The sequence below is a fragment of the Camelus dromedarius genome, chromosome 21, assembly GCF_036321535.1.
Source record: "Camelus dromedarius isolate mCamDro1 chromosome 21, mCamDro1.pat, whole genome shotgun sequence".
Lineage (NCBI taxonomy): Eukaryota > Metazoa > Chordata > Mammalia > Artiodactyla > Camelidae > Camelus > Camelus dromedarius.
Genome location: NC_087456.1, coordinates 22,712,222 through 22,856,400, shown reverse-complemented (window position 1 = coordinate 22,856,400; position 144,179 = coordinate 22,712,222). Strand labels below are relative to the sequence as shown.

The following is a 144,179-nucleotide window of genomic DNA, read 5'->3' as shown; positions in this document are numbered from 1 at the left end:
AGGTGACATTTGAGCAAACTATAAAGTTGTTGGTGGGGTGAGCCATGTGAAGACCAAAGGAAGAGTAATCCAGGCAGACCAACTAGTAAGTGCAAAGGCCCAGATTGTGGAGCTAAGTCTATAGAACTGCAGAACAGCAAAGAGGCCAAAACGGCCAGGGTGCAATGAGCAAAGAGAGAATAATAGGAGATCAAGTTAAAGAAGCCGTGGGGAGATGGGTTGTATAGGACCTTATAGACCTTTGAAAGGACTTCCTTTGCCTTTTTATTGTCCTCTGAGTGACATGAGGAGTGATTTAGCAGCTCTCTCTGACCACTGGCTGGGCATGAGGGAGGAAGCAGGGAAGCCGGTTAGGAGCGCCAAGGCTAGGGGTCGCGATGATGGGCAGGGACCAGCGTGGAGCTGTGGAGGGGAGACACAGCAGAGGCTGAGTGTTTTTAAGGTCTGAACAGGTTGGCTGTAGCCAACTATACAGCCTGGGGTACAAGAGAAAGAAAGGACTCAAGGAAGAATTTAAGGTTTTCAACCTGAGTAACTGGAAAGAAGGACATTCAATTAATGGTCATACTGACATGGGTGGGGAGGAGAAGATCTGGGGAGAGGGGTGGGGTCTCAACTACTCTTAACTCTGCCCTGCAGGCAGCAAGAAGGATTTTAGTGTTCATGATGAAATCAATGTTCTAGAAAGGCAAACCTGGCAGTAAATGAAAGAGGGGCTAGGGCAGAGAAAGACAAGCTTAGAGGCTCTGCCTTAATCTAGACAGGAAGTGGCAGTCATGGGACTCAAAAGAAATGAGAAAATCTAAGTATCATGCAAATGGGCAACAGGGTCGTATTTGAGACCCTCTAAAAGCAGACTCAACCCGCCACCTCCCACCTTTACGTTCTGTGCCCTTCCTGATGTTTCCATGACCTCAAAGGCTAAGGGTGGTGACTAAGACTCTGTCACAATAAAGTGCCACACATACACTCTCTTTGACATTCAAATCTCAACATAAATACCATGAAACATGCATGCCCTCTTTTAAGGATGGCTTCTCTGAAAACATTTAATTCACCAATATCTCTCCATGACCAGGTATAATTTGCGGGACCAGAAGATTCATTTTCCCATTGAAAACAATGAATGGGGATGAGATGCCGATTTATTCGGGAGCTGCTTTAGGCTGCCAACTCTAGATGTTTTCATCTTTGATCTAGGCTGGTGTCTGTTTCTGAGCAAAAACAGCCAGGAGCAGTCAGCAAGATAAACACACAGCAAGTGGGAACTTTTGCCAAGAGGGAAATTCTTACCTAATCCATGCAGGACAAAGATGTGCTGGTGGACCAGCCCAAGTCTGAGAGGAGGTTTGAGGTCCAAAGGGAAGGTTGAAATGGCCCAGAGGTTTCACGGCTTTGCCTCTGACCAGACAACCAGCTGCAGCAGTCAGAAAGTTGTAAACAATCGTGTTAGTTCAGATCTTCTGGGAAACCAATACCAAGATGGCAAGAGATTTTCACTGGGCAAAATATCTAAAGAACAAAGGAGAGGGAGCAGGAGAAGGGAGGAGAGATTATAGATGATGGTGCAGGTCTGACACCGGATGCTGGATGCCAAGGAAGGATAAGGTTGGAAAGTCTCAGACTTTTATTCTAAGAAAGCTTCTGCCAAGCTGATGGGAAGTCTCCAAAGCAAAATGGCTCATGTAAGGAGCCCCACCCTGCAGGAAAGGGTCCACCACAGTACCCCCACCTTTCTCAGTCGTGACCGGGACCAGCCCTGGGGAAGCACAGTCACCACGCCAGAGCCATGTTGGATCCTGCTGGCGCCATCAGTCAACCTTGCTCCCGCCAGTGGAAGATCTGAGCGGCACAGGTTTATGGCTGCCAGACAGACAATTTGACAAAAGCCATGTCTCAAAAGCCTGATAATGATCCTTGTGAAAATGTTTGTGGCTCAGATACTGATAGCAATGAATTCTCCTCCCACAGACCAGTGCTTGTTTGGATGAAAGTCAGGGGACAAATGTGGATTCTATTTGTAGGGACTGAGTAGGGACTGGATCTGTTCTAGGCCTTGAGCTGTGTCCCATATACTGCAAATGTTCCATAGAGTTTATTACGGTAAAAACAGTGATAACAACAACAACAACAATAATAATAACTGCTGCAACCTCTGAAAAGAACAGAATTGGGTTCTCGAAAGAGTAAGAAACTAACTAACAAAATGGCTTCCCTGATGCTAAAACTATTTGCTGATTCACTCTGACTTGGCAAATCCCCATTTCTGTTTAATCTGCCCACCTGCTTTTATGCTAAACAGCCCCTGACACTCTTCACTCCCTGCACATTATAACCCAGAAGCTGTGTTCCAGGAAGGAGGTCACAGACTGATAACCTTGAACATATGGACAGACTCTCTGGGGTTTTCTCCATGATGCCAACTGGGTCTTGTCAAGATGGAAGAGTACAGCCCCCTGCAAAACACCCTGATTGTTATCACCTTTCTGCTCCATCCAGTTTTTCTGTAAAACCTCATAACCCTAACCCCAAGATGGATTCAAAGTCTGTAAGGCATGAGCCCGCTGCGACTCCCCTTTGCCTAGCAAAGCAGTAAAGCAGTTCTTTTCTATCCTCCCAAATCTGTCTCCGAGTCTCAGTGTGGCTATTGGGGTACAGAGGCCAGCCTTTTCAGCAACATTCTTACATGTGCTGAGTGTGATGCTTTCCATAAAAAGCCAGGACTGAGATCATAGCAGAAGTGTTTTTTTTCCCTCTCATCTATAACTTCCAAATTACGATGGCTGCTGCACTCAGGCTCTCTTCAGTTAGAGGACAGGGCGGCTCATGGAAGAAAAGAGAGGCTGGCAGGACGTGGGAGACCACTGACACGGTGTATACTGAACAGTAGGTAACCATCGTGAGCGCTGCTGATTTAGCACCTACTACCTGGCAGCCTCTTAACTGGACTTTTTACATATATTCATTATCTGGATTCCTCACCACAGGCTCACAAGATAAATAATTTTTATTTATTTATCAGACTCACCCGAGGTCACTATAAGTGGCAGAGCCAAAATCTGGTCCCAGGTCTGCCTAACTCCAAGCTCCGTACTTTTTCCCCCTCATCTTCTGAGAAGATTGGAAGCAGCTTTTGAGTGACTCACACAGCATTTCCTGTGGCATTAGGACCAAATTCTCAAACCTGGGCTTTGAGGGCCTCCATGACCCACCCCATCTGCACTCCCCCACACTCTGCGGGCTCCTTTCTCCAGGACTCCAGCCAGGCCCCCTGCCTTCACTCTCTCCGTGCCCCTCCTCACTGCCTGACTTTCTTTCTGAAGAAGCCACTTGTAGGAAGAGGACAATTTAAGGATAAGTTCACGGTATACTCATTCAACCAATTAATTGCTAGTTAGCCTTTTATATCTGCCGAGATCCTTTTAAACACAACTGGTTAATCCTTCCCTTCCCTTTATTCTTTCTCTGGGGCCAGCTCTGTGCTCTCAACAGAAAAGATTCTCAGTACATATTTATTGGCCAGTTCGTTAATTCTGTTAATTAACACCTACCACAAGGGCGTTAAGTGCATTTGCAACACACTGATCACACCACAAAAATCTAGCACTGGTCACAGATGACCTTAATCTAGGATGATTTGATTATTAAAATATTGTCTTCCAACTGCACAAAAGGACCTTCAGGGGAGGAAGAAATGTTGAATGAGCCACAATCCTTTATCTGCAACTCTGAAATCCAAAAAGCTCTGACAGCCATAGCGTTTTTTCCCTCAAAGTTTGAGGCAAACTCCCAAGGTGGCAAAACTTGACCTGAACCAATATATGACTATTTATAGTCTTAATTTATCCTCCTACTGTGAATATCCATAGGTTTCATTGCAAAAATTCTGATGTGTTGCCTGCAGAGTGCTGCCCCAGACCCCACTTGGGGTATTATGTAATGCATAGTTTAGGAACTGGATTACTTTTCTAAATCTGAAAAACTCTGAATTAGAAACATGTCTGGCTCCAGGGGTTTGGGATAAAGGATTATAACCCTGAATTCTGCATCAATCAGAGTATTTTCAGTTGCAAGTAACAGACAATCCAACTCAAATTGGCTTAAGTAATAAAAAGAGTGTATTGGCTCGTCACTAAATAGTCCAGAAATTTTATGGCTTTCAGACATGGGTTAATCCAGATGGCCACAGTTCTAAAGGCCTACGTTCTCTCTCTCCATTTTTCTTGCCTCTGCCCTCCTCTGTCTGTTGGCTTTATCCCTAGTTATATTTACTCATTGCAGCAAAAATAGTTGCAGTCTTTCCAAGCCTCACAGGGACAGCTCACGTGGCTCAGAGGAAGAGAGAGCAACTTTGTCCTGGATTCCAAGAGAAAGGTCCTATGGCCACACCTGATGGTCACCAGGTATGGAGTGGGGGAGTGTCAATTGTGCCAATTAGCTTTGCCTGGGGCAAGTGTACTCCCTCCAGGGGTAGGATCAAGTTGGTTGACCTTGACCCCCAAACTAAAACCAAGAGAAAGAGAAAGGGAAAAGGGGAAATGGATGTCGTGGAGGTAATGACCACCTCATCTCATCTTATTGAATATCTGACACGCTATCAAGCACATTAAGGACACACAACATACACTAGTTGTAGTGGTTAAGTTTATGGGTCAAGTTTATGGCTGGGCTAAAGGATGCCTAGAGAGCTGGTAAACGTTATTTCTCGGTGTGTCAGAGAGGAGAAGAAGAGATTAGCATTTGAATCATTAGACTAAGTAAAAATCACTCTCACCAGTGTGGGTGGGCTTATCCAATCCCTTGAAAATCTGAATAGAACAAAAAAGGCAGAAGAAGGGCAAATTTGCTCTCTCTGCCTGAGCTGAGACATGCACCTTCCCCAGCCCATCGTGCTCCTGGCTTTCAGATTCACACCAGTCTTCATGCCATCAGCCCCTCCACCCTCAGGTCTTTGAACTCGCATTGAATCACACCACTATATTCCTGGCTCTTCAGCTTATAGATGGCAGATCAGGGGGCTTCTCAGCCTCCGTAATCATGTGAGCCAATTCCTATAATACATTTTTTATATCTGTCTATCTATCCATCCATCTATCCTATTGGTTCTGTTTCTCTGGAGAACCCTAATACACTAGTCTTTACTCAGTTGAAATCTTATCCCCAACAGTAAATAAGGATTCTGCTTTCTTTATACGCTTAGTTGTCAACCCTGCCTAGTGATCTCATGCAGTTTTTCCATATACTTATCTTACAGCATTTATTTACTTTATCATATTATACCCCATATCAGTCATTTGTGTAAGTGTCATCCACCTTAACAAACTCTAAGCTCCTTTAGGTGGGTTCTTGTTTGGCTCTGTGTCCCCCTCAATACTGAGTATGTGTCTTGCAACAGCAAACAACCTGTGCCGGTTGAACCAAGTCTACCCCCCATCTCGGGCCAAAGTGGTGGCAGCAGAGAGAAGGTGGCAGCAAGGCAGGAAGGATGGGGTAGAGATGGATGGAGAGAGCGTGATGTTCTCTTCACATGCTTTTCACTGGGGAAACTCTGCCTAATAGCACCACACTTGCCACCCTGTAGTAAGGTGGTACAGGCAGCAAGAATCAGAAAGCCCAAATGGAACTGCCTTGAACAATAAAGGTGATCTATTTGCTCATAAGTTAAATTCTTAATCCAGGATAGGTTTTAGAATTGCTTGAAGCTTTAGGTTGTCGAAATGAACCCAGTTTCTTTCATTGCTCAGCTTTCTCTTCCCAAGATTGGCTTCCTCATGGAGGGGAAGGGCACAAACATTAAAAGAATGACACAGTCATTGAGAAAAACAGGACACAACAAAAACTGGTTAAAACCACTAGGCTCAAGATGGTGGAGGATTTGACTTCCGGTAGACCTTGAGCCCCATTATATGTTCACTGTAATACGTTAGCTGCTAAAAGACACACCCACAGGTACCATGACAGTTCCTAGGCTGACCATAAAGGTCAGAAAGTGGGTGGTGTCATAATTCCTGTAAATCCCTGCCCACTCCCCCAAATATCTGCAATAATCCTCCCACTTGTCAGCCTATGAAATTACCCAGTCCATAAAAACTTACAACCCCACACACCTTCTGAGAAGGTCCACATTCTGCCTATGGAATGTGTATCTCTCTAAATAAACTCTCGTTCACTTTAGTGTGGTTTGCTCATAAATTCTTTACTGCATGAGGCCAAGGACCCTCACTTGGCAGCCCATCCCTGGAACTCACTCAAGACCCAGGACATGACCATTCTCTTGCTTTCCCCTTCTCTTGCAACACAAGCATCTCATCTACACAGCACGCTGCCTGGAATGCTTGCACTGCTTGAACTGAAAGGTAGCCAGGGAGACGGAGGGTGCTGCTGGATGGAAGCCAGCATGGCCCATCCTTGGGTACAGGGGTAGGTCACATTTTCCCCGAGAATTTCATAGTATACTAGTTTCCTAGGGCTGTCATAACAAAGTATCCAAACTGGTGGCTTAAACAACAGAAATGTATCATCTCACAGTTCTGGAACCTGGAAGTCTGAAATCAAGATGTGGGCAGGGTTTGTTCCTTCCGAGGGCTGGGAGGGAGAGTCTGTTCATGCCTCTCTCCTTGGCTTAGAGATGGCCATCTTCTCCCTGTCTCTCTTCACCTTGTCTTTCCTGTATGCATGTCTGTCTCAGTGTTCAAATTTCCCCTTTTAATAAGGACACCAATCATGTTGGGTTTGGGCCACCCCTTCTCTCATATGACCTCATCTTAACTAATTCTATATGCAATGACCCTATCTCCAAAGTAGGTCACATTCTGAGATACTGAGGGTTAAAACTTTGACATGAATTTTGGAGGGACACCTTCAACCCATAACACATGTGATGGAGGAGTGATAACTAAATAAAAATCAGGATTCTATTAGGGAAAAATAACAAGAAAATAAATGCTGGGCCAGCAAACCTAGAAGCCTCTGTAATGACCTTTTTTCTACAAAGAAAGAGTGTATTTTCTCTTTTAAGTGCAGCTGTTGGGGAAAATCTTTTTTCTTCCCTCTAGGCAATGGTAGATGACAGACAGCATGACAATAAATTCTAAGACACAGATCTCTCCCACTGCACTGTCTTCTGTCTCTCTGGTTTCACCGTATAGTCTCTCTCTGGCAACTGTGATATTTAGCCTTCTAGGGCCTCTGAGATACTTTTGAACATTATCTAGCTCATTCTTGCGGTGCCTGCTAGGAGACAGGACTCCACTTAGAGAAGAAAGTCTCCGGGAGATGTATGATAGAAATGCTCGGAAATAAGAATCCCAAGGCTGCCAGGCTGCCCTGCCACCCCAGGCATAACACTCAGCATGAGGGATTAAAACCCACGTTTTCAGCCTTGGTGGTGTCTAGACACTCTAGTGGGGAGAGATGATCTCACTGTGCAGTGTCCACAGAATGTGGAAGTGAGAAAGGCAGAGACTGTCTCATCTCAGATAAGGGCTCTGATGAAGGAACGAGCTGGGGGAGAGTGAAGGTCATAGGAGGACCTGGGCTATTTAGAGTCATCCTAAACACTGAGGGTGGCTCCTCCAACCCAGGGAAAAGAAAATGGTACTGTTTGGGGTCCAAGCTATCTAGAACATCTCAATCAGAAGAACACAATTGAGACCAGGAATGACACTGTCTTACTTCTCCCTGTGAAAGAGGTCACAATCAACCCTAAGGAAAAATTGTGTGGGGTACATGGTTTGTTTTATTTCATCCTGTTTTCTAAAAACTTCACTGAGGTATGATTGACATACAATAAATTGAACTTATTTAAAGTTCACAATTTGATAATCTTTGACTTACATATACAACTGTGAAACCATCACTATAATCAAGATAATGAATGTATCCATCACCCCAGAAAGTTTCCTCCACCTCTTTCCCTCCCACCACTCCCACCTCCACCCTCAGGCAAACACTAATCTGCTTTCTGTCACTATAGATTAGTTTGCTTTTTCTACACTTTTATAGAAATGGAGTTTTACAGCATGCACTCATTTTTTGTCTGGATTCTTTTCACTCAGCATAATTAAGATGTATCTCTGATGGGTGTCTCAGTAGTTTCTTCATTTTTATTTTTGAGTAGTCGTCCATTGTCTGCATGCCCACTGACTATGGTTTCTTTATCCATTCACCTGCTGAGGGACATCTGGGTTGTTTTCAGTTTCTGGCTGTTGTAAACAGAGCTGCTAGGAACAATCACATGAAGATCCTCGTTTGGATGTGAGGTCCATGGTTTGGTCGTGGTGTATTGGGTTGGTGGGGATGGCTTTATTTCCCATGTGTGGGAATGTGGGCCACACAGGGATGTTTTAGGGGATGAGTGGTTCTTCTGAGATCCCAGAGGCTTGGCAGAGGCTGGCTTGCCTGCTGCTGCTGCCGTCTCAGGCCGTCTCTGGGGTCCTCTGACTCAGGGGGCCCTTCCTGGCTTCTGCTTTGCTCTCCTTCCTTCCCCAACCCCACACTGCTGCCATAATTAGTGACTAGACTGGAACTTAGGAAGAATAGTCATCAGGGGAAGACAAAGTGACTTTACAAGGAGCAGAGTTTTTTGTTTTTTTTTTTAATAAACTCTAAATCCTCCACTATCATCAAGCAAACCAGCCGGTCCACAAAGGATCACCCTAAGATCCAGGCAGGAGGGGTCCTTGCCCTGTACCCTGTGATCAGAGGCTCCCCCTCTGGCTCTCCTGCAGCCACGCACTACTTCACAGACAGGGATCCCACCCAAACCCTGTGCTACCATTGCCCCCACGCTGACCACGTGCTCAGTGCCTGGGACCCCAGAATCGCTTGTCCAGATGACCTCAGCCCACTTGCAGGACATCTATGGGCTGTTTCCCAGACATGAGCTGCTGAAAGGTAGACAGCTCTGTGCAAAGGGTGTGGACGGAGCTTGCATGTGTTCACAACCGTACCCTCATGTGTGTGCACACCTGTGTGAATGCACTAGCTCTCAAGGCCCCTTGCAGTATGGGTCAGTTAGAAGCAAAAAAAAGAGAGGGCAGACAAAGGGCCTGGGTCTGGGAGCCAGAGACCAGCTCTTCCATGCTCCCAGCACAGACCTCTGAGAGTTCAAGAGTTTCAAATCCAAGTCTTGCCTCCAGGCTATTATAAAGGAATATTTGCCAGCATAGGAGGTTAGAATATATTTCACTTAATGTTTTGGCTGGATTCAGAACCTTAACATATTTAGACATTCAGTGCATGAACCTCCAATGGTACTTTTGCCTTGAGCCCTGAAAATATGAGGGATGGGCCTGGGACCATCCCTCCCTCCTCCTGCATCACGTGTCTCTCATATTACTTGCCAGCTTTTGAGCCTTTCTTTTGCCTTTAGGGGTTATCCTTGATGTTCATTTTAATCTTTTGTCAACAGCAAAAATATTGAGAGAAAAAGTGTGATTAGGGTCGGGGAAGAGGGGGGCTCGCACACGGTGTAATCTGCTCCAAGCCCACAGGCCTGTAGACCAGGCTTTGCTGACGCTCTAGAGCAATGAGTTGATGTTTCTTGTCTAGATTATGGAAATTGGGGTAGACTCACTGCTTTGAAGTCGGGCAGCTCGATTTCTCAAAAGAAGGCCGTCCTGAGCACCACTGTAGAAGATGGGTTTCCAAAACGCACCCATCCTGTTCTCCACTCCTCCCTGCATCCACCCCCTTGTGGCCCCACCCATCAAGGGATGAAGTCTGTTTCTCCACCTCTTTGGTCTGGGCTGGTCTTGTGACTTACTGAGACTAACGGAATGTGGCACAAGTGACAGTGTGCCAGGTCCAAGCCCAGGCCTAAAGAGGCTTTGTGTATTTTCACTCTCTCTCAGACCCCTGCTTCTGCTCTGAAGATACGTCTGGACCACACTGCGGAGTATGCAAGTCGCCTAGAGCAGTGCCCAGACCACCTCAGCGGGGACCACCGCTGCCTACCTGCTGTCCGAACACAGATGCATGAAAGAGCTCCAATGAGATGTGTTAAGCATGACCCAGAGCAGTAGAACCCCTCATCTGACATTTCGTTTTGTAAAAAACAAGAAATCGTGTTTTGGGGGTATTTTTTAGCCACTGAGTTTTGGGGTGGTATGGGATTGCGGAGAAACTATTTTTATGTTTCTGCACAGTTAGTGCTTTCTAAACAAATTTCACTGAGGTTTGCTTCCTGGGCTAAAAGCAAGCCCTGAAAGGCAATTTACAACAGATTAGAATGTGAGCGAGAACTCCAGAAAGATTTACCTAATTCTGGAGGTATATGCATATTTCAAGGGAGGCTGAGACTTTGGAGAGACCTCTGAGATATAAAACTGGAGACACTGGGCTTATCTCTCCCTGGAGAGATTTATTTACATGCCAAAGGATTAGGGTAAGGATGCTTCCCTTAAGACTCCAAAGAGACTGTCTCAGAAGGGGGAGAGGAAAAGCTGCCTCTTCTTTCTGCAAATAGCACTGAAAATTCGTTTCTCACGTCCTAGCCTCCAGACTGAGATTATTGTAGGAAAACAGGGCATGAGAGGATTGTCATGTCCCAGGTCTCGTGAGTCCCTGGGACATGCCTCGCCATGTGAGGGTCCTTGGCTTCACGCAGGAGAAGATTAGAGTGAGCTGAAGTAGAGTGAAAGTAGATTTATTCAGGAAGATACACACTCCACAGACAGAGTGCAGGACGTCTCAGAAGGCAAGAGGGAGAGGGTGGTGAGGGTCCCTGAGGTGTGGGGGTAGTTAGTTTTTATGGGCTGGCTAATTTCATATGCCAACAAGTAGAAGGACTATTCCAACTATTTTGGGGAATTGGGGGGGAATATCCTGGAAATGGGCCACTACCCACTTTTCGACATTTTATGATCAACCTCGAAACTGTCATAGTACCTGTGAGTGTGCCATTTAGCATGCTAATACATTACAATGAGCATATAATGAAGCTCAAGGTCTACTGAAGTCAAATCTTCCGCCACCTTGGACCTGGTTGGTCCTAACCGGTTTATGTCCTATCCTCAATTGCTGTGCAATTCTTTTAATGGCTGTGCCCTGCCCCTTTCCCTCCTGTCTCAAGATTACCACTCACATAGAGATTTTCTGCAATTTTACTCTAGCTGGTGATCATCTTGCTGTGAGCAGAATAAGAAATTTGTCTCTAATCCAAAAACTTCATGTATGTACTCAGGGCAAAACTAATAACTAATAAAGGTAAATATTTTGTTTGTCATGTAGCTTTAATTGTGACAATACTTGACTGATACAAACACTGATGGTCACTGCTGGTGCATGTGGCCCAACACACTGCACTTGAGTCTGATCTAGAGGCAGGGCCTAGGTGGAAATCAGAATTTTATCTTAATGTTGTGGAGCAAAGGGCTATTCCTATACTCAGGAACGTTGAAAAATCAACTGATCCAGATTTTATCAAACTACCTTTCAAGTTATTATAGTAACTTGTACAATGATCTGTAAAATGATAAATATCCTGTAAAATAATGAGTAGGTTTGGAAAATTCTGGGTTTAACCTGGTTAAACAAAGATAAATCTGTTTCTTTCCTTCAGGATTCCTCAGAGCTATCTCATCAGTATGCCTATGCAATGCAGGCACAACAAAGACCGTCAGCTCTATAAGCAAAATTGTAGCTAAAGAAAAAATGTTTAAGTCATCAATTTGGCATGAAATGTGAATTACTGCAAATGTGGATCAAAGTACAGGATAATTCTTTTCTTCCTCAACCTTGTCCCATTGGCATGGGCAAGTTTTCAAAATGAAGCAATGATGCCAAAAGCATAGGCAATAAAAGTGAAAATAGATAAATTGACCTACACTAAAATTAAAAACTTCTGTGCATCAAAGGGTACAATCAACAGAGTGAAAAGGCAACCTGCAAAACGGGAGGATATATTTATGAAATATATATCTGATACAAAGTTAATATCCAGAATATATAAAGAACTCCTACAACACAACAACAAAATAACCCAGTTAAGAGATGGGAAAATGAGGGGATGATGTCATTAAGACGCTGGAGTGGCTAGACTTTATTCCCCAACAAAAACCAATTGGACAGCTATACACAAATGAAAATAGCTCTGGGAGGTCTCAAGAGTCCACTGAAGAATCTACAGTACTTACTTTATAGTACAAGGAACCATATTCAATTTCTTAAATCACTTTGCTGTACACCTGAAACTACTAACATTGTAAATCAACTACACTCCAGTAAAAAATTGAAAAAAAAAAAGAACCTACAATAACACAATAGAGTGAAAAATGGGAAATAACCACACAGAAAGGACCTCTAGGGAGCTGGCCTCAGTGGAGACATCTGGAGAGAGCTAGGGACAAAGAAGACGGGGGCACTGTAACTATCAGCTGTATGGCAGGTGCCACCATGGCCCCAACGGCCTTTGTCACTGAGGACCTCAACGGCCCCACGGCAGCCACAGATTCCCCACAGCTCTCACAGTGAAGGACCCTGTGGCACTCATTGATGCAGAATTCAGGAGCCTGCTCCACAGAGGACACCGCTGAGCCCACACCACTGAGGGGACCAACAGCCACTACCACCCCGAGGGAGATGCTGCTGTGCACCTGCCCTCCAGAAAGAGCTACTGCTGCACTGGCAAGAGCCAGGACGACCAGCTCCGACTCCTGTCCACAGCCCTGTGCACACCCTGGACCCCAGATCTGTGGCTGCTCTGGTGCAACTACAAGGCAGCTTCTGGCGCTGAGACTGCTCCACGCGTGTCCGTGCTGCAGACCTCGGCCCCAGCGCTTCTCTGTGTGCGCCTGCGTCTCAGGCACCAGAGCCAGTGTAACTCCCCATATGCCTGCACTCCAGACCCCAGCTTCACGGCCACTTGGTGTGAGCCTGTGCCTCACACATTATCACCACTGTGGACTGGCCAGTGCCTTGAACCTGGGGGCTGGGGTTGCTCTGCAAGCATCCATGCTCCAGTCCCCAGCTCTGTGGCTGCTCTAGGAGCACCCACACATTAGACATTATTGTCACCCCCCCCCGCAAGGGCATCTGCAAGTGGGGCTCGGCACCAAGAGGCACCCCCTCAGCCATGACAGCCCCCAGGAGTAAAAGAGATCAGCAGCCTTTGCCACTGAAGACCCTAACAGCCCTCGCTGCCACTGCAGACACCCACAGTCTTGGCCATTAAGGACCCCTGCAGTCTTTGCCCACACTGACCTCAGCTAACAGAGCTGCATGGAGACCTTACTGCTGGGTCTTCTCCAGAGCTACAACCACATAACCCATCCAGCTGGTGCCCCCACACCTGCAGGTGACGGACTTTCCCCACCAAATCCAGTCTGGAAAGTCTGGAAGAGGTGATTGCTCCATCAAATGCACAAGCATCAACACAAGGCTACAAGAAATACACACACAAAAAAAAAAAATCAAGAAAAATGGATAGTGCTGAAGAACACAATAATTTTCCAGTAATTAACCCTAAAGAAATTGAGATCCACAAATTGCCAGACAAAGAATTCAAAATAATTATTTTAAGGAAGCCCAGTGAGTTAAAAAGAACATGGACAGACAACTTCATACATCAGGAAGGCAATGCAGGAACATAAGAAGTTCCAAAAACAGGTAGAAATTATTTTAAAAAGAACCAAACAGAAATTCTGAAGCTGAAGGATAAAATGAATAAAAAGTTTTTTAAAAACAATAGAAAGCACCAATAGCAGATTTGATCAAGCAAAAGAAAGAACCTGTGAATTCAAATACAAGTCTTTTGAAATTATCCAGTGAGAGGAGAAAAAAGAATAAAAAGGAGCGAAGAAAGCCTATGTGAATTATGAGGCATCATGAAGCAAAATAATATTCCCATTACAAGAGTCCCAGAAGGAGAAGAGAAAGAGAAAGGGGCAGAAAGCTTATTGGTTGAAATAAGCTTATTGGTTGAAATAATGGTTGAAAACTCCCAAATCTGAGGAGAGATAGAGACTTCCAAGTACATGAAATTCATAGGTCCCCATACAGATTCAACCCGAGGAAGACTTCACTGAGACCTATTATAATAAAACTCAAAAATCAAAGACAAAGAGAATTTTGAAAGCAGCAAGAGAAAAAAATCCTCATCTCATACAAAGGAATCCCCATAAGGCTGTCAGCAGATTTCTCAGAAGAAACCTTGCAGGCGAGGAGTGTGATGATATATTCAAAGTGTTGAAAGAAAAAAAACTGCCAACCAAGAGTACTTTTACCCAGAAAGCTGCCTTTTAGAAATGAAGGAGACATAAAGACTTCCCCAGACAAACAAAATTAAGGGAGTTAATCACCTTTAGACCTGGTTTACAAGAAATGCTAAAGGAGTTCTTGACACTGAAGTGAAAGAATGCTAATTAGTAACATTAAAACATGAGAGTATAAAACTCACTGATAAAGGTAAGTGTATATTAAAATTCAGAATATTCTCATTCTGTAATGGTGGTGTGTACTCTAATATAAAGGTAAAAACACAAAAGTATTAAAATAACTAGCTACAATAATTTGCTGTATGAACACAATAATGAATACACAAAATAAAAAGAATTTATGACACCAAAAAATAAAATGGAAGGGGAAAAATGTGTACAGTTTCTGTATTCAATTGAAGTAAAATTGTTATGAGCTAAAAATAGATTGTTATCTATAAGATGTTTTATGTAAACCTCATGGTAACCACAAAGCAAAAGCCTATAGTAGATAAACAGAAGAGAAAAAAAATCAAAGCACATCACTATGGAAAATTATCAAACCACAAAGGAAGACAGAAAGAGAGCAACAAAGGAAATACAAAACAGCTTTAAAAAAAAAATGAATAAGATGGCAATAATAATAAACCAATCAATAATTACTTTAAATGTAAGCAGATTAAATTTTCCAATCAAAAGACATATAGTGGCTGAATGGTTAAAAAACAAAACCTGACTATTTGCTGCCTACAAGAGACTCACTTCAGCTTTAGGAACACACCTAGGCTGAAAGTGAAGAGCTGAAAATGGAAACCAATGCAAATGGAAACCAAAAAAGAGCATAAGTAGCTATACCTATATCAAAAGTCAACAACTGAAACAAGAAAGAAAGAAAGTCATTACATAATGACAAAGAAATTAATTCATCAAGAAGACGTAACAACTGTAAATACACACGCACCCAAAAGTGGAACACCTACATATATTAAACAAATATTGATGGAGCTGAAGGCAGAAATAGACAGCAATGCAGTTATATAAGGAGATTTCAATATCCCATTTTCAACCATGGATAGATCATCAAACAGAAAATCAAAAAGGAAATGTTGGACTTGAACTATACTTTAGACCAAATGGACCAAACAGACATATATAGAACATCCCATCCATCTGTAGCAGAATATACATTCCTCTCAAGTGCACACAGAGCATTCTCCAGGACATTGGAATCTTAAAAAAAAAAAAAAAAAAAAAAGAGGCAAACTCATAGAAGCAGAAAATAGAGTAATGGTTGCCAGGGGCTGAGAAGTGGGAGATGTGGGGAGATATTGGTTAAAGTATACAAATTTTTAGTTCTAAGATGAGTAGTTCTGAGGATCTAATGTATGGCAGACTGAGTACAGTGAATAATACTGTACTGTGTACTTGAAATTTGATAAGAGGGTAGATCTTAAGCATCCTCATCAAAAAATTAACTAATTAAAAAGGAACTATGTGAGGTGACGGATGCTAATTCACTTGATTCTGGTAATCACTTCACAGTGTATACTTATATCAAATCATCACATTGTATACTTTAAATACATACAATTTTATTTGTCAATTATACCTCAGTAAAAAATAAATTTAAAAGTTGGTGATTAATTATTGTTAGATATATACTACACACCTAAATCTTACCAATAAATATTTTTCAACAGTTTTTTTTTAATGGACAAAGGACTTGAATAGCTATTTCTTCAAAGAAGATATGCAAATAGCCAACAAATACATGAAACAACCCTCTACATTATTAATCATAAGGGAAACGCAAATCAAAACCCACAATGAGATACCACCTCAAACCCACTAGGATGCTAGTACTGAAAAGAAACAATAACAAACAACAACAACAAAAAAGGAAAATAAGTGTTGACGAGGATGTGGAGAAATTGGAACACTCGTGCATTACTGATGGGAGTATAAAATGGTGCAGCTGCTGTGGAAAACAAAATGGAGTTTCCTGAAAACATTTAAAAATAGAATTACTATATGATTTAGCAATTCCAGAAAATTGAAAGCAGAGTCTAAAAGAGATAACTGTACACCCATGTTCATAACAGCATTATTCACAATAGCCAAAAAGCAACTCAAGTGTCCTGATAGATGAACAGATAACAAAGTGTGGTATATACATCAAGTAGAGTGTCATTCAGCCTTAAAAAGGAAGAAAATTTGGACACTTGCTACAACACGGATGAACCTTAAAGACAAATATTATTGTATAATTCCACTTATATGAGGTACCTAGAGTGGTCAAAACCATAGGGACAGAAGGTAGAATGGTGGTAACTAGGAGCTGAGGGGAAGAGGAAATGGAGAGTTGTTTCATGGGTGTGGAATTTCAGTTTTGCAAGATGAAAAAGTTCTGGACTTTGGTTGCACAACAATACGAACATACTTAACGCTACTGAACTGTACGCTTAAAAATGGTTAAGATGGTAAATTTTGTTATGTGTATTTTTGTCACAATTAAAAATTAGAAAGGAAAGAAGATGTAGAAATGATGCCAAGCCAACTATGTCAACATGTTATCTCAAAACACCCACCTTACAGGTTATTGTAAGATATTGAATATAGTTCCCTGTACTAATACCCTATAATGAAAAAGAATATATAAATATGTATAACTGAATCACTATGCTGTCCACCAGAAACTAATACAACATTGTAAAGTAACTATGCTTCAATTAAAAAAATTAAAATTTAAAAATAGGAAAACAATCACCTTAACCAGGAAAAAAAAAATTAAGTATCTCCAAGTGCTAGAAACAAGTAACTTCAAAAGATCAGTTACAACCATATCAGATCAAACTGAAGAAGCTAGATTAAAAGTCAGGCAATTAATAACTAAAAGCCAAAATGCCTCTGACTATTGCATAATGGCTCATTTTTCCTGCTGCCTAGAAATTGTCAGCCCTGTGTTTGGAACCAATGAAGCAAAGGGAATAGGAAAGGAAGCACTTCTGAATAATGTTATTAGTAGGTGCACCGCGGCATTTCGGACAGCACACAGGCAAATTTTGGCATCAGAATGTCGCCACTACAGGTGGATGAATCTACAGATATTAGTGATGGGGTTCAGTAATTGCAGTGGTAGGCATCTCTGAAGAAAAAGGTTTAGAAGAAATTATCTGTGTTGTAAAGAAGTGCCAAAACAAATCACAGGTGATGAAATACTCAAAGTGATGAATGGAAGCATTGGAACAAATATTATCAAAACCTGCGTAAATGTGGTCACTGATGGTGGAGCTGCAGTGACAGGAAAGAGACAGGGCTGTACATGGAGTGTTTATTCTGAAAATCAGGAGACACAAGGGAGACCCTTATTTTATTCACAGAAAAGCCCTTGTAGGAGCAAGTTTACCTATAGATCTGAATTTTATATCAAATGATACTCTAAAAATGGTGAATCTAATAAAATTAAAGCTATTCAGTCCCATCTGTTTTCCACTTTTTCTACATAAATGGTATCATAACACATTTCTGATGTTTCATGCCGAAGTGCGTTGGCTGGCCAGGCAAAGAACTGTGTCAGAAATCTATGGACAAAAGGAAGAAGGAAAAATTAATCTATGAATCATTCACACTATACAGATCTACTAAAAATAGTTAATGACTTTTTAAATGGTTTACTTAAGCATTTTTGAGTGAGCATCTGATAGAGATTAATTAAAAATTACAAGAACTGCATGAAAACATATAAATGTATATGGACGAAGTTTATGAGTTCAAAGCAAAAATTTAACTTTGGATAAGTGGGGTTAATATGATTTACCAGTGATATTAATGAAGACTAATCTGTGAGTCTTGAAAGTGATTAAGGACCAACAGCAGAACATCTGTGTAGGCTTAAGGAAAAGCTTCATTATTATTTAGAAATACTAAACTGATCAAATTTGATTGCATTCTAAATCCATTCACATTATCATAAAATATTACATTTGTCAATGAAGAAAAAAAAAAGCTGACAGATTTAAAGAATGATCTTGCCCTTGAAGTATAACTTAAAGAGATCAAAGTATATAAATTCTGGCTAGTGGTGAGGGAGAAGTTTCTGTCAGCTGAGGAATAAAAGGCATTATTCTGCCATTTGCTACAACATATGTGTTCCAATGCTAGCCATTAAAATCCTGATTAGGATTTATGTGTAGCCATTTTCAATATAAAACCCAATATTACAAAGTAAGTTCATGAAAGCAAGCTCAAGTTTCTCAATAAAGATTATTTTCGAAAAGGAAGACTTCGTATTTTATTTTCTAATCACAAGCATATAATATAAAGAAAAATGTAATATATGTAAATATAAACCCCCTCCTGTTTACTCCAGTGAGCCATAGAAATAGAATATCATCATTTCCTATGTAAGCAATGATGTAAAAACCGCTGGGAAGCAGGGCTTTAATATATCATATGCACGGTGTAAACTCAGGAAGGTACTACAGTCTGCAGCGCTCCCCAAACTGACTCAATCCTAGAACTTGTCTTGCATGTAACTGGTTAATGTCTTGCAAATCACTAGTGTTCTCTGGAACACTGCTTGGAGAAACCGAGGTGATGTAAACTTCTCATCACACAGATGAAGGAATGGGTGTCCAGAAAGGGGAAATGAAGTGAGTGATATGAAGTCATTTCAATGATTTCGTATCTATGAACCACCTCATGGGTTCAGAGTTGAACACATTCTTGGATATTCCAGAATTTGCTGATATTATATTGAAAGCAGGGCATGCAATAGAATTTGGAGTTTTTTCCCGAAAGAATCTCTCAGGGTTCAGTCAAGTGGAAGTTGCTTTGTAGAGGATATTTTCTCTTCTTCTTCTTCTCCTCCTCCCCCTCCTTCTTCTCCTTTTTGACGTATCTCTGCTTTCAAATCATTGCCTCTTTTATATGGCTCCCCCAAAGAGGCAATCAAAGCAGGATTGGGATAAACCCATAAACAAGTCTTTATTGTTTTTCCCTCAGTGATGACCTGTCATCATTTTAACTTCAGCTCCCTAGGAACTAGAATTGCATTTATCCTGTGGTCTCCAGTCGTTTGTTCTAGAATTCCTATCCTCATTTTTTATCATCATGTAATTCCCTGGACTGACTTCTATTGTTTACGTACTTGTTTTTTCAATCATGTGGCTCACCAGAGATTACATGTTTCAAAGACTTCACTCTTTTAATCATCCAACAGTTGGAAACATGGACAGCCAATGACAGAGTTCTTGGCCCTGAGATTCCATAAACCAGATGTGTGGGGTGAGGAATGGGGGCCAGAACCTTCCAGCTTCAAATCTCCAACCCTCATCTTTAACTCTTTTTCTTGGACTTCCCATAAGATTTAAAAGAGAGCCATGGGGTCCATCCCTTGGCCCTTGTCACATGTTGGGTGGTGAAGCTGACTTAGAGCTGGGGTGGCAACAGGACTTTTGGGGGGGCCTGCCCTCCATGGGGAACAAAGGAAACAGGACTGAGCTGAGGGAGGAGTGGGACCGTGACAAAGGCTCCATGCAAGCCTCAGCCATGCCCACAGGGAGCTCTGTAGCTGGGACAGCCCTTCAGAATTGTCCCCAGCTGGGCGAGTGTCCCAGGCTTTTGAACCCCTACATCATCCAGTCATTGGATGCCAGTTAGCCCCAGGATGGGGGATGAACTTGGGCCCAGCAGCTATCTTCTGCTGAGGGCAATTCCCAGCCCTTGACTCTGCACTGGCAGCAGCTGGGGGAAGAAATCCTGCATCTGGAGGAGGCATTGGGAAGAAGAGTGCAGCATCTACCGCCATGGAGTCCCTCTGGACCTGAGGCCAACAACCCACCTCCTGGTCAAGTAAGTACTCACCAGCAAATGTGTGGGCCCCATGCTATAGCCCCAGAAACATTCTTAAGACCTGCTGCCATTCCCCTCCACCACCACCAAGTGAAGGTAAGTCCACCATGTGGGACTAGCTTATAACGCTCAGTGCAGGCAAAGTCCAGGAGACCTAGAAGAAACGGATGCGGTGCATAGCATCACTCCTGTTTAGTTGGCTGGTGCCACTCACTGAGTCAGTCCCTGTCCATTGCAGTGCGCCCCAGATACTTCCAGGAGAGCCAGAGTTGTCCCACTTGTGACTGGAATCAGCTCCGACCCTTTCCTCTGGGAACCGCTGTCACTTATGTACTCACCAGGCACAGCCGTGGTCAGCTGCAGAGTGGTGCCCTCAAGGCAGGTGCCCCGGGAGCCCCCCCCCCCCCCCACAAAGCTGTGCTGTACTCTCTCTCTTCCTTTTGGGTTTATCGTGTAGGTACCAGAGCAGCACTGACCTCTGCCCCAGACTCTATGAAATGTCTAAAGAAACAACCGTCAGTCTTTATCTGCAGCTCCCTGCTCTTCTGGTTCCACCCTTGGACTCAGATTTAAGTCCCTGGGGACTGGGCCGGGAGACACATCTGAATGCGGTGCAGTGCAGTCTAGCTGTTAACAGCACAGGTCCTGGGTTTGAAGCCTGGCTCTGCAACTCACTGTATGTCCTTATTCAAATTACCAAAACACTCTGGGTCTCAGTTTTCTCATCTAATAAATGGAGATTTGATACTTCCTATGCCAGGGGTGGGAGAAGCTTAAAAATTAATATATATAACGTGCTTAGAACAGTGTGTGGCACAGAAACTCTCAGTAATATTGCTTCTTTTCAGAATTTCCCTCCCCAGGAACTCCGCAGTTCCTTAAGCAGATTTCTGGTTGTCCTGCCTCTTCACACAGTGATGGACACAGAGCAGGCTCCAACTGCAGGCAGCTGGGTCTATAGCCACCCTTGGCATCTCCCACCTAGTGCCGAGGGAGCCGCACCCCCCGGCCAGCAGACTTCCCAGACAGATGTGGAGGCCACCCAAGCCCCTGCTGAGGGATCTGTGTATGTCTCCCAAGGCTACAGCACATCTCTCTTCTCAATCCTCCTTCCTCATTTTCTAATCATTCCCTGCGCAGTGTTCGCATCCCCAGGGCCTCTCACAGCTCACACGCCTCCTCCCGCTGGAGCCTGTGATTGACATGAGCAAGAACCCGTGGGGCCCTGCAGTCCCCTCCCACACACAGTCAGACCCCTGTGACTGTTCTCAACTGCACGTCCAAGCCAACGTTCAGCCTGATCCTGTCCCTGACTGACTGTGGTCCTGTCACTTCCCTTCTCTGGACCCAGCAGCTTACTTATCCTTGAAACCTCAGAGCTAAGGAGGATGAGTCGTCCGCTCCCTCCAGCTCTAACAGTCCATCGTTGGGGAGAACATCGTGCAGGGGCTCAGGCGTCAGACTCGTATGTGCGTGACAGTCCTGGCTTCGCACTCTCCCACGTCGTGGTCCTTAGCAACCTCTCTAAGCCTCAACTCTCCGGTCTTCAAAGAACAGTGATGGTTGCAGTGTAATAATAATGATAATAATAATGCCCTGAACCCATCTCTTCCCTGTCCTTCAAAGCAGCCTTTTCCACAAATCCTTTACTCAGCTCATCTAAATATGGTTTTCCCTCCATAAGTAAGTCCCTGTAACATGGAATTTCTATCTTTCGGAATGTACAAATGCTGCGCGCCTTGCATTCAAAGCATTATTTATGGGGTGGGGGCAATGTCACCCCTGTACCCAATGCTGGCCCAACACAGGGTCTTACACACTGTAGGTCCATAAAGAACCTCCATTGACCTGATCATGGAAAAGAAACAAAGGCTTAAGTGGCTTGAGTGTACCCCTCATCTCTGAAGTCCTGGCATCAATGACACATCAAAGGAGGGGTCCTGGGGTACACAGCATGGGGGGTCTGGTAGGAGACTTTGCAGAACTTAACTTGGGAAACCAGAATTTCCACTTGAGGGTTGGTGTAAATCTAAGGAAAATCAACCAGTTCAGACCCCTGACCCTTCCCACTGGCCACCACCACTGAACTTTAAAGAATTCCAGTGTTATGTGGCACCTTGGTCGCCCCCTTTTGTGGGGAGAACCCAGGAGGGGCGGGGGAGGGGCAAGGCCCAGACTTAGAGTTTGGCTTTCAAGCCCAATGGGCGCAGCTCTGCTCTGCATACAATTTCACGAGCCCACCTGTCACCCTGTCATATGTAGGAGAAAAAATGAGAGTGATAAAATAATCTGTCCGTTTTTATACCTAGGCCATCACTTCCAGGCTTGGCTCTAATTATCTTAACCGCTGCAAAACCCTCTTCAACAGGAGAGCATACCAATTAATTTCCCTTATCTGAGGTGACGTCATAATGGATCCTCCTAGAAAGACAGGCTCTGGGTGTTGGGAAAGAAAAGAGATTTTAAGACTCCATTGTCATCTTTAATCCTCCTTCTCAGACGAAGCTGGTTTTCTGGTCCCTCAAACAGGTATTGACTTGGAGCTTGAAGTCCTGGGAGCCCCGGGTCCTCAGGCAGAATTACAATGGTGGGAATTATTCCGCTGCACTTCAGTCTAATTTACTGCTTCTCGCAGGGTCTTGCACACAGGCAGGCCCAGAATGCAAATGATATGATTGCTTTCATTAAATCGTCTTTTTATGACTGTATAATTTCAGTAATTAAAACCTTTACTAATATATTCTGTGAAGCAGGCAGAATGTTACAGTAATGTATGGCCCTTATTAATTTTTGAAAAACAGGGGTGAAATTTGAATAACCTGCTTCTGCACACTTAAGAGCTCTGAAAAGAAAAGGAAAAAAAAAGCCGGATACAATTTTGACTAATGTAAACTAATTAGCATTCATTGTGTTTTATTCCCTCTTCCCCCACTGAAAAGTCACCATGGAGGGTATTAGCATGGCCTATTGCATATTTCAAATCCTATCTTGTTCCTGGCACACCTTTGGGTTTGTCACCAAAAGAGAGAGCCCGCAGCTCTTTAATCATCACAATTAGAGAGTGAGAAATCTAAACAGCATCTGTGACTCCCTTGCTAAGTCCCCCAGTGCAGTCAGCAGCCGTGTCTGTCTGTCTGTCTGAGCTCTCAGAGCCCTTGTTTTCCCCAGGCAAGACCTTGCTGTCTCCTGAGGAATGCTGCTTGTGCTCGATGCTTTAGCGTGCCCGTGGGCACAAGACCACGGGCATCTCTGCGGGCACACGCAGGCTTACGTGGGCACAACCAAACACGGAGCTTCTACTTAGGGGCTGTTCCCAAAAGATCAGTGGGAACAAAAATTTGGAATACAGATGGTTTCAGTTAGATCTGGAAGCGTGTCTCCTACACCGCGTTCATCTTCCATTTAACCAGAGAGGTCAGATGTTCACGCTTTATAGTACCAGCTCCAAAAAGCACCCTGGGATCCACAGTGGCTGAATTTAATGGAAATCTTAGTTTAAAAAATAGCTCCTCTGTCTGCAATTCAAGTACCAGTGTCCCTTCTACAAAGAACAATTTCCAATATGAAATTAAAATCTCATCACAAGAAACCCCAAAGCGGATCATCTTTTGTTTCTATCAAACATTTAAGTAAGCAAGTAATTAGCAAGAGTTTGCACGTAGGTAATTTTGACATCAGGTTTTGTTTTACTGGCATATGCTGTGATTTAACAACCATCACCCCTAATATCAGCTTTTTTCAACAATTTTTTTGAACTTCTAGTATGTGCCAAACTCCAACCTGAGCTCAGGATCTAAAGCCATCAGTGGCTCACCATTGTTTATAAAATAAAGTGCATTATTCTAAGTCCGCCATCATCTGGCTCCAAACTAGCTTTCCCAACATCGTTTCCCCACTTGCCGCTCCTGATATACATGCTGTTTTAACAACCTCTGTCTCTGCAGATGCCAGTTGGAAAGCCCTGTCGCCTGGCCTCTGTATGCCCAAATCCTTTGCTCCCTAAAGTGCATCATGAATGCCACCTCCTCGGTAAGCCCTTCCCCTATACAGGGAAGCCACATTATCCGTGTGTTCATTTCTGTGTCCCACAGGTACTTGTTGCTTGGGGAAAATAAAAATTGTCTTCTCCTCCAAATAATGACTAAGGAACTGACCCCTAGTACAAGTAGTCCTGTTGGACACTGATTAACAACCAGCACTTGCTTTGTCCAGGCTTTATCCCTTGGTCATTCCCTGATGGAGCTGGTGTAAACACCCACACTATAAAGCACACAATGCAAACTGATCAGTTAAACGAGAACTCTCGGGAAAGACGCAAATTTCATGAAGTCAATGAAAGTGATGTTGAAGTGTCTGATCTTATGCTAAGTCACTGACACATAACAATTGAAGAAGAGAATATAAAAGAGGGTGATAACTGACAGGGCTTTAGAAAATAATAATTTGGAGAGACCTTTGGAAAAATTACTAAAGCCCTTAAATATTTGGGGGGAAAGGATTGCCTTTTTGATTAGTCCAGGAAAGTGGAAAGCAAAGTGAGGAAGGTTGTCTTATGCTGTCATATGGTTTTGTATGACAATTATGCAAAACATTCTCTACTCAACCCTGGATTCAGTTTTCATACATCCTAAAAATTAGTGAGAAGTTGTAATTATAACTTGAATTGTGTTACATCAAAGATAAAATTCTTTGATCCATAATTTTTTATCTGATTTTTCTCAAGACAAAGTCTCAAACTTTTCAGACTAGTTACTAGTTAATGCCTCATTTCAACAGGCTTTGCTGAGAACCAGTTACCCTTACATAACAAGGACCTCCTGGACCACTATAATGGCATCTCTTCCCTCTCTGAATACACATAGCCCTTTACCCGGCACTTCTCACCCTCCAGCTGATGTTACAGCTATTTAAGAACCAGTATCATCTCCCCACCATCTTGAGGCAAGACCTGAGACTTGCACATTGAAGGCTAAGAGCAGCCTTTGTAGTCAGGCTGCCTGCAATGAAATCTCAGTTCCAGCTCCTTCAAGTTGTGTGAACTTGGATGGGTTCCTTACCCTTCCTGCACCTCAGTTCCTCATTTGTAAAATGAGGACAATGAAAGTGTGTATCCTTTAAAACAATGAGGTTGTTTTAAAGACTAAATTATGTAATAGACATAAAAGAGCTTGGAATAATGCCTAGCATATGTCAATTATTCACTCAGTGCCAACCGTATTGGGTTTGTTTGTTTGTTTTTTTACAGTTGTTGAAAGTCCTTTTTTTTTACTGATCCTTTTTTTTTTTTTTTTGCATAAATCTAACATGTACAGCTCAGTGAATTTTCTCATTACAAACAATTGAATATAGTTCCCTGTACTATACAGTAGGTCTTGGTTGTTTGTCTATTTTATATATATTAGTGTGTATCTGTTAATCCCAAACTCCTAATTTATTCCTCCCCCAAGCCCTTTCCCCTTTGGTAGCCATAGTTTGTTTTCTCTGTCTGTGAGTCTATTTCTGATTTGTAAATAAAATTTATATCTTTTGTTTAGATTCCACATATAAATAATGTCATATGATATTTGTCTTTGTCTGACTTACTTCACTTAATATGATAATCTCTAGGTCCATCCATGTGGCTACAAATGGCATTATTTATTTCTTTTTATGGCTGAGTAATATTCCATTGTGTGTGTGTATGTATGTATGTATGTATATGTATGTATATATATATATATATACCACATCTTCTTTAAGTCCAGTCATCTGCTGATGGACAATTAGGTTGTTTCCATGTCTTGGCTATTATGAAAAGTAGTGCTAACCATTTTTAATGTTATTTTCCATCCCCTTGAATGCCTAGGGGGAAACAATTTTTACCTATTCCTGAAGGTTTCTCCCATGTGGAGGTGTGAACTGTCATTATCCCCTCTCCCCAACTTGCTTCACCCTAGGCAGGAGATGTGATTTTATCTGATCACAGGTTTTGAAAAGAATAAACTGGGCATACTGGCCTTGACTCAGCCCCTTCCTTTTTCCTCTTGGGAGCCGGGCTACTCACCTGTACTGGCACCAACCCTGCCCTTATGGGGAGGAGGCCTGGGGCACCCTGCACCTCCATGACTGAGTCAATTTCTGGGCTAGGCTTGGGTGGGCTGCATCTCCATTTTGTGCCTGGGGGCTTTGGAGCCAGCACTGCCTGGCTCCAGCCAGCTCTCAGAGTGACCGTGCACGGTGGTCACATGACACAGGCAGGCAAAGCTAAGACAGGCATGACCGTGAGAACAGGAGGGTATCTGAGGCCACATCCCTCTTCTGCTGGAATTGCTCTGACACCTGCTGCCGATGAACGACTTGGCCAAAGCCCATGACTTTACTCCCCAAGCTGTCTCATAAGCGTCCCCTACCCTGGCCCCCACCCTTGCCTGATACTGGTTACGCTGAGGGGTCTCCACGCTCTCAGGATCCCTTAGTCAGCCTGTTCCCCAAAGCTCCTCTTCCCCTTCCCTCGCACCCTTCAGCAAGTCTGTTTCAGTTAAGGCCACTGTGACTGAAAGTCCCAGCAGCCAGCTTGTGCTGGCTAAAGTGAAAAAGAGGTGGGGAGGGGAATTCATTCCAAAGATCTGGAGCTCTGGTGCTCAACCTTTTTTTTAAATCACCCCTGCCTCAAACCATTTTAGATATTTTTTGTGTGATAATCAAGGTCCCAAACCCCATAAAATTTTAATGCTTCAGTTGTACTGTGTGCCTGTTTATGTACTATGGCCCTTTGGAGGGCCACAAACCATTGTAACATCATAAGCTTTTTTGCCCCCCAAGAGCTAATCTATTTATTTTTTTAATCGAAGTATGATACAGATGAACTTATTTACAAAGCAGAAACAGACTCACAGACATAGAAAACAAACTTATGGTTACCCTGAAAACTAATTCTGCCTCCTTTGAGGCAATATCACCCCTGTTAAGAATGCAGGATATTCTAGAGGGATTACATAGGACCCAGAAATAATCCATAACAAAGTACCTCTGCTTCTCAACGCATCTGTCCTTATCGATGTATTTGCCTCTCTCTCTTTCCCTGCAAAGTAACTTTCTTTACTGTGCAGTCACCTGTAGGAAACATGGCTCATACTCCCCAGTGTTGACATGAACTGTTCAAGGAGCCAACCCAGGAGAAGTTTGGAATCCCTTAGTCTCCATCTCAAATGCTCAGGGAAAGACTTCTTCCAGCCCACGTCGGAGGTGTCCACTCCCGACAGTCAATGGGGTCAGTAGCAGGGTCATTCGCTACAAAAATGGCTGCTAGGGGTTTATCACTGTTACCAAGTGGTCAGGGAAGAACAATTCCCAGTGGGGGGTGCCTGAGCATCAGCACCCTGACACGGTCTCAGAACCCAGTTCTCCCACTCCTTCCTCTCTGCTGCACCTGCCCACCCCTGACTTGCGTCTTCTGTAGGTTATTCCCAAATCTCACCCAGCCCCTGGCTTCATTTCCTCCCTCCACACAGGCCTGGGCCTCTCACTGATGTCCTGAAACGAATTCACACCCAACAAGGGGCCTGGAGAGCCCACTGGCCCTGACACAGCAAGGGCCCTGGCCAGCTACCTATCTTTCTTTCCGCTAACGGTCAGTTGCATTGTGTGAATTTCACCCTGTCTCTCCATCCCCATCTCTGAATCCTTGCTCTAAGCTGTGTTTCCTCAAAATGACCTTTCAGCAGCTTCCAGAGACCAGCGCTCACCTCTCCCAATGCACTCTGCACAGGACTCCTAGGGCCCACCATCGTCCATGCCTGGATATTCTCCGTGTCTACTACCTGCATGCTGCCTTCATCCCACCCAAGCCGTAGCTCTCCCTGCCTTCAAGACACAACCTCAGGGTGTGGGGGTATAACTCAGTGGTAGAGTGTGTGCTTAGTATGCCCAAGGTCTTGAGTTGAATCCCCCAATACCTCTGTAAAAAAAAGTTAAAAAAAAAAAAAAAAGACACAACCTTAGGCTTTTAAACACTCACACCTAGGAGCTTCCCCCGACTCACTTATCCACCCTCCAATCAAGTAACACCTTCCGTGATGTGTATCTGTCATTCATCACATCCTCTCCTCTCCTCTGTGTGACTGTCCCTCCCAAAGTGCGGTCCACACCCGACCTTCATTCTGTGCCCCACACACGGGGGGTCCACTGCCCAGTGGTGCTCTCCATTAGTTCGGATTCTTCCCCAGCACCATTCTTTCAAAGGGTTACAGTGGCATGCGGTTTGCAGAGAATTTGAGTGACATGCCCTGTAAGCCAGAAACTGGCAAGATGGTAAGAAACACTGAGAAGTAGAAGTGGGACAGCTTCGTTCTTTCATCCCAGAGGCAGCAGCTGTGCTCTTAGCATCTTGAGCTCTCAAGACCTTGCATCCCAGAGGAACACTGGTCTGGCCCGTAAGACTTGGAACAGAAAGAGTCAGCGGCTCCCAACAGAAGTGCCAAGCCTCCCTCATTTCACAGCGGCACAGAGAGTTCTTTTTGTCCAGTTTCCAGGAGACCGATGAAGCTGAGGGGAGGCGGGAGGCAGGCATGGCTACAGTCGTCTTTAGAATTAAGTTTCAGCATAGCAGCCTTGCCTGCACAGCCAGGAAAGGGCTGTGGTGAGAGAAGAGCTAATCCTTCCTTCCACGCGGGCATCACAAATGCCTTCAGGCTCTCAGGCAGCGGAGTCTTCTCAGGAGGAGAGTGACAAAATAGCAATGTGGAATGATTTTATCAGTAGTTGAGTCACTAAGATGGTGGCCGCAGAGAGTAGGACTCAAACACATGGGTTGGAGCAACACCCTTGAACCTTCTATGTGAGGGAGAACTTCTTCCTCATCCTCCCCATCCCCCGCCTCATCTCCTGCATTTGCTTCTCCCCAGGCATTGGAGTCACTCCTCCCTTTCACTGCAGACAGCTTTCCTGAGCTCTGTCTCCACCACGGCTGCCTCCGCACACACCTCTCAAGGGATCATCTGGCCCACAAAGTCCCCCTTCTCTAGGAAGACCTCTAGTACTCAGAGGTGAGCCCCCCATACCTATTTCTGCCCCTGTGATCTTGCCCCCAGCCCCCATAGTGGACCTCTGACCTCAGCTGAGCTGGTCAGTTTCTCCTGCAAATTTGAACTTAAGAAAAGAGAGACACAATGACTGGAGTCGTTGAAGCAGAATCAGGTTGGTGGCCACTCCAGGAGAACCTGCTGCTCTGTGTCTGAGCTGGTCCTGGGTCTTCTCATTACTGTGTCAACTGGAATTACTATGATTGCTCAATCTCTCTCACGTGAGCCAGGCCCAGGTTCTGTGGGCTTGTACCAAAAGTACTCTGCAGCTCGCGGATCCATTTTTCCCATGTTTGTATTCTAGATTCCCTGGAGAGAGACTCTGACTCAATCTCACCTCTGGAATAGCTTTTTCTGGGTCAGCGTCCACCCTCCAAGGCCAACCAGCTGTGGCCAGTGTGGGTAAGGCCCCTTAGAAATGTGGCTATGGTAGCCAACTCTTGGATGTATTGGGGGCAGTCAGTGCTGAAGACACCTTTGCAGGAGGGCTGGGAAGGCTCCCATGAAGGGTCTCCTGCAATGAGATCAGGCAGGGGAGGGGGAGCCCGGCGTTAACGAGGGTCTCACGGAGGCAAAGGGCTTGTGATAGACGGCAGTGGGTGTTCAGCTTGACTCAGCTTTATAAAGTCTTTCTGAAGCAGGAAGAAACATTTCTAGAATTGCATCTCCAGTCAGCTCTGCAAATCTTCTAACCTTGGAGCCTTGGCGTCTGGTGGGCTGCAGGGGTGTGGGATTTCAGGTAAAGGAGAGCCGTGCTAACTAGTCTGCTTCCCTAACAAATAACTTATCGGTTATTCGGAGCTCTGTCCAAAGCTGTGAGTCTAATTAGCTTTAATATCCTCTTTGCCGCCAAACCTAATGTGAAAACACAGACACATGCGAGGAAAACACATTTGGTTAATTAGCCTTGTGAAAACAGTGTTCCTCACATCCACGCCAGCTTCCAGGTCTCTTCATGAAGCAGCCAGAGCCACGGCTTCCTGGAGAGAGCCAAGGCCTTGTCTCTGTGATAACGAGGGTGGGCACCGGGGAATCCTGCCTGCCACCTGCCCTCCAGGTGCCAGAGGATGTGAGCTGGCTGTTCCTTTTGTCCTCTCCAAAGTCACCTGGGCTGACACTGTCAGAGGTGGAGCAAATTGTGGAGTTAGACCTGGAAGGGCCATTGGGAAGCTTCTGGTAGAGCCCCCTCATTTTTATCATTTTATTATCTATTTATTTTTTGGTGAAATATACAGAAACATGAAATCTACCATTTTAACCAATGTGTTTTCAAGAATACAACTTAGTGGCAATTAAGTACATTCACATTTTTATGCAACTATCACCTCCATCCATCTCCAAAACATTTTCATCATCCCAAGTAGAAACTCCGTGCCCATTAAACAATAACTCCCTGCTCCCCTCTCCCCCAGACTCTGGCAACCACCATTCTACTTTTGGTCTCTATGTTTTTGACGACTGTAGGTACCTCATCTGAGTGGAATCATACAATATTTGTCCTTTGGTGTCTGGCTTATTTCACTTAACACAGTGTCTTCAAGGATCATCCATTTTGCAGCATGTGTCAGAATTTCACTCCTTTTTTGGCTGAATAATATTCCATTGTATGGACATAACATATTTTGTTCTCTATTCCTCTGTGGGTAGACATTTGGGTTGTTTCCACCTTTTGCTGTTGTGAATGGTGCTGCTATTAACGTTGGTTTACAAATTAATTTTTAATTCTAATACCTTATTGCAGAGTAACCATGCTCATTGTAGAAAAACTCGAAAATGCAGAAAAACAAAAAAGATCAAAATAATCCTCAGTGGGGGAGTATAGCTCAGTGGTAGATTGCATGCTTAGCATGTGTGAGGTCCTGGGTTCAATCCCCCCCTCCAAATTTAAAATTTTTTAAATTTTGGAAAAGAAGTGACAAAATAATCCTTAACCTCCACACTGAGAACTAACCCCATGAACACTCACTGTTTATCCCTCCAAACATACTCTCTCTCTCCTTCAATTTCCTTCTCCTTCTAGTTTTCCTCATAAATATATTTGTAAACAAGATGGAAACATACTACACACATTTGTTTACAAGCTTTTTAAGCTTATTTTATCATGTGCAATACCTTCATGCCTCCTTCTGCCTCTCTGGAGAGATGATAGATGGACAGATAACTGATAGATGGATAGATAACTGATAGATGGGCAGGTGACGGACAGACATAGATATAGATACTGCTACCTGATTCTAGAGACTCCATTGTAACCTATTCTATGGATGTACCACTATGTGAAATACCATCATGTAATCTGCCCATTTCCCAAGGTTGTTGGACACTTAGATTATTTTCAATATTCTGCTATTAGAAGAAATGGTGTGATGTGTCCTGTGGCTGAGTCTTTGAGCATTGTCTTTAGTTATTCTCTCAGGGTAAAGTCCTTAGGCAGAATAATTGAAAACATCCTCACTTTATAACTATGAAAACTGCAGCCCAAAGAAGTAGAGTGCTAGCCTAAACTTCTGCAGGCATAATTTGGTCATTCTTAGTGGTACTGGGAAAAGGTGCAACGTGTGTTTTCAGAGCCCCTTTTTGTTCTGCCAGAAGCCAAAACCCTTCATTTCTTACCCATCAGAGACCCCCACTGTGCTGACCCTCCTGAGCCCACCCTCTCTGGAATCACCCACAATCCTCCCAGTCACCAGCCTCCACTGAGTGCCTCAGTCCCTTAGGAACGCCAAGTGTGCTAGGGTTTACCAGATCTACTGATCTGTGCTGTGTTGGGGTATTCACAGATAATAGGGACTAACTAACTCTCCAGCAGAGATGGCTTTGACTAATGACTTTGGGATAGTGCCTGTATATATACAAGGATAGAATAAGCAAACCCAGGTATTTGATATCTAGAATTTAAGGTACACTTATAGTGCTGTGGAGTATGTACTCAATAAATAACTGTTAAGATAAAAAGAAAGGAAGGACGGGAATATGGAGTTTAATCCTGCCTCTCCCTAGTCTGTGGCCCCATACTTCACCCCACCCTGGCCCCAACCTTGCCCCAGGTTTGGTTAAAGTGAGTTTTCCTAATGAAGATAATGCCAAGAAAAGGAGAGGATGAAAATCAGCTCCGTCTCTTCCCAAGCTCCACATTCATTAGGCCAAGAGCTAGGAAGAGCAGGGTGATTTATTGGGCTCCGAACTGCCATCATTTAAAGCAGCGTGATGAATTAGGGTAGTAATGCATTGAAGGCAAAGCCCTAATGCAGTGTGATGTTCCAACTTAGAGAATTTATGGAGATAAAATTGTGAATATATAAGGAAAGTGGGGAAAATCAATCTGCGAGAGCGAGAGACTGGGAAGGGAGGACTGCCTCTCGGGACAGACCCTGCACCCAAGGGCACCAGGCATAGGGCTTTTGTTGATTTAAGCAGATCCACACCTGCCTGGCATCTTTGGGTTTGGACCTGGATTCTAAACAACCTCTGCCCCACAGTAGCAGCCTAGGGGTAGCTAAGTGCAGGGTCTGACTCAGCCCAGAGCCTTACAGCTGTGGCTCCCGAAGGCCATGATACTGACTGTCTGGACTCTTCCACAGACTGTAAACCCCTCAGGGGCCAAGGCCATTTCTTCTCAACTTTGTATCCCCAACACGTAGCTACCTTAATGGGACACAATCTGTGCTCCATCAGTGTTTGTTAAATAAATGAGTAATTCATGTTTCATTCAATCAATACAGCCTGAAGCCACAGACAAAATATCTCTAACCCAAAAGTGAACGTGACAGTCCCACAGGAAAGCACCAGAGCCCTGCAAGTTCAGAGGACAAGGAAGGATCACACAAGGGGCACCAGGGAAACTCCCCAGAGGAAGTGGCATTTGAGGGGCGGGGGTCTTAAAGGCTGAGTCGGAGGTCATTTGGTGGACGTGAGGCTGGCAGACCCTCTAAAGTGAGGGGGTGGCACTCCCTGGAGCCGAGTTTTTAAGGAGAGTTTTTAAGGAGAATTGATGGGCAGAAAAATAGGAGAAAGTTAGCCAGGAGCCAGAGCGTGCTCTGGGATATTTGTGTATGATAAATGGGGCAGAATGTTTGAAGTGGAGACCATCTCTCCAAGTTGAACTATACGTGAATTCACACAGATACAGATGTGCTTACAGAGATACAGACATACCTGTACATACAGATGTGTGCCTTACTGCTTCCAAAGGGCTCCCAGACAACTCTGTAACATTTAATTACTTCCATTTCACAGATGGGGAAACTGAGGCCAGGCCAGATGAAGTGAGTTGTGCAAGAAGAACAAGCAGGTTTGTGAGTCAGAAACTACTCACAAGAGAAAGAAGAGGAGAAGGAACAGAAAAATTAGATACAAATTATTCGCCTTATATGGATATTTGTTTGGCTTGTTTGCACACTGTTTAGTCCTTAAGAGCTCTGAAAAGTAAAATAAAACCCCAGCACGGAATCAGGCTCAATTAGGTGCTTAATAAACACTTTCGACGATGACGAATGGCAGTGATGATACTGAGACAGCTTCCTTCCACTTCCCCTGCTCAGAGCACCCTTGGCTCTTCATACTTACAACTCTCTTTGTAACAGGCTCGCTTGTGAACAAGCTCGGAGGTCCCACAGTCCAGCTGCGCAGGTGGCAGCTCAGAGCAGGTGCTCACTGAACGGTCAGCCTTTGATTTGAACAGGTGGGGATCTACTCCAGGAAGCAGGAAGAGGCGTTCAATCAGCCCCCGGAGCACTGCCGTCTCCTTGGGGGATCTCAGCGCCTGCAGGCTCTGCCCAGAGTCTGACATTTAAAACTCCCTTCAGCAGAGCATCCCTCTGTGCACTTGCTCTTGCAAAATATGTACTGGAGCCCGAGCTCCCCTGCTCGGCTTAACACCCAGAACAATACGCAGATTCCCAGCTGGCCTGTGAGTCACCACCTAACGCCCCAAAGCTTTCCCCCAGGCCTCCATGGGGCTCACTCTCTCACGTTGCCCCACCTTTCTTTGGGGTCCTTCCCTGACTACTGTATCTACAACAGGCCTCTCCCCATCAACTTGTGATTGCTCCCCCTTATCCAGCTTGTAAACCTTCTTGCCACCAGCTACCCCTGAAAATCTCAGGGCATATTTAGCTGTTTACCTGTCTCTGTCAGGTAAGCTCCATGAGGACAGGTGCTCCCTCCTTTTTATCTTTAAACCTTTATGCCTGACACACCTTAAAGGCTCAAAACATATGTGCTATGAATAAATGAACAAATGAGAGCCATAAAAGAATAGGCACAGGAAGTGCCTATTCTAAGGGCTGGATTCTTCTGTCCTGAAAGGAAGAAATTAGACCTAAGGAGGCCTTGGAATGTGAGCCCCTCCTCCTGACACACCAGCCTGACACACTCGTGCTGGGAGGGCTGGGGCCCTTCGTTTGCATTTCAAAGATGAGGAGGATGATTCATTACACCAATGTTGTTCTCCTTCCCTGCCTTTCCAGCCCCCAAGATTCTAGAAGCTCGAGGAATGTGGAGGTCTCCACAATCACTGCCTCCCAGGCCCCTCTCCCATACAGATTAGCCTTTGGTCTTCTCTGGCAGGGAACAGCGCAGAAGCAGCTCTCAATCCCACTTGGGCCCAGGGACTCGGCATGGATAAATCAAGGGCAGAGTCCACAGGAAGCCTCAGAGGAGCCCCAACAGGAGAAGGCTGAACCCATGGCTGCCTGGGCCATGTTGAGATTCTCCCACAAGCCACCGCATGAGATAGCAACACCCACAGATAGAGCCTCCAGGTTTGTCCCTCAGCCCTTCCCTCTTATTCCAACCCATCTCCACACTTGCCAGCCCCAGTTCCGTGGTGCTACTGGCCTCCCTCACCTCCCTTCCATCACCACCTGCCCTGGAGGCTGCATCTCTCACTCCCCAGTGCACTCACACTGCACAGTGCACATCTGGACCTTGGCTCCCACCTTGCAGAGGGTCCCAGCTGTATCAGTTTTCCAGGGCTGCTGTGACAAAGTACCACAAATGGGGTGGCTTGAATGACAGAGGTCTATTGTCTCCCAGTTCTGGAGGCTGGAAGTCCCAGATTAAAGTGTCTGCAGGGAGAAAAAGACACAGATAAACTTATTTATGGAACAGAGACAAACTCACAGACATGGAAATCAAACTTGAGGTTACCAGGGGGGAAGGGGGTGGGAAGGGATAAATTGGGAGTTCGAGATTTACAGATACTAATTACTATATATAAAATAGATAAACAACAAGCTTCTGCTGTGTAGCACAAGGAACTATATGTGGAATCTTGTAGTAACCTATAAGGAAAAAGAATATAAAAATGAACATATATATGTCCATGTATGACTGAAACATTATGCTGTACACCAGAAACTGACACAATATTGTAAACTGACTATACTTTAAATAAAAAAAAGTAGATAGGTGAAATTTTCCTCATACACTATTAAATCCCTTATGATAAAAAAAAAAAAAGTGTCTGCAGGGTTGGTTTCCTCTCAGGGCTGTGAGATGGAATGTTTCAGGACTCTCCCCAGCTTCTGGTGGTTTGCTGGCAATTTGGGGCCTTTCTTAGCTCGCAGAAGCATTGCCCTGAGCTCTGCTGTCATCCTTACATGGTGTCCCCTCTACATATGTATCTATCTCCAAATTTCCCTTTTCTAAGGACACTGGTCATTTTGGTTTAGGGCCCACCCTACTCTCGTACGACCTCCCTCTAACTTAACTGATTCCATCTGCAAAAACCTTGTTTCCATATAAGGTCACATATGAGGTACTGAGAGTAAGAACTTCAACATATGAATTGGGGGGGGGGGCGCTGGACACAATTCAACCCCTAACCAGCTGTTTACAGAATAAAGTCCAAATTCCTCATGTGGCATTCAAGGCCTTCTCAAATCTGGTCCAGACCCATGTTTCCAACAGTTTCTTCCCTACTTCTTCCGTACATGCATATATGTGGCAGTCTTTCATAGGAAGATGGGGGTTGGGAGACTAAAGAGAGAAAGAAGAAGAAGAACATTTACTGAAAGTTTTCTAAATGCCACTCCTAATGGCAGGGGTTTTCCCCACATCATCTCCTATCATCCTCATTACAACCGTGTGAGACAGACATCGTGCCCATTTTACAGATAAGGAAACTGAGGCTCTGAAGGTAAAGTAACTTGTTCATGATCACATTCATGGTAAGAGGGACACCAAAACCACACCCAGCACTGTGGGCTTCCAGAGCCTATGCTCCCACAGCTCTGCAGGGGAGAAAGACGACTTCGAGAAGACTCAAGGCGGGAAGGAGGAGGCTTGGAGACACACAGGGAGCAGAGGACTGGAGTGAGCAGGAAGGACGAGCAGACAGGTGTTGGGGATGTTTGGTAGTGATTCCCCACGGGAAAGGGATGTTTTGTTGGAAGAACAGGGAAAGAGACTCTGAATTGGATGCCCTGAGGAGGCAGACCCGCAAGAGGAGCCCCAGGCAGCTAGAAGAGCTGAGGACACCACTGCAGGGCAAGAACCAGTGGGCACCTAAGGGGCTGGGGGTACCAGAAGGGACCCTTTGTCACAGGGCTGTGCCACTGGCGTATTAGAGCTGCCTTCCAGGAGGGGCGTTCTGGATTAATGCCTCTGCAGGGGAGGGAGGCCCCGAGCCTATTACAAACCCCTCCAGGAGCAGCACTGGGCTTTCCCCAGGGTAGGAACCTTAATCAGTATGAAATGACAGCACAGTAACAACGCAGTGCTGCCAGACACCCAGGAGAGCCAGGAGGTTTTCAGGCTGCGCCTCCAGGAGCCCTGGAGTCCTGTAGGGGGTCCTCTGTGGCCACTCTGGGTGGGCAGAGGCCAAGCAGACAGAGCTCCAGCCCCACCCCATGCCAATCAGAACAACTCTGCTGCTATATCTTTTCTATACTGGATTTCATAGATTTTATTGGAAACCTTATATGAAACTTCTCTTTGCAAAAGAGAAGTTTTAGAACCACTGAAATGATCCTTTTTATTTTTACAGACTATCAAAGTGATAGCCAAGAACATGACAGTTTCTTCTCCAGGCTGCAGGGAAATCAAGACACAGGCAGACCTAGAATTGGGGTCTCCTGGCTCCCAGCCCAGGACTCTCTTTGATAGACAACCGAGATGCTTTGGAAGGTAATAAGGGAGCAAAACCAGGCTGACTTTGAGATGTCTAGAAGCTGGGACCCTGTACACGAGAGCCCCATTTAAGGTGAAGGAAACAGGAGCTGCCCCTTGCTCTTTGGTTAGAAATCTCCATTTATCCTTGTTCGAGTTAAGTCTGCCCTCTCTCCGACTACAAAACCCCATTGGAGTAGCCCTCTCTTGAATAAATGCTGTCTTACCGTCTTTAACAAGCCTGTTAGAATAATTTTTTCTTCTAACAATATTCAGTGGAATATTATTTAGTCTTCAAAGGAAATGAAATTCTGATGCCTGCTACAACATGGATGAACATTGAAGACATTTTGCTCAGTGATACAAGCCAGTCACAAAAATACAAAGCCTGGGAAGTGCCAAGAAGGCAAAGTAGGGAGACTTACAGCTCGCCCTCTCCCACAAATACACCAAGAATTACATCCACAAACACACTGAATCACACAGAACACCTACTGAACTCTGGCAGAGTGTCTCTTGCTTCAAAATACAGGAGGATTCTCACAAAATCCAGTAAGAAAAAAAAGGAAAAAGAAAAAATCGGTGCAGGACCGGTCCTGCAGGGAGGGAGTGGCGAAGGAAGGAAGGCACCTTCAAGCTGGGACACCCCCCTCTCCAGCCGGGAGGTCAGCAGGGACAGAAGCAGAGCTTCCGAGGCTCGGAGGAGAAAGTGGCAGCCGCTTGGCAGACGAACTGGCACCGAGGGAACAGAGGGTCCCTGAGATCCCCGGCCCTAGACACAAGCCGGCAGGGACCAGCCAGACTGGCTGCTGGAGGTCGGTGAGGAGCCCAGGCAGAGGGCTGGGGCCCAGTGCACAGAGGCAGCCTCAGGGGGCTGGAGGGCGATGTGAGCTCTGGCTGGGGTGTATGCAGAACAGAACTGCCTGGGACACCCATAAAAAAAGCGCCACCTCTGGTGTGCCTGGAGGAGAGAGGCGCAACATAGCGGCGCCACAGGGACTTTCTCGCCGGGCTCCATTGTTGGCGAGTTCTCGCGAGAAGGGACGTGGGGCTCCGCCATGCGCAGCGCTGCTGCGCGGAGGCGGGGCTGGAAGCTGAATCCTTACCCAGCGGCCCTGCAACTTCACAGGCGGGACTGAGATTTGTTTACAGCCCCAGAGAGGGCGGATTTGCTCTCTCTGGACCCTTTGTGGACCCGCGCCTCTGGGATGAACAGGCAGTGAGCAGAGTTCTGGTTAGAGTCGGGTGTGTACAGTTATTTACAACAGGTCAACATACCCTCCTGTACGCGGAGGCAGGGCTGGGGTCTATGAGGACCCTGTGGCCACCACAGATTCAGCTGTGTGACTGCACGCTCGCTATGGCGGGTCCTAGCACCTGATATTGGCAGATCTGTGCTGGTGGTTCCTGGAACCCAGAACCTGGGGGACACCAGAGCAGGTGGCTGACATTCCCTCAGCTAAGGCAGGGACAAAGGCAGCATCAATAGAGAGCAGTTTCTAAGCCCACATAACAAGTGACAGACAACACCACAGAGGGCACTTCCCAGTGGACCTCTCCTGCAGAGGTGTACTCAGTGACTCTTCTTCCCAGCTGAAGCACTCCAACCCTGCCTACCACACACCACAGCTCAGAAATGGGTCTAGAAGCCTCTATTCCAGCAGCAGGGGAGCAGACTCACAGCCTGTCAAGGCTGTGCTGACCACAGAACAAAAAAGGAAGGAGGCCTCGCTCAACAACAACAATCAGGACAGGCTCTGAACACCACAACACAATCCACATCCCCAGTCAAAGGGATAACAGCCAACACTCAGGGAAAAAATACATGGCAAGCATCCATACTAAGAACAGCCCTCGCAAGAAAACTGTTAGATGCACACAGTCTACACAGGAATGCTCCCACTTTAAATATAAACAAACAAATGAAACAGCCCTTCAAGACCACAGTAGTTAACTGATACTCCTAAATTCACGGAGCCAGAGAGATATGAGTAAAATGCAGAAGCAGAGGAACAACTCCCAGTAGACAGAATGAGAAGTCCCCTAAAAGAACGAACTATGAGATAGACCTCGACAATCTACTAGATCATGACTTCAAAAAAGAGGTGATAACAGCCCTGAAGGAAATAAGAGCAACCATGAATAGAGACAGAGAATACTATAAAAAGGAAATAAAAACTGTAAGAGGAGCCAATTAAAACAGACAACTCAATGGCTGAGATAAGAGCCAATCTAAAGGCAGTCAAAAGCAGACCTGATAATGCAGAGGAATGAATAAGTGACTTAGAAGACTGGATAACAGCAGTCACCCAATCAGAACAACAGACAGAAAAGCAAGTAAAAACCAATGAAAGCAATATAAGGGACCTATGGGATAATATAAAGCATGTCAACCTACACATAATAGGGGTCCCAGAAGGAGAAGAAAGAGAAAAGGGGATTGAAAAGGTATTTGAAGAAATCATGAATGAAAACTTCCCAAACCTACAGAAGGAAACAGATATCCAAGTACAGGAAGCACAGAGGGTCCCCAACAAGAAGAACCCAAACAGATCTACATCAAGACATATTATAATTAAGATGACCAAAGTTAAAGATAAACAAATGATTCAAAGGCAGCAAGAGAAAAACAAAGAGTTAATTACAAGGGAACCCTCATAAGGCTCTCAGCTGATTTCCCTACACAGTTCTGCTGGCCAGAAGGGAGTGGCAAGATATATTCGAAGTCCTGAATGAGAAAAACCTGCAACCTAGGATACTCTATCTGGCAAGACTATCCTTTAGAGTAGAAGGAGATGTAAAGAATTTCACAGACAAGCAGAAACTAAAAGAATTCAGCAATACTAAACCTATGCTAAAAGAAATATTGAAAGGCCTACTCTAAATAGAAATGAAGCAGGAATATAAAGAAATGAGAAAACCATAATTGGAAATGTGATAACTACAATGAGTTGCAAGAGAATAAACATGAAGATGTTAAAAAAAAAAAAAAGACATCAAAATCATAAAAGGTGGGAGGAGAGGGGAGTAATAAAATATAGATTTTTTTCCTTTTTTTTTTTTCTTCATTCTTTTTAGGATGTTTGAACATAACCACCAGTCTAAAGCAAACAGATATAGTAAGGGGTTAACATGCTTGAAATACAGGGTAACCACAAATCAAAAGTATACAATAGAGCCACAAATACCAAAAAGAAACCAAGCTAATACAAAAGAAAATTATCAAACCAGAAAAATACCATATGATATCACTATTATATGTGGAATCTTTGAAAAAAAGACAAACGTTTACAAAACAGAAACAGACTCACAGACATAGAAAACAAACTTATGGTTACCGGGAGAAAGGGTGTGGGAAGGGATAAATTGGAAGTTTGAGATTGGCAGATACTAACCAATATATGTAAAATAGATAAACAATTTCATATTGTATAGCACAAGGAACTATATTCAATACCTTATAGTAACGTATGATGAAAAAGAATATGAAAACGAATATATGTATGTTCATGTATGACTGAAGCATTGTGCTGTACACCAGAAATTGACACATTGTAAACTGACTATACTTCAATAAATATACATATATTAAAAAAATACAAAGCCTGCATGATTCCACTCAGATGAGGTACGTAGAGTTGTCAAATTCATAGAGACAGAAAGGAGAATGGTGATTGCCGGGGGCTGGAGGAGAGAGAGACAGGCAGTTACTGTTTATTAGGTCAGAGTTTCTCTTTGGGAAGATGAGAAAGTTCCGGAGATGGATGGTGGTGACGGTTGCACAACAGTGTGAATGTACTTAATGCCACTGAACTGTGCACTTAACAATGGTTGAGATGGTAGACATTATGTTATGTTTATTTTATCGTGATTAATAAATGAATGAAGGGGGATTCACATCCACATGCAGGCTTTTCTCCACAGGCCTCAGCAGGTGTCATCAAAAACCCAGTTCTCCAGGTGATTCCCATGTGCAGCCAAGGCTGGAAGCACTGGTCTCTGGGGTAATTATCCCCATCCCTTGTCTGGGGAGAGCTCTGTTCTAAAGCTACAGAAGATGCAGCCCACCATCCATGGGTCCCAGGAGGACCTGACAGGTGTGACCAGCTGACCCACAGGCCAAATGGCCCAGGTGGAGTCCTGGGTGTCCCTCACCCAGATGACTGTAGGCAGCGACTTCACTCCTCTGGGACATCAGCAGGACTGACCAGAGTGCCTGCCCACGAGGCTGCGTTGCGAGGAGACACGAGCGAGCCCGCGGAAGTGCTTGCCATAGAGAAAGAGCCTCAAGAAGTGTGGGTTGAAGCTTTCAGATCAACCAAGAGTGAGTAATTCCCACTCTGTCCTGTCGGCTATAACGGGGAATACAAGGATGTGTCAGGCCGGTTCCTGCCTCCAGGAGTTTACAGCTATGTGACTTTACAACTCTGTGTGCCATGAGGGTGTGGGAGTACAAAGACAGGTGGGATGACGGCTGGGCTGGGGAGTAGGAAAGCCTGGGGTAAATGATGTCTGAGCTGGCCCTGGCGGGACGCAAAGCGTAAAGCCGACCTCGCTGCCACTTTGTCTGGCAACATCCTTCTTTTCCGATGAGATATCCAAGGCTTAGCGGGATTAGAGACCCACCCAAGGGTCAGGGTGGTTCATAAAAGCCCCAATCCCCACCCCTCCCACACACACACCCCACCCAAAAGCCAGGTTTCCTAACCCCATGCCCCTGATCACTGAAAAGCCCCCAGGAGGCCAACACACAGGTCTCACCACCTGCATGTGGCTTCATCCCAGGGCAGGCTCCAGGCTGCATACGGGGTCCAGGAGCTCCAGCCAAGGCAGCCGTCAAAGCCCCCGAGGCTGCCCTCCTCCCCGCCCAGGTGCGAGGAGCCTCCAGGCCACCTGGGGGAGTGCTCCTTCTTGGGGACCTTCAGCATCAAACAGAACTGGGGGTGGCTGTGCTGGGTAACACGCTGGGTGGAGGGAGGCGGGTGGTTGGTGTCCTTTCATGGTCTTCCTTGGCCCTTTGCTTTCCCAGCACAAGGCTTTCCTGATGGAGACACCATCCCTATCGTTAGGGGGAGATTCGGTCAGTAGAGCCTGGGGGATGGGGACCTCCTCTTTCCGCAGACCCTGCAGCTTTGATGTCACTTAGGTTTCTGTTGACCAACTGGACTATGAGAGAGTTTGGATGAGGGTGCACAGGCAGTGAGTGGTGGAACAGGGCCGAGGGCGTTTCAAGCCAAAGAAACTTCACCCACAGAGGCTGAGCAAAGACATCCCAGGGCATGCTTGGAAATTCGAGAATAGTCTGTCAGTTCTGACCAGAAGTGCAGCCCATGAAGGCAAGGTTGAGATTGAAAACTAGAAAGATAAGGGTAGGTCTGAGCCAGACTGTGGAGGCTTTGCCATCACATGGGGAGCCATGGAAGAATGAGGAGCGAGGTGAGACCTCTGGGACTTATTTGTAGTTTGTGGAGCAAATGAATGAATGTCTGAGGAAGACACGCTAGTTGTCGGCAAGATGCCATGTGTGACAGAGACTGGCAGGAGAGATCTGTGATAACGTGTCCCCACGGCCTTTTGTCGACTTGGTGACCAGGGTCACTGCTCTGCAGACTCAGTCACTGTTTTCACAGATAAACACAAGCAGCTCAAATGCACGTGGAGATGAACACCAAGGCCAGAGTCTCCCTCCTGGTGCTCCCCGGTGCCCCTTCTTTGGTTTTGCTCTCAACTGCCACAGGCACAGGCTTCCTTTGTCTCCGAGGGAGGACTTTTCCCTGCCTGGTGCCTCCCGGGCTCTCACGGTGCCCGGGCCCTGGTATCAGCTCCTCCAGGCTCACACCAGCCTGTCCGTGGCCAGCTCTCCCGGGAGCCCAGCTCAGCTGGCTCAGGCCTCCCCCCTGCTGTGGCTCCACTCTCTGCCCTCCCTGAGACCACCCCCAGGAGGTTGGGCAACTCTCCTGCTTCCAGACCTTGGGACACAGAGGACATGTCCTTTTCTCCTAATGTGGTCTCCCCAAATATTACCAGGAGCCCCGCAGCCTTCAAACACAATAGGTCTAAAACATCTTCTCCAAAGACAAAGTCGCTCAGCCTCTTCAGAACAGGTGCCTGGACCTCGTCCCAGGGACCCCACAGGCCCCCACTTTCAGAGGTGGGGAAGCAACATTAGTGCCTCAAAGCTGACTTACCCAACTAAGAAACACCAGGTAACTCCAGGATCAGAGAAAGAAAAAGAGAAAGAGAAACAGAGAGAGAGTGTGTGAGCTCTCCCACTGCATTTATATTGTAGCATTTTTCACAGCACATTATTATTGTTGTTGTTGTTGATGTTTCACTTGGGATTTTCCTTAACACTGTATATTCTGTATCTGTTCCAATCCGAGCATGCAGCATTTGCTTATTAGATACGTATGGAGGAGGGAAGAGAGTGAACAGGGAAGTTGGAAAATGCAACTGAGATTCGCCCAGCACCATCTGCATGGCAGGCTCTCCGCTGGGCACTACGTTATTTCATTATGCCTCCCCACAGCCTTATAAGGAAGGTATTATTATTATTCTGATTTTACTGATTTAAAAAAACGAAGAAATAAGTCAGATGAATAAATGCATGAATGACAAGGCCATTTTTCTCTCCCTTTCCATCATGCAAACACGGCTTCCGTTTCTGAATTATAAAACATTTTTCAAAAAGTCAGAGAACAAAAAAAATAATATTAAAAAGAGATGAAAGCAGGATGATTTCTGAACCATTCAGTAAAGGATGAAAATAGCTCTGTTATCCAGTGCCTGTCTTCGTAAAGCCATTGTTATCATGAGTTAGAACCTGCATTAACTCAGAAATTAAAATAATAACCCCATGTGTAGCAAATTCTGAAGACACGCTCTGTGATTTTCCAAGCGCCTGTTAATATTCCCCTAAACTTTAGTTGGATCTGAATGGTTTAGCATAAGAGAATCCAGTTTAAAAGTTCTACTTCACAAAGAAAAAGCAATAAAATGGGATGGTTCTGAAAAGCTTCTTTTGATATTAAGTAGGACTGAAGTACAAACTCTAAGGTGATCGGTGTAATACCCACATTTAGGAATGGGAGGGCCTCACACACACACCACAGGGGGTGCCTCGGTGGACCGTTCTGGAACCCCTGGAAATAGACTGGAAATAGTCTCTGTGGAGAATGTTGTTCACAGGCTTGGTTCCAATGATTCCAACAGCAGCAGCATCTATAACAATACATTTTTAAATCAAATCTAAAGGCAGTCTTATGAAGAAATAAATGCTATTCAAATAAACACAATGCATTTTCCTGAATATGGTATATACAGTAGTATAGTATTATATATTCTGGAAATTAGCCCAAGATGATAAAATAAATGGGATTCTGCAGGGCTTCGTTATTGAGTCACGCTTGTAGCCAAAGATCTTGAAGGAAAATTCCTGCACTAACCTCTCAGACTATGACACTCATATTTGGCACTCTCTGTGTCTGTTTCTGGCCCTCTGTTCTGGTGGGTCCCTTCAGGGGCGGAGTTGGCCACATGGGCACGGTCTTCAGCCTTGGGCTGACAACTCAGACTGTTGAGCCCACAGTGTCTGATTAGCTCTGCCCAGGCCCGTGAAGGGAAGGGCCGGCCTGTACCTCCTGGTGCTCCAGGTGGGTCCAGCAGAGTGGGCTTGAGGACAGACGCTTTGAGAAAGGCAGATTGCCCTCCATTATCTGGGTGCGTCTCATCCAATTAGCTAAAGGCCTTCAGGAAAAAAAAAAACAGACCACCCCACTCCACCCCCAGAGGAAGAGGAAATTCTGCAGCCAATGGCCTTTGGATGGCCAAAATCTACTCTCCCCAGTGCCTCCAGCCCGCCGGCCCACCCTGCTGATTTTAGGCATGCCAGCCTCTGTCATCACATGAATCAATTCCTTAAAATAAATAACTCTCCTTCTGTCTGTCTGTCTGTCTCTCTAACACACACACGCACACACTCTCATGCGTGTGTTGTTTCTCTGGAGAACACTGACTACTACAAAGAGACTGGACTATGTAAAAATCTTGGTAAAACTTGCTCTCTGGCTAGAAGTGAGGCCTCCTGTGGCTTGCTCCCATGGTGCCAGTGGTCATCGAGGTCAATAAAGAGCCCCAAATGTCTGCAAGTCAGCCTAGACTCTGCCTTTTCTGTTTTTCCCAAGATTCCGCATGGAGCTGAAGACACACAGAAGTCAGGCTCCTGGTGATGGCATCACTCTGTCTCCAGGGCTCCCCCCAGTCTCTGCACCTGCCTCTAAGGCTTGGAGAGAGTATGCAGAGCAGGGCTCGTATATGAGGGCCCCAAGGTTGGTGGCAGCCCTCCGGCTCTGATCCCCGACTTTCCTCCCACTTAGGAGGTGATGCAGAGACAGCAAGGCTAGGCCATCCCAGTCAGGCTCCCAGAGGCAGAGTTTAGCAGACAGGAGATTTACTGGGCAGTGCTCTTAGGGCCGACACCTTTGCTAGGTGAGTGAGGGAAGCGGGACTGGGCAGAGGGAGCAGTTGAGCATTGATGCAGCCCCAGGAGAGGCATCTGGCCATCCTACGATGCTCTGCTGCTGGGAAGCCCTTCAGAGTTGTCCCCAGTTAGAGCGAGGTGGTCAGGCCTTCCTACCCCCATGATGAGTCATCTCTTTCCAGAGAGGCTGCCCAGGAAGAGGACGTGGTCTTGTCTGAGGGCAGTTCTCAGAGAGGACTGAGCTGTGAGCCAGTGGGGGCTGGGAGAATGGGAGACTCTCTCCTGGAGGGTTGTCTCAAGTGTGCAGCCATCATTCACTCCAGAGAGCTCAGCAAATCCCTTCCCAAAAGGAGTGCACCTTCCTCATCTGCAGCTCTGCTTTCTCTATGCAGACAAATGAGATCCTAGCAATTGAAATGGCCTGAATTTGCAACAATTCCCTCAAATGAACACGACTCAGCTCTCACCCACTGGTGTCTGTCAACGTCATGTCTGTAGCACTGACCAAACTCACCATTCGTATGACCAGCAGAGATTCCAGGTGGGGGGGGGGATGAACCCTGTACTCACTCCCTCTAGAAGCCCATGGCAGGGCAGGGAGGGAGAAAGTCCCACACATGATGGAGCCCCCGCCTCTGTCTCCTGCCCCAACACTCGTCCTGTCCTGCATAGCCTCTTACTCAGCTGCCCGTGGGCTTCCAGCCAGGTCTACTCATGCCAGTGCCTGGGCCATCCCTGACCACCTCCACCCCACTGCTGGTCAGCAGGAAATGTCCATCCGGCCCTTCTCCTGACCAGCTCCTGCAAAAGGGATGCTGGGTTTCAATCAACAGCTGTCTCACTGATGCCCCAGCCCTTCACCTTCCAGGGTCACAGGCTCTTTGGGGAGGGTCAGGCCAGCACCATGCCATATCTGGAAGGTGTATGCACAGCTGTGTCCTACAGTCCCTGCAGCCAAGGCGGCTCTGCACCCACTGTGACCTCCTCCCAGAAGTCTCACATCTTCCAAGTCACCCAACTTTGGGAAACCCAGTCCATCAGATCATTCTCCAGGCCTGAACCTCAATTACAAGCTGGCTTTAAAAGTGTCCCCCACTGGCCTCCTGGGATGTGTCTGGACATCTGTTTTTCTGTCCAGAACTTTCTAAGAGAGTTAAGAAGCTCCCTCTTATTCCATGACAGTTGAAAATTGCCCACTCATGGTGGCAGGGGAACTCTGGGACACTTGGCTGTCTCATTCCAGAACCATCCAAAGACAATCATGACCACCTAGCCGAAAAAGACGTCACACAGAGAAACTGGTACTTTCTCAAGGTCTGTTTGACAAAGGAAAAAAAGATATGCTTTTGAGATGCATGTTTAAAAGTGTCCCACCTACGCTTGGATGACGGCCACTGGTCACACCCTCAGCCTCGCCTGGACTGAGACCATGGCCATGTGGCTCAGAAGAGCTGGATTCCTGCTCCGGCTTTTCCTTTTTCAGCTGTAACCACCTACAAGCACCCTCACCTTTCTCATTTGTAAAACGGAGATACGCCCACCTTGACTATCAGAGTGTAACCTTGGACAGTAAATGAGGTGATGTCTGTGAGGAGAGTTTGTGAGCTATAAATTACACAAATGTGCAGTGAGACTAAGATGGCAGGAGACTCGCGGCCCTGCTCCAGAATGCCCTGGCCAAGGAGCCAGAGCTGGTCACATCCTTCACCATCAGGGCCTGGCTAGAATTCTGCCCACACTCAGTCCCTACACCAAGTGCCATGTCCTCATCAACCAGGCCCTGCATCACCCAGTACCCCTCCACGATGATGGGACCATGCCCAGGCACCCCCAGTACCCCAGGGCCCAGGCTTGGAGTGGATGGGGAAAGTGTGAGCACTTCTGTGGACAGAGAGAGGCCCCCTACCCCATGGCCCCCAGTAAAAATGTAAAGTGGAATAAATAAATGACACAAATACAACAAACCAGTGAATATAACAAAAAAGAAACAGATTCACAGGTATAGAGAACAAGCATGGTTACCAGTGGGGAGAAGGAAGGAGGGAGGGGCAAGAGAGGGGGAAGGGGTTAAGAGATACGATCTACCATGTACAAAATAAATCAGCACACATCGTGGGGCACAGCCTCCTCCCCTGTATCTTCCTCACGTCACCCCTGCCTCTTCCTCACGTCACCCCTGCATCCCCAGCTCACCGGCGCCTTCCTGTTTTGAGGCTGACTGGCGCATCTGGAGAGTCCTATGGTGCAGCAAATGATTTCCAAAGGTCTGAATTTAACGAAATGCTTTCTACAAAGTGATAATGGCTTCCACTGGGAGGTAAGGAGACTGCACCCCGGAAGCTATTAATCTTCCTGCATCTTAGCGGGTGCTAGGCAAGCAGTTTGGAAGGAGGCCAAACCCAACGGATAGCCCAGGGAGGGTCACTTTGGGGTGATCCCAGCAAGCCAACCCTGACCCTCCAAGAGTGTGTACCTCAACACCGACGCCACCACTGGCCTCCCGCCTGGGAGGGGAAGGGAGAGAGAGGGCACTTAGGATATCCTGCACTCCAGGCTCAGCCCTGTCCAAGCTCCACCCCATCTGGTCCTCACAACAACCCAAAGATGTAGGTTCTTTATTAGCCCATTTTATAGATTAGGGAGCCAAGGCTCAGGGAAGGTAACTGAGGCCAACAGAACTAGTGTTAGGACTAGGATCTGACCATCGCTGTCCAACCACTATGTTATGCCCCCAGAAAGAGGCTGAGGCATCAATTCTCAGAGAAAAACCAAATGCTCCCTTAGAAGAAGAACTCAGAAAAAGGCCTTTTTCTATGCTTAGCAGGCATGGGGTGGGCAGCGTGCATGTGGGTCAGGGATGTGCGGAGGAATGAGAGCATCTCTACCTGGGGCGGCCCATGGCATCTGCCTGGTCTTCCCATTTGTGGTAAAGCCTCTGCGGCCATCCCCGGGGCGGCCCAGCCTCCTTCTCCTTGGCCTCTCCCCCAGTCTTTTTCTCAGGGGGGGCAGCCAGACCTCCTGTGCAGTTCAGAGCACAGCCCAGGGGATCCTCTCCAGCCTCCACACCCCATCTGTTCTGCTTTTATAAGGACCCAGGTGGAGGAAGTCCTCTTTGTATCTGACAACACCTGGGCATCGAGACTCTTTGGAGTTGCCTGCCGGCCTGGGAGCCGCAGCCCAAAATTAGAAACGTGACCCTCTGCCCTTCCTTCACACACCTGCAAGTCAGAAGCGGGCCTGCTTGGGACAAGCAGCAGTTTGCCATTTATTTTTCCTTTCCTCTTTTTTCTTAAACACTTACGTTTCATAATAGCTGGTATTCCTCAGTGTTTACTCTCATCATTATAAAGCCCTTGTTCCTTAAATGTTTGCTTAACATTTTTTGCAGAGCAAAGGAGAAAGCTCTACAGGCCTCTACAAACAGCCACTTCCCAAAGGCAAGGGAGGAAAATGCCCAAAGAAATGCTAAAGTGAGAGGGTCCGTGGTCCCAGAGCCCCTGGCTGAGCCCTGGGAGGTCCTCCAGGCGTCCGAGCGCTGGGGCCCGTTGCAAGGCCATCACATGGCTGCCTTCAGAGCCCCTCGCTGACAGGTCTCTGGGGCCCACAAGGCCGTGGAGGCTGTTAGAAAAGAGGTCATCTCACTCCCACCCAGAAGCATTCGGCAGAAGTGCCTGCAGCCGTGGGACAGTCCACGTGATGCACACCCCAGTGGGGCCCCCACACTCAGGCCCCACCAGGGCAGAAGATGCTTTGAGGAGCCCTGAGAGCAGGACTGGCTCCCAAATAGCCGCACAGCAGCCCCAGCCAGGTCTCTCGAGCAACTTCTTTGCAGGTCAGTCAGCTCCACGGTCCCTCCTATGCCCTCTTCTTCCTGAATTAACTCCTTATATTTGCAAAACTTCTTGTGGTTTTCAAAACACTTTCACACACATTTTGTATTTGGTCCTCACATTTCTCTGGAGGAAAGCGGAGCAGGTATTTGAGCCATTGAGCAGGTGAGTAAACAGAGGCATTGGAAGCTTAATGGCCTGCCTAAGGTCACTGCAGAACACGTGACAGCCTGAATGTTTGTGTCACCCCCCAGATTCATATGATGAGGCCCTATCCTCCTATGTTAGGTATTTGGACATGGGCCTTTGGGAGATACTAAGTTTAGATGAGGTCATGAGGGTGGAATTGAGGATGAGAGGCAGCTGATCAGGCAGGATCTACCTTTCCCAGCCTCCCGTGCATCTTGGAGGGGCCTGTGGCTGGGCCTGATTGACAGAATAGGCCTTAAATGGGACACCACTCCTCCTTCCCCCACTGCCAGCTGAACTTCCTGCAAGCGAATCAGAAGCTCCTCTTGTGTTAAGCCCGTGAGATCTGGGGCTCAGCCGCTTTTCATGCAGTGAGCAAGCCAGAGTCAGGCAGGTGGACGTGCTCATAGCGGCCGCCAAAGCGGAGTCTGGGTAAAAGCCGTGGGTGACTTCCTGGTCTGAGTCCTGCCTCTACCACTTACTGAAAGGATGGGCTTGGGCCAGTCGCTGACCCTCTTTGGGCCTCAGTTTTCCTCTGTAACATGGGAGTAGTATTAGTACATACCGCAGAAGGTTCTAGAAGATGCCTGGTTCCCCTTTCCCAAGCTGGGCTGCTAACAACTCCCAGCTGCACCCTTCTCTGGAGAATTGCCTTGTCCCCCTTAAGTGACCTCACCCAGAGATTCCTGCGAGGTGACACCCCCACCCCCAGCCCGGGGAAGTCAACTGTAGGGACAGATTGAGGAGAACAAAGCCCTTGGTATCAAAGCTTCTGCAGGAAGCAATACCCGCCCTTCGCCCCTTCCCCGCCCTGTCCTGCTTCCCTCATGCCTAGGATGGTCCCTGCTCATTAAATCACCTGTATGAGATTCCTCATCTCCAAGCTGCCTCTAGCAAACCCACTCTAAAACAGTCCTGGTGAGGATTAGCGAGATTCGCCCCATCAGACAGTGTAAAAGGGAGCTGGTGGGATTATGCCTGCTAGAGCCAGTGCGTGCGTGGGCCAGCCCGCGGCCTTGGGCTCTGACTGCACTGAAAGGCACTGTGCCTCGCTGAGCTCACCCCACCAGGCCCAGGAGGAGGCCATTCGAGTAGGGAAGCTGAGCATGTGCCCAGTTCCACCTATGTATGGCAGTTCTCTTGTGAATATGGAGCTCTGATTGTTCTAAGTCACCAAGAACATTCATTTGTAATAAATAAGCCCTCAACAAGAAGGAACTGGAAAGCTGGAAACCCCGGTGTTTAAGGACAAAGCTGATCTCGTGAATAAGCAAACAAGTGTGATTTGAGAGATGCTAAAAATCAGAACTTTCTAGACTCCCAGCTTGCCCCAACCCCCCTACCCTCCCCAACCGAGGTTTCTTAAATGCCCCCGTTCAAGATGCATTCCTTGGAGTTTTGAGCACAGGTTTAGAGTCAAATGGACTTGGGTTCAGCTTTGGGCTCCGTCACCCACAAGAGGAAATGTGTCAGTTTCAAGCTCATGTCTTGAGCAGAGTATAACTGGGTACCAGAAGTCTCCAGGTGGCGCCAGGTGGTCTGCACCTGATCCAGGTGCATACTGCCCTTACGTGGTTTTGTGCTGTTAAAACAATCAACTGCCAAGTTCACAGAGATAGGAAGTAGAATGGTGGTTGCAGGGGCTGGGGGAGGGGGAGTGAGTTTATTGTTTAATGGGTACAGGGTCTCAGTTCGGGAAAATGAAAAGAGTTCTGGAGATGGATGGTGGTGATGGTTGTATAACAATGCGAATATACTTAATGCCACTGAATTGTGCCCTTAAAAATGGTTAAGATTGTAAACTTTAGGTTATACATATTTTACCATAATTAAAAAAAAATACCACAATCAATGAAAGACAAGGTTGGCTCTGATGCTCACCATGCTGAAGAGCTGGCCTGGCCCCAAGCTCCCAAAGCCCTGGAGAGGTGGTACCTGAACCAGCACTGGGCCAGGCCCCTCCCCAGGGCGCATGCAGTGCAGGGGTGGGGAGGCGAGGGGCGGGGTCAGCGGTGCAGGAATGGTGGGAGGGGAAAGAGGAACAAGCAGGGAGGGGAGCAGCAGCCCTGTGTGTCTGGAGAGTGTGGGGAAAGCCTTCCACACCTCCTGCGGTTCAGATGAAACCAGGCAGATGTGCTAGGGGATGAGAAGGAAAGGACCTGGGGCAGGGCTTCCTGATTCTCTGCCAGGACCACCGAGTGCAGTGCCCAAGGGTGGGTCTATGCTGGATGGTCTCTGACAGCCAGTCAACAAAGAGGCATCTCCAGGTCTGCACCCAGGCACTGGGGATGAGAAGATGAGTGAGAGCTCTGTCCTCCCCTCAATCCAGGCGGGAAGGCTGACAGGTGCATGGACAGTTTCAGCCCTGTGTGCTGGGGACTCAGGGGCGGGTCCCATGGGCAGGGGGATGGTTGAAGGACGATCTGAGAGCTTCCCAGAGGAGGCAGTGCCTTCCCTGAGTGTTGAAGGAGTTGGGGAGAGTATTAGAAAGGACTTGGGGGCGGGAAGTAGGCTCCCAGGTCAGGGGGAAAATTCGCGAAGGCCTCTCACATTCTTTCCACCTCCCCCCCATTTGGGGGGTCCTGCTGACTGATTACAAACTACAAGGAAGACAGACCCTCCTCCCCCAAGGCTGTGATGATCCACTTGGTCACTTGGTTGCCCCGTTAAGAATTCGCCAATTTATTCCTTTGATAACTATGTAAGTTTAAAAAGCTAAAGCTCTAAACATTCTCAGAAACAATGAACAGTACATATATGTAAATTTTTTAAATATGTACAGTATATTGTGTATATGTATTTACATGCCATATATTGTATATGTGCAGTCAAATTATAACAATTCTACCTAATAAAACTGAAAAAAGAAAAAAAAAGAATTAGCCAATTAAGTAATTACTAAGACTGACTCGGTGAGAAAATGAAAGATCCTAGGAGAAACTAAGTTCCTTATACAGTGAAGAGCGTGTCCTTGGAGCATGCACACCCCCCACCCCCCGCCCCCCGCCATGAGCTGAGCGCTGCAGCTGAGGGGCAGAGAGGGACAGAGGGTGGCCATGAACGATGCCAGACAATGTGTCTTTATTTCTGTGGCATGTGGTTTCCAGAGAGACCAGGGCTGCTGCCTTCAGGTAAACACCACCCACACAGCTCAAGAACAAGATGTACCCTCCAAGCCATCCTACAGACGAGGCCTCGACTACTTCTATCCATAATTTACTATGTCCCAAGGGGGATTTCAAGTGATGCTCTGGCGAAAACATCCGAAGGATAGCCATGGACCCTACTGGAGACAAAAGCCTTCTGCCCCAAGTCACATCCTGAACCCTGCCCACACTGTCTGTCTCTCCCATGACTATCTCTCAGGTGGTTCTGAACTTGGGCCAGGAAGAGAGAAGGGTTCCACCCCAACCCCTGGAAACTTCCTCGCAGCTTCTGTTGTGTATCCACATTTGCGGGGTTCCTGGTGTGTGACTTTTGGGACTCAGGGAGAAGGATGTGGTTTCTCCTCCTGAAATGCTGACTTTAGCTGACTCCTCTGGCTGCGAGTCCAACCTTGGAGACAGTGGGGGCGGGAACGAGGGGCGTGGAGTTTGTCATGCATTTCCTGCCTCCCTGTGAGTGCTGCCCCTTCCCATCATCCACACACCACGGAGGCTGGGCACGTGCACCCACGGTCCCCACGAGGAAACTGACACTCAGGGAGACCCCTGACCACATCGTGACAGCCATGAAGTGGGGAGCTGGGCCTTGCTCAGGTCTTGGCTGCATTCAAAGCTCTTAACTCACTAACATATACTGTCCCCTGAGATGGAGATGAATCTTCTGTGAGCAGGTAGCAGAAACCAAATGCAAATAGTTTTGTGGGTGTTTGTTTTGTTTTGCATTAAACATAACACTTTCCCATCTTGTGGATGCCAGGCAGCCATCTCTCCCAGTCTCGGTGGACATACTAGTCTGTGTGTCCTCTCTCTCTGTGTCTCCTTGTCTCTGTCTCTGTGTCTCCTTGTCTGTCTGTCTCTGTCTCTCTGTCTCCTTCTCTCTGTGTCTCGCTGCCTCTGTTTCTGTCTCCTCTCTGTGTCCCTCTGTCTCAGTCTATCTCTCCCTCCATCCCTCCCTCCCTTCCCTCTTCACCTTCATCAAGTTTTATTTCCCCCCTAGAGAACTTTACAGCCATAATAATATAGTCCATCTTCTGGAGCTTAAGGCACTTTTACATATTGTCTCATTTGTCTTTGCAGCATCTCCATAAGGTGAAGGCTTGATAGAAATAGTAAAACAAGAGGTGAGAGCCATAAAAGAACTTACATGAGGTTGTGTGCCAAAGCAAGGAGGTGCTGGGGGGTCCATGAGACAGATGCTTCCAGAAGACCCACTGAGCTGGGCATATGAGGCTTTTTAGCAGCCTGCATCTAACTCTTCCAACAAGCCTACAAGTGGATCATTTTAAGAACAGAAGATGTGCTGTGGAATCATTGTGAAAGAAGGAATTAATTCTGTCTGGAGCATACTCTCTGAAACGACCATGTGACATTTGTGCTCAGTCTCAAAGGATGGGTTGGATTTTTCTAGGCCGACTGCAGGAAGAACAGGAATGATCTGGGACAGAGAGGTGTCAGGGTCCTGGTTCATCTGGGCTTGTGAGGCTGGATAACCAGGTGCCTGCTGCAGACAGTGGAATAAAGATGGAATTCCAGAGCCCTTGGTGACTTCTCCAACTAGAAAGGGGTCGAGGTTTGTGCTCGATGCTGTGAGTATACCAAGGGGGTTAAGGCATGGCTCTGCCCACGTAGAGCTTATAAACTAATTGGGGAAATTAGATCAGTAGACACTGAAACATTGGAAGGCAATTGCCTTCAAGGATATAGCCCCAAGTCCAACTGAAATAAAATTCCAAAGAAAGGAAAGACCAAAGATGGACAAGAAATCATCACGAGAGAGGGAGGAGGTACACAGAGGGGAAAGGAAAGCCTTTAAGTAGGTAAAGAGGGAAAGGGCACTTGGCGAGGCAGGAGGGAAGGCCGAGGGTGGGAGCCTGTTAGACCCCTTCCTCTCAGCATCACCTTTGTCCCCAAACAGCCCCCTTTCCCATCGCCCTGCCCCCCATGACCTTGTCTCAGCCCACAGGTTAATACTTGGGGCAGAATATAATGAATGGGTCATTATATCACTCTCTCTCTTACATGAAATTCCACCATGGCTCCTTTTTTGGTGAAAAGTATGTAAATTAAGTGGGTGTGAGGGTATCCCATATCCCTGAGAAGGAGGATGGAAATGTAAGCCCCTGAATTCAAATTCCTGCCTGCCTTGTCATTTCTGTTGGCACATTCAGGCTCCAGCTTTATTTCTCCTGCCTAGAACCTCTTGAGAGACACTGGCTGGTCCAGGGGACTCTAGACAGCTTGAAACATATTGGTCCTCAACTATTAGTTTTTAAATGAGTGAGTGAATGAATGAGCGCCTGAACTCCCTTTCCTTTCCCCTCCCCCACCCATCACAGGCCGCTCATCATAGTCCTATGTCTGATATTTGTCGTCCCTCCGTATCCACGGGGGACTGGTGCCAGGACCCCACAGATACCAAAACCCATAGATGTTCAAATCCCTTATGCAAAATGGCATAGTATCTGCATACAGCCTACACACACCCTCCCACATACTCTAAATCATCTGTAGATCACTGATAATACCTAATACCATGTAAATACTGCCTATTAGATGTTCCAAGCAGCAAATTCAAGTTTTGCTTTTCTGGAAATTTCTGGAATTTTTTTTCTTTCCAAATATTTTCCATCTGCCATTGGTTGAATCTGCAGATGGACAGAGGGCCAACTGGACCCAACTTTGGCCAAACCGGTCCTAAGAACCTTATTCATATTCTCTCTCACTCCCTCGACACCCCTGAGTATGTTCACGCACATCTGACAGCTGAGGACACGGAGGTTCAGGGAGGCTGTGAACAACACTGTTGATTGTAACAATGTCAGTGATGATGGCTAACTCTCACCGAGCGCTGACTGTGTGGTCAGTAATTTTCTAAATGGTCAAAACACTGGGATTTACGGTCTAAAATGGGATTATCCTGTCTAATCCACAACGACCCTATGAGGAAGCCATTTTGAAGATAAGGAAACCAGGGAAGAGTGATGCAGCAAGATCTCACGGCAAGTGACTGAATGAAGGAGGAGACAGATGGGCGCTAAGAAAGCAGGTGCAATCAACAAAAACAGGAAGTCACTCCAATCCCCTTCTTGCACGGGTTCCGTCCCGCAAGCGGAGGCCAATGGCCATGGGCGTGTTTGGGCCCCAGCCCCGCTGGATGCAGCTTCACTGAGATTGTTCCCTGTGTCACCTCCTCCCAGCACAGGCATGACAGCCAGCATGGAGCTGTAGCTCTTTAGATGATAAAGGGCTCTGGGAATGGCTTGGGGGAGGAGAGTTAATTAGTTCACAGCAAACAGAGCAGGAGCCCAATTACTCCCACTGCAGGGAGTTGATGGCTTGTGATAAAGGCTAAGTCAGCCCCCAGGAAGTTCTGTCCTTCCTCACCTGCCCAGGTGGAAGGACCTGGGGCCTACAGTCGCCACCCAGAACAAAGAGGGCTTAAAGGAGCCTCCCTCCAAGTTGCTCCTGGCCCACCCCACCCTACCCTGCCTTGGCAGGATTACAAAGTGACCATCGATGATCTTGTGGGGCCTGACCTCAACCCCCAGTGAGTGTAGAGTACAGAGGCTGGGACATCAGTTGAGGTACCAGCCTCTTGTCCCTGTTCCATTGCTGGATACTTTGAGAGACTAATTTGGCCTTTCTAAGGTCACAGGACCTGCCATGTATAGAAGGCATCAGGAAGGGCTCATGTGTGAAGGAAAACAGTCTAGGTTCAAATCTTGGCTTTTTCATTTACTAGCTGTGTGACATTGGCTGAATGTCTTAACCTCTCTGAGCATCAGTTTACTTAAAAAAAAAGAGAGAGAAAAAGAAAAAAAAAATTAACCTAACGTAGCAGGATAGCAATGTAAATTGCCCAATTGCCCAACACAATATCACTCAAAAAAATACTAGTTTCCTTCCCAATCTATAAAACAGAACTAGTCTTGCCTGCCTCTTCCTACCTTACAGGGAGGTCAGGTATCAAATATGAAGATGTTCTGTGACCTGTCTCCTTATGGAGCACAATCTCCCCCCATCATTCTCCCAGGGAAAGTGCGACATTAATTTCCCAGCACTGGCCAGCCTCCTGGTGTGTGTCAGTGATTTAGGGCCTAGCATGAGGGTTTTGCCAGTCAGCTCCAAAGCAGACAGGACAGTGAGGCCCCTGACATCTTATCCTCCAGGCTGCCTGATGGTAAGTGAGCCACCTCTAGCTCCTGGCAAAGCTCAGGAGAGGGGAAGGACCACCCCCAGGACGAGGGAAGGACGAGGCCCCAGGAAGGTAGCCCAGAAGACCAGATGTCAGAGTGCACAGTCAATAAACCAGACAGGAGTGGAGGGGAAAGCCTCTCTAAAGACAAGTGCTCTTACCAACGCCCCTCAGTGGAGGGCTGAGCTTCCCACCAGCCTGTCGTGGGAGGATATAAGGCCAGCCAGAGGGCTCCGGGGAGGCTCTTGGCAGAGCGTGGAGGCTCAACTGTGCGTCAGGGAGCTCCTGTTACTGCAGCCCCTGGGGAAGCTGGGGCCCAGGGACAGGTCGTGGGAGGCTGGTGAACACCTAAGAAGGCCCAGGTGCGAAGACAGGGCTGTGCTGGGGGCTGCTGAACAGGATGGCGGATGGGGTGGGTGGGTGAGAAAGAGACTGGGCACAAAGCACAGAGCAGAAACCAGAAAGTCAGAGGGCGTGAGGCCAGAGGAGGAGCAAATTCAGAGACCCGCATCCATTTCCTGATCTTCCTAATCCTCTTTCTCCTTGTTTTAAATTGAAGTATGGTTGATTTTCAACAGTGTGTTACTTTCTGGTGTACAGCATACTCATTTAGTTATACATATATATTCTTTTTCCTTATAGATTACTACAAGATACTGAATATAGTTTCCTGTGCTATACAGTAGGACCTTATTGTTTATCTATTTTGTATAAAGTAGTTTGTATATGCTGATCCTAAACTCCTAATTTATCCTTCCTTCCCATTTTCCCCTTTGGTAACCATTAGTTTGTTTTCTATGTCTGTGAGTCTCTTTCTCTTTTGTATATAGATTCATTTGTATTATTTTTTAGATTCTACATTAAGTGATATCATATGATACGTGTCTTTCTCTTTCTGGCTTACTTCACTTAGTATGATCATCTCTGGATCCATCCATGTTGCTGCAAACAGCATTATTTCATTTTTTCATGGCTGAGTAGTATTCCATTGTATAAATATACCACATCTTTATCCAATCATCTGTTGATAGACATCTAAATTGCTTCCATGTCTTAGCTATTGTAAATAGTGCTGCTGTGAACATTGGGGTGCATGTATCTTTTTGAATTAGAGTTTCTTCTGGATATATGCCCAGAAGTGGGATTGCTGGATCACATGGCAACTCTATTTTCAGTTTTTTAAGGAATCTCCATACTGTTTTCCATAGTGGCTGCACCAAACTACATTCCCACAAACAGGTTAATTCGGCTTCTGACAGCCTAGCACCGCAGCCTTGGGCAAAGTCACTCACCCTTCCCTCTCAGCACCATTTCCATACTAGAAAGCCCAAGAAAACAGTAATTATCTGCTTCCATTTCAGAAAGTGTTTAAATAATTAACATTTATGGGATGGCTTTGAACTCCACAGATAGGAGCTGCCATGAAAACACTATTATTGTTTCAAAAAATAATATGTCTCCAATCACTAGCTGTGGCTAAAGGGTCTGTTATCTTATCCTTGAGGGTAGCTGTTTGCAAGCTGATTAATAAGAACTCCATTTTTCAGACTTTTTAATTTAGATGTTAATAAATTCAATAATTTTATCCATTTATTGTCCCAGATAAGATCCTTTGGGAATAACTTCTCATTTACCATAGTGACCTGGGCAAGAAGGCTCATAAACTGTATCAGGAATGCCTTCAACACAAAACGATGAAAACTGCATCATGAATACAGTCCCCTTGCAGGCCTGCGATTTACCAGACCCACAGCCCAGCCCGAACTCCGCCATTAAGTTGAATTAATATTCCTATAAGAACTGTATGCTTGCACAGTCTGATTTTCTGTTTAATTTCACCACCTAACCATACTGAGTTTTCATTTAATTGACTTTGCCTCGATCTTTACCCAAAGGGAAAAAAAGATACAGAAGCAGAGGGAAAATGGCTTCAATTGTGTCCCACTGCCCTCCCCCTCTGACGCTGCCCCACCCCACGCCCCAGGCTGAGAGGCAGCCTGTCTGGAAGAAGAGACACATCCCCCAGCCATCAGGGGACGTAGGGACCTGCACCAGAGGTGGGGAAGAGCCACGTCTCACTCCTCTGTGACATGGGGCACACTTTCTCATGATAAAGATGCCTGGAGATGGCCCCCCTGGAGCAAGGGACATTCAGAGATTTGGTGGAGGGGAAAGGACTTCTACCCATCCAGGAGGGTCGGCTCCTAGCCCCACTGGAAACTCCAGCCAGCAACCTCTCTGGGTCTTGGGGCCACACAGCAACAATGAACTGCACTAGGCATTTACCACGGAGTGTGATCTTTCTCAAAAAGTTCAACTCCAGGTCTCTCTGGGTCTCCAGGCCCCCTTGAAGAGCACCCCACCCATCCTCCAGTCACAGTCCAACCCCGGCACTCTGCAGGGAGCCATAGCCTGGTCTTTGCACTCCCCGTGGCTCCCACCCTCCCCTCTTCTCAGCCCTCCTCCTCCTCCTTTCTGTCAGTTGGCCTCCACTTCCCTCTCCTCCCTCACCTGCTCTCACTCATCTGTAAGCTCTCCTCGGTCAAAGTTTTGTTTTGCATTCCCAGTAGACAGTAATCACCCAAACAGCAGTAAAGATGCACCCATCAGTCCTCAGTTACCTGCGTTGCAATCAGACGCAGCCGAACCACCCCGAAACCACAAACGCTGCTCTCTGCGATGTGGGTGGGATAGGCCACATAAGCTACAACTCCCAGTGATGCCTCCGGTGGGTTACTGTTCAAATGAACCTCATCCTGCGAGCGTGGTCTCTGGCGTGAGGTAGGGTGTGTGGGGATGCATAGAGCCGGAGTGACACACACCAGGTCCGCCTATAAGGTCCCCCCTGTAAGTGGAGGCAGGTCCGCCTGGCTAAGCTTTCCTTCAGGCCTAGTCTCAATGGGGAGGCACAAACAGCACCAACGGACCCAGGGTGGGTAGATGGAAAGATTTTCCTTCCAAAGGGAGCAGCCTAATCAGACCATATGCTGAGAAGAGAGGTGAGAAAATAAATCCCCCTGGATCCAAACACAGAACAAGCAGTCAGTGTGTTTGGAACAAACAGCTCTGAAGCTCAGTCACGGGGGAGCGTCCCTCTAGTTACATGGGCAGACCTGCTTCCTCAGGTCTGGGTGAACTGGTAACACCTGTGTCCCACGGCCACCCCCTTACCTCAGCTCACATCATGCCACATCGGGGCCCCAGCCTCTGTGTCACCTGCCTCCCGTCTCCCTTCTGTTACCGATCAGGGGTCTTGGACTCTCTAATCAACGGAAATCAGTAAGAGGCCAGATGAGAAATGCAGGCAAGGCTTCACCAGGGCTCGTGCTGCAGCACTGGGGAGGGAAAACAAGCAACAGTTGCCCCACTTGGTCTCTGATGTGAGGGACCAGCTGTTTCTTTAAATGGGGCAGCAACGGGGTGGGTCCATGGTTTGGGCAGGAGGCATTGCTTAGGTGGTCTTCCCGCCCCGCTGGTGGTGCTGTGGGCAGGGATCATGCCCAATGCCCTGCTTTTGCTCCCCACACCTCAGAAGTGGCAGCTGGTTTGTGGTCTTTCTGTGTCCTATTGTTTATCATTACCCCTACTGCAACTGAGCATGCGTGCAGTTTCTGTACACTTTGTATTCTGCTGCTCCAGGAGATGTTTGCCCAGGTGCAAGCACTGCAGTAAAGGGTCCCAGGTCTCAGGTCCCAGCCAGTCTCACTTCCATGCCCGCAACGAGCATTTTAAAAGGCAGACTTAGCCTTGTGACCTTTCGAGGGCTCCAGTTTCTCCCAGAGGAGATGTAAACCCCCTAGCCTGGCACACAGGCCTGTGTGGTCTGCCCGCTCCCCACTCCAGCCAGCTCTTGCCACAGGCCCCCCAGCGCTGCCCTCCAGCCGCTCTAAACTAGTGTGAGACCTAAGCACTCCACGGTCTCTCCCGCATCCACACAGCCCCTTCCCTCCCTGGGAAAGTCCTGCTTATCCTTCCAGATTCTCCGCCTATCCTCTCCCCAATCTAAGTTTGCCTCCACCTCTCAGGATGTCTTAAAAACCACTTGACGGCCTTTAAACCTCCTCATCTGCTTGCCTCTCTAGACAGTAATCTCCCCAAAGGCAAGGGCTGTGTCCTGTTCTCAGTTGTATCCACAGAATCTGACACAGCATACGAAGAGTTCATTGATGTTCCTCCCCTCGTCACCAAAGCAGAGAGAGGCCTGACTGCACCTAGGTGAGAGCGGGTATAGCAAGCAGTTAAGCCTGAAGCCTGGTCCTACCACTTTCCAGCCACGTGGACAAGGTACTTACCCTCTCTGTGCCTCAGTGTTCCCCTCTATAAAATGGGGCTAATAACAGTACCTATGACAATGGATTACTTCTGTGCAGATTAAATGAATTAATGTCTATAGATTGCTTAGAACATTGTCTAGTACACAGCATGTGCTATGTAGGTTTCTGCAATATTGTTAGTAAGACGCTTAACCCTCAGAGGGCAGGGACCATACTCTGCATCCCCAGATGTCCACACAGTTCATGGAACATGACAGCAAAATCATCTAGTGGGAAGGCATGGGAGTGATATGAAACTGGATCCAAGTCCTCGCTGTGTGATCTTGGATGAGTTATATGTTAACATGATGTTCAGTCTCATGAAAAGCTTGCAAGTCTGATGTGAGGCTTGGAATGATATTTGTGAAGCCCTTATTAGCATAGTGTCTGGCGCTGCAGGACACCAGATAAATGGTGGCTGTAATCTTCGTTATTATTGCCGAATGAATGAGGGGAGAGTGAGCAGCAGCCCCTCCAAAGCTGGAATTACAGCAGTAAATCTTCAGGAAACCTGCAGCCGCCTGGGCAGGTCCAGCTCCATCAATTGTGGGGCCCAGTGCAAAATGAAAACACAGAGCCCCTCATCCAAAAATTATTCAGTATCTCAAGACATCAAGAGCAGGGCATTAAACCAAGCACGAACCATCTCAGTGCACAGAAGTCATCCCCACCCCTGGGACCTGAGCAGCACTAGTTTCAGCTGAAGGGGACAAGGCCCTCTTGTCCTGCAGTCAAGTCTCTGCCCAGACAGTTCCGGTGCCTCGTGTCACTTCTCGTTTGGATCACGCAGCTGAGTGAGGCCAGGAGCTCAGAGCTCCCAGGACCAGGCCAAGTGTCCCCAGTGACAGTCTGTTCCCAGCAGCAGCCCCAGCTCTCCCGCCTGCAGCTGAGACCTCAGATCACAAAAAGTGAACGACTCAAGGCCATCCTAATCTTGGATTATGTGGACCAAAAATAAATATTTTTAAAACTGTGTATGGCACCAGTGGCCAATTAAATTACTGGCCCTAGTCTCTTACTCCCTCTCAACGTATTGACTTCCACAGTGAGCTGAGTGTCCCCCACTGCCTCCTGACTTTCGACACAACCACATTACTTGCTTTGGCCCGTGGGAGCAGCTGGGCCTGGCCTCCTGCCTACCTGCCTCTCACCATGGGAAGAACATACTCTGGGTGGCCCCTGCCCCGAGGAGGAGGAAAGACACACGGAGCAGACCTGGACTCAGCTCGCAGTCTGCAGTCAAGCCCAGCTAAACTCAGCCGAAATCAGATGACCCCACCCAACTTGTAGATGCGTGAGTGAGAAACAAGCACTCCTTGTTTGGGGCACTAAGCATGGGGTAGTTTGTTCAGCAGAGTTACTGCGGCACTAGCTGATTGATACAGCACCTTGCAGCCCAAAGACACTGTCACTCACCCCCCAGACACTTAATGAGTGGCTCTAATGTACCAGGCATAATTGCTAGAAGCTTGAAAATGAAACACACACACACATCCCCACCCACGGCGAACTCACCATCTAGAGGAGAGAGAGCAGATCTGTGTAACCAATAAACTGAGTCAGCAACTTTATTTTTATTTCCCCATTTTCTTTAAACGTTTTCCCAGAAGCCCGTTTTCCCTGCCACTGGGTGAAAATGCGGCAGGTCCCGGGCTCTTCTGGTCACTCCTGAGTAACACAACAGCTCTCCAGTACTCACAGTCACAAGTCCTGGTTTAATATAAAGTTGACCAGCCCCAGTGAAAAGTCAAGACTCCACTCTTGATCCAAGCTGGAGACCCCTCCCTCCACTCCCGGGGCCCAAGTCGTGGAGGCAGCGAGGCTGGCCAGGTGGATGCCGTCACCTTCTTCTCTGGCCCCCCAGCCGTGGGCTTCTGCTCCTCCCGTCCAGAGTCTGACCCACTGGAACAGGACTGAGGTGGGGGAAGGAGAAACGGAGTGGGGAGCAGAGAGTTCTCCCTTGACTGGCACTGCTGGCTGATCTGGCACCGACTCCCTCTTAAGTGAAGGAGGATTTTTGTCTCATGTGCATTTATGGGGGCACATCTGGAGACACGCTACAGCTGGGCTAAAGCCAAATGGCTTAAGAGAAGAGAACAGTGGTTGAGAGGTGACCGGTGTCGGACTGCCAGAGACCCCCAGCCCCAGCGGGGACCTGCGGGTAGAACGCTCTCTCTTTCCTCAAGATGCAGATGTGGACTCACTAAAATGTCAGTCTCTCCAACTTGCCACGGTGATGAAATCTCATTGATCTCAGTAGCCCCAAGGCCTCTTACCAGTGCTCTCTGTGTGCACCCAGCCTCTGCCATGAAACCACAGGAAAGTGAGACTTCACCAAAGATCGTGGCACGTGAAGAGATCGGACACGGACTGACTCTTTGGCCGGTGCCGGAGCCGCCCAGGGGGCCACAGACTGACCATCTGAGGCAGAGGGAAGGCAAAGTAGTCACTTTATACCCAAGGAAACAGAAGCCTGGAGGGAGTCACACAGGTACTTTGGCTCATTGGAGAGCCTAATAGCCCACTCTCCACTCCTAATTAGTTGTATAATCTTGGACGAGTCGCATAACCACTTTGAATATTGGTTTCTTCGTCTGTAAAATGGAGTTAATTATGTGGACTGCACAGAGCTGCTGGGAGCATCAAATGAGATGAGCCATGTGGGGGCAGCTCTTCCTGGACCAGGAAGTCTCCATGACCGTCTCGCTTCCTGCCCCTCTCCCCCTCCCCCTCCGGGCTCCTGGGGGCAGCAGGAGCCTGGACGTCACCGAAGCAAAGGCATTCTCTCTCTCAACACAACTCTGAGCCTGCCAGTTGCCAGGGGGATGAGGTAGGTGGGGGATCCCACCCGGGAGTCCCCACACTTGGAGCATCAGCCAAGGTCTGGATGGTTCCTCGGAGGAACCACAGATGTACCCCTGCCCTCCCCACTTGCCCAGGGCCAACCGTCCTTTACCTTCACAAAGAGGCACATCTGCTGCTGCGAGGTCCAGGTCCTTCCTCTTCCTTCCAAACTATCCCCTCCCCAAGCCAGCCCTCATGGGGGCTGCTGTCCTGCCACTGCCCCCAGCCTCAACCCCCTGGCAGGAGCAGTTTTGATCTTCAGAGACAAAGGACATGGACCCACCTCCCCTACACCTGCCCCGGGAGTACCTGGACAGGACCCACCCAGTCCCAGTCATGCTGCTCGATTATCTCAATAAGAACAGCATCCCACGTGGACCATTCTGGAACAGTGTCCTCAGGGAAGTCACAGTTCACAGAGATGAGCTCTTCTGCTCCAAAGCTCCTGGGCTCCTGGCCCAGGGGTGTCCCTGGCTGTCCTGAGTTCCGTGCCCCAGACAAATACCAGCTACCCTGCTTTCACAGTCCTTCTGATCCCCACGAATCTCCCACTGGAATGGGAAATATCTCATGCAAATGATGCTTCTAGCACAAATAGAGATCTCCAGAGCCTGTGGGCAGCCCTGGGGTGGCAGCCGCAATGCCTGCTTGTGACTTCTTCTGGGACCTTAACAAGAAGCATTATGCCTCCGGATCCTCCAGAGCTTGCTGTGTAGACCTGATCTCCGTCACAAGGGAATTAGTTGGAGGGAATAACTGAATAGCAATTGTATTTTTAAAGCACTTTGCAAAGTGTCACATAAATAACTCTTCATGTAAGTGATTGTCATATATAGAAAATGCTATAGATGGCGGGGGGAAGAATTATCGCCAGAGGCAGAGGCATACAAATTCATGTCAAGAAAACGAGTCTCTGCCCTCCCCTGAGTGTCCTGAGAATTGAATGTCAGCAGGAACCCTGTCCCGGTTCTTCACTCCCCGTCACCACACGCAGGCAGCAAGAGATGTGCGTATGTGTTTTAAAAATCACCAGCAGTAAAATCCACTTAAAATATAAAAACAGCCCTGATGTGGGGTACTTACAGCGACACTGATTCTACCTGTGACTGCCTTTAATCCTCTAAAAAAGGTGAGATGATCAGATATAACCAATATTTTGCTGTCTTATCTGCGGTTGCGAATTCTTTATTCTCTGAGCACCATGGAGCATTTAAAGGGGAGTTTTCTTTCCCACAAGAATGTGGCAGCATTTAGCACTAGTTAGATGTCATTTACAAAGACAGCTCAAGGCCCGCCTACCCCACACACACACATGTTCCCCTCCATGTTTAATTGGACAGTGTTGAGTTGGCTTCATTCTTAGTGTGAAAAAAAAAAATTCTCAGAAATAGAACATGACTGTGTAAAAGTTAGCACACAGTCCTTTAGTGGGACAGGTTAGGTGACCTAGCTGTGAGCTTAAAACAAACAAAAAGAGTCCCATCTTGGTGGCAAGCCAAGCCTGACCTAATACGGAACGAACAGAGAACATGAACAGGCAATCCTTTGAAACACTAAGGAAATAGACCAGACTCGAACAAGATGTCATCAAAGAGAGAGAGAGAGAGAATACAAATAAAATACAACAGGAATGAAACAGGATATAACTACAAATACCCTAAACATCACCATAAGAAAATGCACGGATGGTTTTGTGCCAATAAAGTTAAAAACTTGGATGAAATGAACAATTTCCTAAACAACTTAATTCACTGACTTAAATTACTGACTTAAGAAATAGAAGGCAGACTTCTGGGTAAAGATAGTGGATTGAACACATGCCTCTAATAGTCTTCCCTCCCTTAAACTCCACTAAAACTACAGGAAAGGATTCTTTTTAATTTGCCGCTTTTAAAGTTTAGTCCCTTTTCTGCCCCATTGTATGGCCTGCCATTCATTTCCATTTAGCTCTTTTTTGTTGTGGTTATTAAGACAATTTTTTAGAGCAGTTTTAGGCTCACAGTAGAATTGAGGGAAAGGTACAAAGATTTTCTATAAACCCCCTTTCCCCAAAGTTGTTTTTTGGGTTTTGGGGGGGGGGGGGATTGTTTGTTTTTCAGGCAAAAAACTTAAAATCTAGAGCTGGAAATCAGAGGGACAAATGTAAGGTAACTCCAAAGTCTGGAGACAGCAGTGTGTCTCCCAGCACCACTGGCCCAGGCATCCTCCTTTTCCATGATCACTGCCCAAAAGACACCTGAAGGCAGCTTCTCCATGGGGCATGGCTCCACTGTGTCTGGTGTCCCTGGTCAGAGAGCTGGGGTGACAACCCGTGCTCTCTCCAGGTGCACCCAAAGCCGGGAACACTCTGGGGCAGAAGTAACACCACGTCTTCTCCATTCTCTGAGCTGACCCCTCGTAGGGGAAGGCCCCCCACGTCTTGGCATCCCACTCCCTGGCCCTTGCCTCCCTGTCCAGGAAAAGGCAGCTCCTGCTCCCACCCCAGGGCAGGGAGGGGACTGCAGCTTCCCAACCCCAATGTCCAGCCCAGCACCCCCGACTTCCTTCTCCTCCCCGTGTGTCATTCCTGCAGGTGAAATAACTTGTGCCAAAGCTGTTGTGAATCATCCTCCCCGCCACCCCCCAACCCCGCCACCAACCCACAGCGCATGCGCAGACCCACTCAATCCCACCGCCCAGACCGGAGCCCCTGCTACTCAGGCAGGTTGTATTTTTTTAAATCTCCTATAGGTGTTAGGAAACAGAAAATAGATTGTGTCTAACTTGTTCACATTTAAAATATTTGGCGAATCAGATGCAAATGAGTCCCTCCTCACACAATATTTTTTAATGTAATAGAATTACTTCAAAATGTTTTAAATTTTCATGTCAAATGGAGCTCTCAGAAACTGAATTCTTCAGCAATCTGGCATCTCTTAGCTTTTATCAAGTTATGAGAAATGAGCAAAAGTCAGAGAGCGGAAGCCGTGCACATAACCATAACAAAGGAAAGGATTTTATTTTCTACACTAAATGCCTTCCAGTGTCAAGGTAGAGGGAGAAAATGTATTTTTAAAGAATAAAAATATTTCCAAACTTTCTGAATGGGATTTTTGCTTTTAATAATAAGAGCTAACATTGATGGAATGTCTGCTCTAAGCCCATCCTTGAACCCAAAGCTGAATGTGCAATAACTCATCTAACCCAGGCCAGTTGGAGCCACTGTGGGCCCATTTCACCGATGAAGAAACTGAGGCTTGACATGGTTAAGTAACTCTTCTAGGGTCACACAGCTAGGAAATGGGGATTCCTAGTTTGTTGGACTCAGAGCCTGAGTTTTTTATCAACATATATCCTGACTTTTTTCTGGAAGTTTGTCTAGTCTTTCTCTATTTCTCCTGCAGTTAATACTTAATTTTTGTCAGGTTTGAGAAAACTAAACTTCTGCCCAGAGAAAGAATGTTCTATCCATTCAGATGCTCATTTATTCCTTGGGCCAGAGTGCAAATTTCCAGAAGACAGTTACCCTGCCAAAGTGAGTCAGAGCCCCATGTGCTGAGGCTGTGGACAGTCTGAGGACTGAAGGCCTGGTAGCAACAATCCTTACAGCCTTACAACAAGCCTTCACAGATGATCTGTGCACCATAGTCACCAAATGGGGTCCGAACTGGTTCCTCAGTTCTGACTCCTTTAAAGTGCCCTCCCCACCCCCATAAAAACCTGCAGCCGCCATCACCACCTCAGCTCAAGAACCTGCACCACCCACTTGGCCCCTCCTCCTCCTCAGCAACCCCTAAACTCAGCCGCTTCTCACTTCATTCCTTGGCTCTGCCTTTTTCGTCCAACTCGGTGGTGACCTAGCTCTTGGACCATCTACTGGCCCCACTCAGCCTCTGCTTCCTTGGCTCCCCCTACCTCCTTCCCCCAGAGCCCACACCCCCACCCCCCCGGAGCTGTGCAGCCCTCCCCCACCCACAGTGGGAAGCAGACAATGGAATCCCATTAGTGGGAGAGGAAGGGAAAGACGGAAAGTCTTAGACTCTTGGCAATTGTCACTTAATCCTCACAACTACTTGTAATTCATTTATCCCCCACTTTACTCCACAAATGGGTGAAGAAGCCTTCTGAGACTACATAAAAGGCCAATGAGCATGAATTAAAAGCAGAAGCAAAAGAAGAAAGAGAAGTAACAAGGCACATAAACCAAGATTCAAGTGCCAAGTGTGTCCTTAAAGTCTGCTCTGCATGGGCCGCAGCTTCGCCTCCACTAGCCCCTGCAGCCGATGAAAGAAGGGGAACCTGAGGATAACCGAGGCAGCTACTACCACTTCCAGTTGACGGGTGAGGAAACTGACCAGGAGGTTGAGTGACTCGTCCAAGGTCACAGGGCCCAGTGGTAGCGATGGGATTTAAATCTAGGTCTGCCGAACAGAAGATGCTTCCTAAATCTGTTAAGACCCCCGGGCTCCCTCCTGAACAAGAAATGTCCATCGCCTTCCTCCAGCCACAGTGGTGTCATCTGGATGATTAGAGAAGAGGCCACCTGGCTGCAGTGGCTCGTCCCCAGGGCCCACGGTGCTGTGGGAAGTGGCCTCCTACCTCTGCTCTGTCCTGGCGGGAAGCAGAAGCCATCAAGCCGCAGCACCGGGCAGAGGCCAGGGAGCTGGAGGTCGGAGGCAGCGGGTGGCCCTGCAGGAGGGCCCACGCTTCTGCGTGACAGCCCTGCTTCCCTGCTCCACCCAGAAGGCAGCAGACAGTTAACAGGCTCGTCATCTGGGGAGATAACATTAGCCTCAGCATTACCATTTTACTAAATAAGTCATTTTAAATTAATTACATTGCGCCCTGGAAAGAATTAGCTCTGGTTGACTTTTCCATTCCTGCTGATTATCACGTTGGCAGAATTCATTAGTCCTGTAGATAAACCAGAGTGTTTGTGGGTGCACTGGGTATAGACAAGCTCACCGTCCCTGACATGGGCCACAGCCAGGAGCCTGAGTCCATCTGCAAAGCCTGAGCTCGTGGCCAGGCAGTGTGCCCTTGGATCTACCAGGGACCCCTCCAGGGCCGCAGCCCCTACACTCCAGTCGTCAGCCCTGAGAGCTGCACCAGGCTGTGAAAGGCCTCCTCACTGGCTGCTCTGCCCTTTGCCTCTCCCTTTGGTTCCAGGAGAGAATCTGGGAATTGATGTGTTCACCGCTTTCCTCTCAATTTGAGAGTTTCAAAGAACAGCTGGGGATGGTGCCCCGCAGGAAGGGGAGAGAAAGGAGTACTTTTTGAGCCTGGACCCTGCGCTGAGGAACAAGCTGGGGAGGACCACTCCGGGAGCACTGGATGGTGTGCACGGATGCGTGTGGACAGTCCCAGGCTGGAGTTCCTCCTTGGCCACTGCAATGGACTGAATGTTCCTGTCCCCCAACATTCACGTGAAACCTAACCCCCAGCATGGTAGTGTTTGGAGGTGGGGCCTCTAGAGGTAATCAGATCATGAGGATGAAGCCCTCATAAACGAGATTAGTGCCCTTATAAAAGGGACTCCAGGGAGCTCCCTCAGCCTCTTCCTCTTACATGAGGACACGAGAAGATGGCAGTCTGCAGCCCGGAAGAGGGCCCTCCCTAGATCTGACCGTGCTGACACCCTGGTCTCCGATTCCCAGCCTCCAAAACAGTGAGACACAAATGTCTGTTCTTTCTAAGCCACCCCGTCTATGGTACCTTGTTACAGCAGCTCGAATGAACTAAGACTGCCAGCCAACGTAACCTCTCTAAGCCTCGGTTTCCTCAGCAGCCAGTGGGAATACCATCACCATCTGGCAGGGGTGTTGGGAGGGCTGTCACCTGCAGTGTTAATTGCTAGAGTTCAATGGAGTATTGACCACGTGCTGGACAACGTTCTGAACCCATGGACCAATTCATTTAACCGTGATTACAACCTTATGAGGTAGGTACAATAGTTATCCCCACTTTCTGATGAGAAAATTTAGGGACAGAAAGGTAAACAATAACCAGGAGGTCCAAGGCCACACAGCCAGCGAGTGGCACAGCTGGGCTCCAGAGTTAGGTGGTCACCTCCACACCCCCTGCTCTGCCCTGTCAATTAAATGAGATAAAGCACAAGACCTTTCATAGAAATTCTGGCATATGGAACAACTCAACTGCTGTTAGCTGTTATTGCTGTTCATTTGGCACATGAGTGGGACGGAGAGGAAAGGCCAGACAGGAAGGACATGGAAATGCCACTGAAAGGGACGCTATGACCCCAGGTTCCTAGCTTCCCACTGGAGCCCACCTTCCTGCACACAGGAGTCCGTTTCAGAAGCTGCTCCCTCCATAGACACTTTAGTGATTTTCCCAAACACGGAATATGGGGTTCGGAGAGCTGGGAAGGAACTGAGAGACCCTCCAGCCCAGCTCCCTCACATTATAGATGAGGAAATTGAGGCCTGGAAAAGTCACCAAGTGGAGCCAGCAGGGAGCACGGGCCCCCCCGACAGCTCCTCTACAGCAGACTTGATGTCCTACGCTCTGATTTGCATATTTCTTTCCACAAATTTACATATTGGGCTCCAGAGACTCAGCATATGAAGTAAAATAAAAGAATTTGTGGATACTGAATTCAAATGTAATAATCAACTTGACATACTTGAGAGGCAGAACAGAGCCCCAGGCTGCAAGGAAAGGGCTGAGGGCCCGGGGAGAGAGGACAGGCGTGGAGGACGCAGCTCTCTTTGAGCATCACCCCATGCCTGGGACGACCCAGGAGCTGCTACAAGGGGCCACCTCCATAACAGCCCACCAGAACCAGGTCACAGATCCAGGACACAAGCTGTCCCAGTACAGCCTTCCCAAGACCCCAAGAAGTGTCTCAGATGTTCCCTAAGATCACTGGACAGTTCCCAACAGATCCAAGACCAGGACTCACGGCTCCTGGCTCCCAGCCCCACAATTAGGGCCACCTTCAGGGCAAAGCTGCCAGGAGGCCTCTGTTAATGTGCCATCTCTTCCTTCTCTGGCTGGGGAGGTGGAGCCTCGGGATTGCCACTGCCCCACTGTCAGCTCAGAACTGGCCCCCTTGGAAAATCCAGAGGCTAAGAGCTGATGAGCCCAAGGACTGGTAAGTGCTGCGGCGGTATGGACACACCCTGGGTGGTCCCGGGGGTGCGTATTCTGGGGTGGCAGGCCCAAAGCCTGGTCTGCTGGCCCTGGTGGCGGGGTCGAGAAGTGGAGCCGAGGAAGGCAGAGGGAAAACATCCATCACAGCCCAAGCATGAAAAAAAGAGAAGAAAAGGGAGAGGTCGCCACCCTGCCGGGGAAGAACCAGCAGGCCAGACCCAGGAATGTCCAGCTCTCTCCTCGAGGGCCCAGGGGTGGCAGGTTACAAGAGGCTGGGCGAGGGCAGATGAAAGAGACCCGGGCAGGGGTCCTGAGAGCTACAGTTAAAGAGAGACTGGACTGGGGACTGTGGGGCGCCAGGAACTCGGGGAGAGCAAGAGGGAGGTCAGAGACAGCCTGGAAGGCACGCGCTCAGTCTGCCGTGGTTTTCCTTGCAGACACGGCCAAAAACAAGGAACTTGCCGGTTAATTCATGTAAAGACCTGCCCATCGCAGACTGCAGGGAAGTACTTCCTTCTCCAGACAGCGTGAGAGACAGGGTGGAAATCCAACTTCCAGGCTGGACTGAAATTATGCCTGGGGTGGGCAGACGGGCCTTCCGGGCTCAAACTCAGGGCCCTGCAGACCCTTCCTCTCTGGTCCAGGGCCCTGGCCTTCTCTCTCTGACAGGCTGGAAGGCTTGGACTGAATGGGATATAATTTGAGTTTGGGCATGTTGGGGAAAAAGTAAAGAAACTGTCCTCTTTTCCACCTTTGTGAGTGGTGGAAGGAAGTGGGGTGGTGTGGGTGGTGCATTTGTAAAAGAGGGGGAGGAGGGACAAAAGGAAAGCACGGGTGGAAAGAACAGCCCCCGTAAAGGTAGCATGCTCAGTGATTTCAACCTGCATGACGAAAACACAGTGATGAAACAGCAGGCGGCAGGGTGGGGGAGTCTGGAAAGATGGCTTAGGATCCATCCAAGGAGGCTCTTGGACACATGTGAAGGAGTTTGACAGTCATGCTGCTGGCAACAGGGCATCACGGAAAGTTTTAAGAAGGAGAGGGAAAGAGGAATTGCTTTAGGAAGCAATTTCTGATGCAGGGGACAAAGAGACAAGAGCTTAAAAGGATAAGAATTAATCAGGAGGCCCGGAGAGACAGGGAAATAGCCTGAAGTTGAGAAGCGGGAAGGAAAGAGCACCCGTTCTCTTTGCTTGGCCTGCAATAAACCTTTCTCTGCTCCAAACCCCAAAGTTTCAGTATTTTTTGGACTCACTATGCATCAGGCAGGCACACAAACTTGCGTTAGGTAACAGATACAACCCACCACTGATAATAACCACCCACAGCCTACATACAGCCCTCCCACCTGGCCTCCTACCTGCTGGGAGGTAGGGAGGGCTCCAGCCCTCATGATCCAGGTAAGACCGCGGGAGCTCCTAGTTCACACTCCCCCGCTCCACACATAGCTGTGCGTGAACCGCAGGATGCAGCCAGTGCCCTCATGGCCCCCTGTGCCCGTCTCCACCCCTGCCCCTACTGCCTCACGTTGAAACCACTTGGTTTTATACCTATTTCCCTCCTCACACTACAGAGACATACCCGCAGGCAGGGATCATATCCCATTCATGCAGCCCACTGGCCAGCACGCCGCCCTGCACACAGTAGGAGCTCAATAATGCTTGATGAGCATAATAAACATTTCATAATCCCTATATTCCAACAGGATATGAAAGACACTTGTGTGAATGTTCTATCCAACATAGTCAGTACAAAAAAACAAAAAATCCATGTGGCAGCACAGACAGAAGAGAAAAAGAGGGGGCGAGAAACTAGGGTCTGCTTTAATCACCGCAATGCAAAATGAGACTTTCAGACGTGAAGCCGTAGCCAGTCCCTAGTGAGTCTCCTCATAATGTTCGGCTGTCATTATGCTTGCATCATGTCTGTGTGTTATTATTTACTTTTCTGTGTTGGTGTTTGCACAGTTGGCAGGATTCCCAAGGAAGCTTTCTTTCTGAGCCCAGAGATGGCTGCATGTCTCCTGGTAAGGTTGCTGAGTCCCCAGACAGCTGAGCATCTCTAGAAGACAGCCAGCCTCCAAGATGAGAAGGGCCCTGCAGCCTAGCTTTCCTTCTTGCCTCAAGAAATGTATCTCTCTCTTTCTCTCTTTCTCTCTCCCTCCATCCCTCCCTCTCCCTCCACCTCCCCCATCCCCTCCCTCCCTCTCATTTCTGGGAGAGCATCTATTAGAATCACTTGTGCAATAGATAACAACCCTTTATAGCTGCGACTGCTTCCCCTGTGTAATTAGGAAGTGCATTGTTGTGTAATTCAGAAATTAATTAGTAGTAAACGTTTCCAGAATGCAGGTGGAAGTGGAGCCCTGCTGGGCTTTCTCGGCCATGCATCTGGATAGTTTTCAGCTCCTGCGGGACGTTTCTGGCCTCCCCTAGAGACATTCCAGGGGTGAGCCCTCTCTTCTTCACCCTGGGCAGTGAGGACATCGCTGCAGAGGCCACAGCTGGCTGCTGATCAAGGAGCTTTGGCCCCGTGCTGGGCAGCCACCACACAAGGTGGCTCTTAGCTGCCCCAAGAGCTCTGGGGGTGCTTCCACCCAGGGAGTGGAGGAAGGAGACGTTATCCAGCAACCTGAACCTCAGGAGGCCAAGGATCTTGCCCTGCCTGGGGAATAGCCTGAAATTATTTCCCTCTGATACAGAAAGGAAAAGTACCGTGGCACAAGTGACAAGAAAAAGCAAGGAAGGTGGCTGCTTCCTGGCCCAGGAGGTCCTGCGGGGCCAGGAAGCCTCAAAGTCACAGCGCAAGTTGGAATCCTCCGGAAGAGACCAGGCTTCTCCAAACAGGTTCTGTCTTTTCCTGGGCTCTTACTGTCTCTCATGCTGTTCTCTCCATTTAGAACATCTTTCCTTCTCACTTATTGGTGCCCGCACAATACCTACAATATAACTAATGCTTAATATTTACCAAATGAATGAATGAAGTCCCAGCTGTCCAATTTCTACCCATCCTGCATTAAGCCTGCTCATTTCCTGAGACAGCCTTAAGCTCTTTCTCCTGACTTTCCTGTACCTCTCTTCCAGCACTGATGTTACGCTGTTTCAAATTGTGGTTACTCGTGTATAAGTCTGTCTCCCCCATTAGACTGTAAGCTTCCAAGAGGCAGAAACCTATGTCCTTCCCCTTTGCAGCCCCTCCCTGCAACTCCCAGGGCAAGCACTGATGCTGGCTTTGAGTTGGTGTTTAAGACATGTTTTGATTGAATTACTGAGTAGAATTGAAGAGTGTGGCTCCACCCACTAAGAGTCCACCCCACTGCCCTGGGGACACCGAGGTGGTTCCACTCCAGGTCTCCAGGAGGAGCCTAGGGGCCAAACAGGAGCCCCCTGTGTCCACTGGGTAAGCCCACTGTGCAGATCCACGCATGAGAGTCTGTGAGTTCTAGAACAGGCTCCCTGCCAACCCCTTCCAGAGCATAAAGAATAGCTTTGACTACAGGAACATTTTGGCTTTGATGAATTTCATCATCAAATAATGTCTCTCATCTCCTAATCTTCTCTTCTCTATTGAATTCAATTCAACAAGCTGAAATTGAAGGCTTAAGCTATGCACAGAACCACAGTACCTTCTAAATACCAGAGAATGTCTCTCTGCTTTCCTGAGTTTTTACTAACAGAGCCATTCCCCTCTGTGAATACTCACTGATCTGCAGTGCCCTCCCAGGGCCTGGTGTCATCAGGGCCAGGACAGGTACTGCCCCGCCCCACTAGCCCAAAGGAGCACTTGGTGGTACATAGACTCTGGGAACATTGCTGAACCTCAGGGTCAGAGAACAAGCCCACCTGAATAAAGGCCAGGTGTGACCTGAAAAGGGAGGCTCCAGCACAGCTGGTCCTAGAGCCAATGGGCCAAGAGCAGGAGATGCCACCTGCAAGGACGGGTATGCCTAGACGGCAACCACGATGGAGGGAAAGCTAGAAGCCCTTTCCCCATATTTCAGTCCCTACAAACCATCCTGTGTGGTCCAGGGAGAGGGAGGAAGCCAGAGGGGAGGGCACCTCGCGTGAGATTTAATTAGACTGAGCAGCAGCTACAGCAGATTCATGTTGCCAATGTTCTTTTTTAAAACTGCAATTATGCGTCATTCAATACCTCGAAAAAAATGGAAGATTGCTGTAAATTTAAACGGGCAAGATGAGGACCTTGGTTGAATCCCCCCTCAAAGAATCCAGCTGTAAAAGTACATTTTAAGTCAATCAAGGAGATTTGAATGCAGGTTGGTTATTAGAGGTGATAAAAGAATTGCTGCTGGGGGAGGGCAACAGGTCAGTGGTAGAGCACATGCCTAATAAGCATGAGGTCCTGGGTTCAATCCCCAGCACCTCCATCAAAAAAAGAGGAAACTCGCTATTAAAAAAAAAAGAATTGTTGCCAGCTTTGTTAGGTTGGATAGAAGTACTGTGGCTGTGGAATAAAATGCCCTTTCTTAGAGATGCACAGTACACAGTAACATATCATGATACCTGCAATTTACTTCAGTGCAAAATTCTTCAGCAAAAAAGATGATAAAATACATGGAAAATTTTTTAAATCACTCGTTCTAATGGATAATACATGAGACTTCAGTATACATTCCTTTCATTTATATGCTGTTGACATTTATTGATATATAGATATTATTGATATGTTGATATTTATATATCAAGTGTATAAATATATACATGTGGACATCAGTATATAAATACATAATAAATAAATGATAATTAATAAAATAATTTTATGAGAAATAAATGTATAAAATATAAATACAAAATGTAAATATAACTAATACAAATTTTTTCAAAAAGCAGTAGCAAGTTTCAGCAGATGGCAGTAAATTGCTGGGTCTCCCCACGTGCCTGCACCCCTGTTCTGCTCCAGAGCACAACAGGAAGCTGCAAGAAGCATCATCAGCCTTCATGAGACCTTCATAACTCAGAGGCTGGGGCAATGTCCCCTGCCTAGTTTCCACCCCACCCCCATGAAGCCCTATGCTTCAATCAACTGGTGAAGCAAGCACAGGTCTCCCAAAACTGTAAGGAGCCAGGGTCTGTCTTTACAATTTGCAAATTCCAAATCGTCACCCTTTCCCAGTGGTGGACCCTCCTTCTCCACGCCGCTGCCATTAGTAAGTGACTACTGCTATCCTTTCCAAAGACTGCATGCAGCTCAGACGAGACAGGTGCACATCAGACCGGATTGAAGGCAGGTGGGATCCAGGACATTTCTTTCCATCCTTGTCTGTACCTCACAGATGGACTCCACAGTCACCCCAACTATGACATGGGACTGAGGAGTATAGCCAAGGTGGCAGGCATATGTGCCCTCACTAGGTCTTCCTGACACTGCCTTTTCTGAAGTGCAGAGGCTGGTGGGCGTTTTGGCTGCCCACTGTCAATTATGTGAACTCTCGAGGTCAACCCAGCCCATCAAAGGGAAGGGTTCATGTATGAAGGGAGATGCTGATGGGGCCTGGGGTCCCCCACAGGGAAGGAGCAGAGAAGCCTGGGCTGGGGGATGGTGGGATGGCCGTGTCCTGGAGCCAGGGCAGAAGCAATTACAGGATTGGGGCTTGTGGGAACCGGACATCTAAAGCTGAAAATCTGCTGGACATCTGAGAGGCTAGGCAGCTTGGAGCGAGAGGGAAGAATTCAGCCTCATCAGCAGAGAGAGCACGGCTACCAAGGGAGGGAGGGAGGACTTTGTTCTGTGGCTCCACTGCCCAAGCCCAGAGGAGCAGCTGGTGTTAGAGAGGTGAGAGACGGTGAGGAGTGAGGGGGAGCACCAATAGGTGGTTTGGGCAGGATGCACAATGATGCAGAGCCCTGCTGTGAGACCCGATGCCGTCAGGACCCTGTGGACGGGCGCCTGCCTGATTCTCCCAGCGCTGCTCAACGCTGCTCCTGGGATCGTGCATAATTACCAGAAGCCGCGCCCGGGCAGGTGATGTGAGGAGCAAGCTAACGCGTGACTCAGCTCTCGCGTGAAAGGGGATTTGCTAGAGATGGCCTTGCTGGCGTGGGATTTCCCAGAACATCCGCTAAATGACCACCTCCCACCCCAGTGTTCCTGGAGGTCTCAGCTGAGTCTAGGGGCTGCGTGGTGGCATGTGTGTCCTCAAGTTTACTCAGGAGGAAACACATTCTAACTTCAAGAGAAGTGGCCGGGCCCTGCAGGCTCTGCAGGTGAGGGAGGGTGAGCAACAGAGGAAGGGTGACCCCGGGCCCCTGAGCTGCTTCATTTTCCTCCCAGAAGGTGGGGAACTGAGGGCTCCCACAGATTCTCTGCACAAATCAGATACCCGCTGACTTGAGAGTCGGCCCATCAGACGCACCAGCTCCCTCTGCTCCAGGCATTGAGGGGTAGGGGAGGAGCCTGGGGAGGGAGCAGCTCAGCAGGGGGCCCTGCCGGTGCCACTTCTTCTCCCCAACCCCCCAGCCCTTCACACCCCCACACCAGCTGGCTTTCATACATCTACATACCTACCTGTCCCCCAGGGCTTCTGCTGCCTCAGGCTGCTGTGAGGGACTGGTAGAAACCCATTCTCTCTACCGGGAAAATAAAGGGAGGCTCACGTTCTACAGAGCCTCCTTGTTTGCAAAGGAAAGGACATGGTGTCATTCATTGAGCATCTACTTTCTGCCCGGCACTGTTCTAGGTGCTGGGGGAACTAGGAACACTGTGCATTCACAGACTGTCCAGAGGAAACAGGGGAGACATTAAACATATTAATGCAATAACAGGTGAAGACGGTTCTGACAGGGGAAGTGCAGGATGACATGGAAGCCTTCCTGGGGAGTCCACGCTGAGAAGCCACGATTCCAGGCTGAGCTAGTCTTTCCTGAGATGCAGCCACATCTAGAGGCAATGAAGAGGCCACACCGAAAAGCAGCACCTCCACTGCCGTGATCCGGGCGAAGAAAGGAGCATAAAGCAAACTCTCAAGTGTTTACAAGGAAAACTACGGGGAGGAGGGATAAATTAGGAGTTTGGGCTCTGAAGATACTAACTACTACAAATAAAACAGATAAACGAAAAGGTCCTACTGTTTAGCACAGGGAACTACATTCAGTATCTTCAATAAAAAAAGGTATAATGAGAAAAATAAAAATAAAATAAAAATAACTCAAGAAAATAATTTTAATATCTGTAAAAATATCTTATAATAACCTATAACAATGAAGAATATGAAAAAGAAAATATGTATGCATAACTGAATCACTATGCTGTACACCAGAAATTAACACAACATTGTAAATCAACTATACTTCAATTAAAAAAACAAAAAGAGGAAATCTATGCACTGTTAAAACCTTTAACGGGCCTCACGGACTGCCCTGGTAAGAAGTCCCCAGGACAACCCTTACCTGGGACCAGGGACCCCAAAGCAAACCCATTTTGTAATGAAACTTTTTTTTTTTTGGTTACCAGGCTAGCCTCTAAAGTAGCCTGTTGGCCTTTAAAATAAAACTACCTGTTGCAAGTTGATTATAACACAGCATTTTCAATTTAGGCAGCCATGCTACATTCGAAATGTAAGAGAGAACTGCTTCGTAGCAGTTTATTTTTAAAGAATGGGGTGGGGCGGGGACTTGTACCCAGTCAGTGAGCTAACTGATCAGGCCAACCCCAGCAGGGCCGAGAGGGGCAGACTGGGCGGTGTCTCCAGGCAGCTGAGCACGGCTGGACACACACTGCTGAGTCCTGCTGACGGAAGCTCTGGTGAGGGAAGTTCCCTCACAGCTCTGACTAGACAAGGAAGGGCCTCTTTTCTTCTGGGACCCACAGGCTGCCAGAACAAGTACAGCTCCTTCCCCACCCTCCATGAACTGGACTCTCCCTGCAGGGGTGCCCTCCTACAGCCTCTCCCTGAGGGGTGAGAGCCCAGAGCGCCCTCCTCCCCCCTTCAGTTAAGGGCCTACCCTTCTTCCCCGCTGGGTCGTGGGAGAATTGAAGGCAGCATTAAAGCTGATTGGTGTTGAGTCAGCATGGCCATCATCAAAAAGTCTACAAACAATAAATTCTGAAGAGGGTGTGAAGAAAAGGGAACCACCCTACGCTGTTGGGGGGAATGCAAAATTGTTTCAGTCACTCTAGAAAACAGTATGGAGGTAACTTAAAAAACTGAAAATAGAACTACCATATGATCCAGCAATCCCACCCCTGGGTATATATCTGGAAAAAAATGAGGACACTAATCCAAAAAGATAACATGCATTCCAGTGTTCATACCAACACTATTTACAATAGCCACGACATGGAAACAACCCAAGTGCCTATCAACAGATGACTGGATTAAGAAGATGGTTTATATAATGGAATGTTACCCAGCCTTAAAAAAAGAATGAAATATTGCCACTTACAGCAACATGAATGGGCCTAGAGATTATCATGCTCAGTGAAGTAAATCAGACAAAGACAAATATTATATAATATTACTTATATGTGGAATCTAAAAATAATACAAATAACTCTATATACAATATACAAACAGACTCACAGATGTAAGAAACAAATGTGTGGTTGCCAAAGGGGAAAGGGATGGAGGGAAGGGATAAATTAGGAGTATGGGGTTAACAGGTGCACACTACTATACATACACTAGACAAGCAACAAGGATTTACTGCTGCATAGCACAGGGAACTATATTCAATATTTTGTAATAACCTATAAATGAGAAATAATCTAATATATATATAACTGAATCACTTTGCTGTACACCTGAAATTAACACAATATTGTATATCAACTATACTTCAATAAAAAAGAAAGCTGACTGATGTTGGGCCATACTTATAGGTCATGTTCCTATAAGGAACATTCATCTAGCCCTACTTCTGGAGGTCAAAAGTTAATTCATATAAGACTAACACAGAGGCCAAGGCATGAATGTGTGTTTTCTCTCCAATAGCTCACTGTTAGGAGCAGAAGGACTGCATCCCCCTCAAATTCACATTCTGATAACACACCCCGCTAATGTGGGGTGTTTGGAGGTGGGACCTGTGGGAGGTGATTAGGATGAGATAAGATGATGAGGGTGGGGCCCTCATGAATGGGATTGGTGCCCTTACAAGAGTCATGACAGAGCTTGCTTCCCCTCTGTGCTCTCCACCATGTGAGGACACAAGAAGCCTGCAGTCTGCAACCCAGAAGAGAGATCTCACTAGAACCCAGCTATGTTGCACCGATCTCGGACTTCCAGCCTCCAGAACTCTGAGAAAATAATGTCTGTTTTTTATAAGCCACCTGGTCTCTGGTGTTTGCTAGAGCAGTCCAAACTGACTAAGACATTCATCCCCCTTTACACTTTATTTCCAAAGTCTGAGTGTAAGAGCCAGCTCTGTCCCCAACTACCCATGAGGACGCCAGGTGATGACATCTATTTTCTTACCAACAGCAAAGATCCTTGTGTTCAGCTGTGAGCAAAACTAACCTGAATTGCATTTCCCCTCTAGCTATTTGTCAGGTAAGAATTCCCTTCAGAAAGAATTTTCCTTTCCTTTCCTTTAGCCGATGCTGACGTGCAGTAGAGCAACTTCTCTGTCTGCGAGTGATGAAGAAAGGCCTTTTCTCCTAGCAGCCCATCCCTTCACCCTCCTTAGAAGGCCGAGAGCAGCTCCTTCCCTGAAGGCAGCTTAATCTGGAGCAGGCTTCTCCTCCAAGACACCCACTCATGTTTTCCAACTCTCAGCAGCTTTGGGCCGTGTCATTTCTCAAGAACATCTTCCTTCCTAAAGCAGGAAAAGCCCAGGGCAGTCTCCAGACTGCGTATCACTAGAAGAAGTTGGAAACCATTTTGGCCAACAATTTTAATCAATTCCCGTCCCTCCGCCGTGCCCTGGGGTCAGCTAAAATGCTGCAGAAAGAGATCCTGGGCTCCCCGGACTGCTCCAGTGGGACAGGCCAGGGTCTCAGGGAGCAAAACAACAGGCAGGGAAGAGATGAATAACCAATGGGTCCTCCAGGATAAATGTTCACAAAACTGGAGAGAAGGGGAGAAAAGAGGCAGGCAGGCTGGCAGGGGGTGTCACCGATGTCCAGAACCCCAGGTCAGACCAACGCACAGCACAGCCACTGCAAAAGAAGGAGGTCGGGGTGAGCACACTGCTCCTCCGGGAGCTGGTGTGATGGCACCAGCGATGTCCACCTGCCTCACACAGGCGTGAGCTTGTCCTCTCTCCACCCTCTGGTAAGTGCCTTGCTCCGTAAGAGAAAGCAAGCAAGGACATCCTTAACTAACTCACTACTCCCAGATCCAGAACCTCAGGGAAATGTGACTTAGGAAAAGCTTAGCCCTACAGGGACTTCCAAATAGGAGTGTGTGTGCATGTGAATGTGTAACACACACACACTTGATTTCAGACTTCAGATTTCACACTATTGAGCGGAATTTGTAGGAATCCACAGATATGGTTCTAGGAAGACCTTCCCTAGGTTGCTAGGAGGAGGCCCACAACATTCTCATCTAGACAAGAAAAGAAAGCAGCTGTCCCCAGGCAAGTAGGAGGGCCAGGGATAACCTGGTGCTCTAGCTCCTCCACCTGAGAAGCAGGTCGAGGGCGCTGCCTGCCTCCTGGCCTGGACCTCGGGCCATGCCCACACCTGCGTCCCCACAGGCCAGTAGAGGCCCTGCTGCACAGGCTGCAGTCCTCCACAGGGGACGGGCACGGTGCTGTCTGCACAAGATGCAATGCGCCTTGGACACAGCCAAACACCCATCTGTTTTGTAACCTCACTCCACCTTGTTGCAATTTAATTCTTTGTTTCTGATGTCCTTCTACATGCCGATCAAAGATGCCTGGTCCCAGAAGTTAGGCACTTTAAATTGTCCCCACCACCACAATTCCATCCAAATTAATAAGAGCTTTCATTCTTGAAATGATTTGAAATGTGGGGGGAGGAGTAGCTCGGGTGTAGAGCACGTGCTCAGCATGGACGAGGTCCTGGGTTCAATACCCAGTGCCTCCATTAAAAAAAAAAAAAAGATTGAGAGAATGATTTGAAATGCAACTGTAGCTTTACCTTTAAAACAATAACAACAATAACAATAAATAAAAATATTTGAAAGATGGACGACAGTCACACTCCTCCCTGCAGTGCCTGCCACTGAATGTGTGTTGTACCCACATGGAAATAGGACAGGTCAGTGTGAGTGAACCGCACTCAGCAGCAATGCTATGCAGGAAGCTCCAAGTACCAGCAGCAAGCAGTCCGTCAAAACTCAAGCCACTCACCTCCGCCAGAGAGAGCCGGACAATGCCACTCTGGTCCTTGTCCAGAAGCCTGAACAGTTCTAGAATGCCAGAGAAGGAATGGAATCAGATAGAGATGTTTCTGGACTTTGGAACAGCTAGAGAGCTGCCTCTGTCCACCCCATCCCCGCCTGGCACCTCCCCGTCCCCCGCACCCTTCCCAGCTCCCACCCAGCTTCAGAGCCTCTGAAAAGCTAGATTTAAATCCAGTGCCCAGGGTGAGGAGTTTGGGCAGCAGGTGTCCCCCTGCCCAAATAGACAAACCTCCAGCTGTGAGCTGAGATGCTTCTTTTGCCATCTGCACCCTCAGAAGCTCTAGAAACTTGCAATAGTTTCAACAGGGGTGGGGGATAGGGTTGCAGAACAGAGGTGGTTGCCCTCTTTGAGGGTAAACCAGTCACTTAGCCTCTGGCTGCCTGAGCTTTCCCCATTAGAATTTACCTCTCCCATCCTCACTGGAAGGAAAACTCCCTTGATAGGAAACCTTAGCATGAGCCAAAGGGGGCAGAAGATCACCTGAAGCCTTCCAGAATGAGACTGCTATTCCCTCCCTGGTAGGTGACACGTGCTCTCAATATGATCCCCATGGAGGCATAGATGTGAATAGATGCCAAAAGCCACGTAAGTCCCCCATTACTAGGACTCATTCATTTGGCCCAGTGACTGCACGGACTAGGTGCACAACAATCTTTTAAAATTTCCCAGAGAAGGCAGCACCTTGGGCGTGGCCAGCTTGGAATTCCTCAGCCCCTTCAGTTTCTGCATCTCCTCCCTCAAGGATGCCACAGTTGCAGAAGCCTGTCTGGTTCTGGCTCCTGGCCCCGCCCCCTGCCACTCCCCGCACCTCAGGAGAAATGGGATGGGGTGAAAGGAGAGAGTGACTCACTGAAGAGGGTCTCCAGGCGGATCATACAAGCAACGAAGCCGTCAAAGTCAACGCAGAGTTTGCTGCCTGCATACCGCGTGGCGATGGTCTGCTGCACCTGGTTGTTGAGGGTGAAGCCTGCGGGCAGAGGGGGCCAGGGTCACAGGTGAGTGGGGGGTTCAGCCCTGTCTGCAGCAGAACTCAGGGCTTACTCGGGCCTGGCTCTGCCCCCTCCCAGGGATACCAGAAGGGTCTGGTCATCCAGTAAGTCTCCTTTCAGATAATCCTCAACAGGATTAGCCTCCTCCCTGATCCTAAATTAAGCCTGTAGCTCCAGCTCACTCAGCCATGCATCACACTGGCCACAGCAAGAAAAAGCAAGGAAGGCGAGGGGACTGCCTCTCGGCCCGTCTCCTTCACAGCCCCATCCTTTGTGACTGCTGTCACCTTCCCAGTCATAAGCAAAGTCCTTGGGAAAAGTCTAAAGACTCCAGCAACATTCGCTCCTCCCTGGATAAGGGACGTGACCACAGATCTTTGTTGTCACATCAACATCCAACATAAGGTAACTACCACTTATGATCATTAGCCATCGTCATATTAAGAATGTTTAAAATGAGCATATCTGGATCTCACAACCTTGTTTACAGGATGTGTCCTCACCTGCCTTCTTGAGGGCTGCCCTCATCTCGTGGGCATCGATGGTCCCCAAGTGGTTATAATCCATTTCCCGATAGATCTCCTAGCACAGGAGAAAAATTCCAGGTAGAAAGAAGTTGTTTGTGGCCCCAGCAGAACCATCTCCCTCCACCCAACTGCTTCCAGGCCAGGGACACCCTCAAGAAAAGACTTCACTGACTCCTCCCAGGAAGTTTTCAGGACAAAAATAAAAGTTTGGGCTGAGGGTCTTTTGTCCTCTGAAAGGTAGAACTTTCTGTGAAGGCACCAGCACAAGTGTCTCTCATTGCCTCTTGGTCCTTCCTGAAAAATGTGTTCAGATTTTGTGTTGGTTTTGACCATGACTAAGGATCTGGTTAGACTAAGGCACGAAATAGGCTAGGAAGGGGTGTCAGGGAGGGCGAGGGGCTAGAAACAGAATAGAGGTGAGTGACCAGAGCCCAGGGGATGCCCGGCACAATGAGAAGAATTACCAGATACTTCTGAATCTTCAACCAGAGCGTCTTGAATTCCAACAGTCCCAAGGAGCCCGTCCCATTGCTCTAGGCAGGTTAAAGGCCAACATGATCAAGCCCGAATTCCACATGCTTTATGGATTTCTTTCTCTTGTGACCTTGCACAATGAGAGTCTGCAGACCTCAGTGAACATCTGTGTCTGCAGTAAGCAGGGCCCTGGTGGTCACCATAGGAAGGGTTGGTGGGAAACAAATGCAAATTAAGATTAAAGAGTCAAACACTCACGAAGGCCCTCGTTTGAGGTCAGGCACAGAGCCGGGGGCCAAGGCAAGTCGTGAGCCTGGGTCACTGGGAGGGCTGACCTACATGATCTGTTGTAAATTCACTTTCAGATTTAAATTTCTGCCATTAAGAGTTGAAACAATTAGTTGGTTAGAACATCAGAATCTTATCAGAAGAGTCCTCAGGAGCACAGGATTCGGATTCTCACCCACACGGTCTACATGGGTCTGTCAATGTGCCTCAGAGGAGCTCCAAGCTTCTCAAGACTGATTTCTGGACGCTTAGGACATGGTTCCAGGAGCACAGCTGGCTCATAAGCCACTGCTCAACCAAAACAGGCCAGGGGTTCTGTGAAATTCTGTGTGTCCAGCTTACAGTTACTCTACGAATATTGATTGAGCACCGCGCTAGATAGACCTGGAGGGTGTTTCGAACTTTCCCTACCCCCTTGAAGTTCAGTCTCTTTGAAACGCTACCCTTTTCTCAGCAGCCACAACCAACCAATAGACACCATCGTGTTACAACTCGGATGTTAAAATTCTGAAACAGACCATCATCTTCACTTCTTTGAACTAGCCAAACAAAAAGTTGTTTACACCCAAGAATGTAAACCTCACCCTTTAAGAAAATCTGTGTCCTTGTATCCTTGATCCACCCTTAATGGTGGGTGTACCACAGCCTTCAAACCCTCACTAAGACTTCAACCAACATATCTGAGAAGAGTAGTCTGGAAAGCGAGCTAATGCTCTGGTCCAGCCAGACCCATGTATTCCTGGATCTCGTTTCATCCTCACAAGACTATGGGGCGCCATACTGTTATCCCATTTTCCAGGAGAAGAAACTGAGGTTCACAGCATTTAGTAACTTCTCCAAATGTATACACCTGGTAAGTGGTGGAGCCAGAACTTGGACTCCTGTCTGTTCCAAAGCCTTCATCCCAGAACATCAGTATAGCCTCAATTCCAGAGGGAATTACCTGCAGACTCCCGGGCCTCACCCCTGACTTATTGAATCAGCTGGATTCACACAACTGGATTTTTAAAACCCCATGGCTTTTCAGTGCTGACACAAGCCGTGGTGGACCACGTGCTGTATGATTCCATTCATATGAAAATATCCAGAACAGGTACATAGACACAGAAAGAGGTTAGAGGGCAAAAGGGTTGTATTGCTGAGGGGAAATGGGGAGTGACTGCTAATGTGGGTGCAGGGTCTCTTTTGGGGGGGCAATAAAAATGCTCTAAAACAGGTGATGTTTGTACAACTCCAAATATACTAAAAACCACTGAACTGTACCCTTTAAATGGGTACATGAGACGGTATGTGAATTATATATCAATAAAGCTGTTGTATTTACAAAAGCCTCCGTGGGCAGTTCTGCTGCACACCCTGGTTCAGAACCACTGGCCCAAAGCACCCAACTGTGGAACAGACACTCTTGAAGAATAGCAGAGTCACGGTCTTCCTGGAGCCATGCAGATGCAAACAGCACTAGGAACACTCAGTGCATGACTACAGGGCAACCCTCAAATCTAAACTTAAGTCCAGAGGCAAGTCTGAGAAGAATGATTCAGAAATCAAGGAACTATTTGCAGCAAAGTGAATCAACATTTTACAGTTCAACAGCCACAGGCCCATGAATTACACTGTTAACCACACAGGCCGGATACAGGACACAGGGCTGAAGAGCCCCAGCACCTGAGGCTCTGGACCACAAGTCAGCACCCGCTCTCCGAGGCTGACACCCCTAGCAGAGCTCAGCACTGGTGACCCAGGACCCTCGACATGACCACTGAGCTAGTAAAATTCATCCCCCCCACCCCAGAGGTCATTAGATCTCACCACAGATGAAGCCCTAAGAACGGAGAAGCATCCTCCAAGGCTCCAGTTTTCAAAGAACTCATGTTCACCAACAGCACCATGGAGAACGATAACCTGGACCCACCGGAGGCCAAGTTTTAAGGAAGTGATGTTCGGCCATTCCCTACTCTGTGCTGCATTGAAGGTGTTCCTTCCACCTAGAATGCCCTAGCCTTCCCCATTCCTCCCCAGATCTCTTACTCATCCTCCAATATAGAGTGAGGGTTAAACTGGGTCAGAGAGAACAAACAGATTTTATCTCATGTGACAATCCTAAATTATTGGGGATGGCCGTGTCAAGACTGGGAGACAGAGACCAGAGAGCAGGGGAGAGGGAAGAGGGTAACAGAGCCTCGTGGAAGGAACGCTCTGATTAACAGGAGGAGGCATACAAATGTCATGTATTTGTTATCTCTGAATTAAAGGATTTGAAACCAGTCACTTCAACACAGCCTACCTCACATTCTTTGCCTGTAAAACGGAGATAATCTCAAGCTCATTGAGGCGCAAAAGAAGATGACATTTTTCTTTAAAGCTCAAGCAGGACACTTGCCATGTGCTCAGTAGATGCTGGTTCCTTCTCCCTCTCTCCCTTCCCTCCTGTCCCATGGGGAAAGGGGGGAGGAGACGTTAAAATCAGGATAAAAGTAAAAATAACGAGACATGGAAAGGATACATCCATCAGGCTGATCATCTCCCTGCAAGTGTTGATGTCGAAGCCATCGAATTTTATGTCTGTCCCTAAATATTTAAATAGAAAAGAGGGGAGGGAGTCAGGATCCTGTGAAAACGGGGGGAATATCTCCGGGGTAGGATGCCACCGAAGATGCCAGCCAGACTATGGAGCATAACTTCCTGCTCTCACCCCGCCCAGCACCCCTCCCCTCCAGCCCCTCCCACCTGCTGGGTGCGCTCTCAGCCCAGAGGAAATCAGGGCCCCTTGCCCCCTATATGTGGGGCCCCTGGCCCAGTGCCTGTCCCCACCCTCACCCTCTTAGGCTCACACAGACTTCCTGAACAGCCTCAAGGAAGAACTTACGTTTGGAAAACACCTCATTCAGTGCTGTCTTGAGTTCACTGGCACTGACCTCAGAATCCTAGAAAGATGAACCTAATGCAAGTCATGTGAGGCCCTGACAAGCATTTCAAGACATTAACTTAACGCAGAGTCAGACACCAGGTCCACTGACCTTGTGATTTTAAAAGGCTGTGACATCTTTAAAGTCTCCAATTCGCAGTTTCCCTGGGGCCCCCAGGCTGGGCAGGAAGTTTATGTAAATGACATGAGCAGGTTACACCTGCAGCCAAGGGCTGCACAGGGGGCTGCTGCCTTCCCCGGGGCTTGCTTAACCTGAGAACATCCTCAAACCCTCAGAACAACTCTGCACCCAGGTCAGAGTTAGGGAAGCTATGATTCTGTGAACTGCTGAACATCACATACATACACCAAGTCATCTGTCATTTCCATGTGATATAACTGCTTGGGGTTCACGGCTACCAAGTGACAGAGTTAGGACTCAAAACCTAAGACTCAAACCTAGGACTCAAAACCAAAGCACCCGCTTTCCCCACTGAACCTATGGGAGTTGCTGTTTCATGCGTAAGTAGCCCATCTCAAGCCAGAAGTAGAGATTTAGGGGACTAGAGATTCCCACATGCACTTGGGATAAACACTGAGCCGGACGGACGATACATCCCTGAACTCTCAGCTGGAGGACAGACCTCAGGCAGGATGAAGAGTGAGGCGCAGAGAAGGGGCGCTGGGTTCCAATCATGACTCCGCCCCTTACGTGCCATGTGACCTTAGCCAAGTCACTTCCCCGCGTGAGGTGTGGTCTTATCACTTGTCCCCACAGAGTCCCACTTCTCCCCTCCACCAGGCAGGCCCAGGCTATTCTTTTTTTCTTTTTTTCTTAATGGAGGTACTGGGGATTGAGCCCAGGACCTTGTGCATGCTAAGCATGCACTCTACCACTGAGCTCTACCCACCCTCTGGCCCAGGCTGTTCCACTGGAAACAAGCGAGGTAGGAGCTACACAGAACAGCCTTGCCTGTGAGCGCAGCTGGCCTCATTCACACACAAAATGTCACAATAATAAGACCTAGGGACCCTCTGAAAAGTCCCCAGGCCAAGAATCGCCCCTGTTAACCTGCCAGGGAAGAAATGGGATATTGAGACCGTGACCTGACCGTCAACAGGCCTTGTGCCCTAGAGAGCTCCTTAACCTCTCTGTGCCCAACTCTTCACCAGCAGAGCAGGTAGGGTGACTGACACTGCCCCACAGGGCAGGAGAGATGAGATAAGGACCATGAAGAGCTATACAAACATGAGCTTTTATTTTATCAGTCCTGATGTTCTAAATAAAATATAGCCCCTTGGCAGCTAAGACAACAAGGTTTTGTTAGTAAAAACACTGCTCTGAGCATCCATCTAAAACATAAATTGACTCATTTTTCCAAAGCTTCTTTAATGGCTATGCAAGGGAATTGAGTTCCCAGTTTTATTTTCTGCAAAGGATGCTGATGTATCTTCTTCTACTCCATCCTTAACTCTAGAAAGTGGCTCTGAGCTTCCCTGGGGGGTGGAGAGCACTGTTTTCCCCCTTCTGTTACAGACTGAATGTTTGTGTCCCCCAAAATTCACATATTGAAATCCAACCCCCAAGGTCACCACGTTAGGAGGAGGGGCCTTTGGGAGATAATTAGGTCACGAGGGTAGAGCCCTCATGCACCAGATGAGTGCCCTTATAAAAGGGACCCCAGACAGATCCCTCACCCTCTTTCCGCCACACAAGGACACAGTGAGACGTCAACAGTTTGCAACTTAGAAGGCCCTCCCCAGAATCCGACCATGCTGGCATCCTGATCTCAGACTTCCAGCCTCCAGGACTGTGAGAAATAAATTTCTGTTCTAAGCAGTCCCGTCGGCAGTACATTGCTAGAGCAGCCCAAGATGACGGGCACCTTCCAAGGCCCTTCGGCAAGCCTCGTCCCTCAAAGAGCAGTGCGCTCACCGTATTTATGGGACCAGCTGTGACACTTGGAGTCCCGAGTCTGCTCTGACTTATGGCCCCACAGGACTAGAATCACAATAAACCAAGTCAGCAGTCCGGGCAAGGAAGGAGCAGTACACCTGCTCGCCGGCCTCTCCCCCGGATCCGCGCACCCTGAGCACTGTGGCATCCCTGGGGGCAGGCAGGGCAGCGGGACACCGAGCACTAATGCTAGGTCAGGTTAACCCAGCCCCCTTCCACCCAGGCTGGGCGGTTCCTCTCATCGCTGAAGGATACTGATTTAGGAAAGTTTTGCCTCCCAGCTTTTTATTCCGGGCTCTGATCCTACGGGGCTCTGACCAGACAGGACCGATTCACAAGCAGAAAGGTTTGGGGCAGGAAGTGGAGATTCCAATTTTCTATTTTCTTAAGGGGCAGTCATCCCAGCAACAAAAGTGGCCTCAGTCCCATTTCTCCCCCCAGCTGTGCGGGAAAGGCCTTAGTTTTAAGACTGAGCTGGGGGCCTGAGACCTGCGGCCTCACCCTTCTTAGTCACAGGGACACAAGGGAAGGACTCGTGTGACCTGAGCCTTCCCAAACACCGTCCTGCTTGTCTGGGAGCCCATGTTTGGCCTCCACTCACCTTCCCTGCAAGCTTCTCAAACAGCCTCTCGAACTGGCCGTCTTCCTGATCCACCTCGCAGGGATGGGGCTAAAAGGCAGGGCAATTGCAAAGTTAAGGTGGGACTTGCTGAAAGACAAATATTTAAAATTCACTCGCTCGTAATTCACTACACCCATCCCGTGTCTATTGTGTGCCGGGCACTGGGTGAGAGGGAGTGCGTGGTGGTAAACAGGAGAGGTCCAAGGGCCTGGCCCCGGGAGCTCCCCATCCAGCAGGGATTCAGTCCAGGAGTCCAGGGACTTACTCTCTGAGTGATGTGGGGAAGTGATCCTACCAGCCCTGAATTTGTGATTTCAACCCTGAATCCTTTTTAGAGAACGGTAGCAACACTGACAGCCAAGCATCTCAGTCTGGGTCTGTGGGCTCCTAAAACATTCGCCGATGACCTTCAGGGGGTCTGTGAACCTCAGGCAATGCATGAAAATTGGGGGATAGTGTTGATATTATATTTTCTTAGCTTTCACCAGATTCTGAAATAGCAACACAATTAAAAAGTAGTTTAAATCACAGCCTAGTGGAAACAGCAGAGCTAGGAACCAGAAGATAGGAGTTCAAACACCAGACTGACCACTTACTGAACTCCACCCCAGAACTCGGAACATCCACTTCCTCAACTCCAGTATTAAATAAACTAGGCTTGGGGGAGAGTATAGCTCAAGCTGTAGAGTGCATGCTTAGCATGCATGAAGTCCTGGGTTCAATTCCCAGTACCTCCTCTAAGAATAAATAAATAAATAAACTGAATTACTTCTCCCCACCAAAAAGAAATTTTAATTAATTAACTAGGCTTGTTACATGGGTCATTTAAGAATCAAATGAGGGCTAATGTGTGTCAACGTCCCTTGAAAATTGCAAATCATTATATGAATGACTCTGCCCAGACTTTCTGATCTGGCAGTAGCCTCTTTCCAAATAGAATGGTCTCCCCAACTCTCATCACTAGGCAGAAAAAGAAAAGTCACAAGCTTCCCAGATGCCTTGAAGAGTTCCAGAAAACCAAGTCAATTTTTTCCAAAACTGTCACTCAGAACAGTACAAAAGACCCAATATGGCCTGATGATACTGTACTGTCACGAGAAACAGCAGTCGTAACCTGCTGAGTGCTTACTACTTGTCAGGTACTTCCCATGGATTAGTTCATTTCATACCCATGACCACTATGAAGTTGGTCTCACAGCAATTCGCATTTCACAGATGGAGAAACTGAGGTTTAAAAGTGCTAAGTAACAGGCCACGATCACACCACTGGTGCATGGTGGAGGCAGGATTCAAAGTCTAGGCGGTGCACTGTTCCACCACCCACTAGGCTGACCCCCAGAGCAGCTGCTCTCAGCATCCACTGCAACTCGACCTCTCCAGGGCCCTGCTTCCCCATCCATAACACGGAGTGTTAATGCCTATCATATTGCTCACATTTATAAGGAGCAAATCCAAAAATACATCTAAACTTTTTAGAAGAAAAAAATGATAAACACTTATCATCACACATACATGGTTTTAAAGTGGTTTTGCAGAAGAAAAATATTATATTGTTCATGTCACATAATATACGATAGCCTAAAACTAGTATGACGTCCACAAGTTCTGAGCATGGAGTGATAGTTTATTATTCTGGAGGGAAATAAGTATGAAATTATAGAAAGAAAGAAAGAGAGAGAGAGAGAAAGAGAGGAAGGAGAGAGGGAGGGAGGGAGGGAGGGAGGGAGGGAGGAAAGAAGGAAGGAAGGAAGGAAGGGAGGAAGGAAGGAAGGAGGGAAGGAAGGTAGGAAGGCAGGCAGGCAGGCAGGCAGGCAGGCCGGCCGGCCAGTCAATAAATGGACATGAGCACAAATGGGTGCATAGCAGGCATTTCGCCACTAGGGGGTATCACTGCACACAGGGGAGTTTTCAGATACTGGAAGAAAGAGGCTTAAATGATGGCATGCAGTACTTCAGTTTGTTCAACCACTCAAAAAAAAAAAAAGACTTACTGGACACTCTGCTCATGTCGGGAACTGTTCTGTATCTGTGTCTGAGATGTCGCGGTGAACAGGACATGGTCCCTGTTCTCAAAGAACTTATTGCAACTTATTATCCGTTGTTCTGAGAGAATATACATGAAAATACTGTGGAAATGGTAAGACATCCTGGCAAAGGCAAGGAACTATTTCACTGCTATTGTATTACATGGGGACGACGTCTTTACTACCTGCTCTAAGTCAACACATCTAAATTCCAAGAGTGTGTTCACCTGTTTTTCCCCTCCCCCATCCCAAGCCCTTTAAATGCCCAGCTGTCCATGACTTGGACATTTCTGGAAGGAGGAAAACATAAGTTCTTAAAGGCAAAGGCTCTTCCTGTCCCCTGTAAAGCCTTAAGTCCCTGAAGATGTTATCCCTTTGTGCATGCGTGCGTGCATGCGTGCGGGCGTGTGTGTCAGGGGAAGGGTACTTTAGAGAGAAAAGACTGAATTTCCCTAAGACCACGAAGATGTGGACGGGCCCTGAAATACTGGGAAACCTTGTATGGCTCCACACAGGGTGCCCTGGGGACCTCAGAAGGGGAAGGTTAGACCCTAAGCCTGGCAGCTCCTACTTAACCAAAGATTCCAAGCCCCCAACCTAGTACAGAAGCCCAAGAGCAGCCAGACATGAAGAAGCCTATGGGCTGAGACAGGGGACATCTCAGGGGAGACCAGTGTGGACCTGTGACCGGAAGAGACTTCCTGCTGTGTTGGCGCTTCAGAAAACCCCAAGATCACTGAGGTGGAGATGGGGCACAGTGACTGAAACTGAACTCCTGCCAACCGGTGCTGTGGGGGCTTAGAGTCAGTTTTAAGTTGATTTAGCAAGAAAAAAAAAAAGGAAGAAGGACAGTATTACTAACTGAATTGTGGAAGCAGGTGCATACCTTCCACACTGGCTTACTGGCCTTTGAACACACCTGGGACCGTTACTAAGAGCAGCTACTGTGAGAGACAAGTCCTGGGGGGCAGTGAGGAGGCTGAGCAGGCACCTCCCTGCAACGGGGCGGGGGAAGGGGACGGGAGGGAGAGTGCTGACCAGCTGGGACCACCAAGAGCCCCAAACCCAGAGAGGGCCTCTGGCACCTGGAATTGCACCTGACTCAAGGCAGGGGCTGCGACTGACCCTGGCTTAGCTACCAGGTGCTAAGTCCAGTTCAGGGACAACTGGGAATGAGAAATAACAAGGGGGCACACATTTTCTATCTAATAAACTCACAGCATAACCCGCCCCCTCCAGGGCGCAATGATTCCATATTTTGCGTGTCCTCACGCATCTGCAGAAATATAAGCTTACAAATTTGATATACGCCAAATCAGAATATCTCCGCACCGCCACCCATTCAGCCAAAGACAAACTTAGCAGCTGTACGGTGCTCCATGTGGCCTCACAAGAGACACCTCTGTCTGTTTGGGTAGGCAGAATGGAGTGGAGGAAGCTGGGCCTGTGCCCCCATAAAGATAGTCGGGCCCCACCACCAGCCATACCCACTGGCCACAGACACAGTCTGGCCCCTCATGGAGCAGCCAACCTCAACACGCTGCCTCTGCACACAGCAAATGAGAAAGGGGACAGCCAACTGGGGACACAAGGGAGGGTAGAAGGAGAGAGGCGGGTGAACCACATTTCAAACTCTGTACCTTTCTTCCCCAAGAGTCTACTCTGAACTGACCTTACCTGTGGAGCCTTCCCAAAGCAGGTGCTCACTCCAGCCCCCCAGACTACACTCATGCAGGCTTAGATCCATTTCTGCCATGAGCTGTCCTTTATCTTTTTTCATATACTTCCATCATTTGTCCTCTAAGAGACTGGAGGTCTGTCTCAGAGCAGGGACTAGAGCTCTTTCTCCCATCACCTTCTCTATCTTGCCCAGAACTGCTCAAGCTCACAGCAAGTGCTTTGAGGATCCACCTGCCTGAATGTAGGGGATGCTGACTCCCCTCAGGGGGTAGGAATGTGTTACAAAGCTGGGATTCCCAGCACTGCATCTATTTCATCTTCATCATGAAGATCCAGGACCTCAAAAATGTTGTAGTCCTGATGAGTAAAGTTATGGTCCTCAATATACAAAGAACAGTTATGAATCAGTAAGAAATCCCAAGTGACTGCTATGCATCAGTGTCAGAGCTTGGCATACTAAAAGATGGCATACCTCATGTGGGTTTCCAGCTACTACATCCCCAATTTCTCTGAAACACAAAGAAAGAAAAAAACAAAATATGAGTAAGTAAAAAGTACAGCTAATGGCTAGGATGTTTTAAGAAGTTTTAACCCTGCCGAGGGATTGGCTTTCCAACATAAGACCTTTAGTTCCTACTAGCACCAAACTGCATAAACTGAGCCAGGTTCCCTTCCTATACCTCCCCAGTCCCCATCCAACTCTGACAAGAATTGCCAAGTTCAGTTGGCACCTCATGGAATCTTGAGTGTTCACCTGGTGGACCACTCTCCTGGGGAATTCTCTCCTCACCTTGCCCTAGTGACTATTTTCATTTTCCCCTAGGAACCCAGCAATGTGAATCTCTGTTGAGATGGTGTCTGAGGAATGAGCTACCAAGCCCACAGCCACATGTACATGCACATACGTACATGGTATGTGGTGGGGTGGGGGTGGGGGGAGACTATGCTATGTGTAGTGTTTGTGTATGTGGTGTGTGTGTGTGTGTGTGCAGGCGGCGTATGTGTGGTATGTGTGTGGTATATATGTACATGGAATATGTGTATGTGTGTGTGGTGTGTGTGTGTGGTGTATATGTCTGTGGTGTGTATGTAGTGTGGCGGGTGGGGGGTGTCTGTGTGGTATGTGTGTGTGTGGTATAGGTGTGTGTGGTGTGTATGTGGTGGGGGTGGGGGCTGTCTGTACGGTGTGTGTCTGTGATGTGTGCGGTGGGGGGTGTGTCTGGGTGTGGTGTCTCTGTGGTGTGGGGGATGGGGGATGTCTGTGTGGTGCGTGTGTCTGCGGTGTATGTAAGGGTCAGAGGCAGTGCTCTCATCTAGATCCTTCTCTGGGTGGTGCCCATCCCTGCTGGGAGAAAAACATTCTAACCAGGTTGTCCCCTTTCTCTCCGGCCTTGACCTTTTTTTTTTTTTTTTTTTTAAAGAAAACTCCCCAGGGTCCTGTAGACCAAAGTAGAGCGGCAGGAGGGGACACCTTATGAAGGACCCTTGGGACCCACGGTGTTTCACAAAGTTCTTTAGGGCGCCCGGGGCGAGTCCCCCACAGCGACAGGTCCCTCCGCCACCCCGGCACTGCGAGCACCCGCCACCACCGCGGAGAGAAAGGACACGCACAGGGCCTTGGCCTTCTTCTCCGAGAACACCCTCAAGCAGAAGTCGCCATCCTTGAAGGGCTCGAAGGTGGCCGGCACCACCACGTACGGCCCCGGGGGCAGCCGGACGCGCGCGGAGACCTCGCGCAGGTTGACGTAGGTGGCGGAGCGCGCGGAGGGCTGGCGGCCCTGGAAGAAGTCCCGGCCCAGCTGCGCGGCCGCGGGCCCCTCCCGCTGCACAAAGCAACAGTCAGCGTCAGTTTCTCCTGAAATCCTGGAAGACGGAGGCCAAAGAGTTGGGTTTTCTCGCGCTGATTTAGGCATCGCTGACTTTGAACACTGGGCTGAGAATCGGGAGGCCCTGGATTCGGGCGTGAATTCACCGTGTGTCTATCATCACGTGTACTCAGAGCACCTGGGGGCCCAGCCCCGGTAAAGGCACTGACCTTGACAATGCGACCTTGGCCAGACCCCTTGCCCTCTTCCCGGTTAAATGAAGGGTTGGACAATAGGGCTCTAGTGTGTGCTCTGCTTCTCTGGATATTTGTTCTCGTGAATCACCTCTCACTGAATCCGACAGGCGTTTATTCTGCAGCTATATCTGGGGGTGTGGCATTGAGCACCCGTATAGGCCTGGGGCTTAAATCTTGGTTCTCAAGCAACAGCAGCCAAAGGCCCGCTCACCTTTGCCTGGCTGGGACGATTGCTCTGCAAAGTAAGCAGGGCCATCGAGCTGGGGATCCAGGGAGGCAGCTCCCAAGGAGGCAGACGAGGGGGCGGCCACAGCCAGGCCTCCCTCTGGGCCTTGGCTCTCCTCCAGGGGGAGATGCTCCCCATGACCCATCTGTTTGTTGGAGGGAGAGGGAGGCCGTGGGTGTAGGACACAGGCTAATTAGTGGCTACAGAGTGCTTTGAAAACACAGGTGCCCATGTCATTATTGCTGTCGTTAAGCACCACCACCACCACCACCACCACCACCACCCCCCCGCACTTTATCTTTATAATCAGTCTTCATCAAGATGCCTGTGACAGACGGCAGGTGCCGTATGCCGCAAGGGCTCTGACTTGCGTGTGACCTGGAGCTGGGATCCCCAGAGTGGACAGTGACCATTCCTGGTCACCAGACCCTCTTTGGACCACAGGTCAGCTAAGCAGGAGAGGAAGGCAGGGCCACCCATCCCCACTACCCTGGCCAGGACTCCACAGGACCCCCAGCCAGCCCCTGCTGACCCAAGTACTAAGCCAGCCAGAGTCTTGAAAATGTTTATACTCAAGCAGACGAATGCTGGGCAGCAAGGCCTTGGCCAAGGTCTTAAGTGTTGGGGCTAAATGTCATTCTTGCCCTCCCTTATGAAATCAAGGGGAGGAAACAGGCAACCAGCAGGGGAAAGTATCCAGTAAATTATCTAGGAATTTGGGTTGGATTGGGAAAGGGGCCAGCTGAGTTCCAGCAAGAATCCAGGGATGGGACACATTAGGAGAAAACTTATTCAGGAGGCCAGAGTAAGAAGTGGGAAACACGGGGGCAGGAGCTGGGTCCCCTCAGTCCTACCAGGGATTCCAAACAGGTATGTGCCACCAGGCCCCTGGCCCTCGCACCTTCCCGTGGCCCTACCCAGCTGGGAGTGTATGGGCCCAGGGTCAGCGCGGGCAGCCCTGGGGGACTTGTTGGAAATGCAAATTCTCAGGCCCCACACCAGAGACACTGGGGGTGGAGCCCAGTGGGCTGTGCTTTCTCAAGCCCCCAGGGGCTTCTAAGGCGGTAGTTTAAGAACCACTGACCACAGACCCCTTGCACTTGAGAGCACAGGATCCACAGCAAACCCACTGAGGGCCCTGGGATGCTGCTGGGGTAGGTTCCACTGTTTGTGCATAGGACCTCTCTCTCATATAAATGGGCCATTTCTCATGGGAACCACTACTGATCAGACTTAAGTTTGAATTTAATCTCTTTCAAGTGGTGAAGAGGCATTTGCTCTAAATCATCCATATCCCCTTGTCTATTGCCTCCATAATCAATAATATGCATGTGTGAGTTGACCAGCAGGGTAGACCAGTGGTCCACAGCCTCAGAAGAATGCATGGGCTGGAGCTGGTGAACTTGGACATCACCGGCACATGCCACAAGGTGGCCCAGCTTAGAACCTGGGGGAGCAGGGGTAAGACTGCAGCAGAGCAAATGAACCTCTGCATAATTAGAGCAACAGACACTTGGAGGGGGGGCAGACAAAACAAATGGTTCCTAACCTCAGCTCCACACTGGAATCTCCCTCAGAGATTCTACTAGAATTGGTCTGGGGTGCAGCCTGGGCATAGAGATTTTTAAGAGCTCCCAGGTGTCCCCAGTCTGCGGCTGAGCAAAGGCTCGCTGGGCCAGGACTTCTGTGCTGGCTGCATTGACGCCGCACTGTCACAGGGGACCCCAGCAGCACCTCCCCTCAACTGGTGAGGCAGCCGGAATAGCTGAGTGAGGCCTGGGACGGCAGCTGGAAACTCCAGATGTAAGTATGACAATGATGACATGTCTCTTTAAACCCAGCTGTAAATCACTGAGCAGGTGCAGGAAAAGCCAGGAGCCAAAAAGATAAAGTTGGGGCTTTCTTTTCTTTTCAGGGATCAGGGCATTATTTCTGCTGGCTAGATAACCAGGAGCCTAAGTGAGATACTTGTTTGGGTCAGACCACCAGGCAAAGGTCCCTACTGTTCCCTTTCAGGAGGGTGGGACCCAGTTGTCTTTATCAGCTCCCAGGGTTACCAGCTCACCGGAGCATGTGGGAATCTGTGGGAGAACTGGCTTCCAGCAGAGGAAGCAGACGCCACTGGTGCCCATCCTGGAGGCAGCCCAGCGATTCCTTACCAGAGAAGGGACCTCTCCGTCAGCACCCACATACCTCTTTGGGGACCTACAGGGCAGGAGAAGAGGACAGATCACCTGAGGATGCCACAGTCCTCCCTTGGTGCCTTTGTGTCCCTCCCCACATCTGGCAGATAGACTGTGCATTCCTGGGCCACCGGGAGGAAGTCTGTGCTAAAGTGAGAAACTAATCAGCATTTCTGAAACTGGAAAGTCATTGGTGAATTTCAAGGCCATCTGGAGATTCCTGAGCCCTAGAAATCTGAAAGAAAGAAAGAAAAAGGATCTACTTTATTTTTCTCCTTGTATAATCTACCAGGATTCCAAATTATTCAAGAGTCATAACCTGGGGATTTAAATGAGAGCTAACATCTTCCAGACCTACAGATCCAGCTTCCAGATCTCTGATAGGCTTGGCCAGAAAGGGATCTCACTCAACTTGAGACATACTTTAATTGCTGTTGACTACAGGGATTGGTCCAGGAAGAGGCATGTGACCCAGGCTGAGCCCATCAGAGATTTCTCTAATATTTTTGAATAGGAACTAAGAGAAGGGGGCCTTTCTTTTATGTGAATGATATTAGGGAGGTTGTGCAGGAAGCCAGACCAGGAGAAGAGACACCAGAGAGGAGATGTGGAAGGAAAGGGTCCTGACAGCATGCACGTCCCTTGTCCCCTGTATGCCTGTCCTTCCCTGGGTTTGGTTACATGAGCTGGTCAATGCCTTTTTCACTAGTCTAAGTAGAGGTAGGTCCTATTATTTGCAGCAGGAAATGCTGACTCCACAGGGGATCAACTCTCAGGTGCAGAGTGGGAGGCCTCCCATGCCAGGGTAGAGAAGAGGGTTCAAGCCCCTTATGTCCTTTTCCCGCTTTTGCCCCTGCCACGCAGACTCTTTTGACCAGAAAGCAGGAAGGGCATTGTTTAACAGTGGCTGAGGTCCATGGCCAACTGCCAGCTCGCCCTGTCTGTAATTGGCAGCAGAGGCAGAAAAGTTTGGGGTCACTGTCACTCTAACTTTGAGTTTAAAGCCAAAATCCCCCAAGCAGAGGCCTGGCCGTTTGGGAGAGCATCCGTCCTCAAGGGACCCTCCACCTTCTCCCTACCTAACCGTCTTCACGCCCTTGGCAGGAACTCTGGGCTGTCCTTCCATTCAACCTGCTCACCGCCGCTGCAGGCAGGAGGCTCAGAATCTACTGCCAAGAGTTCCTGGGCAGGAACTGAGCCAGCCAGGCGGCCTGGGTAACACAAGTCCCAAGCAGGAGAGCAGGCCAGCCTCACCCACTGATAGATGGAAAGGGACAGTCACCTTTGAAATGCAGGATCTGGAATGCAAATGACAGGGCTGCCTGGCAGGAACCTGTTGTCACCGCAGGAAGGTAACAGGGGAGAGAGGAGGCCAGACAAGCAGGGCTATTTAGCCTTCGGGGGTTTCTGGCTGCTCTTCAATCAGTGTCGGGTCTCCAACCTCAAACCAGACTCCAGTTTGCAGACAGTTAAAGCGAGAGGAAGCAGTTCCAGGGGTCAGAGAGTGGTCCCCCTGCAATCCTTACACTCCATACCTCCACCACCAGATACTTTCTACCAGCCAAGGCACCCCCCACGCCCCCAGATGCCCCCCACAATGTTGTACACCCTCCTCAACCTAACTCTAAAGCAGCTTGTGTTCACAGATGTCACCTAAACTGTCTGCCTCGGGCTCTAAGAAGGAGGTCCACAGATAACATACATGGGGTTACATTTTATAAGCAGCTGTAAACTGATATCTGAAAAATTGACATGCTGTATATATTATTTATGAGAGCAAACACTATGCCCACAAAGCTATTTCCCCGTGTTCACTCGTGTCCCTTTGAAAGAACATGTTGCTGATCCGGTTATAGAAGGTAGAGCCAGTAGATGATAAGCTGGTGGCCACAGTCCAGGTGTAGCCCACCCTTCGGCCAGGGCCGCCTACTGCCAACTCTCCAAACCCATCAATTACTCTCCAGCTGTCAAGAAGCACGTGTCCCTTATGGTGTCCCCTGTGGCTGGGACCCTTCTCCCTTCTCCACCTCTGAAATCCAGCTCTTTTTTTTTTTTTTTTTTTTTTTTGAAACCCTGATCAAAAATCTCCTCCTCCATGAAGCTATCCCTCTCTGAGGAGACCTCTGCCCACAGTGCTGGTCCCCACGGCAGCAGGTCTGACCTGCCCTGTAGTTTGTGGAGTGTGTGTCTGATTTCCCCCCTAGATTATGAGCACCCAAGGGCACTAACCTTGTGCTATTCCTCTGTATCTCAGCCTTCAGCACAGGCGCCTGGGACAGCAGATACGCCCTGAAGACTGGTGTAACTGATATGCATAAGGAAGTGCTTTCTCGGGGTTTTTTATCCCTATAAACACAGAATCTGGTTTGGTGCTACTTACGTTCTAGATGGCGATGGAAGGGCTAAGCTGGAGTAGAACTGGAGCTAATTTATTTGAAATTCTTCTCTCCTGCCATCAAGCAGTAATTATTTTCTAACTCCCATTCCTCCAGCATAAAATACACACACATACACACACACACGCGTCCTAAACTCTAAAGCCTGAAGTTCCAAACTAAGAGAAAGAAAGGGGCTGGAGGTAGTATGAGCTCAACAATGGTACTTTTCCTTACTGGTTTCTTACTACAATACTTCTTTTTCACACTGTAATTGATCCCGAGATGTTGGCCTCCAGCCAGCTCTTGGTCTCTCTCGTTAGAACTGTATTTTTCCCAAGAAATTCATTTTTAACAAAATTGTGTAAAAACAACTACCACAAATCCCTCCGCAATTTGTTATAAAAAGTCTTAGCCTGTATAAAAAAGTGGATTCCAGTCTGATCCGGGCTAGGCTTGTCAGGACCCCAGAGGTCCTGCTCTAACGTAACTGTGAGGCTGTGAAACCTATAGAGGGGTGGTTCCCAGGGCAGGGCTGGTGTACTGAGCCAGGCTCTGCGGCCTGGAGCCAGAGCCAGCTGTGGCCTTCAGTCCAGAGACACCAGAACTGAAAATGGCCATGGGGCTTCCTTACCCAGCCCATGCCTTGTGTGTCTCAACAAGTGTCTCAGGGCTGCCCAGGGAGGAAGAGGGGGTTTGTCTTTGGCTCCATATCCAGCCTCCTTTCCCCCACTCTGTGATGTCCTCATTACCTTGTGTCACCTCTGGTGCCATGTGCCCCCATGTTCTTGGCACCTCTCCTCTGAGAGGCCTGTACCTGGAAAGAGTCTAATAAGTGCATTTACACTAAACCCTCAATGACAGGCAAAGCTGAATGCATTACACGTCTCAATGTTAACAGCAGAGACTTAAGCCAGAGAAATGAATCTCTAATTGTCGAATTCAGGCCTCAGTAATTGGGAGAGGCATTTGGGGGAGCAAGGAGAATGCCTGATTAGGAACATTCAAACAGTAAGAAAGATGCGCTTCAATTGCTGGCCAAAATATTCTGGCCAAAGGCATCGGGTGTGCAATGATGGGTGACCCGAGCCCCAAAGTACCTTGTAGACAGCGTAGCCGATGCTGAGCATGCCCTGTCCCATCCTCTTCTGTCGCCTGCGGTTCTTCTGCATCAGCCCCAGCAGCACCGTACAGCAGGGTTCACCAGCGCCCTCCTCCTGGTGGTCGTCCACCTCATCCAAACGGATTTCAAACTGGGGATTTGTCCAGTAAGTGGCTGGAAGTCACCCAGGAGATGATGGTTTCCCCGAAGGAGGGGCAAGGACATCGGGAAGAACAGAATGAAAGGGAGGAACTTTGATCATCCCAATGAAAGGAAACTCTGCAAGTAAAGGCCTCAGCAAGTTTTCCTTACAAGATGGTCAGGCGTTTTCTTTCTCACTACCCAACCCCACCCATATACCAGCAGACACACCTACATGTGGAAAGCTTACACTTGTCCATTTGATCAACCAGGGGCCCAGACATGCTTGACTGGGGATAGTCCAGGTTCCATGGGCCCAGGGCTACACTGGGCTTCCCTGGGAAGGAAACTCCAAGTCTTCCTGGGGAAATTAACATCTCCTTGTTCTCAGCTCCTGGCCTATGAAGACAAGCCCACCTCTTGGAGGAAGGAGGTCTCTGGGGGAAAAGCATGTCCCTGGGTCAGATGAGAACAAAGACCAGCTACCAGCTACCAAAGAGGCCTCTGCTGACAGGGTATAAAGACAACCACTCTTGTCCCCTGGGAAGCCCCATCTGACAGGCCCCCACTTCAGATCACAACCCTGATCCTCTGTCCAGCAGCCCAGGGACCCCACGTGATGGTTTGGCATTGCAGCCAGTGATGAGACACACTCCCTTCAATTTAATAATGTCATTTACTAATGCCTGAGGGATAATCATTGGCAATTAAGCATGCCTGCCACACCACCTATGGATATTTTTAAAGACTGCTTTGTTTCAAATATGACCTTCAAAAAAAAAAACTCTCCAAATATGACTGTACAAGCCAAGGCACAGAGAGGGCACCTGAGCCATCCAACGACACACAGAAATTCTATGACAGACTCAAGTGGTGGAGTATAATTGAGGAAGATGGCTTGATGGCCATCTCCATGCCAGGGCCTCAACAATTTCAATAATGATGCGCCCTGGGGGAATAAAGGAGTAGGGGAAGGAGGGAGTTCTTACATCCTGTAAATCAGGGTCCAACTTGATAACATAACAAGACATCCACAGGTAACCAAAAGCCACTGATAATTATGTTTTCTTAACCATAAAATTACTTACTCAATTCCACCTTCCCAGAACCTCCACTTCTAGATTTTTTTTTTAAGGCACAAGTGTGTGGATTTAAAAGCCAAATATCTGTTGATTCCAGAATTCAGAGACAATTCTGTAATCTTCTATACTTACATCATTACCAAAGGGCAGGAATGATCCATCTCTCCCTGACAGCTAGTTGGCAGCACAGACGGGATAGCAATTTCATGCATACAGATACGTTAGTTCCCCTGCCCCCCCCGCCCGCCATGGCTCTGAGCCCCCAAAATGATCCAGGCAAATTTCCTACACATTTTCTAAGAGCTTGCTAATGGTGAGCGTATTTTAATTTCTCCCAAATGCAACATTACTGCAATTCCTACATTTTTTGTGTACTCCTTAAGAGAACTAGAGGAAGAGAATGGGTCATAAAAATAATACATCCCATTTTTTAACACTACAGTTTACAAAGTGCGTCCAAGGGCGGGTATTATGCCTCCACTTCGGGAAACTGAAGCTCAGCACAGAGAAATGACCCTCCCAGCGTCCCGCAGCTGCTGGGCCGAGCATCTGAGTGACAGTGGCAGGAAAGGCCCTCCGCCCTTCCACTTGGCTCAGCGCTCGTCTCTGCCGTCTGAAATGGGAGCTGGGGTTGGTGGGGATAAAGAACAAGAGCCCTGGTCAAGACATAGGACTGCGCCCACGCGGGATTTTATTATAATGCTGCTTCCACGGCACTGAGCACAGGCCTGCAGTGAGCCCAGCCGTGAGGATGACATCCTGTGCTTACAGTGCAAGTCAATCAACATCAACAGCAGACCCAGAGAGAGAGTGGGGCCTGGGGAGGCGGGAGGTGGAAAGGGTGGGTTTTGCTCTCTTTCATTTTTCCTTAGAGACGTGGGGTCGTTTTTCCGAATTTCTTCTTCTGGTGCTGCCTCAGCTGAGTCGACCTAGGAGGAGCCTGTATATGGAGATATTAGTGATCTCCTGCGAATGGGGAAGGCTTCCCACCTTCAATAAGATGAGGACCCAGGTTAGCGCAGAGGCAGCAGTTTGCACCAGACTGTCCCCACCAGGGATGGAGCTGCGATGACTCCCATGGGAGCGGAAGGCAGCCATTCGCATGCCCTGTGTGAGGCCATCCCTGACCTCCCCCGCTGTCAGGCCCCACCACCTCCAACGCAGGTGCAGACGCAGAGCAGAACGGCTGTTCTAATGGATGCAATCTACTGAAACAGTGCAGGCTGCGCCCGTGTTCCTCCACTACTCCATCAGCCACTGTCCCAGCTCAGTGGGCTGGGTGGGGATGGAGGAAGCCCAAGAGAAAAACAGGAGGCCTTAGTGCATGGTGCCAAGAGCCCAGTTAGTACAAAGAAGCAGGGGTAGGAGGGTGAAGCAGAGACCCTCTGAACACAGAAGCTGAAAAAGGACCGGAGATAAGGCCCCAGGTGAGGGGCTGCCGAGCCACCACACACCCTCACTGTCCTGGCCTCCAAGCCCCATAAAGAACTGGGCCACCAAGGGGGCCAGGAGCCAGAGAACAGAGTACAAAGGCATCATCAAAGATCAACTTATAAGGACGCCCAGCTCGGGGAGGACAAGCCGGAAGGATGTGGGCCCGGTGGCCCTTGGCCTCACCTGGGTAGTTCTGGCAGCCACCGGCGGTGCAGCCCCGCGTCCAGCGCCCGTTGAACAGGACCAGGTTCCACTTGTGCACCTCCTTGCTGCTCAGGGAGTCCGGGGACAGGTTGCAGATCTCCAGCCGAGAGAACTGCCGCAAGAAATCTGAAAAAGACATCCTAGGAACAGAGGGATCCGTGGGCTCTTGGTCAGGAGAGCTGGGCTGGAAAGGTGATGGAGGCAGGCCCACTGGGCACAGGACAGAGCCAAGGCCAGGGGCTAACGCTCATCTTTTCTACATTGCACAGACATGCAAGGACTATGGTCCAAATTCTTCACTGTTGTTAGCGTCTCCATTCTTCTTAGACAGCCACCTTCACACATCTGACCAATCAGTCAAAGAGACTGATCCATAAACTGGAGAGGCCCTGGAAGTGAGCCAAGCCCCCACCCCTAGGTTCCCTCCTGTCTGGTGTCCAGCCTAGAGACAGCCTCCAAGCCACATCACATTCCTAGCAGTGTCCCTATCATCTTCTTAGCCCATGAATGAAGGAAGTGATCCTATTTTGATGCTAAGCTAAATCTTGGACTTACAGAGATAGAAGTAGGGCTCCTATTTCATTGGAAAGATATGAAACTGAGGAAGACAGGCTGATAGCTCATCCTCACTGAGGCCCAGATAGCTTAGTTCCACTGCTTTGGACTATCTGGGATAGAGGCAGGATTGCTCTGGGGTAACCGTGTTGGGCTCCTGGAACACCTAGAGATAGCGGCTCAGTCCGAACCAGGAACAAACCCACAACCAAGGGGACCACGCTTCCACAGACAACGCTCACCAGAACTCTCCATCCTCAACTTTCTTGTACAGCTCTTCTTTCTGCCTGGGAGCTATGTAATTCCACTCTGGTGCACTGGGAGGAGAAGAAAAAAATTAAGTTTTTTTTTAAAAGGAAGCAGCGGTGGGTCATTCCTGAAGGGTTTGCTGCAGTGCAGGCTGTTTACTGCAGCTGAACTTCCCGCTGAGGGTCAGCAATGGGCAATACTGAAAACCCAACAGGGTGCAAGGACAGAGTGGGGGCGGGGACATAGGATGGGGAAGGGACAAAACTCCAGGGGCACGAGCAGGTGACCCCAGATGTGCAGCAGGAAGACTGAGCCACGGCCTTGCTCTAATTTCACTTTCCAAGTGAGTTTTATCCTGATTCAGATCCCACTCCTATCCTTATCAATTGGTGAGACGTCATTCTGGCTTATCTATCAGTCTGGGGTGAAGATACTGTGACAGGGTCCGACCCTCTCTGGGCACACGAACTGGTCCCCTTCCTGAGACTGCAGAATGACAGTCAGGCCCAGTTTTGTGGCAATTTCCCTGAAGTAATGTCACCCTGTGAGGCCTCCTGCTGGTGTGGCGGCCTTTCAGTGGCAATATGCACATACTTTGTTCAAATGCCATCTCCAGTTACCTGACCTTTACAGACTGAGGTTTTCCTGAAATATGTATGCAACGTTTAAATAACTGAGCAGTATCAAAATGTGAACACCTCTCCTTCACTGCATAAAAGCTAGGGTACACCCAAGCCCAGCCTCTCCCTCCTGAGAGGCTCTCAGGACCCCGAGGGATCAGGCAGGGGAATTCCCAGGGCCTCTTTAATTCATGGAAACATTAATTGGATCAGAACCAAACCTCAGAATGTGCTTGTTATAAACAGAGATTAGGGGTCAAGTTGGAGAATTCAAGGTCTGACCGAAATCTACCAGTTAGGTTTTTGAAACTTAAAAATTGTTTAAATCTAAAGACACTGGGCTGATGCTAGGGGTTTTACCTCAGGGATGCGGCGCCCTCCGCCCTCGACAGCAGTACATAAATACCCTATGTTGCATTTCCAGATGGTGGAGCCTGTGAGCCTCACCAGCTGCCCCCTCCCCCCACCCTCGGACAGGCCCAGCCTGTTAGAGACTGGGTGGCATCAGGGAAAGCAGATAAAGTCATGTAAGCCCTGGAAGCAGCTTGGGAAACAGCTGCTGGTTAAAGTGGCCAAAACTCGGCGTTTCAGTTTCATTCAGCCGTGACATCCTTTCTGGGCAGCTGGAAGAACTAAGGTATTGGGTTTTGCTCAATCTTAGGCAGTAGAATGAAAAATCTTTAATACGGGAGGTGCTCCGTGGCCCTAGCAACATGTGTTTCTCGTGACACAAACCTCAAAGGAAGTACTGTGGTTCTGAGCAGGAATGATGTATGATTAGTTAATAAGCATAATGAAGTTCCCTTCAAAAGCCCTGGTGGCATCATGAGTGTGGACAGCTCACGATGGTCAGACGGGTCTTAAGGACGTGTTGGGAGGGGTGTATTATTATGACCATTCCCCTTTCTGGTGGTTCGTCATCAAGTACACTGGTAAGTTCTCAGTCCTGCCCCAGCACCATGAACTCTCCATCCCCCTGTACCACAGTGACATCAATCCTAGGGTGCAGCTGTCGTGGGACACCACAGGAGGCCTCTGTGTCCAGACACCATCCCTGACTGGCTGCCTCTCTCTGCTCTGAGAGTCCTGCCCAAGAAGAGCCTCTCCAGTCATTAATGGCTTTGTCGGAAGAGATCGATACCTGCCCATAATGAGCTCTCCAGGAGTGAGCACCACTCCCATTCATCACTGCCTGCGGCGGCCAGTGACTCCTAGGACCGAGGTCCTCTTTCTAACGGTCATTTCCTTTGGCCTTTGTCAGAGTGACCGGGGTTTGTGGTGCAGAAAGAATCCGATCGAGAGTGATGGGTCTCACCTTTGGACGCCCGCGGTGTGGTAGGTTGAAAACAGGTGAACCCTCCAGCGCTCAGCAAAATTTCACTGAGCTGCCAAACTTGCAAATGCCAAAGCAGGGATCCAGAATCAAAGACTACAGCTGAGAGGTTTTTGTTTGGCTTTTCCCCACCTGGAACCATCTAACGCTCTTTTCTGAACAGGCTGTGTAATTTGTAGACAGAAAGTGCTGTCAAGCGGACTACATCTCATGATTGTTGTGTGTTTTGCGTGATGCTGTCCTGCAGAGGGAGGGGAGGGCAGGCAAGTGGAGAGAGGAAGGAACCTACTCATCACTCCAGGCCCCCGTCCACTCCACTTCGCCCCACGGGTTCCTGAGTCTGATCAGCCTCTCTGGACGGCCCCGGGAATCCACCTGCAAGGTCCACACACAAAAGCAGCTGAATGGCTGCACCCGCCCCTGCTGCCCTGCATTCGTGTCTGCACTGAAGAGGACTTCAATTCTTCAAACGCCCCTCAACAACCACTTTTATTTCCTCTTAACACCTGTTTTTCACAATCTAGTTGAATAAATAGCAAATCTAGCATAAAAACGAGTTTATATCTGCTTTCACTTGGATTTACTTTTTAACTGTTTTTTGTTTTGTTTTGTTTTACCACTTTAATTATTTCGGAGGAGGCAATTAGGTTTATTTATTTTATTTTATTATTTTTTAATGGAGGTGCTGGGGATTGAATCCAGGACCTAAGCATGCTAAGCATGCATTCTACCGCTAAGCTATACCTCCCCGCCGTCACTTGGATTTAGATTTTATAGTTGACTAGGAATGACCCAGTTCTTAATATATGAGACCTCCTGATAATAAATGGCCTCCAGCATATACTAGGAGCAGGTCCTATGGGCTAGGCCTGGAGCTGGGTGGGCATTTCACCTCCTGTAAACCTCAGGACAATCCTATTAGCTGGGTGCTGTTACTGTCTTCATTTTACAGCTCAAAACTCTGAGACTCAGAGGGGTTGAGTCAGCCAAGATTGCCTAGTTAGTAAGTGGCAGGCAGAGGCTGGGCACCCGGGAAGTCTGTCTCAAGGCCCATACTCAGGAATCCCTACCCCCGCCATCCCCCACTCTCGATGGGACACGCACCAGGAGCCCCCCTGCATGCATGTGCAGCCACCCACACAAACACGATGAACTGTCAGGCCTCCAGAGTCTTTCCTTCCTTCGTATCTTCCGTCATACCCTCGCCCCCGTTGACACATACATGCTCAATTCGTAACTGGGAATTAACTTGATTAATGAGCATATTTGTGAAACATAAACACATGTAATGAACATTCATGCCTTTTTAGTAAATAACAAAAATGGAGACAACCATCACATTTCCCTTTCTGCCTGGCCATCAGGAAACCCAAAACAAAATTAATTTCTCAACTGTAGCATTGTCTTTAGCCGAGACTGTCTGCGGCATGTTACCTGCTGTACGGTTTTACTGTGTCTATGTTTTGCATTGTAAACCACTGAAAATCCTTTTTGGAAGTCAGCAGAATATAGTCAATAAACATAATGGAAAGGGTAGCCCGTGCTTTCTCCTTGGGTTGGAGATAAGGAACATCCGCGTTCCTTCCCACTATTATACCCCACCTTGAGAGTTGGGGCACATATTACTGCCTTTTTTTGCTTTTGAGGATCCCATGGGTTCCCACTGCTGTCCCTGCACAAACATAGTTCTTGGAATGAGTATAGACAATTTCCACAACTTTCCTCCAAAACCTTCTCCCTCCTCCTGGCCACATCTCAGAGCAGAGCCTGCATTTAGTTAGAACCCATAGAGCTGTAGCTCAGAGGTGACGTTATCCATCTCTGAATGCGCAAGAGGCAGAAGGGCCCTTGTAATGAACGAGGGCTGAGTGCAGGTGGCGTCAGGAGCTCTGTGCGGTCTCTCTGGCCACACCTCAGCAGGGCAAGGGAGTGCTTGGGGGTGATTCCCTCTCTTTCTCCCCGGGATGCCCAGGGAGAAATATCACTCCACATTACCCTTCCCTATCCCCCAGCCCAGTCTTTACCTCTTCGACTCCCGTGATAGAGTATGCATGACTTTTAACCAGCTTCTGGCTCGTGATGGCCTCTGCTTCGGCTGCACTGGAGACCTGGGTTGAGAATAAAGTCGGCTCAGAGTGGCCGACCCTGACCTTGTTGAGGCCCGTCCTACAGTGCTTTCCAAGGGCAGGCTACCCAGCCGCGGGTCCCCGGCGCAGGGCTGGGGGTGCAGGCGCAGCAGGAAACCTCCGGTGAATAGAGGTCTCTCCATCCGGCCCCTCTTTGATCAGGCCTGTGGTTCCAGAACAGTACTGTGTGGCTGCCAGTCCTGGAATATGACTTCTCAGGCTTTAAAATGACACAGGAAACTGGGAAATCATTTATTCTCCAAGAGGGACCCCGTGCTGCCTGAAGAAGACTCATTATCCACAACACCCGCTCTGGAAAGGCCAGCCCTTGGGAAGGGGCTTCCCAAGGGTCCTTCCTCAACAGCCCCGCCCCCTCCCCAGGCCTCAGGCCCCTTCTCCACCAAAAACACACAGATCCTGCTGGGATTTTTACAGAGAGGAGAAAGGGGGATTGTTCCTGCTTTGTCATTCACATCTGTGAGATCCCAGGTAAGGGTGAGAGAGGGAGGAGGAGCCGGTGGAGGGACAGGTGATAGCAGACCACAGGACTGATAGCCTCCAGGCCTTGATCTCCGTGCCACCTCAGAACTGCATACAGCCAGCCCCCCAAGACAGGATACAACCCCGAGTTCAGAACCTCTTCCCTTTCCTTCAGTGATCTCAAAGCACATCTGAATTGTCAGTCACCTTATTTGTTTTCTGAAATCCCAAGATTACTTAGCAAAAGAGGATCAGAAAGGTAGGGCCCAGGATCCAGGGATCAAGTCTGCATTCTTAGGGCAATTCCTGCAGTCCTGAAGGGGTTCAGCCATTAAGGGAAATGGGGGATGCCTACAGTGTCTGAGTTTATGAGACCAACTCCAGTCCCTACCCACTAATTAGGTCTTAACTGGCTCCCACGTGCTAGGGACCAATGTGAAGGGGACTTGCCCAGTAAGTCCCAGACTCTGCTCTGGCCCAGAGCCTTCCTGGCCTCTAGCCCCCTGTCCCATCCCTTCCCTACCACACATGGGGATGGGGGAGCAAAGAGAAGCCATCCTGGCTCACGTCAATGGAACAGGCCAGCAGAGACCCCGAGCGGAGGGCTTTCCAGATGATCTGATACAGACTGGCTGGCGGCTTCTTCAGGTCATAAAACTCAGAGATGCCACCTGTGAAATCCTCAAACCCCTCCACTGTTGACCCTCCGGCAAGAGCCTCATAAGAACCGTTGAGCCTGTTGGAAAAGAAAGAACTTGGGTATTATCCACAACAACTAGCATCCCCAGCGAGGGGACCACGTGGGATGGGGCAGGAGGGTGCTAGGACGTGGTGTCGTCTGGAGGATAAAGGAGGGCTTTTGCCAATTTTGTCTGTGGGCCAGGAAGGTGCTTCGGCACAGTTTCACATGGCCTTCTCAGCACTTTGCTGGGAATGAATCTCAGATCACCTCTCACCAAACCACCCACTCTTTTAAAAAGCAAAAAGGATTCTTTCCGGAGTTGACCTTGGCTTCCTGGGTTTTGGGGAGTTGGAGGCCTGGGTCAGGTGAAGGGGGGCCCTCCCCCACGGCTGAGGAGCATCCTGTGGGGTTTGCTTCGGGAATAGGACTGGGAAGGAACAGGGGTTGCAGAAAAGAGTACCAGTAATAGAAACTCATTAAGAGAACTCAAAAGAAGCCTTTGAACACTGAATGGCAGGGAGAAGGACAGTGACTCCTGAGCAAAGGGTGGAGGCCTTGTTGAGTTCGATACCTAAGTGCATTTGCTTTATTATTCTTCTTCGTCCTACTTCAAACAATTCACATGGACCTCAGAACTGAGATGGGGGTTTGAAAGAGGAGAAAGCTGGGGCCCAAGAGGCTAAGTGGTGGCCCCAAGCCACACATTCATGTGGGACAGAGCCGAGCTTTAAGCCCTAGCCCAGATTTCTGTTTCTCTTAGTTAGTGAGGGTGGAACACCTGGGGGTCCCAATGCTGGGAGAGACTTGGGCATGGCACCTAGAGTTGGGGAGGGGCGGGGTCTCCCCGAGGAGACCGGGGAGTCTCCCAGCTCCTGCCTGCCCCACTTACTTGGCATAGGCCTTCTCCAGCAGCGCGCTCCAGAACTCACTGCCTTCCTCCGAGTGCAGGAAGAGCAGCTTCCCGTCCTTGGTGGGCAGCCGGTCGTCAACAACCACCTCCACCCACTCTCCGTACTGCCAGAACTGGGGGAGGGAAAACACAGCGCCTGCTCATGGGAATGAGCTGAGAGGCAGAGTGCGTGTCCTCAGTGGACCCCAGACGTGCCTTTGTGCTGATTAACATTCCAGCCTTGGCCCTTCAATCGATACCTTAAGAGCAGGATGTGTCTTACTTTTCCGTGCACATAGGAGATGCCAGCAAAAGCAGGAAACATCTAGTGCAGTGTCTGAGCTTGTGGATGAGAAAACTTGCCCAGCATCATGGGCAACAGTGCACCTGACCTGGGCCCACACCTCCTGACCCTCGCTCCCAGATGCCTTCCTCAAGGCCCCACGAGGCCTGGGGGAGACTGGAGGGGAGGGATGTGTGGATGATTGGACGGAGGACTTAAAACAATGGTTCTCAAACTCAAGTGTGCATCAGAGTCCCCTGGAGGGATTGTTAGAACCTAGGCTACTGGGCCCCAGCCCTAGATTTCTGATTTTTGAGGTGAGACCCAAGAGTACGGGAAGCGGTGTCAAGGGCTGTGAGCAAGACAACGATACCTGGAAATGGAAGATTCCCGCGTAGTTATCCTGGAAGTCCTGGTCCCTGGGGACCACGCGGTAAAGCAGCTCTTCATTCAAGGTGAGGGAGGCGATGGCCGCCAGAAGCCAGCAGTCACCTGTGCCGCGTCATGGGGGTACACACTGGTCAGGTGGGGCCTGCAGGGTCCCTTCTCTCTCTGACTCACTGCCTCGTTCAATCCAGTCACACCACACCCTTCAAGATCGGACAGACTCTTCCTCTAGAGTCTGGAGGTCCCACTGCCTCGTTGGAAGTTCTCTGCTCTTCCCTGCTGCCCCCACCCCCACCGCATGCTGACCGTGTCACAGGTCCTAAGCGCTCAACCAGTAGAGTTAAAAAATGGAAAGAAAGAGAAGAAGCAGCAAAGCATAAGTCTTTCTGATCCCTTAATAGCAACTTTAAGAAAACATTTGGTTGGGGGAAACACTGAAGCTATTTGGTCAGCCCAGGAAATGTGTGTGTGTGCATGCGTGTGTGTGTTCCTTCCTCCTCTTGACCTTGGATAACAGAGAGTAGCGTCTTCGGGTCTTTTAGAGCACTGCCCGTTTGTGCTTCAGAGCTCTGCGTAACAGCCGTGATGACCACTCACAGAGGCCTCCCTCCTCCCCTCCCTCCCGTGGGTGAACATGCCTTTTCCAGCCCTCAGCCTTTAATCCCTGCCTTTTTGACTGTATTAAAGGACACACCTGCACATCTGTGGCAACTCTCACTTTGGTGGCCATTCCCATCTCTCTGGCTAGACTAAAAGCACACCGGAGGCAGGCAGCGGGCTCATACTTTTCACAGACTCCAGCGTAAAATGCTTTATTGAATGAAATGATGTCGGTAGGAAATTGTCTGATGGGATCGGAAAATTTGTACCTTAATTACCAGTAAGAAAGTCTCGTGACTTAGCGCATTTTGTAGTTGGTATTTCAGACAGGGAGAGATAAAACAGCATAGATTAATACTGCATAAGACTAGAACCAGATTTGGAACTTGGAGCTACTCTCCTAGTTAATAAAGCTCCTACAGCATAGTGTATCCAGCTGGAGCAGCACTTCTCTGACCCAGCACTGCTGATGCTTTGGGCTGGATAATCCCGTGTTGTGGGCCGTCCCCCTGATGTGACAACCAAAAATGTCTCCAGACACTGCCAAGCATCCCCTGGGGCGGGGGCTGGGGGATCACACACACACACACACCCACCCTGATCGAGACCTCATGAGCCAGAACATCCACAGTGAAATCGGGGGATAAGGAAAGTCTGCCTTGGAGGGAGGCTGGACGAAATCGCTTTGCCGAAGTCTCCAGTTCACTGGAAATGATGCTGCGGATGATGATAATGATGTTTCTTTAATCTATTCCTACTAGAGTTTTCTGGGAGCCACTTTCTGCTTCCTGCTTCCTTCTCTCACTCCTGTCTTCTCTGGTTAAAGAGAAGTGTGACAGCCAGAGGAAAGCTCTGACTCGCTCCTGAAGGTCGGCATGGGTGCCAGGGGAGGCGCTCCTCTCACCCAGCTCCCAACACCTGTTCTTCTCAAGACCCCGGCACAGCACAATTAGACTCGGGATTTGGAAGAGTGACCATCTGACCTGCAGGCTCTGAGCTACACGACTACACTGTTCTTCTCCCCTCCAAATCATACTGATGCCAGCCCTCACTTCCGCAAGCAGAGGCAAACCTGGCGACGTCAGTCCCACTGGGTCCCCACGGACCCCACCCTGCAGCCTCTGTGGCCAGCCTCCACCCCACAGACCCTCCTCTGCCCTCTCCCCAGGCTTAGCCCTGGAGCACAGATGCCTGCCAGCCCTGGAGACATCTGGCTCCAGCTCTGCAATGGCCTTTTGGCATCCCCAGGGCTCCTGGACACTCTGAGCTTATTGTCACCTGCTCCCCCAAGCCACATCACTCTCTGGTAGTAGTGCCTGCCCAGGCTGGCCAGGCGGGGCACAGGGCCAGGGGAGTGAATGAATCAGTCATGTCCACACCCCCTGCATCCTAGCGGGACCCTCCATTTATATTCCAGTCCTCTTCAAAGCATTCCGTAAATCTCCCCCATCTCACACCAGCCTCCAGCCCTCCTCGGAAAACATATCTCTGGGAGGTTCCCTTCCTTCAGGTGTAGGGATTAATTCTTATATGTCATTCTCACTCCCCAACACTTGGTAAGCATTGCTCATGTGGGACACCGGGATAGGAGAGATGTAGATGACGTAGTCCCTGCCCTCGGGGAGCCAACAGGCTTAGAAGAGTCAAAATCACATGGCCTTTGCATTCGGAAAGCCTGGATTTAAATCCTCAGGCCCCAGCTTGTCTGCTGAGTGACCTGCAGCCATCCTTTAACTCTTATGATCCTTGGTTTTCTGATCTGTAAATGGGTTTGTACCTCACAGTTTATTGTATGGGATCATTTCATACTGAGCAAAAAGGACTTATTTATAACAAGAGGGATTTTTAAGAATATACGTAAGTATCAACCTCCAGTTGGGTAGAGAGGACATCAGGACATAAAAGATAAAAGATGCACATGGAAGTACATGTAAGAGCAGACGTATTTTTAGAGTGCCTCTTGAGTATCTTCATTCATGGTCCCCTATGGGTAAGCTAGCTCCTCTCTGCCCTGACCCACCTGCCAATACAGATTCAGAGAAGGCAGACAGGAATGAGCAGTAAGAGGTGGGCTTCAAAGCTCCAGAGCAAGGAGGCGGTGCCCAGATGGGCTGAGGGGAGCTCAGGGGACAGGGCTCTTGGACCCTCCCCAGCTGGGAGAGAAGTTCTGCACCACAGAGGGAGTGTGCAGCCCCCACAGGATCAAGAGAGTGGGGAGCAGTGATGGACAGCGATGCTTGTCTGGCTCTCCAGAAACCCTCTGAGTGCCCCTATGGCCTCAACAAATAAAGGACAGAGGCCACCAGTGTGATGCCAGCAGTGGACACCAGCAGAGGGCCAGGGCAGGAACCAGGCAGAGCACCCCTCAGCAGACACGCCAGTGTGCATGCAAGGCCCCAGCCAGTCAGTCCTTCAGCGCCATCTTAGAAAGGACAAGGCAGAGGAGAGAAATCTGGAGGACCAGTTACCCTCAAGGGACTGAGTTATACCAAAAAAAAACTGTTTCAACTATTGGACTGGACAAAGTTTTAAGCTGAACTGGACACAGTTTAGTTCCCCACTTCCCTAGGCAGGGACCCCGAGGAAGATCAAAGCACTTTTAGATCTCAGATACGTGCTAAGTGACTCCAGAGAAGCTGGCTGAGATGAGCTTTCGGAAAGTCTCCCACAATCAGCGACACTTCTGCTCAGAAGGGACAATTCCAGTGTCCTTTGTGTTTCCAGGGCAAAACAGGAGCCTTGGTGCCTCCTGGAACAGTAGGTGAGGGTTCTCAGGCTCTATCTGCAGTGGTCTCTTTCTCTCAGACAACTCTGAATCAAAAGTAATGCATCCAGGAACAACAGTCACCCTCACAAGGCAAACACGAGCCCCCTATGCCAGGGCCTGCTCTGCCCGAAGCCCTTCAGTGTGACCACCTCCTGCTCTGAGTCGGGTGGAAAGCACCGTTCTCCGTGCCTTCTTGGAACCTGCCCATGTACTCTGGGCTAATGCACCCTGCACATCTGGCCCACAATAAAGCCTGCCAAATCCTAAAGTAGGTTCATCCAATGGTTTCTGGGCAAAGTGAGTTCTTACAAAATGGAGATGAGAAAAAAAAAAAGGCAGACTAGACTCAGCCCTTTACCCTCCAAGAGTCTCCCTGAAATCACATAAGCCCCACCTTTGTTAGTATCCCCTCTACAAGAAGGGTGCCTTCCTACATTTGAACCTTTTTGGCTTGGCACCAGATAAAGAGGGTATTTAATTCCCATTTTCCAGATGAGTAAAACTGAGGCCCTGAGCAGATAAGTGACCTCTCAAGGTCAGTGAGTATCGGAGCCAGGTTTCATCCAGCAGGATGATTAGCCTGCTGCCTTCCCACACCTGCAGAACCCTGGGAAGCTAATGAAACGGCACTATCCCACCATGTGAAACATAAGCCCTAGACGCCTGGGCAAGACGCACAGCTTCTCCTTAGCCTCCCCTCGGCCTCATTTTCCATCTGCCTTCACCACCCTTCCCTAACCCCCCCCAACTAACCTTTGCTTCACCCTCTGACCTCCTCACATAGTAGCATCTACTTACATCCCAATAGCATAAGATAGTTGCTACTCCTTGGAGTTGTTATGAAGATTAAGAAAAATGAGAGAACATGTGGAAAGTGCTTAGCTCAGTGCCCGCTGCAGAGAAAGCCTTCAATAAGCCTCCACATTATTATCAGTTATCACCCAACTAATCAAAAACACAGCGGAGCCCAAACAAGTGAATCAACAAACATTTATCGAGCGTCTACTCCTCTACAAGAAAACTAACACAAAACTTATTCTAGGAAGTGGCTGGTACAATTCCTGCCACATCCCATCTATGCAGCCGACTCACCATCCGGCTCCCGAGTATCTGCCTCTCCCCCGGTTTCCTCTCTCAGACGTCAGCACCACCAGTTTCTCACTTTCTCAAGCCTGGGAGTCATTCTGATTCCTCTTCCCCTCACTCCACTCATATCCAATTGTTTCCTCAATGCTTTTGATTTTATTCCTAAATAGCTCCCAAATCCGGCCCCTGCTCTCTAACACCCCTGCCTTCTCTGTCATCAGGACTATAATGGACCCTCTTTCCCCCAAAATTCATTATCCAGGAGCTGTAGCTAGAAGGTGGCAGAAAAAAGCAAACTTGCCGTGAAATGAAAATATTCATGCATTTGCACTAAAATAACCTCCTCATTTAACACTAGTAACTGTCCCTACCAACGGCGCTGGTCTCCCATGCAAATATACCACGCAAAGCGGCTGCCAAGGGACACTGAACATTTGGCTAAATTTGCAGGATTTCATGAAGTTGAGGAAAGTGACACTGGAGACCTGCTCCCGAGCCAGTGCTTGAGGAGAACCTGGCAGAGTTACAGTGGTGACAGCCGAGGGAGAAAGCCTGACTGGGCTCCAGGCACAGTGGGCACTTCAAAAGGGAACGGTGTGAGCATCAAAGACTGAAAAGGGACCTTGGGGAAAGCAGTGAAGCCTTGAACGTTTCCATGCTTCTTCGAAAGTCAAGGGAATAGTGGAGGGTGTCACATCCTGCTGTCTTGTAATTTTTTCAGAAAAATCACACCCCTCCCTCAAAAGTCAATAGTTGATGCATTTCGCATTCTAAGGCCTAGCACAAAGCTGTGATTATTACATGAGCAAGGCAAAACTGAAGAAAAAACTTTTCAAAAATTTTTGTATCGTTTTTCAAAGTCGTACACTAACCAAACCTTTTTAGCAACTGTTTACTAAAGACTGAGACTCTCTTCCAATACCAGTTGTCCTCAGACAATGAGGGTTTCTCATCTTGCTATTGTCTGCCGCCTCATGTTGCGTGCTCCCCACGGCAGCAAGTCCAGCTGAACTTGCCCCTGCTGGCGAGTCTTCCACCCTGTCCCATTGCCCTTAGGAATTAAGTCCCCAGTTCTTCCCCCAGCATCATGGCCCTGCATGATCTGGCTGCCCTTCTCTTCCCACTCTCAAGAGTCTGCACCCCTGCTCCCTCTAGGCTGCAGCCCCGCCACTTCTCTGCAAGTCTTGTCCAATGCCCCACTCTTTCCAGCCGAAGGAAGGGCCTTTGTATTCCTTCTGCTGCCTGGATTCCTCTTTACTAGAAGAGGAGAGACAGTGTCAGTTTGTTCAAAGAAGACACTTAACAAATATTTGAAAAATGAAGGAGCGAGCTGTGAAAGTTCTTCCCTATTCTGACAAATTCAAATGTCTGATAAGCCACACATCCCTCGCTCTTGGAAGCATCCACCGCCAACCAGCCCTGGATCTGCCACGTGATCCCCACCTCCTGCTGTATTTGTCAGTTAAGAATCAGGCACCCCTTACTGGAATGTCTTCTTCATTTGATGACTGCACTAGAGCAAGCTACCATTGTTCTAGAAGCAAGACCCCGGAGCACATCAATCCCTGGCATGGCAGATGTCCAAAAGCCCTCAGCAGGGGCTGGGGTCCTGGGGTAATGCTGGGAGAAGCGTCACCCATGCAATTTCAAAGATTAGCCCCAAATCCTCCTGGTATTTTTCTGTGCAATGGCGATGACTCCTTCTGGCAATTCTCATTTTTATATCCTCCAAATCACCCCTTTCAAGCAGCACCACATATAATAAAGCACACTAAATAATCCACTTCTGCGACCCCCCGTAGGTCACCTCGCCTCTCCACTTCCTGGTTCCCATGGCTACCCAGAAGGCTTCCCTCACACCTGACAGCAGAGCTGGGTGGGAAGGGCAGCTAGAACACATTGCAGCGTTTGGCCAGGATAATTCTGGGCCAGTGTTGTCAGGGGGGTGTCTTCAGCTTCCAGGAGCTGCAGAGCACGCCCAAGAGTTAATGTACTTCAAAAAAGAGGAGAAAATAGGAAAGGTTGGCAGGTCATCTTTTGAATCAGAGGCCATTGGGCTTTACCTTCTAAGTTATCAGTGGGGAGGAAAAAGGAAAAAAGAAAACTCTTCACAGCTGAGGGAATGTATTCAGATTATTACAGAATTTCTTTCTAGTTGTTCATGGAGCCCACCAGGCCAATTCTCATCTAATTTCTGCTATTGTTCAAGGAATAAGGCTCAATGGTGTGAAACTGCTTCAGGACTTCCTCCCCCACCCCCTCGGCTTTAAATTATAACTTTAATGCTATTTAGAACAAATTTATTGGTAGATTATAAAAATGGAGTTGATTCACTGGAGGGAAAAAAAATCAGTAAGTAAATACATTTGGGGCTTATGTAAATACATCTCAGAGCCAGTTTCAAGGAAGTGGCTCCCTTACTGAGTTTAATTATAATACCCTTTGGATTAAAAAATAAGACAAATGCTAGAAGCCTGGTTCTAATGGAGAGAGAAATAAACAGATGGGGGTTAAGATTGATCCTGAGCTCTGACCAAGACTGAGGTGAAGAGTGGTCCTTCACTGCTTGTGCTGGGGCAGAGCATACGAGGTGTCCAATGACCCTCCCAAAAATGATTGTAAATGGTGTGGCATCCCCATATCGGTGCTGGGACCCTGAGTCTTCCAAATGTTCGTGTGGGGCCTCAAAGTGAGTCAAATGTTAAACACAGCATAATGGGAGGGTCTTCATGGCAAAAGGAGGACAGCCGTCCAGGCTCACACATATTAAGAGATGAGGTAAAGTGAACTCAGATATAAAACGCATGTGAGCCCAGTGGGGTGGGTTGTGAACAGAAAACAAGGTATTTTTAGGCTGGGAAAATATCCTGAGTACTGAGTACAGTGCCTAAGAGCAAAAAGATGTAAAAAGAGACAGAAAGGAAGCAAAACTCTTAGAGGGAGGGGCAGAGGGGACTATGGCCAGGTCGGTGGGCCGGCAACCACAGAGAATGCAATTTCAACCAGCAGCCAGTGCAGGCGCGCCTGGGGCTCATCTCAAAAGAACAGTGTTTCTCCAAAGACCAAAGTAAGGCCAGCAAGCAGCATTTCAAGATCTGAAGGGAGAAAGCCAGCTGGAATGCTTGAAGTCCAAAGGGTCAGGGCCAGATCCAGGCCCAGCAGGGCCTTGGGGTAGAGCGAAGGGGATAGACCGGTCACAACTGGCTTGCAGATCTGTGCTGTTCGGCTGGTGCAGTGCTGGCCTGCAGAGTGATTGATATGTTTGAATTGGGAGGTTTCACATAAACAACCAGATTTCTGGCTTCTCTTAAAAAATGACAAAATCTGGCCAAAATTCCTCTGTATCTTCATTCTACAAATATTTATTGAGCAACTACTCTGTGCCAAGAGTGATTCTAGGCCCTAAGGATACAACAGTGGGGGGAAAAATCCTTGATGTCGTAGAATGTCTGTTCTAGTGAGTGAGACAAACAATAAATAAATCCACGTGCCAGGCGGTGGTGAACACCATGAAGAAAAGGAAAGCACGGTGGGGGGACTGAGAGTAACAGGGGGCTGCTGTGAGATGTGGGGCAGTCAGGGTGGGTCTCTTGGCTCCTTAGGGTTCATCTGGCTCAAGCTAGGGGGTGGCCGCCCTCACAGGCAGGGCATGCTCTTTAGTTTGCCACAGTCCCCACTACTCCCTATTGTTCCCTACTCCTGGCCTAGAGGAGCAGGCCAAAAGGCAAGAGCTGAGGTGGCAAGAGGGAGGTGACAGGAACAGATGGGGCCAAGAGAAAGCCTCTGAAAGTGGCGTCTGGGGAAGGCTTGCCAAATGCCCTCAACTGGTGCCAAGGAGACTGCTGGTTTTGAGTCTTCAAATGGTGTAGCCTCTTAGAACAAAGGAAGCATCTGTCCTTCCTCCAGTGAGCAGGTGGTGTGGGTTTGCTTCTGGGAGGACCAGGCTCTTATGGGAGGAGAAGAGAGTGGAAGAGGAGAGGGAGGACCCACATGTCGGTCCTGTGCATGGTGGGAACTAAAGGTGTTGCCTGTGAACCACAGCCCCAGATGCTTCCAGCAAATGCCCAAGGCTGAGCCAAATTTTACAGAGGCCCAAGCACAGCATGTAGCCTCATGCTTCCTGCTCCTGCACCAGCTAGACTCCACCTTGGCTCTTTCCTCTCAGTGAGGAGCCCCAGGACCCAGCACACACAGGACCCCTGCAGCCTTGGGGACCTGGATGTTGCATCACCAGCACTCCATCTACTGCAATGTCTACAGCTGCCCCAGGTCTCCTTTAGTCATGCCCTTTAACCAGCCACATTAGGGGCAGGGGGCAGCTGTGTGCCCCTAATAAGTCAGAGAGGGCTGGAGGATCCCAAGACTCACAGCTGACCTTACCAGAGAAATCCTCCTTGGGCCCTGGGGTGGTGTCTGCAAAGTGGGAGCGTAAGCTGAGGGCGGTGTCCTGTGCTGTCAGGCATGGAGTTGTGCGCTAATGGTGGGGGTCTTGCTGGATCTGTAGAATGTGTTAAACTTATTGTCCTCCAAAAATGTAGGACAGAAGTATTTCAGCAAGCACCCCCTGAGTAGGAATCGGCCACACTCTGGGACTTGGTTTGCAGTCCCCAGCCTCAGGTTGCTCTGCCAAGAGGGAGCTCAGAGAGTGCGTCCCCTGCTCCCCAACGGCCACCACCTGGCACCACTCACCACCTCCTTATCAAGTTAGTAACTTCAAGGGCAAGAGTTTGTCTCCCTGGGGACTCAGAGGCTGGCCTGCACTTTTTGCATGTCTCTTAGGAAGTGAGGGGTAGTCAGGACTCTTCTTAGTAAAACTGGAGAGTGCTGACAAAATTCCCTTGCTGAGAAAACAAATCCTCCATCCCTCTTACCCTGCTCCCAGCAGAAGCAGCCTAACATTCCTGTAATGCAGGGTTCTTAGTCCTTCCTGTGCCTGGACCCTTTGGCAGTTCAGTGAAGTCAAGATTTGATCTCAGAATAATGTTTCTAAATGTATAAAATAAAAAATAGGACAATAAAAATTATATTGAAATAGTTTCAAAAGATGTTTTAAAATTATAATATAGTAATGTTTGTGCTTTTTTATTAATATTCTATATAAAAGGATTGGAATGGGGCCTATTAAATAGCATAATTATGAGGTAATGATAAGTGGTGTTTTGAGATATTTGCAACAATTGTAATGTAATATGAATACAATCCATGATTCCTATTACTATGCTTCATTGCCTGCATTCACACCAAGAGGAAATAAGTTAGCAACGGTTAGTATAATTAAAGATGTAACAGTACAGTTCTTTCATTCTCTTGAGATAATATTCAATAGACAAACCTCCTTGTAACCACTGGCTCTAATTCATACTAAAGTGTAAGTGGTTGTCCCAGGCCCTTTCCTCAGAGTAGATAGGGCAGTGGTGATAGTGGGACCAAACATGAGGGCATGAAGCACTAGGAATCAACTAGGAGGGAAATATATTCCATATATTCCACAAAGAAGGTGAACCACTGAACATAGGAGAAGACTATTTTTTTTAAAAAGCAAACTTTCCCCATATCACTTATGACTGGGCTGCAAGGAACTGTCATATGCAGTTTTTCTGCTCCCGGAAGTCTGGCCCTGCACCCTCCAGAATCAGTGAGGAAGGTTGGCTCTTTGAGTTCTCTGAGGCTTCCCCCAATTGCTCATTAAAAGTAACCATTCAGTCCAAGTGAATCGATTTACTTTGCCCCCATCCTCAAAGGATGCTGCAGACATCAAAAGGTGTCTAGAAAAATGATTCTGAAGATGCTGACACCAGTCCCAACTGCTGAGCGTGGTGTGCGCCCAGCCCCTGGTCCAGGAGGGCAGGCCCCTCTCGGCAGGAGAGCGTGACTCACAGAGGAAAATCGATAGGAGGGATGCATCAGAGAAGGCGCCCGGATTTAGGTCATCGTTGTTGTTCACTCTTTGTCTATAGAGACGTGTGAAACCAGCCAGGCATTCCCTTTACAAGGCGAGAATACAGAATATAAAACTCTCCTTAGTAAATACAGCAAAGAGGAAAAAGACCTCAAAATTCCATAAAAGTGAAGAGAAAAACCAAGTCACCAGAGAACCGAGGGCAGAGGAGATAAGCACAAACACACAGAGTATCAGACGGAGAGGGGAAATCGAAGGATGAAGAAAGAAACCCCAACACTCCCCAAACCCTTCAAAGGAAAGCTTATCTCCCTCGCTAATCCTGCTCTGCGTGGAAGATAAACCACCACTAGATCAAAAGTTGGGATAAACATTGTAGCATTTGTTATTCAGAAAACACTCTCATTTCTATCTAAATTCTGCAAGTCTCTGTTCCTCATTTGATAGAGAAGAAAGCCTCCTGCTCCCTATTCTTGAAAGCAGCAAGTGGCAAAAGATGCCCAGAGATGTGTCAAGTCCCGTTGCATTTTCACAACCATAGGCATGAGTGGTGCCCGGTCTCAGTGCTTCCCACCGTGTGGTTGCTCTAAGGTAGGGGCTGGTGGACCACTGTGGCAGGAGGGGTTAGCAGGGCCTGCTGAGCCTGTGAGGGACAGGCTGGCTCAGAGGCCTGAGAGCAGAGTCCCCCTAGGGGGCCACAGGATCCAGTGAGCAGAAGGTGGAGGTGTCTCCCTGTGTTCTTTCACCACCTCACCAACAGATCCTTGGGACAATATCATTCCTGGTCTGTCCCTGGGACATCCCTTCTTTTCGAGGACCAGCAGGCACCTTGGGACACCCTTCTGTTCCTACCCAGCAGCATCAGTGAGCTGAGGACAGATGAACTGACTCGCTGGTTTGTGTGAAACTTTGAAATCCCTTTAAAATGAAGACACATAGTCAACCTCAGGGTGGGACTTTTTCTTCTAAATCATCAGCCTGATTGCCAAGAGTGATATTGACAAGGAAGGAAGAAAAACACAAGTAGCCTCAGGTTGAGGCTATCCCTGTTTTCATGACTTAATAACGATATGAGGCAAAGGGTTTAGGGAACAGATCAGAAGTTCCACAAACATCCGTGGAGCACTGCTATGCCCCAGGCACGTGGATTACAGAGATGAGGAAGAAACCCGGTTCCCAGAGTTATTGCATCCACTTCTGCCCACAACAGTGCCCACTTCCTGGAGGACAAAGAGCCAAGTGCCAATTCTCTGCTCATCACAACCACCTGGCAGGCTCAGTTTGATTATAGCCCCACTGCTCAGCTGGGGAAACTGAGGCAGTGAGGCCACAGGCAGGTCGTGAAGCCCCAGGTCTCCTTCGGGGACTGTGTGCACTCAAGGTGCTGAATTAGGCACTGCTAGGGGTGGATCCAGAGACAGAGAAGAGCGGCCCTCGGGGAGCGGCATTCCCAGGAGCAGTGCAGGGTGATGGGTTTAGGGGCAGGGGGAAGATGACAAGGCCACTGAGTCCAAAGAGCAGCGATGACCTGGGGTGGGGAGGGCAGTCTGGCCAGGCCTGGACCCCGCCACCCCACTGACAGGTTGAGGTTCACTTTCTTCATCCTGTTGGCCTACTGCCACTGCCCCCTTCTTTCGGAGAACCCCACTTGGTTTGGGGGAGAGGCTAACAGTCACAAGAGCAAGTCCATGACCCAGCCCAAGCTAACCACATAGTCCCTCACCCCTCCGACTGAAATAACCCAAGGAATGGGCAAAGACCACAACCACCAGATCAGAGACATTTCTGAGATCTGTAAAACCAAAGCTGCTTTACAATACTACTAGGCTGAAGTCTGGAACCATAGTGGTCATCTCTCCTGCTGTGTGGAGCTTGCCAGCCATGGAAGAGGGTGAATCTGACCCGTACAGACCAACAGAGACAAAACAGGCAGGCAGACTCAGGAACATCTAGATGCCCAGATCCAGGCTTCCCGAGGCTGGCGCTACACTTCTCTTCCAATGGTCTAGTTAGATGAGCCAAAATTCCCCCTTTTTCCTTAAGCTGTTTGGGCTGGACTTCTAACAGCAGCAGCCAAAGGAGTTCTGGCCGGTGCACAGGTTTGACTAGCCGCATAAGGTGAATGAAGCCAGAAACGTGTATTTCATGGTACAACAGAGTCTACTTCTGTGGCCACAGAAGCCTCAGAGGGACATGCATAGGCCAACGTGCAAGGGAGAGAGACAGACGGTGCTGGAACAGGCAGCAGAGGGACCAGTGATGTGCCTGCAGTTTCCTGGGTGATGCGCCAGCCATGAGCCTTCATTGGAAACGGGCACCGCAGGGAATCCCACACTTAAAACTTGCTCCCTACAACACAGCGTGGCCCAGAGGGTTCCTCACACTGGTAGGGCACTGTGCGTGTGGCCCTTGCAAGATCTGGTGAGTGTGGGCTTTGCCAAGAAGATGGAGCCTGGAAAGGTGGGGGCTGTGGGGTCACCCCTCCTTAGTGTGCCAGGGTGAAGAGGGCCAGGCCCAGGGCAAGAAGGGCTTCTGTCTAGGGGCTGTTTCATCAGAAGACACCCAATGGATTACCTGTGTGGAGGCAAGACCACACAGCCCTCTGGCAGAGACTGAGTCACCCAACAAAAAGTCTTATCACCCATGAAAAATCATTTGCAGCAATTGAAACTTTAGCATTGCAGACCTCCCAGTCTTTGTCTTCCTATAATAAGGTCTCCAAAGAAAGCCAGCTCCTGGGTTGTAAGTGAGCACAGACTCTGGTGGGAGCCAAGAGGCTCACATGTTGAGGATAAAGGCAAGCTTGGCAAGAACTATATTGTAATGTATTATACATCTGTATCTATTTATATATAGATACACAGTGTGATTATATATCTGTATATAGATAGAAATATAATTTTATTGAAACAGTTATCAAAATGTTTTTAAAATTATAATAAGATTTGTGCTTCTTTATTGATGTTCTATATAAAAGATATGGAGTGGGGCCTAATAAACAGCATAATTATGAGGTAATGATGAATATGAGTGATGTTTTGAGATATTGAAAACAACTAAGGTAAAATGCATATATTCCATGATTTCTATTACTGTGCTTCATTGCCTGCATTCATATCAAAAGGAAATAAGTTAGTGAGGGTTACTGTAACTAAAGATGTAACAATACAATTCTTTCATGCTCTTGAGATAATGTTCAATATACAAATCCCCTTGTAACCCAGTGCCTGAAATTCACACTAAAGTGTAAACGGTTGTCCTGGGCGTCCTTTCCTCAGAGCAGACAGGATACTAGTGATAGAGGGACTGAACATGAGGGCACTAAGCACTAGGAATTAAATAGAAGGGAAAGATAGTCCACCTTGACTGGGGCAGCCACACTTCAAACTTGCTACACACTCCGGCACAGAAGGACATTCACTGCAGCATTTTGTATAACAGCAAAAGAGACAAAATAACTCAAGTGTCCGTCGAGAGGAGACAGGCTAAATAAACTGTGGTACGTCTCGCACACTGGAGTACAATATTCTGAGTGGTTACAAAAGAATGAGGCTCTTCATACACTGACATGGAAAGATCGCCAAGATCCTTTAGTAAGTGAAATAATAGCAAATAATGGGAAGGTGCCCAACAGTGTTTACAGTATGCTACCTCCAATGCAAGAAAGGGATACAAATGAGAATAAGAATTTAGATTTGCTTGAATTTGTATAAAGAAACACTGAAAGGGTAAGAAAGATAAAAGGTTCCAGGGCAGTGAGCAGTGGAGTAGATGGAGACAGATGGGGAACTGACTCTTCACTGTGTACCTTTCAGTGTTTTCAGTTTTGAACAGTGTGTATTCAAAATAGGGGAGGGTATAGCTCAGTGGTGAAGCGCGTGCTTAGCGTGCATGAGGTCGTGGGTGCAATTCCTAGTGCCTCCATTAAAAATAAATAAATAAACCTAATTACCTCCCCGCCAAAAAAATAATAATAAAATAATAGTAGCACAACACTGTGGAAAGGACATCATTTTCATTACACAGATCAACTGTTAAAAAATAATGACCGTACTGTTTTGAACCTGGAGTAGACCCCACTGTGCAGTGTGGGGGCTCAGTAAAGCCAGCAAGGCATGAACATTAATCCCTGTCACATACTGACTCAACAATTACCGCCTAGTTCTTCGCTGAGCAATCTCTCCTCTCAATCCACCCATTGTTAAGGCCACCAGGTTGTTGCCCCTCTGGGGCCCCTAGCATCCACCCTGGGGCCAAGCTGCAGGCCAGGCACCCAGGTACCCACTTCTCTACTTGTTGGGGCTCCATCTGGTCCGCAGGCCCTCCAACCCCATACCAAGTGCCCTTCAGGAAGTTGGACTCAATAGCATCTTTCTGCTCCGTTCATTAAAAACCACCACTGCAGCGCCGGACTAAGCCAGGGCAGCCTCCACTTTGATGTGAGTGGATTCTGGGAGTCGGGTTCATTTCCTCCTCTTCCAGCCGCCGCGGCTCCATCAGCAGCACACGCTCACCATGGTAACGCTCAGGCCTCTTTTTGGAAACGCTCTTTTCTCCTTGCTTAAACTATTCAAAGGAAGAGCTATCCAAGTCGATCAATTAAAAGGCACTTATTAAATACTTTTTCCAAAGTCAAAACATCGACACCGAGAAGCCGTGAAAAGTGTCGATTTGAAGTTGCGTTTCCCTGAGACACACGCTAAATTAGGTTAAACATTTAGCTTGAAGTAAAAAGGCACAGCACACTTCCCCAGAACAAGAAAAGGTCAGAGCGCTACCCCTCGGCGAGCCTTCACACAAAGGCTTAGGACACAGAGGCTGTGGCTCTCGGGGCGCAGGGCGCATGCCTGGGGAGTGCCCGAATCCTTCTCCCTGCTTTCTACTCGCGCTCTGTGAGCTCTGGCTAAGGGGCTATTGGCCATAGTCGTTAAAGGAGAGAATGTTGGAAGCATTTACAATAAATGCCCATGATTTTCAGAATCATAAAGGTTTCCAGCAGGCTGACGAGAACAGGTTTTCCTGGCTGGAACAAGGAGGAAAAAGATGGGGAGGAAACCTTCTGAAAGATAAAGGGTGATCGGGGCGCACAGACGCTGAGGCTTTGTTTGTTTGGCTGATTTTCCACAAGTAGGATTTGTTTCCTCTTGCCTTCATTGCCAGTACCCTATTCTGCAGCTGTCACTGGATGGCTGTTTGGAAACCCAGCAAATTCACTTCAGGGCCCTGTTGTCCCCTAAAAGGTCAGTGTTGACAACTCAGGGCAGAAGCTGAGAACCCCTAGGGTCAGGAGGGCTTATGAAATCAACAGCACTAACGTGCCATCAAGGGGAACCTCAGCTTCTGACATTTGAGGCCAGAACTTACAAATCAAATAAATTACTTCCTCAACCTAACTGCCCCTGATTTGGAGGGAGTGTGAAAGGTTGGGAAGTGAAGGTTCTTAATCCTAGGATTCTGGGCCTATGAAAGAAGGCTTGGCTGGAAAGCTAGGATTCTTGTTTTCTTACTAATTATAAGAGCATCTATTATGACAGCACATAATTATATAGACATGGCCATTCCGTAGGGCAAATCACGTCCACTGAAAGGTATCTACTATCAAAACACAGCACAGCACGGTTATCTACCATCGTCCTGGCCCATGACTCCAGCATTAAAACAGGCCAAATGAGCATATGGGAAATGTCTTGTTAGGAGGAACCGAAGGTAGTTCCAGCATTCCAGACTCATAGTGGAGGGTACCATCTCAAACACACAAACCCATGTGTCTAAATCATGGACATGATGCGGTCTGTCAAGTCTAACAGCTTAATCTGACATTACTCATGACACATACGCACCTGCCCTCTCCCAAAACAAACAGGACTCTCCCCAGTTACTCACCTAGGGCACCCTGACAAATGTCTGTGCGCTTGGCTCCACCAATGATAAACTGAGGACTGGGACACAATTCCTGAAAGCAATTGGGGACAAAACAACAAGTCACAAGATGCCCAGTAATGGTGGCAGCAAGTGAAGAAAATTTACAGTCACAAAACTCATGGAAGAGACCTAGGACTCCATCTACTGCACACACCTTGTTTCAGTGCTGGGGATTCTGAAGCCCAGAGGAGGCAGGAGAGCTGCCCACAGTCACACAGCCAGGAGCTGGAACCCACAGCCTTGCTGTGACTGGTCTTTTTATTTCTATGCATCCCATGTGGGAGTGTGGGTGTGAAAAGGTGGCAGGGTTGGGGGGGTGGGGAGGGACAGGGCAGGGAGGTAGAGAAAGGCAAAGGCTGAGATAAAATGAACTATGATCTCACCCATTCAGACAACACCCCTATGTACAGAGAGAGGGTGAAAATAATGCTTAGCCCTCTAATAAAATTCTCCACACCCTGTGGACACTCATTAAATATTTGACTAAATGACGGTGATCCTGTGTGCTGATGGAAACCTCAAGGTGTCAGGAAGTCCTGTCTCCAGAGGAGGACTCACCTTTAGAGCTTCCCCATGTCTGCCCTGCACTTTCCCCGCTCGCCTCCCTTGAAGTGGCACCTGCCCACAGGCAAACTCATGGCCCACGGGCTCTACTGGGACACAAAGGCATTCTGTAGGCATGCTTTCTTTCTTGTTTACCTGTCAATGGACTGAATGCCCATTCTACACACGGTACTATCTGCATCATAGCAGGCCAGGGAAAGATGGGAGCGAGGTGAAATGCAGGGAAAGAAAACACATGGTCCTTAGCTTCAAAGTGCTTTCAGACTACGTGGGAAACCAAGATTGACACTCATGAAAAAGTCAGAGAAAAAGCCCAGTGCACAGTACTGGAATGCAGACTACCTACACAAAGGGAGAAAAGGGAGAAATGCTCCAGAGGGATCGTGTCTGAAAGACGTATTAGGTGGGAGGTGATACAAGTGCATTAGCAAGGTGGGACCCAGGAGCAGGCTGTGGATTGGTTCCCAGAGGAGAGACGGGGCTGCCTCCCCACGAGGCACGCTGTTAGGGGGAAAGAGTGGGACCTCAAGGGACAAAAAAGAGGTCAGCTTGGGGTGTGCTACATCGAGGACTGTCAGACCACAAAGAACAGGAAGGATTTCCATCTCACTCCATAGAGATGAAGAAACGGTGGATCAAAAAGGATGGGGAATCAAAAGAATGGGCTGAAGGCAGCCCAAGAGGGTGGGCATGCGGCGGGGAGCTGGGGTGCTGGGGTTCTGGGAAAGCACTGTATCCGGGGGGGGGGGGGGGAGGCTTCAAGTGGCAGCCCTCCAGCCTTGTACAAAGCAACCTAAATGGGCAGAGACAACGCCTTTGGGCTGGCTTTTTAAAAATTCCAAGTATTAAAAAAATACATTAAATTGTTGTCTATTGAGAAAGAAATACATGCACATGGGTAAAAAAATGTCTAACAGTAAATAATGCTGTAAAACCAAACACCCCTTCCACCTCAGAATCCTGCTGTTAATAGTTCTTATGTATCCTTCCAGAAACTGTCTTTTGATGTAAAAGCACATTTACACATGTATCCAGTTTTTAATCACGTCGCATACGTCTTTTCTGAGCACACGTAGAGCTTTGCAACTTCACTGTAAGCAGCATGAACTCATGGTAGTTTACTTGTTTGCTTGTTTGTTTGTTCATTTCAATCTTTCACATTCTCTAATTGCATTTTAAAGAGAAAAGTGGCATTAGCCAAACTAGATGTTCTAAAAGTGGGCAGCTGCAAATTCTAATCCCAGGTGTTCCAGAGCTCCCAGTCTCCAGACATCATCTCTTGGTGAACAAAAGGTGGAAAGATTTGAAATTTTAATAGGTAAAAATGGGGAGACAAAAATGTTTAACAAAGGGGTATAGCTCAGCGGTAGAACGCGTGCTTGGCATCCACAAGCTCCTGGGTTCAATCCCCAGTGTTTCTGCTAAGAGGGAAAAAATGTTTAATGTAATTTGGCTTTTAAAAAGGAAGGAAGAGGTTGCTTCTTTGAGAAGGAAGTTGCAGAGAGCATGCTAAACAGAGGCTTGGCAGAATCTCTTTCCTTAGAGAATCCTCTTAAAAGAGCCTCCTGTTCCTCATCCATCAGTCTCCTGAAATCGGGTTCCAATCTCCAATGGCTCCATGAAACTCTTCTCACCTGAGACACCAGCAATCATGGAAGGAGCGTGTTCCATTCCAATCTCACTGACTGTTCTTTACATTCAATACCGTTGCCTGGGTCCCTCCTTCCAAAACTCTCCTCTCTTGGCTTCTGTATCCTTACTCACTCTTGACTTTCTCACCTCTCTTTCTGCTCCTTCTCGGTCTCCTTCAAGGGTTCCTCTGCTCTGCTCACCCCTAAGGATCAGGGAACCTCTGGGCTGGGTCCTCAGCCCTCTGCACGATCCCATTTCATAGAGCAATAACATGCCCTGAGCATTGTCCCTTGGTGACATCATCCAGCCCCGTGGCTTCAACTACTAACTACAGAATATGCTGATGCTCCCCACATCACTCTCCTGAGCTGCATGTCACTCACCCACGTCACACTATTCATATGCTAGAAGCTCACTAGACTCATATCTAATACGCCTGCCAAGCTCTGCTAAAATTTTTACTCTGGTTTGGAAGACAGTGGTTTGCAAATGCTGGAGACAATTAAAGCGTTATAACCAGAACGGTGCTAAGCAGGTTACAGGCAGATGGAATGTCATTTGTCTACATGTTATTCATTAACATAATTCAACACACACACACACACACACACACACACACACACACATACACCAAGAGAAAACAACCAAGAGATGCCATGACTCATATGTTCTATGAGTCTCTCAGGGGCCACAGAAAGTCGTCAGCTTTGTAAGATCACATCTTAGCATTCTGCCTGAAGGACATTTCCAAACTCTTCTCTCCACTGCTAACTTTCTGTTGGAACTCAGATCAGATCAGAGAAATTCAAAGTAACTTGGCGGCCAAAGAGCTTTAGAAGAGGCACCTCCCCATACTTGAGACACTATTCTTCCCCTTAATAACAAGCATATCTTTTTACTAATAATGGTTACTATTACTCAGGTAAGGATCTCAAAACACTCCACAAACACAAATTACTTGGGCCTCATATCATCCTCTGATGAACTGGCACCAGGGAAACACGGGTATCAGTGAGGAATCCAGGGTAGGAAGTGATTTAAACCACACATTCTCAGTGACTTGGTGACTTGGAAAGGTTGCTCCACAGGGCATTAGTCCATGTCTGATAGTCTGTGTTTGGCATTTCAGGAGCTCTGCCCGTGCATTTTTGGGAAACCCAGCGATACCACCATCTTCACCAGTATCACCATCGACGATGGTCAACTTACTTAGCCCGCACTCCTGTCCCCTCGGATCTGGCCCCATTTGCCGTTTCCAGCCTCACTCCCTGTTTCCCACAGCACACGCTCTCCTCTAATTACAGCGGGCTACTGCCCTCCTCTGAACACACTTGCTCTGAACGCACATCCACCACCCAGTCGGAGCCTTTGCTCACACCTGTGCCTTCTTGGTCTCTATCATGACCCTCTTCTTTCACCAACACCCACTCAGATGTCTGCAGTAATTAACCTGCCCCAGTCCCACAGTCAAATCAACTGCTTCTTCTCCTGGACTTTCGTAAATTTTGTTCTTTATACTTCATTCTCTGGACATTCTGTCTTGTAAAAATAGCTGGAGACAGCACATAAAGTTGACCATTTATTACATGCCAGGCACTGTGCTGAACCCATTCACTCAATCAAGCCTCCCAATAATCCAATGAGGTATGTAATATTATTATTCCCATTTTATAGATGTGTAAATTGAGTCCCAGAGATGTTAGTAACTGAGCCACAGTCACACAGTTAGCAAATGGCAAAGATGGAACCAGAATCTTGATCCACCTGATGCACACAATGGAATATTATTCAATCTTAAAAAGTAAGGAAATCCTGTCACCTGCTACAACATGGACGCATCTTGAGGACATTATGCTCAGTGAAATCAGCCAGTCAGAGAAGGACAAGTACTGCATGATTTCGCTCATCTCCGAGGTACCTAGAGTTGTCACACTCATAGAGACAGAAAGTAGAATGGAAGGAGGAATGGGGAGTTAGTGTTTAATGAGCAGAGTTCCAGTTTTGCAAGATGAAAAAGTTCTGCAGATGGTTGGTGACAACAGTTGCGCAAAAATGTAAACACTCTTATTGCCACTGAACTATACACTTAAAAGTGGTTAAGACGGTAAATGTTCTGTTAGGTATATTTTATCACAATTTAAGAAAAAAAGAAAGAAAGAAAGGAAGGAAGGAAGGATGGAGGAGGAAGAGAGATAAGGAGTGGGGCGGGGAAGGAAGGGCAGGGGAGGGAAGAAGAGCAAATGAACTCATAGATGCACCTCATTTCTGGACACCCCAACCTTCTTGCAGGCCCAAGAGGCCTCAGGGAAGAAAGAAATGAAGCATTTAGGAACAGGCTGATTTTCCCAGATTCCAAGGCAGGTCCCCAATAGAGATAGCATCAGGGTCATTACCAACTCAGGAGTTTATTCAATAATCTGTAAGATCTTAGAGGCTGAAACTGTCCTATAATGTACCACGTGATGTGTGAGCACAGCCTGGCCAAGTGTGGCCGTGTGAGGATCCTTCACTGATGACTGAGGATGGAGAGGGTACATTTTGACAAGCTTTTACTTATTCATCTGAAAACTCCCAATAATGGAAGTACTTCAATTCCACATTCATCAGGCCCTCTCCCTCATCCTTTGAAATTTTATAGCATTTTGTTGCTGGGGACAAATCAGAACTCCAGTCGAAAAATACCATATTTACATGGAGAGTGGGACCAGGTGAAGACACAGTTTAGGGGAGAACATGCAATGTGGCTGAGGAGGTGAGGGCTTTAAGAATCTCAAATGAAGGAGAAAAACTAGGCAATACTTAGTGGATACCTGACTCTGGTCACAGCGTGAGATCTTCTCTCCTTCCCCCAAATCCATCTCCCCACTCCCCCAAGCTCCCTGGGGTCCTTCATTTCCACTAGAATGCTTCATCTGTCCCTTTAACTCTCTCCATCATTCAGTCATAACATCCCAGGTTCCCACACCCACAGTTTATGCCTCTGTTAGCACTTCCTTCATTTTGCCAAGGGAGTCAGTCCTCTATTCATGCATCTGTCTCCCCACAACCTCCATCAGAGCTGAGAACACAGTTCACTCCTCAGTCTCTCCCCGACCACCTTCCCAAACAGAGCACAGTCAACACCTGGCACAAAACACAGGTCTAAAAAACTATCTGTTGAAATGAAACGTGGCTGTCAACCCTTGACCTTGAAACATAAAACCTTGATTTTGCCAACATCCCAGGGTGTCCCCACAGGTGCCAGAGAGGGATGGAAGATGACCACAGTGGGCTGGAGGGAGCCTGGGCAAAGGAGCTATCCTCAGAGGTGGTAACCGTGGTATAAAATCGACAGGATGACAACAGGATGGGTAGAGATAGCTGGAGTTAAATGATGATTTTGATCATGTCCAAAAAGTTACTCTCTCTTTATCCTCCCTTTTCAACCACTACCAAGAAAATCAGGACCATGACTTGATTTTCCCACCATGGCCTAGAAGACAAAAGGCACCCTGGCCAAGGGCAGTGCTCTTATGAAACTATTCATGGCAGGCACTGAACAGAGCCGGTCATATGATTATCTCAAGTCTCACAGCCACTCTGTGCAGAGGGAGAGGGACTCCTATCCCTGAGGTTAAATCACTGACAAGGGTCACAGAGCACTACGTCATGGGCCCAGGTTTGGGGAGGATGGTTCTCCATCCCCTGCCCTTGAGCTTTGGGTGGTATCAGTGACGGCATCCCAGAGTCCCTCACACCCACCTGCATTCACACAGCCCCAATCCCCACCTCTCCACTCCTCAGCCCTGATAGAACAATGACAACTCACGACCCTAAGCAACCCTGCACCTATCAGCACTGACGTCACAATGCACCCCCGGACTGATGACTCCTAGCACTGGTTTGTTTCATGGTGCGCTGGCCCAGGGGTCCTAAGCCACAGCTACCATGTATTCTGTGCCTGTTATGTGCTGGGAACCATGCTCTGAGCTTTATCTCTAGTCCCTGAACCAACACTGAAAAATAAGAAGGCAGTGGAACCATTTTACAGATGAGAAAACTGAGGCTCACAGAGGTCATCTGTCGAAGACCACATGCGCAGAGGCAGGATTCAAATCTAAATTGTCTGGTTCCAAAGCCTGTGCGTGCACTTCCCTCTATACGTCATCACCTCTGAAAAGATGTTTCTGCTCCCATCCAGAGCCGGGGCCCTCCATCCTGTTTGACACTCAACAGCAAGCCCATCTCCTTACCGTGGGCCGCTTCCACACAATGCCTCGAGCCTGTGGGGAGCGGGGTCCAAGATCCTGGTAGCCCAGGGCTGATGGGCATGCTGGAAACTCTGGGTCCTTAAAAAGGACCCCTGAGTCCAAGCACTGCTGCCTCAGGGTCTGGAAGTCCTGGCCCAAGTACTTCACGGCCTTCTGGTTTGAGCCAAGACCCTCAGCTGCCGCGCGCTGCTTGGACACTCGGGCCGCCAGAGCCGCCATGGTCAAGGCTCCACAGGGTAGACAGAGGGCAGAGCTGCTCTGTGCTCTCAGAGGCCTGCCCCACTGGGAGGGGAGCTATAAGGCAGCACAGAGGGGAGGTGGGGCAGGTAAATATTTCACCTGAGGCCCTGCTCCAGAGAGGTGAGTCACGGCCAGGAGCAAATGTGTACTCAAGGTGCAAATGAATCTGCCCCACCCTCTCCTTCTGCCTTTCAGCAGACAATTTGGAGGCTGGGAACCTTCCAGGGCCCCTCCCAAGCCATTAGAAATTCATTAGGATCACAGCACCCATTCTCACCTCTTTGCCAGAACTGCTGATCTCCCATTGGCCCCATCATGGAGATGAGAAGGGTGAAGGGGTTAGAGGGGTCTCCTTCCCTTCCAGAAAAGTTTGGTCCCATATTTGCTAGAAGGACAAAAGTATCAGAGACGGGTGGTTCACAGTGCGGATCAGAGTAACCCCAAGCAAAGGCGATCTACCTATGAATGAAGGTTTTGGCCTTTACCTGGGCGTCTAGTCCAACTGCACTAGTAATTAGCTCTGTCACTTTGGGCGAGTTATTTAACCTCTCTTCCCCTTAATTTTCTCATCTGTAAAATGGAAGATAATAGTAGGACCTACTCTATAGGGTTATTTAGAAGAGTGATGAGATTGTACATGGAACTTGCTTAGAACAGTACAGAAGCAGCACACAGGAAGTGTCAGCCATCATTCCTCCTTGGAACCAGGACCAGAAAGAGAAGGGTTCTAATCTCCAGGGAGAAACGGGCGCTGTGACTGTGCATGAGTCACTTTTCTCAGGGCTCCCGTGTCGTAGGCCTGGTCTACCCTTAGGTTGTGGAACATCTGTATTTTTGAAACTCAGTGTGTGGGGTGGGCTAGAAAGTGGTCCTCCAAAGATATTGAGTCCTAATCTCTGAAACCTGTAAGTAGTGTACACCTTATTTGGGAAAAGGATCTTTGCAGGTGTGATTACGTTAAGGATCTTAAAATGGGGAGACTGTGACCCTAAATGTAATCACAAGTGTCCTCATAAGACAGAGGCAGAGGGAGATTTGACAACAGACCAAAGCAGAGAAGGCAATGTATCCACAGAGGCAGAGACAGGAGTGATGCTGTCAAGGAACGCCAGCAGCCCAGGAAGCCGTAAGAGGCAAAGGATGAATTCTCCCTTAGAGCCTCCAGAGGGAGCGGGTTCTTGCCACCCCTTGGATTCAGCCTAGGAAAATTGATTTTAGACTTCTGGCCTCCATTTCTGTTGTTTTAAACCACCCAGTTTGTGGTAATTTGTTACTGGAGCCAAAAGAAACTAATCCAGTGCATGTAATAACCTCTGAAGCCCGTGCTTAAAATGCTGACTCCTACCCCTGTCCCCCACCCCCCAAAAAAGTTCTGATTCAGTGGGTCTAGGGTAGGTGGTTCAGTGGGTCTGGGGAAGCACCCAGGACCATGCCACTTCCAAGCTGAACCTCCCCCTCCTCCAATGGCTGCCCATCGCTCTTAGGAGAACAGGCTGGAAGGGTGGCATGCAAGACCCTCAGGAGACTGGCCCTTTCTGACCTTTCCATCTCCTCTTCCACACCCCTCCTCTCTCTGCTCTCCACTTTCCGGCCTTCTTTCGGGTCCTGAATGTCCTGCTCTGTCCCACTCCAGGGCTTTGCACGTGCTGTGCCCTCTGCCAGAAATGCTCTCTCCCCACTCCCAACCCCTGCTCAGCCTTCAGACCCCGAGTGCCCCAGGGAAGGCTTCCTGAAGCCCCTACACAATGCCACCCCCTCCTAAATGCTCTCATAGCAACTTCGACGCCCTGCCCAGCAACCATTTAATTAAGGCCGCTCCACCCCACCAGGCTCCGAACTCCACAAGGACATTCTCTGTGTTTGTTTTTCTCATCTGTGTATCGCTGGAGTCTAGAAAGCTCCTGGAGCACAGAAGGGACTGAGTAAATATTTGCTGAATGAATAAATATCCACAGGCTTAAGATGCCTAGTGGCTGGATATATATGCACCAGGTATAATGGACCTGACACCTTCAGGCAGGGGTCCGTTTCTCCCCAAGCTTCCCCCAAAAACTGCCTTTAGACTGACTAAAATGAACAAGCCCTCCCTCCATCTGGTCGCAGAGGAAGCGCAGCTGGTAATTTCCCTTCTCCGTAAGGGGCTCCTCTGGGGTTAGCAATCTCCTTCCCACCCCACCTGCCTAAATCACCTCATTCGTCACATCCAGATGCTGCACAAACAAACCATACTCATCTGGGCAGACAGGCCTGAGCCGCTGCGAATAGAGCCCTCATTTTCCATCACGAAAGGAAAAGCTAGTGGAGTCAGAGTCAGGGGTGGCCTCTGCTTACAACCCACCTGAGCTAACAGCCAGCGTCTCCCTGTTACCCAGCCAGGTGCCCCCTGGCCCTGTCAACCCAGATAGATGTCTCCCTGGCCTCCTGGCCTCCCGCCCCAGACACCAGCAAGAGAGACTGCCAGCTCCATCCAGGAAGCCCAGGGTCTGTTACAGAGGCCGATGAGGCCGGGCAGAGACACACCTGGCGGCACCGACCTAGGAAGACCTCTCCTTGGCCAAGAGCGCAGATGAGTGCAGCTCCCCCAGGGTGCACGAAGCTAAGCCAGAGCACTGAGTTTATCCACAGCTAGCTGCTCTGCAGCCAGGAGGACAAGACTGCATTGTGCCCTCAGCAAGGAAGACAAATCACCCAGAAGCCCAAGTATGCTTTTCAGACGAAGCTTGCAAAGCTTGTCATCATGCAATAACCTTAACTTCAGTCTCTCTCCTGGGCCTTCCTCTCGGAATTCTAAGACAAGCAGGGGGTGACTGCAATGTCAAGAGTGTTACAGGGTTCTCGTGCCTTGCTGGCGGGAATGGAAAATGAACAGGCACTTTGGAAAACGGTCTGGCAGTTCCTCAAAATGCTAACTCCTTGTAACATTCCCCGCCAGGGAACTGAAAGAGAATTGAAAACTCAACAAAACTTGTACTCCAATGCTCGTAACACATTATTCACAGCAGCCAAAAAGTGGAAACAACCCAATGTCCACAAACAGATGAAGAGATAAACCAAACGTAGTACAGCCATGCAATTGAATATTATTCAGCCATAAAAAGGAATGAAATACTCACATATACTTCAACGTGGATGACCCTTGAAAATACGCTCAGTGAAAGAACCCAGTCACAAAAGGCCACATGTTGTATGATTCTAGTTATATAAAATATCCAGAATAGGTAAAAACACAGAAATGCAGTAGACTATTGGTTGCCAGAAATTGAGCAGAGAGGGGAACTGGGACTGACTACAAATAGGTACAAGGTTTCTTTTGGGGGTGATAGAAATGTTCTGGAAGTAGGTAATAGTGATGTTGCACAACATAGTGAACGTAATAAAAATCACAGAAATGTATACATTAAAATGGTGAGTTTCCTGTTATGTGAATTATATCTCAATTAAAATTTTAAAATAAAAGAGTATTACAGGGACAACGGGCTGCTGTGATCCATGCATTCATCAATGATCTCTAAGAAAAAGATGGTTCCCCATCGGCCCAGAACGGCAAGTATCCCATCACGCCGAAGAGTCCCAGGGCTGTAAGACTGAACACTATCTCACCAGCCCGGAGGAAACAGAAGGCTGGGTGGGCCAGGTGTATGGGCTCATCACTCTCCAGGTTGGTGGGAGCACGTATCACCCCCCACCCCAGGCCCTCCTCCCTGGCAGGAAGGGGTGGGCCCTGTCAAGCCCAGTTGGGAGACCAGCTGAGACTGCCCTCCAGTGGCCAATTCAGATCCTGCGGACCCAGTGTGACTAAGCAACGCTGTGAATACTTAGATTTGTGACTACGTTTCAAGTCCATGGCTGATTAGAGATCACAGCAAGTCTATAGGTAGATTGTCTTGTAAGGCTAACTCAAGGTCACTCATGTGGCAAACTTGACCCCAGGTCTTCTGATTTTAAATTCCATGTTCTTCCCACGACACAGGACCTACACTGCTTACCAGTGGGAAGCCCAGGTCGGGGCAATAGGTTGAGAGGCCTGAGAGAAAGAAGCCCATTGACCACGTGGCGTCCAACCCACAAGCTTTCTGCACACTGATGCTTTGCTGGACAGGGGCTGAGTAGACACTACACAGAAGGATCAAAGGACTAATAAACCCCACTCCTGCCCGCAAGGAACTTCAACGTTATAGGAGAGACAGAGCAACACTCAAAGAAAGGAGTAACCAACTCCAAGGGGACAGACAAAAAGGAAGGCTTCATGGAGGAGGTGGCATTCCAGCTGGATCCTGAAGAATAAGGAACTTAAGGATAATTAGGATTTGAAAACGGGCAGTGAGAAACAGGCATTTGAGACCAGAGGAGCAGCAGGCGGAAAAGCAGAATTATCAATGACCTAGAGTGGCTGAACTGAGGGATGAGGCGATGGACAAGACAAAAGGGCAGGAGCTTTGAATGTGGAATTTTCCTCTACAGTTAAGAGGCAGTCACTCTAAACTGATGACAGCCTAAATAGGACAGTGGTAGTGGGACCGGACAGGTGGGGAGATGAAATGCCAAGGTTCCCTCCTCTGCATGTCCGGGAGCAGCTGGGACGGGAGACACAACCAGGAGACCCTCTCCCACTCACTCCTAGAGCTCTCACAGTTCCGGACTCATTTTTTAAGTAAACAGGGGAAACATGATTTCCTCCAAAAAAAAAAAAACAAAAAAAAAAAAAACTACTTCTTAGAAAAGAAAAAACTGGGCCAAGAAAAAAGCTGGGAATGGTCTTGACCCAATCTGGGTTAGAAAACAAGGCCATGGAAAGCCAGATACGGAAGCAAGTCTCCACTCTGATCAACCATCTAACGAGGAAGTGGGGAAATTTTGAATGGGGGGGGGGGACACATATATACAAAAATACAAATTAAAACACACTAAATAAGGAAAGATGTGCACAAAGATTAGAATGGTTGTTCCTTCCCCATCCTGAAGCAGGGGAGTTGGGATGGGAGAGGAGTACAGAGTTGTGTAAGTTTTAGGTTATGCTTTCATTCTTGGGTTGGGTGGTGGAGTTTGTTATACTATTAATAATAAATTAAAGAAAGTAAAGGTTAGTCTACACATGGACTACTGAGGAGTGTGTGTCATGAATCAAGGTTTATAATTAATCCAGTTTTGAACACTGACAGAAAAAAAAATTCTCACAGCAGGCAGAGGGGGAGATATTTATGGGTTGGGAATTTTGCCCAAGGAGTCTCAAATCTGACAACCCTCATGCCATAGCAGGGCTTGGCATGAAATTGGATGGGAGGAAGGTGTCCACAGCCCCCCAATCATTTCTCCATTGCAGGCTAGAGGCTGCACTGGGAACCAGCCAAGGTTCTCATCTCCAGCCCCCCATATTACTAGGACAAAGAGAACACTGAATTTTCCACTGAGTTTTTCAAAGGGAAGGCAAAGGAAGAAAAAAATATTCCTGGGTGTTTATCAGACTTCCAATTTCCAGCCTACTTGAGAGGAATGCCCCAAGCTGAAGTTATAAAAGCCAGGTGGTAACTTAAGACACATTATAGCAATTTTTCAAGGTTGATTCCAAAACATCAGTGTAGATTCTTCCCATGATTACTGTTTAAACATATGTCCTATCCAATGTTTCTCCTAAATGTTCCTTGAGTTACTTCCTTCTTCTCCATGCCCACAGCCACAGCTTAAGTACAATTCTTTATGTCGTCTAGCCTGGATCACGGCAAGAGTCATGTAAATTTCTCAAATCTCTCCAATCTCCAGTCTGATGTTACTCTAAGTATTTCAACACTCCTCATCTTGCCTTAAAGATGATGTCCCATTTCTTTGGCATGGCACCGTGGCTCTCAGCACCTGGCTCCTGCCCCAGCCCCATCACCACGACCCTATCTGCCCATACTGCCTCCATCCAGAACTTAGAGAAACTCCACCAAACCCACCATGCTTTTTTACACCCCATCCTCCCTCAAGCTGAAGTGACAGTCACCCTATTCTCTCCCTGCTTTGCAGTGACTCATCTTTCCAGATTAAGTTCAAGTATCAATCTTCCAGAAAGGCTCTCAAGGTAAAGACCACCCTGCGCACTAAACTGAATTGTAATCATTTGTTTACTTCTTGGTTTCATGTCTCCTTCACTCCTCCCAATGGTGTTGAAATTCCTTGCCTGCAGGGACTGCATTTTTCATCCCTGTGTCTCCACTCACCCTCCCCCGTTATCACAATCCCCTTTCCTATGGCCCAATACCTGACGCATAACATTCAATACATGTTTGATGAATGAATAACTTGCTAAACATACAAGTTATATTCAGGCTTTGTATCTCACATCCTTGGATTGCCAAGAGACAGTATAATTAGGCCCATGATGGGTAAAATTATAGGAATTTAAGTACACAGGTATCCTAAGGGCTCTTATTTCATGTGTGATTCTCTGAAAAGGTTTAAAAGTATGACTTAAACCAATGTAAGAAGGGATTAGGGAAAGGCTAGGAGGATCTAGACAAAATAGTAATTTAGATGCACCCAATAAGAGCGCTCGGCCAAGAGTCACTAGATCTGGATTCCAGACTCTGCTCTGTCCCGTCCTCACGGTCCCCGGGAGAAGTCACTTTTCCCCCAGGTCTTCCTTTGCTCATCCGACACAGAGGGCGTGGGGGGCCCAGAACACAGCTCCTCTATGCGCTCAACCAGACTACGTTTGTCTAGAGGCGTTCGGCTCCCGAGCAAACTTAACGCAGCCATCAGCCCTGGAGCTGGGACAAGTCATACCTGGGGAAGGTGACGGGCGCTCCTTAGTGATCACTGCGCACGCGCTCAAGCACGCACGCACGTAAGCACGCACGCACGCACTGCGCATCAGAGCCCCGGCTGATCCCTTTACTTCCATCATCTTTTGTTTCAGCAACGACAGCCCCGTGCGGTAGCTGCTCTTATCAGCCTCGTTTTACAGCTGTGGGAGCTGAGTGTCATCACACAGTTCATAAGCAGCAGCATCAGGACTTGACCGCAGGTTTGTCTTACCTAAAAGCTCACGCTCTTATCTTAAGATTCTATACTGACACTGTTCAAAGAGACAAATGATCGCTTGGAAACATGCACAATGCACCCTGGGCGCATTGGTGGGGGCTGCCTTCACAAGGGCGGCCGCATTCCGGCGGCTGGGCAGGAGTGAGACTATCCTTCCAGCAGCAGGTAGCAAGGGCCAGAGCACCAGAGAGACCCCGGGCTCATCCCTGCAGCCGTGATGCGCATGTGGCTTCTCGTAACAGCTGAGATTCTAACTAGCTGAAATGAGAGCTGCAAGCAGTAACCGTCAGAGGCAAGGAATTTTTAAAGGAATCAAAGCCAAGGTGTTCTGGCTTCTGCAGCTGGTGGTCTCTGCTGCCCCCTAGATCCCTGTTTCATCCCAGCCAGCCTTGTGGATTCTTTTAAAACCAAGTGTTTGGTGTTAACAGTGTCTGTGTGGTAGCATGCTTTTCTTGTTTCCCTCCTCAGGAGGGTGGTCTAGCTGGTTGTTCTGAAAACACTTACAGAGACTATTTTAAACGTATTTCTAAATGACCAGGGCCCTCTGAGAATGGCTAAAGGGAAAGAGACATGCATTTATCCTGTCTTTCCTGTGTGGAAAACTATAAAGCGAAACTTTTCTGTATAGAAGAATTGCAACTAATAAGAGAACAAATAATAGAATTCGAAGTCACCATTTTGCAACCTTCACTGAAATGGGTACTATGGGTACTATGTGATATTAAGAAATTACTGTTAATTGTTTTTGCATATGATAAGATATTGTAGATACTTTTATGTATATATATGTTTATATATTTTAAATATATATATTTTTAAATCTTTAACTGATAAACACTCACACTAAGGTATTTTCTATTAAAATTATATTTTTCTGCCTTTTGATTTAAAATATTCAGAAGAAAGAGAAAAAAGGAAGAACGAGCAAGGTTGAGTAAATAAACAAGAAATTGAGGGAGTTGATCATTGTTTTTTTGCTTTTTTGTTTTTTTAATGGAGGTACTGGGGATTGAACCCAGAACCTCCTGCATGCTAAGCATTTGCTCTACCTCTGAGCTATATCCACCCCCGGGGAATTAATCATTGTTGAAGCTGAGTGATGAGTACAGGGATGTTCATTCTGCTTCTGTCTTTACTTTTGTATATGTTGTACATATTCCATAACAAGAGGGTAAAAATAGAATAAAATAAAAGCAAAAGAAAGGTTAGGTTATTCAAAACAACCGGCTAAGGACACAAAAGAAAGCTGGATGAAAGTGTTAAAATTTTAAAAGCATTAAAAGTTAACGAGAAGGAACCAAATTAAATTCTAGGAAGGCAAGACTTGAGAGATAAGTCATGTATGCAAAGTTGCTTTTGCCCTGAGGGTGTTTGTTTGTTTATACATCTGTTTTTGCTGCTTCTGAAGGAACAACTGAGAAATAGCTTTAAAACTAAGCTGAAGTTTCAGCAGCCCTGTGGGAAGAAGGGAACAAGAGTCGTGGCACAGAACCCAACTAAGGTAAGAAGTCCAACACCCTCCCACACTTGAAATTAGACCCTGAAGTTTCACCTCCTAAAGATAAAGGCAAACCAGAAGTAAACTGTCACCTAGAATTGCAGCCTGAATCCAAATGACCTGTCCAGAGAACCTCAAGCCTTGAAGGGTGACAAAAGTGGTCCTGGACT

General features: G+C 48.1%; 1 protein-coding gene across 1 annotated transcript; it reads right to left on the bottom strand.

Annotated features, from left to right (window-relative positions):
- Nucleotides 1-80,311: 80,311 nt before the first annotated feature.
- CAPN8 (calpain 8) lies at nucleotides 80,312-135,527 on the bottom strand. Its single transcript, XM_010992741.3, has 21 exons — nucleotides 135,234-135,527; nucleotides 128,767-128,836; nucleotides 112,518-112,636; nucleotides 111,862-111,995; nucleotides 110,858-111,026; nucleotides 109,709-109,792; nucleotides 107,974-108,059; nucleotides 105,725-105,799; nucleotides 104,907-105,067; nucleotides 102,065-102,240; nucleotides 98,600-98,611; nucleotides 95,730-95,941; nucleotides 94,591-94,627; nucleotides 90,394-90,462; nucleotides 87,797-87,854; nucleotides 87,434-87,498; nucleotides 84,633-84,701; nucleotides 84,145-84,223; nucleotides 83,503-83,619; nucleotides 82,599-82,657; nucleotides 80,312-81,438 (listed from the first exon to the last, which is right to left on the bottom strand). Exons 1-21 carry the CDS (start codon nucleotides 135,468-135,470, stop codon nucleotides 81,415-81,417), a joined length of 2,112 nt encoding a protein of 703 aa, XP_010991043.2. The 5' UTR covers nucleotides 135,471-135,527; the 3' UTR covers nucleotides 80,312-81,414.
- Between the last annotated feature and the right edge of the window lie 8,652 nt (nucleotides 135,528-144,179).

What these genes read in the sequence shown, in the direction of transcription:
- CAPN8 (XM_010992741.3), bottom strand. Translation starts at nt 135,470, where the DNA reads ATGGCGGCTCTGGCGGCCCGAGTGTCCAAGCAGCGCGCGGCAGCTGAG. An exon ending in TTGTGTGGAAGCGGCCCACG is followed by an intron (nt 128,837 to 135,233) that starts GTAAGGAGATGG and finishes AATTGCTTTCAG; the next exon opens with GAATTGTGTCCCAGTCCTCA. An exon ending in CCGCCTGGAGACCCTCTTCA is followed by an intron (nt 82,658 to 83,502) that starts GTGAGTCACTCT and finishes CTGGCATTCTAG; the next exon opens with AACTGTTCAGGCTTCTGGAC.